The 144,179-nt window shown below is 32.6% G+C and overlaps 3 protein-coding genes across 7 annotated transcripts; 2 read left to right on the top strand and 1 right to left on the bottom strand.

The window, feature by feature from the left end:
• Positions 1-3,807: 3,807 nt before the first annotated feature.
• Positions 3,808-28,613, top strand: LOC126741488 (WW domain-binding protein 11). Of its 2 annotated transcripts, XM_050447919.1 has the most exons (7): positions 3,808-3,992; positions 4,054-4,540; positions 9,873-10,065; positions 10,126-10,363; positions 19,448-19,637; positions 26,856-27,121; positions 28,451-28,613. In XM_050447919.1, exons 1-6 carry the CDS (start codon positions 3,929-3,931, stop codon positions 27,106-27,108), a joined length of 1,425 nt encoding a protein of 474 aa, XP_050303876.1. In that variant the 5' UTR covers positions 3,808-3,928; the 3' UTR covers positions 27,109-27,121; positions 28,451-28,613. The 2 variants fall into 2 exon arrangements, with proteins under 2 accessions (XP_050303876.1, XP_050303871.1); XM_050447914.1 differs by having other exon boundaries at positions 26,856-28,613.
• An 8,287-nt stretch (positions 28,614-36,900) lies between these two features.
• On the bottom strand, positions 36,901-39,563 carry LOC126741451 (protein lines). The gene is made up of 2 exons (XM_050447868.1): positions 39,300-39,563; positions 36,901-39,163 (listed from the first exon to the last, which is right to left on the bottom strand). Exon 2 carries the CDS (start codon positions 39,096-39,098, stop codon positions 36,960-36,962), a length of 2,139 nt encoding a protein of 712 aa, XP_050303825.1. The 5' UTR covers positions 39,099-39,163; positions 39,300-39,563; the 3' UTR covers positions 36,901-36,959.
• Positions 39,564-41,135: 1,572 nt separating this feature from the next.
• On the top strand, positions 41,136-141,732 carry LOC126741394 (serine/threonine-protein kinase Genghis Khan). 4 transcript variants are annotated; one of them, XR_007662180.1, is made up of 33 exons: positions 41,136-41,422; positions 54,199-54,494; positions 58,447-58,703; positions 58,758-58,921; positions 58,981-59,131; positions 66,015-66,069; positions 66,127-66,332; positions 66,383-66,591; positions 66,653-66,776; positions 74,754-74,907; positions 75,001-75,215; positions 76,365-76,513; positions 83,831-83,957; positions 84,011-84,124; positions 84,225-84,374; positions 84,489-84,699; positions 90,362-90,536; positions 90,622-90,725; positions 103,062-103,270; positions 111,039-111,240; positions 111,302-111,394; positions 111,726-111,919; positions 111,975-112,212; positions 120,304-120,413; positions 123,797-123,970; positions 124,049-124,229; positions 124,308-124,496; positions 130,448-130,633; positions 130,733-130,841; positions 130,913-131,084; positions 135,271-135,498; positions 135,674-135,760; positions 140,089-141,732. XR_007662180.1 is itself a non-coding variant. In XM_050447790.1 (32 exons), the coding sequence occupies exons 2-32, from the start codon at positions 54,284-54,286 to the stop codon at positions 140,203-140,205; spliced, it is 5,178 nt and encodes a 1,725-aa protein (XP_050303747.1). In that variant the 5' UTR covers positions 41,137-41,422; positions 54,199-54,283; the 3' UTR covers positions 140,206-141,732. The 4 variants fall into 4 exon arrangements, 3 of the variants coding, with proteins under 3 accessions (XP_050303747.1, XP_050303766.1, XP_050303755.1); XM_050447790.1 differs by lacking the exon at positions 135,674-135,760 and having other exon boundaries at positions 41,137-41,422; XM_050447798.1 differs by lacking the exons at positions 41,136-41,422; positions 135,674-135,760 and adding an exon at positions 41,508-41,670.
• The last annotated feature ends 2,447 nt before the right edge of the window (positions 141,733-144,179 follow it).

The following is a 144,179-nucleotide window of genomic DNA, read 5'->3' as shown; positions in this document are numbered from 1 at the left end:
ATGTACAATTTTCAAAAAATAACTATGAACAAGAAATGGTTAAATTCATTAAAGAAAATATTGCTCCAAAAATTAAATATTATTTATATTTTGAGGATCCCTTATATGAAAAATTTAGCAGTGTTTTACAAAAATATTTTAATAAAAACTCCCAAATATCCATGATAAAATGCACTAAAAAATTAATAGATGTTACCACCGAAGACGAAATTAAGAATATAATCCAAAATCACCATGAAGGAAAGACAAACCACAGAGGCATAGAAGAAACGGAAAAACGTATAAAAAATATTTATTATTGGCCAAATCAACAAAAATCAATTCAAACATATATAAATGAATGTGAACTCTGCCAAATTACCAAATATGACAGACGACCTCTTAAATTAAATTTTAACATTACCCCAACAGCCACAAAACCATTCCAAATTTTACATATAGACAGCATCACTTTGGAAAAATGTAAATTCCTTACTATCATAGACTCTTTTTCTAAGTATGCACAAGCATACAAATTAAGGTCATCACAAGGAATTGAAGTAGCAAATAATTTAATAAAATATTTCAGTCACCATTGTATACCAGATCAAATCATTTCTGATAATGGCTCAGAATTTAAAAACTCTATTATTTCTGAACTTTTGACAACGCATAAAATTAAAGTCCATTTTGTTAGCTCGCAACACCCTGAGTCAAACGGGCTTATAGAACGTTTTCACTCTACCCTTATTGAACACATTAGACTATTAAATAATCAAAATGAATATAAAAATGAACCTATAGAAATAAAAATTAATTACGCTATTCTTGCCTATAATAATACAATTCATTCTGTAACCAACTTAAAACCCTATGAAATTATTACTGGGCATTTAGACACAAATTCTCCACTTGATATAAATATTGATAGTCAACTGTTAAATAATTATATTTCTAACCACCGAGATAAAATTAAAATTTTATACAAAAAAATTAATAATGATATTCAGAAGAAAAAACAAGTGGATATAAATAAAGCTAATGAACACCGTGAAGAATTGCCGATAATACCCGATACCGTGTACGTCAAAAATAAACAAAAACAAAGCAAAACTCTAAATAAATATAAAAACGAACAACTTAAAACAATCGACCCCACTTTAAAAACTGCAAAATTAAAAACAACACACGGTAATACGGCTGAAAAAATACATCTTTCCAATGTAAAAAGGCCTAAAAAGAAACCCTACAAGTTTCAAAATATTTCAGGTTCCTTTCGCTTGGACAAGGAACAGAAATAAGGGACATCACCAGCAACCTAGGCATCCTGCCTATAAATCTAGGACCTGCAAAACTACAACGTACAGATCACACTTTTGTACACTATTTTAGTCTAGAGCCCCTTTATAATGAATTTATTAATTTAAATGATCAATACAGTAGACTTAAGTCGTCCCTCTCTAACGGCACGTATAATTTCGATTTAGACAATTATTACAAAATTGTAAATTTTTCCCAATATTGCATTTTTCAAAAAATTGAAAATATACAATTTTATAAACATAACCGCACAAGAAGAGGTATAATTAATGGCTTGGGTTCTATTGTTAAAAGCATAACTGGAAATTTAGACGCTCGAGACGGTGAAAAAATTTACACAATTTTACAACATCTTCAGAAAAATGACCAAAATCTAGAAAATCAAATTAAAATGCAATACTCCGTTAATAAACAAATTATCGAAAATTTTAATAATACTGTCCAGAGTATTATGCACAATGAAACTCTTTTAAAATCAAGAATATTGCAGCTTAACCAATTAATTAAAGAAAATGCTAGTTTCAAAGATATGCTTTTTGCCAAGGACTTGTTTAATCAACTAATAGCCTTATATAACTCCATACTTAATACTTTGCAAGATATCGAAAATTCAATTACCTTTTGCAAACTGGGCGTAATGCACCCTAGCATAATTAAATCTAAAGATTTGTTTTATGAATTGCAAAAAATTGCCACACACTATAAGAACCAACTTCCTTTCGATGTGAAACTCGAGAACATAATAAATTTCGAAAACATTATAAAAATCTCTTGCAAAATCGATTCTAACAAAATATCGTATTTTTTATCACTTCCCATAGAATATAAAGACAATTTTAATTTATATTATTTACTTCCAACTCCAACAAAAATTAATTCAGAATATTTTGCAATAATTCCAAAAATAAAATATTGTCTGAAATCAGAAAACGATGAACTTATTAGGCCTCTTAGTGACAAATGTACCGGAGGTAAACCGTATCACTGCCCAAGCACGTTGCAGTCAAAAATAATTAACGCAACTTGCGAAAGTAAAATTTTGTTTGAGCAAAAAACCAGTACTTGCCGCTTCCTCAAACTTCATGTTTTGGAAAACCACATAGAAATTATTTCTGAATTAAACCAATATTTGGCAGTATTTCCCAAAGCCGAAAAACTAGAAATTCACTGCCAGTCGCAAATAGATGTAAAAGAACTTAAAGGCATTTACCTAATTAAAGAAGGAGCTTGCAAAATCTTTTACAGGAAACAAATACTAATTTTTCAAGAGACGAGCTATGGAAGCCCTTTGGTCATTGATGCCCCTAAGCTTGAGTTCACACCTAAAAGTTTCCCGAAGTTTCACATACAGTTGGAAAATCTGCGCCTAGATACTCCAGCGCTAAACCCAATTATCCCATTAGAAAACAGCACATCAGCCGACCAATATTATATACCAAGCCTGTGGACAACCACTTTGTATATTGGTCTAATAGCCGCAGTGCTCTTTTACCTTGTTTACAAGAGAAATATCTGTTGGAAACGGACCAGAATTAATGTCGAAGATCCTACCCTGCAAGATATTCCCCTACAGCCAAGATGCCCAAGAGTAAATCTTCCAGGGGATGCTTCGTTCTAAGAGGGGAGGAGTTATATATTATATCCTTATTTAACTTATAAGAAACTGTACAATACCAACCAGCTTGCCGAATCATCATTTTGCCTTTTCCTATTTTCAGCATTTTATAAACTTCAGCTTTTATTGTACGTAAATTTATTATTTAGTCTAGAATTAACTCTGTACTGTATAAGACATATCTAATTTGAATAAAGTTTTTTTTAAAAACAGAGTTCCGTAGTATCGTTACATAATTTATATTTAATTAGTATTAGTTTAGTCTGCCTTAGCTTCTAGACCTATATTTGGAATAGAATAAGATACAATTAGTTGTGATAGATATGAAAATGTATATTTTAATTTAAGTTAATAAATGTCAGTTTTAAAGTAATAAATACCAGTGGTGACTTATGGAACTACATGTAATTTTACATCTTTAATTTTACATTTTTTCATCATTTTTCGTTCAAAATTGCTTACGTAACCACTATTCATTTGTACCATATCCTTTGTAAAAAAATGCGCTCGAATTCTGCATTAAAAATTCTGGTGTCCATTTAAACAACATATTTTTTGATAACGTCACATCTTGGATTTTGAGGCACCCTGTATATTTAGTTCCCACGTATAAAAACCCTAAATCCGATATTAAAATCGACGGGTTCGGGCATTTTTTTTAGAACTGGCCCATTTCATTTTTATTGAATTTATCTGCTAATTTACGCATGCGCTGTATATGTGTGTATGATTTCGTTTTATGTAAACAATACATGTTGGGCCTATCATTGGTTATGAGTCTTTGATTAAAACGTATGACGTCATTTAGCAGAGCACGTAAACTATTTCATCGGACGCCTGACATTCGGCCCTAAAGAGCTGAGTTGACTTATGTGACGTTGACAGTTTGACAATTACGCTACACAGCTGTTATGCAGAACGCATTTTTGTTATTCAAAATCAAAAATAAATAAATCAATTTTACCGATAATCATTTATAATATTGTATATTACTAAACTAAAAAAATATTCAGAATGGGTCGCAGATCCATAAACACCACAAAAAGTGGGAAGTACATGAATCCCACTGACCAAGCCAGTTAGTATTTGATGCACATCTTCAAATTTGCTCCCTATGCATTGCTAATATAATTTTTTAGGAAAAGAAGCCAGGAAACAGGAGTTAAAGAAGAATAAGAAACAGAGGCAGATGGTGAGAGCTGCTGTCCTTAAAGGAAAAGACCCTCAGCAAATTTTAGAAGAAATGGAAAAGATTGACCAAATGGAGTTCAATGTTGACCAACCATCACCCTTAAATGAAAAAGTCCTAAAAGACAAGAGGAAAAAGTTAAAAGACACCCTTGACCGAGTCTTGGGTATGTATTATAAAGATGATCCAGATAAATGGACTGAACTGAAAAAGAGACAGACTGAATATGAATGTAAAAAAGCCAAGCTGGTGGCATTTTTTGATTCTGTGAAGTCAGCCCAAAGTGTTACAGTGGATGAAATTCCATTGCCACAACTTCCTCAGCAGGCCACAGCAAACTCTATACCACTTCCTACCTTGGAAAATAAAAAACCTGAAGTACCAATTTATTCTATTGCCACTGCATTGAAATTACAAGCTTTTGGACAACCAATAAGGTAAACTTTTAAAATACAAATACAGTATCATACAAAATTAAAGCAACTTTTAAATTATTTGCATAAATTGTTTCAATTGAATATTGTTTGTTTACTGCACAGTTCTGTGCTTCAAAGTCCAGATAAAAAAAGGATAATAAAAACAACTGCCACAAAATTGGAGCTACTTAAAAACAAACTGGTTTTAGTATGGTATGAGAAACGGTACAGTTAAAGTAAAGTAATTTATTAATGTCAAGATACAAACTATTCACACAAGTCAATTATGTAGACTTATATATGTAAAACATTACCAAACTATTTACAAGTAATTAAAATTTTCTAGTAAAATATTCAAATTTAAAATTTAGATTAAAATTACAAAATTTTAACAAACACAACATACAAACCTTATGTATTTAATAAAAATGATACAAACATTAAAAGTAGTGTACAATACATAATAGCAGTTTTTTAGGGTTGTAGAATTTCTTGTAAACTATAAAAGGCTTTGGAGCATAATTCTTTCTTAACTGCATTTTTAAAAGAGCAGTATTGATAGGTTTTTATGTTTGTTGGCAGTATATTGAATTATTTAACAGCTGTAAACTCTGGTTGACTTTGGCACCTTGGTAGATGGCAATAAGAATGTTGCAGTATCTAATTTGATAGTTGTGATTATCACTGTGAGTTAAAAATGCATCTTGTGATCTCTTAACATAAAGAATGCATTTCATGATTTTTTTTTTATTTATTTATTGATTTATTTATTTATCAAAAAACAAATAGGATGTTAACAGGCCGAAACCCAAAGAAACATTCACAAATTACAAAGTGTTTCAGGTGTACTTAACTAATACAAAATTAAAAAATAATACAAGAGCAGAAATACAGTAAAGTGCTAAGTTTTGTACGCTAATTTGTGTTTTTGTTAATTAGAACAAGGATCTCTGATTCTCTTTTTAAACATAGAAAGAGAGCGGCAAAATAAATCTATGGAAAAAAAAATTTAAATTATATAAGGAAAGCATACGACTTAACGGCGAATTCCTTGCTACATTGGTTCTATACAAACAGACTGGAAACAAATAAGAATTTTGAAAATTTCGCTGAGGTATATGGAACGGTATTTGGGATATTAGATAACTCGAGTCAATCTGATAGTTAATTATTTTATAGAGAAAGAACATGTCTGTGTGAGAGTGCCGTGTTTCAAGTGAATATAATTGATATTTAACTCGTAAGTTCTATTAAATTAGCATGTAGGTTAAATATACCAGTATTTTTATAGTCCAAAAATCCTAAAAATTTATTTTGTATTGTTTCCAATCTGTTAGCATGCACTGCATATTGTGGAGCCCAGACGACGGAGGCAAAACCCAAACTACTATAAATATAGGCAAAATATAATGCTTTTAGAGAGCCTATAGAGGTTAATAGCCTAGTATTTCTTACAATTAATCCCAGCATTCGATTACACTTGATGCTTAAGTAATTAATATGTTCTGCGAAAGTTAGCTTTTAATCATATATGATACCCAGATCCCTCACTTTATCAGTCCTCTTAAGTAGGATTAAGTACCCACAACAATTCTTACAGCCTTATGCTGTAACCCAAATATTCTGGCTGCAGAAGCTGATGCACCCAAGCCAAAATCCCATAGGTCATGACCAAGTAAAATATGCCATAGTAGGCATTTAACATTGTACTCTTAAGGTACACAATCATAGAGGTTTGTCAGCAAGTACACACTGCTTCTCAGTTTTCTGTATGAATATCCCAAATGAGTTTTAGATCCAGATATAAACCCAGGTATTTTACCTCAGACAGATTTCTGGAATCTTGAGTGTCTTTCATTGAAAACAGCATTCTATTGGGTCTTATTCTGGTTAAGTTTATTAGCATTAAACTAATTTATGGCCTCCAATTGTGTTTCACTCAATCTCCAATTCAATCTTTTAAAATCTTGATCATTAATAGTAATAGTAGTGTCATCTACGAAAAGTATGTAAGTGGCTAGTTTACCCAATGGAAGGACATTTATAAAAAGAAGAAAAAGAATGGGTCCCAATACGGAACCTTGAGGTACACCTAGTTTCAAAAGACCTTCAGATGATAAAACCCTCCTTACTCTCACTATTTGTGTGCATTCTTTGAGATACAATTCCAAAAGTTTTATACTACTATCTGAAAGATTGTAAAATTTAAGTTTTTTTTAGAAGGCGATCATGTAAAACACAAGCAAAAGCCTTGCTCAGGTCATAAAAATGTGCAAGGAGATGCTTGCTTTTCTCAAAGGAATCTATTATTTTAGAGTAGATCAAGGACACCAAAAACTGTGCTCCCTCCCTTTCTAATCCCAAACTGACTATCAGTAAATAGGTTATTGATTTTAAAAAAGTTAGTTGGTTTGTATGCACTGCACCTTTCTATCACCTTTGAATAGGATTGGAAACACTGAATGGTAGTTGGAGATGTCATTTTTATCACCTTTTTAAAAAATTGGAGTCCACTGTCTCACCAATAGTAGTATCCAGAGAGAAGTTAATGAAGATCTTGTCCAGGCAGTCTTCCACCCATGTATCTCCAGAGATTATCACACAGTAACCCTGTTTTAGTTTTCTTAATCTCGAAGTGTACATTAAACTCACCTGCCAAGACAGCACTCCTCTTGCTTAAAAGATTTAAACCATCCATAAAGATGCCAAAATCTGCAGAGAGTGACCTGTAAAAAGATGTTATAAAAATATTGTAAGCTTTTAATAATATACAAGTTGTTTTAATATGTTTTTCCTTAGTTATCTATGTCATCAAACATGGTAACCTTCTCATATTCAACACCTTCCTTCACAAGAATATAAGTGCCGCTCCCACTAGAGTTACTCCTAGCCAAAAAACCTGTTTGGTATCCATTTATTTTTAAAGCATTCAGTTCATCTATATTTACCCAGTGTTCGTCGGTCGATTATGATAACGTCGAGGATAACGTCATAATTACTGCTTGCGGCAATAAAATGAAGCTGAATAATCTTATTCCTCAGCGAACATGCATTATAGTGTAGAATTTTTAAGATTTTTCCATTTATTTGGGCTTCGATTCGGCTGATTTAGGTGCAAAAAATGGTTGATTCTGATACCTTTTTATTATTGTCTCCATGTTATGGTCCAGGATTCCCAGTTTAAAAGAAGTGACTATATTATTCTTGTGGGTTGTCATCTTCTCACAGATGCAGTCTAGAGTGCCCTTACGATTTACAAATTTCTTGACGTCTGAGGCTGTTTTTGTCCCACAGAAACATCTGTGGGTTTTTATCTAAAATATGCCATGTGGTGTGCAATATTTGTTGGACCTAAAACAAAAAATTACTGATTCCTATTTACCTGGTAAAAAGGAAGTATGGATATCAACTACATTTGGAGCTCGAAAAGATGTTGTATTAAGAACTATTAAAAATTAACGAATCCAAGGTAGGTTTACGACCTTTAGGCGTGGTGGCCGACCAAGAAAAACTACGAAAAACGTGGACAGGCGCATTAAACGACTTAGTATAAATGATTCACGAATGTCTTCGACTCAGATTTTAGCCGCAATTGGTGACGTAAACGTGTCTTCGAGAACTATTCAACGTCGTTTAGTGGATTTCAGATTACCAGCAAGAAAACCAGCCAACCTTTCAGACAAGAATGTTATTTGCTAGGTTTCATCAAAAATGGACCACACACGATTGGCAAAAGCCACTTTTTTCTGATCAGTCCAAATTTCTTATATTTTCAAATGACAAAGGACAACTTGTAAGACGTCCTGCAGGAAAAAGGCTTAACCCAAGGTAGGGTGGTTCTATTGTAAAACATGATGGCGGTAATATACTGGTGTGAGGCTGCTTTAAGGCTTTCGGACATAGGTCCTATTTACAGAATTAGGGGCATAATGGACAGGTTATGGATGGATGAATGGATAGGAATGGGAAACGCCCCTAAAATTCACATTCCAACATGACAACCACCTAAAACACACCGCTAAAATTGCAAAAGAGTGGTTTACTAAGCAAAAAAATTAATGTTTTAAAGTGGCCACCACAATCACCAGACCTAAACCCCATAGAAAATCTATGGGAAATAGTGGAAAAACGTGTTCGTTGATCACAAATACATAATGCTGATCATTTGTTTGAAGAAGCCCATTTCACGTGAAGAAGGAATAACCAATCTGGTAGCTTCAATGCCGAAAAGACGCGATGAAGTCATTAGGAACAATTTGGAAAAAATATTAAGTTGCTCTAATTTTGTCGTGATAAAAAATATTTATTTTAGTTACTTTTATAATTTATATGAGATTTTATTAGGAACTAAATGTTAATATTATATTTTACCTGTGTTTCAATTAAACTTTATTTAGCAATTAATTTTAAAACATATAAACCATAAGATGCAGACTTCAACTTAATGATTTAAAAAGTTGCTCTAATTTTGTCCAATACTGTGTATAATACATTTACAATTAAATAATTAAATTCTTTGAAAATTAAATATTTATTTCTATATAAAATTGTTCCAGTAAAATCTAACAAAACTATTTAATTATATTAATTTCTTGGTGCTTAACTTCTGGCTTTGTAGTGAGGTCGTCATTGTTGTAAACTTTTTAATGGAATGAGAGTAGATTTACTTTTACAAAATTTTCAAAGAACAATGTATGAATATCACATAGAACTCATAATATATTTAAGTAAAACTATCTAGAAATAATGAAAGAATAATTTATATGGTAGGGTGTAGTTTTGGGGCTCACATAAGTTACATTTAGTGTATAATAAATTATATTGCACTAATAATATAATGAAATAGCTGGCATAATTTATTGTTTGCAAATACAAAATTCTTGCATAAAATGATATTGATCACAAGCAAACCCTCTCTATAAATAAATAAGTCATCTATAAAAAAATATTAATTTATAAATGCATCCCAATGTAGACATCATAGAGACTGGCTACGTTTTTTCATTTGGCATTCATTAATTTTTACTTTAAAATATTGTAGTGTATTTTGTAAATATTTGGGGCTGTAACCATCTAAAAATGTCCTATATATATAATAAGAAGTTTTATGTAAAGAAAATTAAAGGAAGTTTTAAAGTGTTTTTCATTTTATATCTGAAAAATTAAATAATGTGAGTATTCGTTTTGTCCTCTGCATTATTGAAATAATAAAAATTAAGACTTTGGGTCCTAATTATTTTAATAGTCTGCAAAAGCTTTTTTTAACCTAGTAGAGATATTAATTAATATGAAGCAAATATATTGTTATAAATAGTAAAGCATACAATTTACCATAAATATTAATTTTTACCAGAGAACCTCCTGGATGTCCTCCAGGCCCACCACCAGATTTGAATGACAATGGAGAAGTCATAGAATATGCATTCAAACATGCTGATATGATAGAAGAAGATCGTATTGTAGAAGACACCTCAATAGATGGAGAGAGTCTTACGGCACCAGATGGACAGCAAGCCAGTAAACCTACATCATTACAACAAAAAATGGTATTCATTTATCACTTTATAATACTTTAACAGATGTTGGGGAAAAGATATGGTTTATAGGTAGCATTATCAGGACAAAATGTGGACGAGTTTATCAAAGAAATGGAAACAGTACAGAAAAAGTTGGAACAAAGGAAGGAGCAAGATCAAACAAAATTGGCATCGCAAATGGAGCAGCTTTTACCACCTGGCACAACAGATTCACTGCCTAATTTGGCCTCCATACCGCCAACAAACCCTCCACCAATTGTGCCACCTCCATTGATCTTTACTGGCCCTGGAATAAGGTTGCCACCTGGTAAGTTGTTTGTTGGATTTGAGTGAGATTTATCAGAATATTATTAATCCCTAAGGATTTAAGCTAAACCATCTTCTTAGAAAGATTAATATGTTATAATCTTCAATAAAAGAATATAACATTAATACAGTTAAGTGTGAATAACTTCTGATCAATTCTCTATCAGAGAAAAGGTTGTATTAAAGAATATATGGTCATGTGATCAAACTAACATGGTAGGTAAACATAATTTAATTAATTATAGATAATGAGTTGCTAATCTAAAAAAAAATAAACAAAAGAAATTGCTCTGAGTGGTACTTGACAAATTTTAATTTTTATAAGTGGTGAATAAATGAAAGTACAGTAGAGCGCCGATTATCCGAAACAATTGGTGCAGAGGGTGTTCAGATAAACGAACATTCGCGAAATTCCAGTTCTTCGTTGAGGATGGGGTAATAAAACACGTCATTGGATTAGGAATACATACATATTATGTATGTAATGCTTTTTAATGATACACTAGAGTACAGTACACATTATGAATAGACACATACACATTAAAGTGGGGATTGCACATACGGTACATAAATGTCCAAACATTTTTTAGTTAAGTGACTTAGATGTGATAATAGTATAAAACCTAACAAAAAAAGTCGAACATATTTGTTTGCTTAAGTCTTACTCGTTTTAGGCGTTTTAAACACAATCTCATAGGCGTTTTAAAGACAGCAACTGCACAGAATCACATTCGTCTTGGTGTTCCGACCATTTAATAGCATTCTCAAAGCATTTAAAGGCTTCTTCATTGGACGGAAATTTTTCAGCTGAGCCGATGTAATTACTAATTTCGTCTTCATCGTCGCCATCTTCAGAAACTTGAACCTGTGCTATTATATCTTCGTCTGTCAACAATTCGTAGCCAGCATCATCCTCGTCAAATTCCAGCCATTCATGCACGTTTTCTTGGTCACATTCTACAAATCCTGAAGCCTCTTTCATCAACTCAACCATTTCTGAAACAAATTTTTAATTTGTTGGTTCTTCAGATGTATTCAACTGCTGAACAAAGCTTATTTCAGGATTTCTTTAGAGTAGTCGCTTTTACATTAGCCCACACTTCTGCTGCCATGTAAACAGCATCCTTCAAGATAATACCTTTGTAGATTTCAAGAATTGTTTTATCTTCCTCTTGGCCTATTAGGACACTACAAAGCAACGCTTTTCTGTAGTAACGTTTGAAGGCTTCAATCACCCTCTGGTCCATAGGTTGAAGGACTGAGGTAACATTGGGTGGCAAGAAAATCACCGTCAATTTTCTCTCAAGTGAAAGGTTTGAGGGATGACTTGGAGCATTATCAATCTCTTATTTTGAAAAAAAAATCTTATTTTGTAAATAAGCGGCAGTTTTTATATTCCTTTGAAGCATCTTGGATTCTCAGATTTTCCTATGATCGTCTATGTGCGCCCGTATTGTTTCCACATACCATGGCTGTTATGCGGGATTTGCTTGCTTTGAATCCAGGCGCTGCCATTTCTTTTTAGAGACAAGGAATTTGGTCGGCATTCTCTTCCAGTATAACCCACTTTCGTCTGCATTGTAGATGTTACTGCCTTTATAACACTGCTTTACAAGCAAACTCTTAAAACTTTCTTTGAACTTTTCAGCAGCTTCAATGTCAGCTGACAGCTTTTCCCCTTGAATATCTACATCTCTAGTTCCGTGCCAAGACTTGAATCTTTTGAGCCAACCAGTAGATGCTTTAAAATCATTGTTACCCCTAAGCTTTCTGTTCATTTCTAATGCCTTTTCGCAAATCCAACGACTATTTATTGGTTGCCCTTGAGCACGTATCTGCATGAACCATGAGTAAACTGCAGTGTCTAGGTTTTGATTTTCTGCCATTTTCATTGTTTTTCTTTGCAAGGTTCCATCTTTACTGTCCAGCATGTAAGCACACTTTGTGATAGATTCACTGTTTTTTTTTAATGTCAGTTATTGTTTAAATCCCAACACCAAACTCTCGAGCTAAACTTAATCCACTTGAACCTTTTTTTAATCGTTTTAAATCGCAACATTTTAAGTTTGTCAGAAAGACTAAGCACAACTCGTTTACGTTTTGGCATTGCTAGGAGTCACGCACCACAAAAAAAGAACAGCACGGACCGTTAAAATAACACTGAAGTCAGTCAACGTCAATAGAGGAACAAACTGATTAGACGGATCTATCTATACTTCTGCCGGCCGCTCGTGTTTTAATTGAAGACACGGAAAATGCCAAAATCATGATGGTCCCTTGCGTCGCTCTCTGAAGTCATTTCTATTAAACGTTTCTATTTCATTTGTACTTTTTTTTATTCTTTATATCCGAAAAAGGTGTCATGTTTCCTTTCAGTTAACCGACGCACAGTGTTTGCCCCAATGTACAAAAGTCACAAAAATAATAACGCAATTTAAAACAAGAAAAGCCATTCATGGTAAGTACAATGATTACAAAAAAGCCAAATATTTTAAATTCCAATGCTCCTACAAAAAACAGCATAGCTTTAAACTGATAAGAGAGAGAATTTTTATTTCTAAATACATAAATGTTTGTGTGTGCAGCAGGTTCTTTATAAGTTTTCTGCAAGTGCAATTTATATTAGTAGTATGCCCAAACACGGATTGTAATTTAACAGGTATGTATTCCTTCCTTTACCTATTATATTACAAAATTATAAAAAAATAGTTTGACAAAATTCAATTATGTTTTTTAAAAAATGTGCAAAAATGCTCCATACGATTTTTTGGAATATGAGCCCCACTACTCTACTTTATTATAAAACATTAAAATCTTGCCCCAATTTGCCCTAGTAATTAATTTTTTTAGATGTGTCCTACAATATACCAAGAAAGATCCTATTTGGAGAGTGGCTAATAAGCCCTTCAAACGAAAAGGAACATAATATTTTTTTGAAAATTAAGTCATTTTTAATTCAAGAAAAGGTTTCCGAAGACATTCTAAAGCAAAATGAGGGCTATATACAGCAGAAAAGCCATATTTTTTGTTTAAAGCTTAAGGAATTTTGGGAAAGATATAATCGAACACGTAGTAGAGTAGAAAAAAATCAGGAAAAGTGGCTTAATGGAAATATTACGGGAACTCTCAAAACCACAACTTCAACTTCAGAAGTAGCCAAAACTTCGAGTGACGCCTCCAAGTTGATGGGCAGACCTAGAAAATTATCTAGGTCTTCCTGTCTTACTAGAGTTATGTCCAAAAAACAAAAGAAGACGAGTAGAACCGCTACTTAAAAGCTATTCCATGGAAGAATTATCTTTTGCTACTAATAGGTCAATGCATTTATCAGACAATAAATATTCCACTCAAAATTTAGCCAATAAAAAATGTCTTACAACCTCACAGGCTTTGGCGCTTTTTTACGACATTAATCTTTCTGTCAGAAAATATAACATTTTGCGGTCAGTTGTAAATGCGCTTCATCGAGACTGTTTCCCGAGCTACTATTCAGTGCTAATAATGAAAAAAGAATATTTACCAGACAAAATTAAAGTAACTGAAACCTCCGCTGAAGTCGCCCTTCAACAACTTTTGGAAATAACCACGGATAGCATTTTCAAAACTTGTTTGTAAGTGGGGTTTCGATGGTAGCTCGGGACACAGTCTCTACAAACAAAAATTTTCATCGGCAACAGACACGGATGAATATATGTTTTTGACAGCAATGGTTCCGCTAAAGTTACTTGACCTTGACAACCACGGCAATGTGATTTGGGAGAATCCAAAACATTCATCTACATTTTACTGTCGGCCGATAAAATTTATGTTTGCCAAAGAAAACTCGGCAGTTGTTCGTAAGGAAGAAGAAAAAATATCCAAGTTAGTAAGAGAGCTTAAAGAATATAGAGTTCCCGTTCAAGAAAACACTATTCTTGTTTCCTTTGAAATGATTTTAACAATGTTTGACGGCAGTGTTGCAAATATTTTGTCCGATACAAACTCCACTGCAAAATGTATCGTTTGTGGAGCCTAGCCAGTCCCAAAGAAATGAACACCGATAATGTTCCGGAAAAACCTCCCAAAGAACAAAATTATCGCTTTGGTATATCAACTCTCCACTGTTGGATAAGATTTTTTGAGTGTTTGCTGCACATTGCATACCGTTTGCAAATGAAAATATGGCAAGTTAAAGGTGACGAAAATACAAAAAAAAATTGAAAACACCAAAAAAGTTATCCAAGCTAATTTTAAAAGCAAAATGGGTCTGATAGTAGATAAACCAAAACCTGGGTATGGCTCCACAAATGATGGAAATACTGCCAGGCGCTTCTTTCAGAATTCTGATTTAAGCGCCGAAATAACAAGCATTGATAAAGGCTTAATTGAAAAGTTTCATTTAATATTAAGAATATCTGGTCGTAAAATTGACGTAACTAAATTTAGGGTTTTGCTTAATGAGGCCCGCCTTTTGTACTTAAGCCTTTATAGCTGGTAGTACAAGCCTAGTTCTGTTCATAAAGTCTTAGTCCACGCGTGCGACATTATTGACTTTTTTGAATTACCTATTGGCCAGCTTTCAGAGGACGCGTTAGAAGCTAGGCATAAGGAATTTTGAAAAATCCGGCTGTGTAACAGTCGTAAAACTTCAAGAGCAGATACCAATACTGACATTATAAAAACTCTCTTACTAACTTCGGATCCTCATTTATCTACATATAAACGATCTTTAATTAAAAACAAAAAAACTGCCTGTGATGATGAAATTAAATAGATATAACGGAAGCTTTAGATACTGATACTGAAACAGAAAGTGATAATTCAGACTAAATTTTAAGTGGAAAATTATTTAGAATAATATCCTTTAAGTTTTTATATAGGTATATGTAATTTTTATTTTTGTTAATAAATAATTTTTTATATATTTTATTACCTAGATACATTTTTTCAAAAATATCGAAAATACAGTTTTTTTAACTACGTATTTATTATTAAATAATTTCAATTACCCGCCTATACTCCATACCTTTTTAAAATCCTATAAAAACACCTTTTTAAAAATATAAAGGTATAAATGAAGCTGTATCTATATCTATAGATATAGGTATTTACATACTATGGGTTTTATAATAAACATAAATTCAACTTTATTTTGCTCAAACAAATACCTACACCTACATAATAGCCAGATATGGTCTGTTTATGTTCTAAACATTTTCTTAACACAACCACAGTTATTCTAGTTTTTATGGCATCTCACTAGCTCAAATATTAAAAAAGGTAAGAGAGGTCCCGTATTAGAAAAACCCTGTGCAATTTCCAAAAATATGCTAGCCATGTCTCTGTAATGCATTTTGGTTGTTCTTTAATATTAATACATTAAGACATAAATATGTTTAAAACATAGGTTGTATATTACTTTTGTTCCAAAACTCCTATCATTCGCAACACTGTGCGACATTTCGGATGACCGGCTTTCGGATAATCGACGCTCCACTGTAATAGACTTAAACCCAATGCTTTTAGCAATCATGGAATTTTTATTTTTATTCAGCATATAAAAAGTATTAAAAAAGATTCTGTCAATATATAAGCAATAAAAACACTTTAGTGTTTAATATAAACACTAAAATAAATAATTTTTATAAACACAACTTTAGTCATCAACCAGTATTGTTTCTAATCTAATCGAAAATTGTGTAAAACTTTAACTTGTTTAATTTTTTGACAAATAATCTTAATCGGATTTATATTGCATTCAAGTGCATTATGTAAAATAACTAAATACATTTCAAGTAACCTCAATAAAGGAGGCAAGAACCTGGCCTATTTTTTGACTTGTCTAGGGCCTTTGACACTATCACTTTGGAATACCTAGGAACATGAGGCAATTGAACTATTTAGCTTGTATCTTAGAAGTAGATCACATAAAGTGAGAATCTAAGATTTATATTATTCTCAATATATCTAAATCAGATAACAGATATAATTTGTTAGCATTTGTTATTTTGCTGAGCGTTGGATTGCTTACCAGTATTTGTAAATATACATATGGTATAACTAAGGCAATAAGGATAACTAAAATCTGGTTAGACCTGAATATTCATTAGGTAACTTCAAAACTCATTTACAATTTTAAACTTATTATGGATATTTTAATCAGAACCGAATGATGGTATGTTTTCTCTTGTTAAATCAGATGTTAATGAAACAGGAGCCGTCAAAGGTACTCTCTAGAAGCATTGTTAAAAGTTATTGTTAAGTCTATAATAAAGTAGTTACCAGCAGTACTTTTGCTGAAAATAGGTTGACTCCTCTCAAGATGCACTTTACATGAACCCAAAAACATATCATAATGTAAACATAATGTATGTACAAAGATAGGCCTTGAGCCAGGAATAGGATTTTTAGAATAGTGTCCTTAGTTACTATTAAATTATAATAGGATGGGTACGAAATAAAACACGCAGATTGTTTTATCTTCTATTGAAAACGGTTCTACCTAATTTTTTAAGACAAGAAAACCAGATAAAAAAATATCCATAGATAATAATAGATAATAAGCTTTATTTCCAACAGGTTACATATACCCAGTTACAGGAAAATCAATTAAATATATAAATGTACGAACGCATGAATTGTATTAGATTCATGCAACTAAACTATAAAAGAATTGCTATATAATAAAAAAAAAAAGTAGTGAACTTGAGAAAATAAATAATAAAAAATCAACACTAAATTAGGATAAGAATCAAGAATTAATTTAAATCAAAAGAGCAAAAAAAAATGAGTAAATAAATGTATTCAAGCTAAAAACTAAATAACCTACCCTCTCCCACCGACCATACGCAGGTGATTCAAGATAAGTGCCAAATCGTCATGGTGAATGTCACAAGAATCAGCAATAGTGTTAAAGTTTTGACACATAAAGTGAATAGGACTCTGGTACAGAATGTTGGACCTGGCTGTGTCCAAGTTAAAAGCTGGACACTGTCTGGATCCTGGGCGTGGTATGTGAAAGCAAATCCTTTGCAAAAGGGATGGGCAGTCAATTTTATGGTTAAGTAAATTAAAGAAGAATTTCACCGAATGCATTTCTCTCCTCTTCGCAAGTGACCGTTCAGTATATCTAGAGAGCAGCAGGTTATGGTCAAAACCCCTTGGAGGATAGACTCCATCATCCTTAAATGCCAAACATTTAAGGAATCGCCGTTGGACTGATTCTAATAGGTGAATGTGCTGGTTGTAAATGGGAGACCAAATGAGGGAGCAGTAGTCCAGCCTGGATCTAACAAATGCATAGTAGAGAGTTTTGGCAGTGGCAGTGTTCAAAAAAAGTTTGCAATTTCTAATAATAAAGCCTAGCATGCGAGTAGCTCTAGAAACAGTATCTTCTATGTGAGGGATAAAAGAAAATTTTTGGTCAAAGGTGATTCCAAGATCCTTGAAACAGGTAGACCTTGCCAGAGACTCTCCATTAACTGAGTAATTAAAGGCAATTGGACTTTTGATACGAAAGTAGCTGGCCACATTACACTTGGAAACATTAAGGTTAAGCCGGTTCAAAGTGCACCAATGGTGTACAGTATTGATGTTCTCTTGCAGTAGACCACAATCTGCTATAGAGTCAATCCTATGGAAAAGCTTTAGGTCATCAGCATATGCTAACCGAGAGCAATTGAGGGTGGAGATCAAGTCATTAGCGAAAACGTTAAAGAGAAGGGAAAGAGGTGGGTGAAAAACAAGCAGATCTAAAGCCTTCGACCACTACAAACTGAGAGCGGTCGACTAAATAGGAGTTAAGGAGCTTTATCAAGCGATCGGAGAATCCAAACTGGCGTTCAAGCTTATTTAATAGGATGAAGTGGTCAATCTGGTCAAAAGCCTTTTGAAAGTCTGTGTAGATAACATCGATTTGACTTCTATCATTAAGTACTTCGCACACAAACTGAGAGAAGAATGCTAGGTTTGTAGTACATGAGCGGCCAGAAACAAAGCCATGTTGATCGTTGGCCAGCATGGACTTAACCTTGGGAAAAATAAATTTATAAAGAGCCAACTCGAATAACTTTGAGAAATTGCACAGAATGGATATAGGGCGGTAATTCTCTATTGTTCCAGCATCGCCCTTTTCAAAGATAGGGCAAACTTTAGCTTGCTTCCAGATATTGGGAAAAATACCTGTGTTAAGGATCAGATTAAAAATGTGGAGCAGAGGGTCTGTAAGTGCAACAGAGCAGTCCTTAGCTAAAAAACTAGGAATTAGATCTGGGCCAGAGGTCATTTTGCTTTTGAGACACTTGCTCGCCATTATAATGTCCGTAGCCGCGAGCGCGACGACGTCTATGCAAGTTAAGGGAGGTTCAGAGACGACAGGATGATCGCGGGGAAGTGAGTTCGTGTATACACTCCTGAAATAATCTCCAAAAGCGGACACAATGCTGTCAGGCGTATTGTATGATTGGTTAGAAAGCTTCATTGAGCCGGGGATTTGAGACTGATTACGTTTGCTTCGAATAAAAGACCAAAATTCACTCGGATCGGAGGTTATTTTGTTCTCAATACTATGGATGTACACATTGTAGGCTTGTGCAGTTAGAGCTTTAATTGTCTTGCGCAGAGATCTAAATATCTCTAGATGATGTTTAGACTTGGAAATCTTAAAATCACGAAATGCTCTTTCCTTTTTATATATATTACGAATTATGTCCGCCGAAAACCAGGGAGGGAAACGTCTTTTACGTTTTACCTTGAAGGGTACCGCTCTAGCGAAAGTGTTGTTCAGTATATCATAAAAAACATCACATGCGGAGTTGATGTCCTGCTGCACCATGACAGGCGACCAATCAGTATCTAGCAGAAGCTGATACAAAAGCGGAAAGTTAGCCTTTCTAAAATTAAATTCCTTTATTTCAGCTTTATTAAGGGGTAGGTTATTGAGAGAGAGAGAAAACCATAGTCTGTGTTTATATTAATACCATTCAAATTTAAGAAAGACCGATGGTAATAAATTAGATAAGTAAAGTGCGGTCTCTACGGTGTCGAATTACAATTTTTGCTTAGACTTATTTGATATATTTAACAGTTACATCACCATTTTATATAGGTCCACCGCCTGGCAGACCACTTTTACCTCCAGGTCCTCCACCAGGACTTCCACCAATCAGACTGTCAGTAGGTCCCAGGTTGATTCGAATTCCAGCGCCACCTTTATTACCTATTCCACAGGCGCAACCACAACCAGTACCACAGCTTAAGCCTAATGTACTCACTGCAGGGCCACAATTAATTAACAGGTAAATTCTTATAATTTATTGTTGATTGAGTTGAATTGATTTTTCTCCTAGTAATTCCATAAATGCTATCAATTTGATTGCAAAATTACAAACAAAACAATAAAGTCAATAATGAATATATCTAGAAGTAACAAATCGTATTAAAGTTAAACTAAACTGAATAATGATAAAAATATTTATTAGTCTCCAGGGTGAAATAATAAAAGGCCTTGAAAAATAATGATTTTCACTTCATTCAACTTATATTGTTCTTAATGTTAAAATCTTCACGTCCAGTGGTGAAGAATTAGAAGATATTTTTTACCACTTTTTTGTTATTCTTAGTATTATGGTTGTACATCTACTATCACTTAAGCAAAACTACTATTATATCGTCGCCTTGCATACAAAGGGGCGTAACTCATAATTTGAATTTTTTTGGATTTCGCCCGGAGGTTGACAAATTTGGTGTTTTCTAGCTGCTCTCAAAAGGGCGTAACTCAATATAATTTATTGCCTGGGTTATGCACGCAAACTGTTTAGGCGTATCTCATCAAGTCATTTTAAAATAGCAGACAAAAAGGCGTATCTTAGATACTCCTTTTTGTTTGCTGTGTCCCGCCAAAGTTCATCTAGAGAATCTTCACCCGAACCTAACAATCCCTCTCATGCACAAAGTGTATCTAGAAACATGCAACAAAGAAGAAGAAGGTAGTATTGACACATATCGTCGTATATTTAAAGAGATGAATCTCTCAATCCATCGGCCAAAAAAAGACTTGTGTAGTCTATGTACTACATATCGTGAAGGAAATCCTTCTGAGAAAATGAAACTAGAAGAAAGATACCAATTACACATTAAGAACAAAGAAAAAATTAGAAAAATAAAACAAGAAAGTAAAGATAAATCTATTGATGATAATTCCGTTTTAAGTGCAGTGTTTGATTTACAACAAGTCATTTATTTGCCAAAAACAAACGAAAGTGCCGTGTTTTATAAGAGACGTCTAGCAGCTTACAACTTTACATTATACAATTTGGCATCTAAGGAATGTTTTTGCTATACATGTAGTGAAATTGACAGCAAAAGAGGCTCATCGGAAATATCAACATGTATCTACAAATTTTTGATGCATTACGATGAAAAAGAGGTTAAATCTGCAGATTTATTTGCCGATGGCTGTAGCGGCCAAAATAAAAATTCCATAGTCGCTATAATGTTACTATATTTTGTAAGAAGCAGCAAGAACATTAGGCAAATTCGTCTTCGATTTTTTGAGCCCTTTCATGGTCAAAGTGGAGGGGACTCAGTCCATACTGCCATTTCGCGTTCAGGAAACATATTTGTTCCATCTCAATTGATTCCGATTTTTAGACTAGCTAGGGCTAAAAATCCCTATAATGTAATTCCAATGAATTATTCCGATTTCATAGATTTTAAAGGCTTGTCAAAAGATTTAAGAATTTTAAGCATACGCCAAGATGATGACAGAAACCAAATCAACTGGACAGAAATCTTTGAAATTAAAGTTGAAAAGGAAAGTCCAGATAATATTTTTTTTTAAGTGTCTCACTGTGATGAACATTGTAGAAGCCTCACATTGAAGAGAAAAAACATAGATCATTTTTCTCTCAGAGAACTTAACAATGAACGACCAAAGATAACATGTCTAAAATATCAGGACCTAATTTCTTTGTGCAGTGGAGAAACTCCTGTAATTCGATCTCAGGAGCATGTGTCATTTTACAGATCTCTTCCACATGAATAAGTCCCTATTTTTATCGTTTTATGTTATAAACAGTTTAGTTTTTTTGTTAGAGTTTTTTACTTTTGGTTTATTATGATATATTTTTTAAATTAAAAAATTAACAAAAATGTTTACTTATTCTTATAAAGCTGATAGTGTTAAGGGCGTTAAGGAACCTACGTTTATTTTTTTGCGATAAGAATTGTTTTTAAGGCCAGGCCAGGATTTCCACTTTTCATTTCTTTGAAGTACTAGGTTAATTTGAAACATAATAAATGTTTAATTTTTCGAATAAAAGTTTGATTGCCATGGGTTGTTGTTATTTTGCAAAGGGCGTAACTTTTTTAAAACAATTCGATTACAGCACACAAAAAGGCGTATCTCAATCTTTTTTTGATTTTTGGAAAAACTGGAAAACTTATCTAAAATTTCATAATAGCTAATTATTCTAATCATAGATGCCCACATGAGCACAAAATTTAAGCCACAAATTCCAAACCGTTTTCTCACAGCGAGAGTTTCTCTTGAGCCAACATCTTAAAATGCTTTTCCTGTAAGTACAAATATTTCAGATACGCCCCTATGTGTGCAAGGCGACGATATATAAAAAGACTTGTCCTGACTGATAACGTGCAGCCCAAACGGTAAAACTTAGAAATATGAAATTTGGGGACAACATTCCTATGGTTATGTAGACGTCCACTAAGAAGGGATTTTTTGAAATTCCTTCGGGAAGGGGTTGAAACAACCCCTTATGTATCATTGCTTTAAAACTAAGTACTTTTTTAAAAAACGGTGAAACACGTCATTTTTATTTTATTTTTTTACCCAGTTTACACTTTTTTGTTTTTTTTTTAAGGGGTTAAAACCACCCTTTAAGATTTTAACATATTTTTTTGTCTTATCTTAAATTGATTGCTTTTCGGAAAAAAACTGCATAAAATTTCTTATAAACTTATAGCGTTAAATATTGATATTTTTAAATATTATTATGTATACCTAAGTGGTGAGGTTTAAATTTTGTTTATGCCAGGGGTGTATTAAGGTAAACGGGGCTAAAATCTACAATTTTTTAAAAAATAAATGATTTCGAAAACGATTTCTTATTTTAAAAAACAAAAAAAAACACCACTGATATTTCATAATATTATGTTACATACATATTACTTACCATATTTTTTATGTTGGTCAGAAAGAGACAAGGTGAAAAAAAGGGGGGGAAAGTATAAGGAAACTTTCTATATTTATTTTTAACTTTAAAAAGCGGTATTAAAATATCCTTTTTGCATAAAAGTACTAAAAAGTTTAAAAAAAGAAAATAACACAACGACGTAGTGTTTCCTCCAAGCGGTCACCACCCATCCAAGTAACTACGACGCTGTTTAACTTCAGTGATCGGACGAGAACCGGGTATTCAGTGGGGTCTGTCCGTTGCATGTAAACAATTTTATTTTGCTGCATAACTTTCACGTTTTTTTTCCAAAATTAATTTTTTTTAATTTACGTTGTAAACACGTTATGATATTGATGGTCAATAAAAAAAATATTTGGATTATAGTATTTTTTTATGATGGCAAGGTACACATTTTATCTTGAGGCCGCGTGCACGAAATAAAAGGCGGCACACGGAAAAATTTCGCAAAAAAATTGAAACTAGGTTTCAAGATTTTAAGAACATTCAATCCTCGCTAGATATTTTCTTGATGCCGTTTAATATAGACCCGCAAAATGTATCTCCAGAATTGCACTTCGAAATTATTGAAATGCAGTGTAGAACCCATTTGAAACAATTGTTTTTGGATTATACAAAACTAGATTTTTATAGAGCACTGCCGAAAGCTGAATTCCCAAAGATGATTTCTCACGCCCAGAAAATTATGACAATGTTTGGGTCGTCTTGTGCGACATACTTTTTCGACTATAAAATTGTAGAAAAAATCAATCAGAAACCGATTGACTATTGAACACCTTTTCGCACTGCTGAAAGTTGCTTCGTCAAACCTAGAACCTGCTTTCGAAAATATTATAGAAAAATCAAAAACAATTTTATATGTCTCGCACGTTTACCATGTAATGGCTTTCGAATAGAAGTTAAAATAAATATTATAAGTTTGGCCCTCCTCTAGAATTCCTTAAACTTTGTGGCTTCCCCCATTAAAAAAGTTTGCCCACCACTGCACTAGGCTAACGCACGTCGAGTAACAAACAAATGAGTGCGATAGACCGGCAGTGCCAACAAATGCAAAAGAAAAACGTCGGCACCGATCGATGACCGAAAACAAACTACAACATTAAAAAAAAAGCAAATCAAAACAGAACAAAACTGGAGAACCGGCAGAGTCTCGAGCAAACGAAAAACACGACCGTTACGCACCACTTCTACGTATGTTCTCGTATAACAAACTTTGTTCTTTACCAACATTTTACTAGAAACCGATTCCAGGCGGTCTATCGGTTTTAATCGTGGTTAAGCCCTTGGTTGATCTTAAACAGTTCCTTTATAACATAACCAATCGTGTCCGCTTGAAGATGTTTGGTTGAAATAACTTCGTAAGTGGTCAGCTGTCGCTGTCATCATTTTGTTTGTAAATAATACCCGAGTCGCGAGTAACCAATAGTAAATAAGAAAGTAGAATTCATCTACTTTCTCTATGATTCGGGTAATAAAAAAATTAAGGGTTATATTTAAAAAGGAGTGCGGTTCAGATTGTACACTCTTCAATTTGTCTTTCCTTAGTAGTAACTAAGAAGCTAGCAACTACTACAAGCTCTCTCTTTCTCTTTAGCAACAATTTACTCGCATCCTCAATGTAATACCTCACCCTATACCTATGCACCCTCAATTAGGTATCTACCAACGTAATCAAGAAATGATAAAAGAATACTTTTAGTTATATTACTATTGCCACAGATAAATACACTCTACGCGAATATTGTGTTCTTAGATCTGTGCTATTGCGTAAGGAAGTGTGATGTATTCATACCTATTGTTTTTCACCACATAAGTTAAAATGAATATTTTTTAATTAATAGTAATATTATTTGCGGTACGTATATCAGACTGGACTATACAGTGCATCCCAAAAGTTATGTCTAAATTCATTTAAAATTCAGGGTTGTGTTCGAAAAAAAACGCTCGGACCCGTCGATTTTTATTTGCTCAAAAATAAATTACGACCATCATCTTCATTTTTTTAAATGAAAACACCTTTTTTTATCTTTGAATTTCGCGTGGAATTCTTCGTATGTTTGTTTCATGCATCATATCCTATACCTAAAGTCAACAGTTATCGAAAAAAAAGACGATTCATGTAACAAATAAAAAAAGAACAAAAATTAAGTTAAATGTTCAAAATGGTTGCCATTCACGGCTTGACAATATCCAAGGCAATCAATAAAGTCTCGTTGCACATTTTCAATCATTTCCGGAGTTATGGCGCGCACTTCTCTGCGAATTCTCTCTTTCAAGTCGTCTAGATTATTTGGCCTATTAACAAATACCTTCGACTTGAGGTATCCCCACAAAAAAAAGTCCATTGGTGTTAGGTCAGGCGACCTAGGAGGCCATTTGATGGGTTCTCTCCTTCCTATCCACCGATTTCGAAAGGTTTCATCCAAAAATGTACGCACAGTGGCAGCATAGTGCGGAGGAGCGCCATCTTGCTGGAAAATTAGTTCTTCGTCAGGATAGTCTGGGTCCAATCGATTTGGAAATAAAGCTAGTAATGCTGGAATTAATTCAAATTGGAGAAAATCGAGATACACTTGTCCCGTTAAAGTCTGTTCAAAGAAAAAGGGACCTATTATTCTTCCGCGGACTATTCCACACCACACATTTAGTTTTTGAGGGTACTGGGTGTTTACCTCCATCATCCAATGCGGATTTTCTGTTGACCAATATCTGTCTGTTCACACTACCATTCAAACAGAACGTGGCTTCATCGGAAAAAATAATATTTGTTACCAAATTATTATTTAGATTGCACATGTTTTGTAAGCGTTCACAAAACTCATTTCGCCTATCGAAATCGTTATCAAATAACTCTTGCACAAGAATAACTTTGTAGGGGTGATATTTGTGCTGTTTAACTATTCGGTGAACTATAGATTTCGCCATGTGTAAATTTGCCCCAATCTGCGACAGAGGAGTGCATGGATTTTCTTCCAAAGAAAGCAAAACGTCAAGTTGTTCATTTTCATCTCGAGCAGGACGACCAGATTTCGGCAGATCTCTAACATGACCGAATTCTCTAAATTTAGCCTCTATTCTACTCACCACCTTTTGACATATCGGAGGATGATCAGGATGGATTTCAGTGAATAATTGAGCAGCTTCTCTGTGAGTATGTGTTCTATCACCAAACCCAACCATGCATAGAAATTCAATTTTTTCTCGTTCCGTTAACTTTACCATTGTGAAAACCGCAACTTTGCTCGTACACTTCACACTTGACAATATCTGTTTGGCGTACAACTGTCATACAGTTTCTATGAAAATACACGGTCACCAGCCAACAATAAAAAAACACGGATGAATAGAATTTTGCTCTGTATAAAAATTATCATAGATAAGGTGACTCGTAAGGTGAACTTCAATAATAATGTTTGGTCGTCTTTTTTTCGATAACTGTTGATTTTAGGTATAGGACATGATGCATGAAACATACGTAGAATTCCACGCGAAATTCAAAAATGAAATAAAAAAAGTTGCTTTCATTTGAAAAAATGAAGTTGATGGTCGTTGATATACAAACTTCACGTACAAAAATGCGCAACTTGAAATAAAAATCGACGGGTCCGAGCGTTATTTTTTCGAACACACCCCTGAATTTTAAATGAATTTAGACATAACTTTTGGGATGCACTGTATAGTCCTGTCCTTCATAACTCAGGCTAAATTGCACTTGCTTAGGGTACTCGTCCATTTTATAAGATGCAGCAGTCAACATATATTAGTATTACTTGCAGAAAAATTAAGTTTTAGGAGAAATAATGAAATAATTGTAAGAGCGGTGCAGTGCCTTGTTATTTGTTTTAATTTTTTTCCCGGTTTCCCCACTTATTTGAATATTGACATTTGACGTTTAGAAAACAGCTCCGGAGGTGGGTAATTACTGTTTCAAATTGATCACGTATAAAGGGCTAATTGGTGCCGTCACCTAACTCAACAGGGTTATAACTATCACCGCTTGGAGGTGTTTGGTTAATACCATTTAGGAACGGTAATTACCGATAGACCGCTTGGAATCGGTTTAAGTTTGGGTTGATTGGCATCTATTAAAGAAATGACAACATATACGATTTTTAAACATTATGGAGCAACACATTGGTATTATTTATATGATTATTTAACCCCTTTTTTTTAGATATCTCAGATCTACGACCCTTGTTCTAACTAGGTTCTTAGGGTTTAATATCCTTGATTATGTGTCAATAGACTACAAAATCATATGTATTACAGAATAATTTAAACATTTAATTTTATCATTAGGTCTGAATCCACAAAACAAGGTGCCACGATTTCAGCGAAACCACAAATAAGAAACCTCAGCGCCGATGTCACGAGGTTCGTTCCTTCGGCTCTTAGGGTGAAGAGGGAGGAAAGGAAAAATAAGCCAGTGACCACTCTCGTCAGGGAATTAAAACAGAAAGAAATGAATTTGAATAACCATTTGGCGGCCGGTCAGCATACTAAAGACGACGCTTATAAGCAGTTTATGGAAGAAATGGAAAATCTTATGTAAATTTACGTAATATCACAGAATAAACGATCTCACAGAAGCGAAGGCTTGCGTCGGCTCCTTTGATATCCGTGAACCAGTTTTTTATAAGCCCAACTGACAGATGCACCCGGCGCAAATACACTGAGATATCTCGTAAAGTTGTAGTAAACGCATACACCGAACGAAGTGCTTTTATTTTTAAAATCGAAATGGTTATATCCATATAATACGGGAGCAAACTACAAAATTTAGTTACATTTTAAATAGGATTTTTTTTGTTAAGGCTTATATTGGTCCTTGCTTTTTAGAATAATTATAATAATTATTATTTTTATAAAAATTGTTATTTGACAGTTTTGATACACGATAGAGGTGTAGGTTAGTATACTTTTAATTTGTTTTGGAATGGAATTTTTGTGTTTTTTTGTGGAAAGTTGTTTTATTATAATGGTAAATAATATTTGCCTTTAGTAAGGCACTAGCTGAGAAAAAGTCTCCTATTTGTGTGATGTTAATATGTTAAAAATATACATATACATATGTACATAGGTAGGTATTTTTAAATTAAATTTTAGCTGGAAGGTTTATACGCAGGTATGTTTTCTCGTATGTTTTAAACACAACACATTTAAGAGTAGGTATCATCGGCTTTTATATATTTATATATAAAAAGATATATGTATGTATTATTATATATATATGTAGGTGCCACACATACGTCCATATTTTATAAAGGTATTATACGTTGTATAGTCGCCGCCCATTATGATAGTCTGGAACAAAATATAAGATTTTTAAGGGTTTTACTACTACTATATTATGCACTTGCATGGGTAAACCAGTCCATAAAAAGACAGATAATTGAAAATTAAAGTCATTATTCTTTATCACATAAAAATACTGTATACCTAAATCAACCTTAATATTTTTATCTATGTACAATGTTCTGTACCTGCATGTATGTACTCATACATAGATACATATGGTTTAGGCATATACATATATGTTTATTAAATTAAATAATTTTTATTCTGTATTTATTTGCATGGCACGACAAATTAATTAGGGAATATTCTGAACTTTTCAAAGCTTTTAAACAACCATAATAATAATGAATAATACATAATAATGTAACTTTTGTATACCTACTTTAATGAAAATAAAAAACGGCAAATTACAAAACATCGCAAATATACACACTAACGCTCGTACTAATACACTAATTATGACCCGATACACCACGTGGGCGATGACAGTTGTACCCGTTAGAATGGAGGTAAATGGGAGGAGCCTGAACGAAAAACCGGTTCGGTAAAAACGGCTAGCCTTCGCTTCTGTGAGATCGTTTATTCTGTGGTAATATATTGGAGTTAATTATGGCGAATATAAAAAGTGAAGGAAGTGATATAATAGAAATTTGTCTATTAAAGATTTTCTGATGGCAGTAAGAAAGTAATTATTTGGTTACAATATTTTATTTTGTAATTAGTGCTTTCTGATCTTAATAATATAATATCTAAAAGTAATTTCAAACTTGCATCATTTAAGGCTTATAAGTGTTCACAAAATAACTAGTAGCTCTAGACTCTGCACGATATGTACGCAAAGTCCTTAAATGTAAATAAATTTGTACATAGAAAAAGGCCGAATAAAATTGGTGTTATTTTAAAAGTTGAATTTTTGTTTAATATACCGGGTGTCCAGGAACTCTACCGACGAACTTGACCGAGATTTCATTTATTTCATTTATGCACTCGTGTTCTCGAGCGCATAAATGAAATAAATAAAGATTTGGAGTTACTTCTCTTAATTTCTCATAAGCACTGCGTCACTCTTAACCCCTACAAGTCTCAGGTGTTGCTCTTTGGCAGAACTCAATCACGACAGTTGCATAAGGATAGCATTGAAATAAATTTAAATAATAATAATAACAACTTGCACTTGTTGACCACGCTAAAAATCTAGTGCTGGTTCTGGACAGTGATTTGAGGTTTACTGAGCATGTCAGCATGTGTATTAAGAGAGCATTCCTAAATCTAAAGCTTATTTAAACAAAGGGATCTATTGACAGAGTCATTAAAGAAAATGCTTTGTAACTCTTTAGTGCTTTCGCACTTCAATTATGCCGATGTAGTTTATGGCCCATGTTGGCTGGAAAGGGATAAATATCGCATTCAGTTAATACAAAACCACTGCGTAAGACTAATTGGGGGTATACGGGGTGGAGAGCGGGGAGTGTCGGCTAAGTTGAGAGATGTGCATTGGCTTAGAATGGATGAGAGGCGCGTCTTCCATTCCGTTGTGTTATTTTATAAAATAATAGCAAGAAAGTGTCCCGACTACTTATACAGGAAAATAAAGTTTCTCAAACTCAAAAATGCTTTATTGTAAATATAAATATAGAAGTTGTAGACAAAGCCAATAGACTGTACATTAAAGGAATAAAAACAAGAACCTAATTTAAAATAAAATAAAATTATATAAAACTTTGAAAAATACTTAAATGCTAATCATTAAAAAATTCACTTAAACTATAGTACGCTTTACTAGCAAGAAATATTTTCGTCCTTGTACGTAGGCTTTTTTCAGTCTTAAGTTGTCTTATTTCTAGTGGAAGTTTATTAAACAGCTTTCTACCTCCATATATGATAGAGCTACGGACAAGTTCAAAATGAGGAATGGGTAGCCTCAACAAATAATTTTGTCGCGTATTATAGTCTTCCTAAGTGGAGTTCCTGTTTATATTTTCTAAAAACTAAGCAAACTGTTTCCAAAATTAAGATACAACACAGGGTTAAAATATTATGACTTACAAAAAGCGGGCGGCATGAGTCACGAGGCTTGGCCCCACATAGATATCTAATGACCCTTTTCTTGAGTACAAACACTGAACTAAAAAGTGAATTTGAACATGAACCCCAAAAGCAAATTCCATATCGAAGGTGCGACTCGATAATCGCGAAGTATGCAGATCTGGCGATGGAGAAATTAAGACTGGTGGCAATAACCCTTAGGGCGTAGCAGCCTGATGAGACTTTTCTACATACATTCACAATATGGTCTTCAAATTTAAGGAACTTGTCTATGGAAAGACCCAAAAACTTACTGAACGGTGGCATGGTGATGGCTTCATTATTTAAACATATATCATTTGTATTACATTTAAAATTAAGGATATTTGTTTTGGAAACATGTCAAATGTCAAAAAATTTGCATCACACCAGTCTTTTATTTTTAACAAATCTGCACGTATATTGGCCTCCATTTGAGAAACATCAGAGTCGTGCAAGAGGATGGTGGTATCGTCGGCAAACAATATAAATTTGCCAGTTACCTGCAGTTGTGGCAGATCGTTCACATAAATGAGAAAAACTAAAGGACCAAGTACTGATCCTTGCAGAACACCCACATTTATATTAAGTTCCTTAGAGATACCACCATTAAATTTGACAGCCTGAACACGATTTGATAAGTAGGAACGAAACCACTCAAGGGCAGTTCCTCTGAAACCATAGAGCTCCAGTTTCATCAGCAGCACTCCGTGACTGAATAGTCACGGAATACCGCTGCTGCAACTTCACCAACATTCAGTCGGTTGTACAGGTGCTCTAGAAAGCTAAAGATAGCATCATTTGTGCTCACAGACTCACGAAAGCCAAACTGCTGAAGACTCAATAGGCCAAACCTATTTAAAAATGAAACCATCCTCACCTTAACGAGCCGTTCCACTATCTTGGCTAAAGTAGGCAATAACGCTATTGGTCTAAAGTTAGAAGGACAGTCGCGATCGCCACCCTTGTAAAGAGGAACAATCATTGCTCTTTTTAAGCACTCTGGGAAAACTCCAGACATAAATGAAAAGTTAATTGACTCAGCCAAGACTTGCAAAGCAGCAAGAGGTAAAGCAGAAAATATTTTAAGAGAAAGCCCATCCCAACCTGATGAACTCTTATTCTTAATATTAACTGTTTAAGCTCTTCTACACTTGTGGGGGCAAAAAAGAAAGATTCGGCTACTACCACATTGCTGAGATAGCTCCTGGGATCTATTTTTTGTGAGAGTTGACTGCAAGGTTACTAGCAATATCACAGTAGAAGGAATTGAGGACATTGGAATCTAAGGTACTTGGAATAACCAAGACATTATTTTTGCCCCTTAGCTCATTTAAAATCTTCCAAGACTCTTTTGCCTTGTTGGAGGAATTATTTATCCTCCTTTGAAAGTAGGTCCACTTAGCCATTTTAATTGAGTTTCTGTAAATCTTGCGGTATCTGTTATAATAATTTAAAAATGTTGTATTGTTCATAGCGTATTTCCTAATGTAAAAAAAAGATCGCATATTTTTCCCAGATACTCGTAAACCCTTAGTATACCAAAGTTTTCTATTTCGTTTCTTAATATTGACAACAGGAAAAGCAGTGTTAAATTTGTTTAATACTATTTGATGAATGCTATGCAGTGGGTTAACAGTAGTCAATACATTATTCCAACTTGACATATTGCAAAGCACAGAGAATTTGCGGAAATTAAAAATATATACAAACATTCTCATTAGCTGCACTATTAAGCTTTACTAATCCCACTATTGCCTCATGGTCAGACAAACCGGCATTGATTTTTGTACACTGATTTTCGTGTTGGTTAAAATTCGTACAGAAGTAACCTATCAGTGAGGAAGAAAATGCTGAAATCCGGGTTGGCTGATCCACGTGCATCTTAAAATTAAATGAGTTTAACAGATTAAAAAGCATTCGATTTGATTCATTAGATTTGTCTAAAAAATTTACATTAAGATCGCCAGTCAGAATCAACATCTCATTAACCGAAATTTCACTTAAGAGGATCTCCAACCTTTCTAAAAACAAATCTAAAATACCAGATGGAGATCGATATAATCCTAAAATATATAAATTTAACTTACTGCTAAATACAATAGAAAACTCGCACACCTTTTCAATCAATAGATGATCAAATCTGTCAATAGTAATAAACACAAATTTAGTTAAAAAAGCTTTCTCTAACGTAATAAGAGTACCACCATGTGTATATTGCTTGCGTGAAAATTTGGAAATTAGTACATAACCAGGGATATCAATAGGCTCGTCAGACATCAACCAGTGTTCAACAAGAATTAACACACTAGGAAAGTTAACCGATTCTAAAAATAGTTCCAATTCGCTAACTTTTGAACGCACAGATTGAACATTAAGAAATGCTAGGGAAACTTGATTATGGTGGGAGTTTCTATTAAAAAGAAGATCCAATAGCAAGGGTGTCTATAGATTGGTCTAGTTGAGGCGTAACCGAAGACCTACCTTCGATCAAGGGTGTATCGCTGATTATCCCACTATTGCTAATACCTAAAGATGCTAATACTAATTTGGATGACAGAAAAGTATTTTTAACATATAAAGATAAAAGTTTGCTCATAGATTTGGCAGAGTGACGGTACCTAAAATTTTGTCTGACATCAGTAATTATTCTCACAGAAAAGTTACGGTTACAGATGAAAGAATTCATAAAATGAATTGTATTGTAATATCTGCTTTTTGAGCACTTATTAAAATCGCATTTAATACAAACAATTACATTAGTTATCCTGATTGATAGCGAGGATTTTATTTGGGAAAAAGATGGCAATGTACAAGAAAAATCAAGACAAACAACAACAACATCATTCTTCGTATAGTTAACAATTAGCGGAAACGCTCAGAAATCTATAATCTAGATCTTAGCGATACGAGCTGTGTAACTATACCTCTTCACTCAACTTCTATTTTTGAAAGGTCTTTTAGTTACAATATAGCGAGACTTTATAATAGAGTTCCTCTGCACATAAAATCTCTCACACTAGTTTCTTTCAAAAAATTTATTAGATCTAATATTGATCAGTTATTCATGTAGAAGACTTTATATTACAATAGTTATTTCTTTGTGAAAATGGTTGCTGTAATCGGGTTCATACTGTGAGTAAGGGCATTTAAATTTGGATGTACATGAAATGTTGATTTTCCTATGTTTATTTATTAACTTATACCTATTGCTATTTTTTATTGATATTCTTCTGATAGGTGAATGCTTTTTGGGGTTATATGCTAATTATTATGACAGATCTGTGTTATATATTTAGATTTAGACCAATATCAAATGGTTCAGTAGAGTAGCTTCTAAGCTAGACTGCGCCATATTATATCTTGTAGTAATAGCTCTTTACTGTATTTGTTATTGTATATTTTCAAATAAAAGCCATTATTATTATTATTATTATTATTATTATTATTATTATTGTTATATTTTTTTTAGAAAGTTACAAATGTGTTTTATGCAACAGGGCATTTTATTTTTTAAATCCTTGTTTATAGCTTTGATCAAATTTATTTTCTCGAGTTTTTTTATGAGGCACTGTTTTTGCCTAAATTAATGAAAACTATTTTTGGAATGGTCAAATTGATAATATTTACTCAACAATTATTAAAATTATTTTTCTATACCTAATTCATTATTTCAAAATAAATTAATTTTTATCTTCTATGAAAATCAATGCAATTTATCAGTATTTTCTACGATAACTAGGAGAAACAGCAAACCGCAAGTGATTTTTAAATGTAGATTCGTAATAATTTAAACATTTCTGGGCGCTATTTTCTAGTGTTAAATAATTTTATTTATGAAAAACCTTAAGCTAAATGGAAAATCGTTATTTTATTTAAAAAAACAATAAAACAAAAAAAATATTTACATTAAGTGTTCTACATGACGGCCATCTAATTTAATACCTAATTTCCTCTTTTTAATAAGGAATAGCAGATTATTTTTAACGAAAAATCCCCCACTTTACTTTTTTTTTACCGGAATTTAATGGAACCCTGCCCAACTCTTTCCAAAAGCTGCACTCAAGTTTCTATGGGAACGTCATAAACTCCGATTTTAAATATCCCCAAATGCAAGAATCACAAAGATTTAGGAGGCCATTCATTAGTGGTTAATCGAGTTCAGGCAGTTCGAAGGACCCTAATAAAATATTACCAATTACTCCTATCCAAACTGATGGAAAAAAAACTCAAATTGATGATGGGCTTCTTTAAAAACGTGAGGATTTTCTCCACCAATTGAGTAATAATGGGCGTTATAAATATTAAAAATTCCATAATTAGTAGAAAGGAATTCATCATTAAACAAAATCTTAGAAATTAATTATTAATGATCGTGATTTTTTTTACTCTACAGCCAGTGGGAAAATTACAAACAGGTAAGAGGGAAAGGTCGGAGAAAGTCGTCCAAAAGCGCTTGAGCTTTTTGAAGATGAAAGGGATAGCGGTATTCTTTATGTAAAATATTCCACACAGATGATTTTCTCAGATTATTAACCGCAGCAAGGCTTCTTATACTAATCTCAGGATTTTCTTCATTACGGTCGATAAAATGAGAATGGGGTCGTCCTGTCCCATGGTGGTTTGGAATGACTGATCCTGTCTCTCTCTCAGCCGCTGTTAAAGTGCACTAAACGTAGAGTGCAATGGATGTTTTCTGTTACGAAATTTGTCAGCATAGCTGCATTGAGGTAATCTAGCATTTGCATATCAGCAAACTCTTCATTATTAAAATAAACCTTAAAACCTTCGTTATTATAGTCAAAATTTTATAATTTTTTTTATGTCAAAAAAATATTTATATGGCAATATTTACAGTTAAGTTAATATACAGGTTGGTCGTAAAGTAAGAAATAGGGGTCAGGGTGTTTCAAAAAAGCGTTGCTACATTTTTTTTTCAAATTGCAACTGCACATTTTTTTATTGCATTTTTGAATTGCCCTTACAATTCTAAATATTTTTCATGTAGCATATGCTATACCTAAATTCTATAATTGATGGTCGCCTTCGCTTTGAAAATCATATCCTAAATCTTGCATCAAAATTATCCTCTGGATGCTTTGCAGTAAGAATGGCAGGGCATGAGCTGTGAGGGGTAGTTGCATGTTCAGTGTACTTTTCTCTTATTGAGTTCCTTCTTCGTTATGGCTTGCCTTTTTGGGGTTTAAGCAACAAGGGATTATTAAACATAATTTTTGTGATTTAAAAAAAGGCCATAGATACCTATGTTCCGCTGGGTTAAGAGATTCTTGTAAATCTCTCTTTATATCTCAAAAAATTCTAACTCTTTTTATCTTAGAAACAGCTACTCTTATTCATAAATGTCCTAAACCTCCCTCTAACACTGGTCATATGACTGGCCAGGTTAACGATTTTCCCTTAAAAATCCCTACATCCTCCCTCACCAAGAACTCACTTATATACCTTAGCAAAAAAATTTACAACCATGTTCCTCTATGTATCAGAAAAATTTTAGAAGTTAAGAAATTCAAAAAGAAATTAAAATCCCTTTTATTATCCAGGGCATATTATAGCCTTGACGATTTTTTCAATGATACCGTTTGACCTGTGCTCTGACATAATTTTAGTGTTGTTTCCTATTAAATATTTTAATTTACTTCCTCTAAATTCTGTTTTTTTGACAGCTTTACTTATTTTTTAATCAAATTTATCAAAAAGATGCTTTTCTTTTAAATTTTTTCAATCTGTTTTGTTATAATTAATTTTGGTAATGTGTGTAAATTTTATGGTAAAATGTTTTAGATGTTATGTTTGTTTGAAATTTAAAGTGGATTTGGAATTTTTTAGTTTTTAGGATGCTTGTACACAAGATTTTGTTTTCTTACGTAATATAGCATATTTTCTTTCTTAAGACATTGAAAGGCCTTTCAATGTTCTAAGGCTAAAACTTATTAAGTATTCTACCATATAAAATGTTAAAAAAGTTCTATAATTTGGCAACCCCTTAGAATTATTTTCTTCCTGGATATCGTCATTTCAAGAAACTATGTTTCTATTGCATACTAACCGAGGAAATGATACAAAGTACTAAATTTTCGGCACCCTTGGTCACTATGTAAAAAAGTAACAAAACATTTCTGTAAATAAAAGCCAGAACTCAGGTTATATATAAATGTCAATTTTAATACAGTTAACTTTTTATTAAATACATTAATATTAGTACAATATATACAGTACAAAAAATAATTTAGAATATTTACAGCTATAAAATATGCTCTAGCGCCGCTTTTTTTGTAATAATATTTATCTATGGCGAGTTTAAACAATAATCCTCTAAAGAAATAAATACATATTTTTCATGTTTAAATAAATTAATCCTAAAAATTACATAGTTAAGTTAGAAATATAGAAAATCAGCCATATTGGGTAATTTAAATATAAATTATATAAAAAAGCTTTAGTTTACGTAAACTAATCATACCTTTTTTTGAGTGATTAGATATTCAAATACAAGTACCATATGTTAGTGGCAAGAACAGTAAAAAATACCATGGCACCTATATTTTTTTTTAGTGGCAGTGAAAATTTCATAACATAAATGGGGACCAAACATGATATGTTTGTAATCCAACTGATTTTATAAAATATAAATAATATATTTTAGGATTTGATACACAAACCTTTTTAAATTTAATTTATGCATTTTTTAAAAGTTATTTGTAAAATAACTTGAATGTTTATAAAAGACTTTAAGTAATTATGTAAATTGACTAAAGTTAAAACCTAAGAAACTTTAGAAGCTCAGTTTACCTACAGAAAATAAGAAAATTATATTGGTTTTTCAACAATACATTTAAATATTAAAATATATAACTTAAAGAATTCTCAGCTGCTTCAAATGTTCAATCTTGTTTTAAGAAAAAAAACATCCCTCAAAAATCCCACTCAATAAATATAAGCCAAAGCATTATAAATAACAATATATACATATAAGGGATTTATTAAGTTTAATACCTAAGAGTAATGAACATGCCAAAATTATCAACTGTACTCACTCCCATCATACAAATTCTCACAGTTGGTGAGCAGTCTTAAAATAGGATTAATATTATATGGGAATAAGTCTCTTGCAACCAATCTATTTATTTGCATTTTTAGCCTTATTAATACTGCCATAGTGTCATCCAATTCTATGTTTCTAGCAGTACTGCCCTCTCCGCAACTACTGACAAAACTTGCCCAGTTTCTTCTTGTATACTTTAAGAACCTTAACAAATATAGTAGAAAGCATGTTTCATTCCCAACAAGGTAATCTAACAAAACATCAGAATCATGAGACACAATTTTCAAAAATTCTATAAAAGAATGGTAAGGGTTAAGCATTGATGTTAGGTCAGGGAATACTGCATTTCTATAAGAAATACCTACAGCTACATCTAAGGTACACACCATAGATTCAAGTAAATAGTTGTCTTGATCACTGAACAGATTTACCATAGTTTTGCAAAATGGAGTTTCAGGATGAAAATCTGAGGAATTTTTAATGAAGGCATCTACTTTCCTTAACACATCTCTAATAGATCTCACAATCAATTGCATATCTTCAAAAAAGTCATATTCATCTGACCCTATTGAGCTGTCTGAACTATCTGATCTGGCTTCTTTGATTGTTACTGCCACAGATTTCAAGACCAACAAAACCATCTTTTGTATTAAAGTTTTATCTATATTTGTTTCAGAGGGATCATCACTAGGAATAGTACCTATAAAATTATTTACAGTAAAGTTATGATCCCTCCTATAGGGCAACCTGTCAAGAAGTTGATAATCTTTTACATATCTGACAACTAAATGGGCCAGCCGACCAGTTTCATCTGGAACCATATCCTGAAGAGCCAGAGTACTTCCATAGCAAAGAACTTCATTAAAAAGTGATAGTAGTTGCTTCCAAATTACTGGAGGCAAGTTACTATTCAATAAACCAACAAAGGCTTCTAAGTGGGCATAAAAAGGTTTAATGTCTATAACACTAAGGTTTGCTTTCACTGAAATAATTTTCTCCCATAGTGTTAAGAAGGTCAAAATGCAAGTGGTTTGATTACCTACAGGATGATTACTGATAATAAAAGTTTGAATTTTGTGGATTAACTCAGGCCATTTTGCTTCCAGACTCTTGATAATAAGACCCTTTATTGCTGAGGTGTCATAGCTCTCAGAGTCCCGAAAAGGTACCTTGACACAATTGGCATTGATAACAGTATTGTCAGGTTCTTCAAGCACATGAATATCAATGTCTTTCCACTCTACAACCCTCTGTATAATGTCGAGAGAAAAATTCATTTTTGTACAGCTGACATTGTCCATTGTCAAAATATTTAAAATGGTTTCAAGCCACTCATGATTGATGTTTGTTTTGGCAGTTATTAAAAAGCTACTGAGAACTCTGGCAGCAAGGTATTGTACAAACTTATTTTTTATTTCACATAGGGACATTATTTGCTCAATTAAATTGTACTGGTTGAACACAACCATTTCACAATTGGTAATGATTTGAGAGCAAATAAAACCCCTATTATTTTGTTTTAAATAAACATCAAATAACAGTTGTAAATTGGAAAGGAATTGAAGTACCTTATTATGAGGCCACTCTAATAAAATAATATCCCTGCTAGTGTGGATTTCAGATAGTATAGTGTCAGACACACCACAAAGGCACTGCTTAATAAGACTTTGCTGAAACTCATTTAATGAACTATCGGCACTTACTGCAATCTCTTCACTTGGGCTTGCATGGATTTCTGAAGGATCTACTATAGATGAGAGACTTATATTAGGAGCAGGGGGTATTGGCAAGCCATCTGACTGGGTACTCACAGAAGAAGCAAGTTCACTATCATTATGATCAGATTCACTCACACTTTTGTCTAATTCACTATCACTGGCAGCTAAAAATGCCTTATTCCTATACTCTAAGTTCACTGTATTCAATGTTATGTCATCTTCATTCACATGTGGAGGCAGAGAGAGGTGCAGTGCCTGTAAATTTGACTGCACAGTATTCTCAGCGAGACTGTTGATAAAGTCTGGTTCATCTGCATCATTATTAGCATCTGCCCTCTTGGGCTTCTTCTTCACTGGTTGTTCTGAGGACATTTTATTCTCCCTTTGCCTGAGAACCATTAGAACTGGAACAATTGCACTTGCAAACAAGAAATCTTGTCCAGAGCATCAGTTAGGGTAGTGACCTAAAACACAGTGAATATTTAGAATAACTTCACACACTTAAATAGAAATTCTCTATTCTAATTGATGGTATGGCACCTAAGTATCAGTAAGCAATCAGTAAATCATTCTCATAAGCCAGTTTTAAGTAGAAATTACCTTTTTAAGCCTGTGTGTAACAACTTCATTCAGTAGTCACTAATGTTTCCGACAATATACACCAGTATGTGCCTTCGGAAAGGTCTTGCGAGGTGCTTGAAGCGATTGCACACATTCCTTAAGAGGTCAGCTACATTTAAATACTAGAAATATTATTGTTTATAACAGTTTTGTTTATAAAAACATAAATTTAAACTCCACAAATTTCTTCAATGCGTATGACAAACGAAGATTGACAGTATTGACAGATCGTATCGATAAAGTCAATGCACTTGTTGGTTTCATGTACGGTATATTTTGTCTGATATTTCTTTTTTTGGTTTATTAATATATTTTTACGATTTTAATTTAAAGGAATTTTTATGTTAGTCACTAGTTGCCCTATAACATTTGAAAAGTCATCCATTTTTAATCTTTTATGACAAATTACAACAAAAGTCTATATTTTGACTAATTAGTACCACCTTTAGGGGACGCATGCTTAGTGAAGCGAATGAGTGCTACCAAAGCTTGCGACGTTGCTACATTGTAATATTTTATAGAGTTTAATTGCCACAAATTTATTCGAATCGAATAGGAACGGGCTCAAGGAAAGCAAATTATAACGTGACGTAGATTTTATTTTTTGTTTTAAAATAAATACCTAAGATATCGTCTTAATAAGATTTTTAGCAGGAACATTATTAATCATTAATTTTTCCGCCAAAATAACCTTTAACAGTGGCAACAAGGCTTGAATCAGAATATAAAGCAATGAAAATACAGGGTGTTTACGTTTGTTTCAACAGACTAGTCGCCTATTTTTTATGCAAGAATTATTTTTATTCGCATCCAAGGACAAAATAATTTTTCATGATACTTCGTTAAGATGTACATAGGAAAATATAATGAAACATATTTTTAATTAAAAATGCTATATTAATTAATTTGAATACTATAGGTGATTTAGATTAATTGCAACAGAAATCTAAGTAATTTGAAATGACTTTGGATGCTTTTAATTTAAAAAAAAATAATTATAATAATGACAGGTAAAAATTAGAAGTAATGGTTATAAGGTTCTTCCATGTGACATTACATATGTCAACTGTCAAAAAACAGTTTATTGGGTTCATTGTTTTTAGGACATTTATATACAGGGTGATTTTTATAAGAAGGTCATGCTTTTGGGGGATGATAGGGGACGCTCAAATATAACTTTTGATATAAGACACTATGGGTCGGAAATGCCTCAGAAGCAAAATACAGGGGGTTAAAGTTTTTAAAAAAATTAAGAAATTAAATTTTAGTTTTTTGACTGTTTAAGATATCGGTGTCAAATTTTCTCAATAAAGCTACCTAATAAAGATGCTTTAAATGTAAAAAGTAAACGTTTTAGTTTCAACCAGTGGCGTAGATCAGATAGGCATTAGAGTAATTTTTTATTAAAAAAAATAGTACGCCACTGATAATCAAAAAATTTTTTACCACATTTGTAAAATGCCTCTTTCTTTTTGTCTTTTGCTTGCGTCTTTAAAGTTTTTTTATAATCAAGTTGCAATGAATCAGATTGCCTATCTTCTGTTGCGAACCCATGCTCATGGAACGCATATTACCTAGCTCTCAATATTTCAAGAATAAAGCCTATTTTTGACAAGAGCAATAATTTTCTATGTTCAAACATTAAACAAAATAAAATATTTTGGAAACTTATCTTGTTTTATTATTACTTATCTTGTTTTATTATAGAGTAGTTTTACAGCAACCCTCGTATCCTTCAATTATAAGTTTAAAACATGGCCGCGTATTGAATTTCATTGTCGCTACTGCATAACAGATGGCAGCACCGTCACTACTAAACAAATTTTTCTGCATCATTTTGCTGGGGTATCATAGCAGATAATTCGGTTTTTGTAAACATTGACTTTTTAAAAGTTTATCAGATTTAAATAAGCGTTAGGGGTTTACACCTTTATTATAAACAAAAAGTGCAGTTTTTTATTAATGGCATTTTTGGCGAGGTTCCAGACGGTCAACACACTCGGTGGGGGAGTATGACAAAAATGGCCGCCGAAAGTTTTCAATGAAATGTATTTTAAATGACATGTCGTGATAAGAATGAGCTTTTAATGGATCTTGTAAAGGTAAATAATCCGATTAATTCATAGATAGCTTATTAGTGTCTACCCTTAATTGTTCGTTTGTTAGATGGTATCTATTTTAAACAGTTAAAGTTATATTTAGGTTAAACTTCGTCATTTCCTAAATTCGTAGTTTTTTTCTATTGTTTTTGCGATAAAAAAGTGGTAAATATGCAGATAATTAGCGCAGTGTCTTGCTCGACATAATGAAAGTGAATATGCGACTAAACGTGGGCTTTAGTATAAATAAGGTAATATGTCTATTAACATTTTTCTAGGCAGGTCTGTGTGCTACAAAAATGGCATTTTTATAGTTATTAGTGCATACCCTGCAGTCTCTTAGGTAATTTCCTGGTTTTCCTTTTCATTAATTGATTAAAACAGAATAAAACTGCCTCATAACTTATTTAGTGTTACTGTTGCACTTGTCAAGTAACATGCAAGGGTGTATTGACTGACCCTTTCAAAATGTTCACACCTAGTTTTTAATATTTAATATTTGCATTTAACTTGAGCAGTATTTAGGTAGCTCTCTAAAATTCTATTTTATATATTGATATGTATTGTTAATTAAATATGTATAAATAATGATTTCAAAATTTTAGGTTCTTGTATTTTTTTTATTTATTCATGAATTAGCAATAGGGTATGTTATATTGGCAAGTAACTCCGCTCTGAAGGTCTTAACAAGTATATTTTTTTAGTGTGTGATATGCCTAATAACTTAAATTTAAAGAGCTAGATTGTTTGATGATTTTTTACTTAATGTTACCAATTTTAGTTTTCTAATAACCAAACCAATGCCACTTAGGTGACAAAACACCTGTAAAAAACTACCAATCCATAAATGAATTCATGTTACTGTAATAGTCTGGTGACAATATGACTCATCCAGGCAAATGCATATTATCATAATATGTAGTTTCTATTTTTTTAAATTTGAAATCATATTCACTCATTATAATACCAGCTTAGGTTAATGTTCTCAGAGACAAGGGCTGATCAAATCAAGAACTTAGCTAGATTGGCATTCCCCTGTTTTTATTTGATCTATGAAATAGTATCAATTATGGAAGGAATATCAAAGTGAAAGTAAAAACAAAGCTGAAACTGAAATAAATAACATATTTGAAAATATGGATAGAGAAACAAATTTAGGACCAGAGCATAATGAAATAGAAGACCAAAATGATGAACAAAGTTTTTTCAGACGAGACATTGGCAATGATATACTAAATAACGAACCTATTCAAGTAGAAAAAACAGAAAATACTTTGCCTTATTTGTATAGCCCCCCGTATATTGCCTTATTATATCCAGACTTTGCCTATTATTATAGAACAAGATAGTGTTTGACAGGCAATCATGATAGACCATTCTAAAAAAAAACAGACAAACCTAAATATGTTTTGATAAATTACCCTGAAAAAAGTCCCCAAAATTCTTCAACAGATGATGTCAATGAAATTGTCTTGGATCATTACAAAGAAATTAATAAAATGGATATTTCCTTGGATATTACTAAATAAGAAAAGGAAAAGATAATAAGCATAAAAGCATTATTCACTTGCATACGCTTGTATAAATAATAATTTTAGGCTAAATTATATATTTCTCCATCTTGTGTCACCTGATTTCAGTTTGATAGTAATAAGAAATAGTTGTGTGTATTAAAACCTCTTAAACTAGTATATTTGAAAACTAATTATTTTATTTTATTGCAATTACTTACTCTACTAATTTAAGAAAAAATCCAATATATATAAATTAATTGCCAGCAAAAAATCTTACATCCATAATTGTTTGTGCTGTCAGCATACAAAAATAGTCATGAGAATCAGATTGAATGAATTCAAAACATGTAATTTACAGTGGCTAAAATATAGAACATATTTATTTAAAAATCAGATATAAGTGTATAAATAATCAGATATATGTGATATAAGTGTAACCTTTATAATTTTTTGTTTCAAATCTTTTACACCAGGATTTTTATAAATTAAAAAAATGCTTAAATTGTATCTTAAATGTACCTTAAATACGAGTTATAATCAAATCAGCTTAATAGCAAGGATAACCATTGACACCTAACTTAACTACTAACTTTTACTAGAAACATAACCTTAGAAAATTGTCAAAATTTATCAATTGTATCAATAAATCACACCAATGACAAAACAGTTAGTAAAACATAACCTTACAAAATTATTCCTACTCTCTGATCTTACAAAACCAATAAAACTTTTTTATGATGTAATAATAGATCACTCATATCAATAAAATAACGACTTAACAAAAACATTTTAACTAAGGAATCTTTACACCAAAATGTTTTTCGAAAAGGATATTTGACATGAACTTTACTTTCTCTAAATGGAACATTATATTTTTAAATTGAATTGTGTCAAATTCTAGGCATATTTCATGTCGCATTGTTGCTTCTTAACTGTTTTATTTTAAAAATAACATTTAATACTTGTTTTAGGGCAAAAAATTCCAAATAACTAAGTATAAAGTGTACAATCAACAATTTTTCCCTAGAATTGATGTCTGTTTATTATTTTCAATAAGCATTTAGAATATAACAGGCTTCCGCATGAAATCAAATATTTATTATCACTTGATAGATTTAAAAATTTGTTAAAGGCATATTATACACTACCGGACAAAAGTGGAGAAACAAAGTGTCTTTTGTATTTATTTATACAGTAGTGGCAGAAAGTAGAGCAACTTTTAAAAAAATAAAATTTCTTGACAACTAACAAAGGAATAACAATGATATTTATCCACAATACTTTTGGTCAAGTAGGTAGTCTTAAATCAGATAAGAATTGACCTTCTAAATATTTTTGTTTATTTTTAAACTGATAAGAATTTGTGTACCTGGCAAAAAGTAGAGCAACATTTTTCTTAGAACTTACAAATCGAATAATATTAGTTTAATTCCAGCTGTTTACCCCTTGCATTAAAAGCAAAGTTAGTTTACAATGCCTAGAGGACAGCCTTTATCCGTTGATTTAAAAACACAAATTATAGACTGTCACAAAAATGGTGAAAAACGAATCAATATTTCAAGAAGGTTTAGTTTGAATAAATCTATAGTATCACGAATAATTTCACGTTATGTGAAGCATGGACATGTTTTACCTAGAAAAAAAAACAGGAAGACCAAGAAAAACCGATAAATATCAAGATAAACAAATTTTGAAAATATCTCAGAGTGATCCATTTTAGGGTTCAAGTAAAATAATGCAGCATTTATCAGAAGAATTAGGCGTTCAGGTATCTTCAAGGACAATAAGAAGTAGATTATGCGAGATTTGGATTTATTAAAGGCAGATCTACTGATGCTAATTTGGTGCTGTATGTCAACTACCTCTACCGCTGCTTGGAGAAGGGATTTCAGGTTGACTCAATATATACAGATTTTTCCAAAGCTTTTGATCGGGTTAACCATGGGGTACTCTTGCAGAAGCTTAGGGCTTTAGGTATTGTGGGGCCTCTTCTTCAGTGGATAGTTCTCGGGATTCATCAGAGGTAGAACCCAGATTGTTAATCTTAGAGGTACATATTCCTCTGAAATTTTGGTGCCATCTGGGGTGCCACAGGGCTCTCACTCGGGCCCTGTTTTGTTTTGCCTCTTTTTGATTGATTTAGTTTGGAAACTTGAAAATTGTCGTATGCTAATGTTTGCTGATGATGTGAAGCTATTTAGGCTTATCACATCCCTTTCTGATGCTGTGCTCCTGCAAAAAGACCTCAATTTGTTCTTTGATTGGTGCCACTTGAATAGAATGTCCCTTAATATCAATAAGTGCCATAAGATTACTTTTTCTAAGCAAAGAAACCCTATTGCTTTTCTTTATGAAATAAATAATGTAGCAATTGGTGTCAAAACAGAGGTTTCTGACTTAGGAATATTTATTGACTCCAGGTTGTCTTTTAAAAGTCACATCAATCAGGTGACTGGTAGGACAATGAAAATGCTGGGTTTTATCCAACGGTCTACAACTGATTTGTCTTTGTTTACTTTTAGATTACTTTATTGCTCTCTTGTTAGGCCCATCTTGGAGTATGGCTCAATTGTGTGGTCCCCGTCATATAACTACTACATTGAGCAGATTGAAAAAACTCAAAATAAATTTTTAAGGGTGGCGGCTTTTAGATGTGGTTACAGGAGACAGGAGTATTACTATCAGTGGGTCAGGGATAACCTGAACTTACCCACATTAGAGTCACGAAGAACATTACTCGACTTATGTTTTATGCATAAGGTTTTAAATGCTACTATAGATTGTCCCGAGTTATTGTCTCTTTTTAAACTTAGGGTGCCTTCCAGATTGAATAGACAATCAGAAATATTTTCAGTCCCATTCCACCATACCAATTATGGCATTAATGAGCCAATTACACTTATGGCTCGAAGTGCTAATGATGGTCTGTCAGGACAGATAAACTTTTTTGACTCTAGGATAACATCTTTTAAGGGGCAGTTAAAGAATATTATTTCATAGGGGCTTTAATTAATTAACTCATCTACACCTTTCACTGATTTATAGATAGTTTTGTATCTGAATATATATGTTTGTATGGGTATGCTATGTAACACTTTTGTAAATGGATTCCGTTATTAAATCAAATAGTCCAAATTCAGTCAAACGACGACGAATAGTACGCACAGATATCGACCCCAGGTATTTCATTATAAATTTCTGTGGCGGGCATAAAGGGATGTTCTGTTGCCAACATTTTTATTTTTCTCTCAATAACTTTATTCGTTTTCCTTGGCCGTCCATACCTTGGACGGGTAGTCACACTATTATATTTTTTAAAAGCAGCAATAGTTTTTGAAACTACGGATCTATTACGATTAATTTGCCTAGCAATTTCACTTTGTTTTACACCAGCTTGAAATTTTGAAACAATTAATTTTCGGAGATCAATACTCAGATCTATTCCGTGAGGCATTTTGCACAAATCGTATATAACAGTTTAACACTCAACGTTAAGATCAAATTAATGATAAATAAGTACTTTAAATACCAAATAAGATTTGTTTGGAATGTTTATTCACTTTTGTCCGCATAAAATAGCATAATTTTTTGATCATCTGATAAGGTAAATACAAACAAGAAGGATGTGTTTTTATGCTGCAATAATAGAGCTTAATATTTTCTACTAAAAATGTAAAATAATCTTGTATGTTAAGATGTTATTGTTAAATTTGTAAATGTTTCTTCACTTTTGGCCGGTAGTGTATACACTGGCCCCCAAAATGATAATGAAAATTTGGTTTAAATTCCATCCTTAATAACTTTTTCGGTATTGCATTAATTTTGATAATTTTTTACCAAATTTTAGGCCATTTCATTGTCATCACATTTTCATCTCAAAACTACAAAAATTTCCAATGGATTTGTTATTACACAGAGGTTAATAAAAAGTCCGATTTCTATCTAAACATTGAATCTCCCTGTGGAAAAAATTCACAATCAAATAATGAATATTTTTGCTGCATTTTTAAGCCCCATCTTTTCTTTACAATTTGTTCTTTGATTCATTCTGATATCTGTATTATTAATGAAAAAACACTGGGTTAAAGGAAACAGTGTTATAATGCTTTATTAGCAACAAATTTTCTAAAAAAAATATGATTAATGGCAGCATTAAGATTTATTAATTTTTTATAAAATCGGGTATTTCCCCCATGAGCTTGAATAACAACTCTCATTCTTTCGGGCATAGATTCAATTACAAAAATCAAATCAAATAAAGCTTTATTTGTCTAAAACACCAAGGTGTCGTTAACAAAGCTGTGGTAGAAAAAATACATATATATATATATTTCTTTTTGAAAACAATCAACAACTGAGACAATCAATCATTAATCTAAAACATATTAGTGTAACATCAAAATAAATAAATAATAAATAGCACAATACAAATATACAACTAAGAAATCAAAATCTAACATATGTCCATTATTATTGCTTAAACAGTACTTACATTACAAACTCAAACTATAAAATGCCTTATGAAGCTGGATTCTTTTTACCTGCTGTTGAAAACATTTATATGTTTGAATCTTCCCTAATGACTGGGGAAGATGATTAAATATTTCATTGTCTTGTAAAAAATTGAATTTTGTGTCAAACTTGAAGTAGGTATTGGTAAATTTATGTTAAAAGATGACCTGGTATTATTTAAGTTAACAGAGTTAAATACAGAGTAATATTTCTTATGCATTAAGCAAGCAGTCTCAAGAATAAAAATTGAAGGGAGAGTCAATATATTTTCTTTTATAAAATAAGGCCTACATGAGTCCCTTAACTTAAGCCCGCACAGATATCGAACTGCACGCTTCTGTAAAATGAACACAGAAGTAAATAAAGAGATGAGTAGCCAGGTCAGAATCCAATCAAGGCAAAGTAAGCTTTTCTAGCAACACTCTTATTTAGCTTGCTTAGCTAGCAAAGCGTCTCAATGTGTTTATCAAACTTTAGTTTATCATCAATAAACAACCCTAAAAGTTTATTACAATTTGTGACATTAACATGCTGTGGACCCAAATGCACATCATCTAAACTACACTCGAAATTTAAGATATTTGTCTTTGAGACATTAAAAGACAAACAGTTAACATCACACATTGTTTTAACATTTGCCAAATCCTGGTTTATCACAGTAACACCAAACTCCTCCAATTCAATTCCACCAAAACGCACCCTCTGACATCTATTAGGTAAAAAGGACTTTATCCAATTTAGTATAAAACCTCTAAATCCATAGAATTTCAATTTTTGTAGTAGAATTTCATGTGAGACACAGTCAAAGGCCTTTGCCAAATTGCAAAAAACCAAAAAAACCAGAAGCAATTGCATGTTGGGGTATTTGTTGCCATTCTTGGAAACTCACTGTAGTTCTGTCTAACTCTTCTTCCCAGTATATTCAACAACGGCTCAATAGGGTTGAGGTCCTTCTTGGGAGCCAGTCCAATACATGAACTTCAACTTTGATTAAATAAATATTGCCTTGCAATTTCTGCTATGTGCAGTAGTGTTCTTTATTGTTTGTCATGCATCATGATAAAATGTTCTCCTTTAAATGGCTTATAAAGCACCACAGGTTCATCTAAGCACTCCCTAATGCATCTATCGGCGTTAATACTCCTGGAAGTGTACTAACAAGGTGTATACAGGCTTTGCATGAAATACCACCCCTCTACCACCAAATTACACTCTAGAAGTGATACAACATTTAGAGTATCTTTCTCCAGGCTTTCTCCATACTCTTTGACTTGAGTCAGGTGAATATATCGTAAAACGACGAGACTCGTCTGTAAAAAGAACATTTCACCATGTCGCAATTGCATGAGTTTGAGCAAACTCCAGGAGCAGCGTTCAATGACTTGCAACCTGACATCACTAGATGTTAAGTTCTGATCTGCTAACTTTCTCGCAAACCTTCTTCGTACTGTACGAAGGTGAAACCAAGGTACCATAAACATCTGCCAGTTTTCTTATCAAAGCTGGAGCAGAGGCTGTTTGCTCCTCGAAGAACTTGAAGGCGATAAAATTGATCTGTCCAGGTCCACTTGAATAAGAACCTGTTTGTCTGAATCTTTGTATCGCATCGGATACCATACTGCATGGATGACTAAGCCTTTCTGCAATATACCTACGGGGATGAGCATCGTTTCGTAGAGCAACGGTTTGTGCCACTTCTTCTGGGCTCATCGTTTTTAAACGTATCGCTTTCGCAACAGCTCTGAAACACTTTCCAAGTTAAAAAATTCTTCAAAAAATTCAAAAATGATAGCAAAATTAAATCTGTAATTTGTTGACAACAATCTTTTTGACATGCCACAGTGCCATGGAAAATTCTATATATTTCTTGTGTCATAACAATACTTTTAAAACCAAATTCTTGCTACTAAAGGATTATTGCAATATTTCTTCCAATCCAGCACTTCTTTTTTCAGAATACAAATATTGGAATAAATCAAAAAACAAGTTAATAAGAAAAAATAAGGCTTGAAAATGCGGCAAAAATAATCATTATTCAGTTGTCAATTTTTTCCACAGGGTTTTTAAAAGTTAAAAGACTAAAACATATTACATTAAAATATAACAACAAATCAGTTGAAAATGTTTGTAACTTTGATAAAACAAAATATGAAAATGAAACGGCCTAAAATTTGGCAAAAAAATTATCAAAATCGATGCAATATTGGAAAAGTTATTAAGGATTGAATTTAAACCAAATTTTTATGGTCTGGTTAATTTTGCCGGCCAATGTACATAACAGCAACTAGTTTGGTAGTAAATAGTAAAAAAGTGAATTTGAATTATTGTAATTAGTGATTTAGCAATAAATATTTTATTTTTAATTTAGTTCATGTATATTATGTTTTTATAATGTTTAGAATATGTACTGGTTTTTCTTTTTATTTATTTATGTAACTTGGAACACATTTTTTCTTTTTCTTTTTGTATATTAGGTGTTCCTATTTAGTATAAATATTTATGTCCTTTATTTTAACAAATTTTCAGTATCTGGATTTAATTTATTTATTTTATTAAGTTTACTAAGTCGAGTATACTATTTGGATAATGTGTTTGATTTGACTAAATTAAGACAGAAACAATAAGAAATTAAATAATGAAATATCAAAATGGACTGTTAAAAAGACAGATAATGTCCCAATGTCACCTAATATACTATTATTATAAGAGCTGAAGGCTGAGTGTATTATAGTTTTATTATTTTTACTACAGTGTGAACTTTGCAAGTAATTTTTTCAGCATGATAACATTAATTTGACCATGTACATATATTCAACTCACAGCACAAACTTTTTATCTGAATTTTATAATATGACTAGTTTACTAATATGACTACCAGAACCTTATTACAAAATCCCCATATTTTTAAGGTCTACTCTAATTCACAAAAAAAAATAAGATAGCAATACCATAATAACTGTTACAGAATTCAAAATAAATCACAATTAGTCATAGTAGGTTTGTCATACTTTTCTTTTTTTAATTACTTGAAATTAAACCTTATATAATAATCTAGTATTTTTAATTCATTCATGATGTTATAGGCACCAAATTTTAGTAATTTATTTCTATGCTTCATAGATGATGATGCTTTGTAAGAATACAGTTAATTTATTAAGAAATGATGCATTTGAAAAAATGTCACTGCTCACATAGTATATTATTTGATTATTTACAATTTTATATATAAATAAGACACCAATATCACCTAGTTAACAACGAATTAATAAACAATCAATTATGGTTCGTACCTAGAAATTAAAATAAACCATTGTATTCAAATCTACATCCACAGTTAACGCAGTAATCGACCTAATCGTTGTTATTCATAATAGGGATATGAGAATCAGATATGCTTCAGATAGCATTTTCTTCCTGACATTTCAATGCTAATTTTAATCATTGTTCTTTTTGTTTTACTTAAGTAGTCGACCTCTTCTGTTCATTTGGTATTTGAACCAGGTAGAATTATTTGGCACTGTGCTGGAGAACATTTTTAATGATATTGCCTATGTGATTTCTAACAAGGAAATATGTAGTTTGAAATTAGCAAATAATAATAATTATAATAATAATAATACATGGCTTTATTTATTTATTGATAAAGTATACTTTGTATAAAGCTAAAAAAGACAAGTCGGTGGCAACTAAAGCTGATTATACAACCACCCAAAATATATATACAAAACTATCTAGTACAAAGATTTAAACTAATAATGATTAGAACTTATTAGAATTATTAATTAGAACTTATAGTGAATAAAAATAATATATCTATTTTATAACTATGTTGTAATAAAAAGTAATCAAATAAAAAAAAGTAGTAAATAATAGTAGAGTTGAGAGATAATTTATTGAAACAAAAATTATTATATTTAAAAAATGCTTATTATTCTGATATTGGTTTTATTGATATTGCAGTTTGAAATAATGACCTCATAAAGAAGTAAGACATAATTAAGGGTACTAAGAAAGTAAGACTTTAAGATTAATTAAGGACCTTAAAGGCTTCAATTTTTTTAAATTGATGCTGTATATGTTATTAAGCTATAAATATAAATTTAACCATGTAAAATTAGTAATACATAGTCAAAGGCCTTACTTACGTGAAAAATAACTTTAATGGTATAATGTTATTTTCTGAGTGGGATCCAGGAAATTTTAGAAAACTGTTCTGTAATAAAAATCCTGGATGTTGCAACCGCCTGCATGGCTTACTTTACTTTATTCGAGTCTCACTTGCGGTATGGTATAGTTTTTGGGGAGACATATTAGGGCTTATTTCACTCCATATTTGTGTTGCAAAAGAGAGCTGTCAGGAGAATATGTGGTGTGGATCCAAGGGAATCCTGCAAACCCCTATTGCTAAAACACAAGTTGCTGACTTTACCTTCTCTTTTCATTCTCAAAACATCCTCTTTATTATACAAAAAGTCCAGACATCTAGCACCCACTGTAAACAATACAAGGCAGAGAGGCTGTTTACTAACACCCATTTCTCACTCGGCGCTTATCAAAAATACCATTTTATACAATGCCAGGAAGATCTATAAATCATCTGCCAAAAACGTTGAAGGAATCCAACTGTTTTACAATTTTTATGAGTAAACTTAAAAATATTCTCTTAAGCAAATCCTACTATACCATGAGCGAATTTTTGCAAGACAGAATTGAATACCTCAGCACTTTGCTTTTTCTTCCCTGCTTCCCTAAATACATATATTAACTAGTACTAGATTGAAGATCTTCAATTTTTTGTGTGCTCTCAATTTATAACTTGTCCTTTTAATGTCCGATTATTTATTTCTTTGTTTTGTAACGTGTTTTTAATTTTTTTTTAAGTGTTTCATTTGGATTTTAGCTTATATTTAAACGTCTTGTTACTTAAAATATTTTTTATTTATTTATTTGACTTTCTCTTTAGTATAGCTTTGTTAACAGAATTGTAATATTATACGATAATAAAGCATTTTTTTGAAATTGAACTCAAAATAAAATTGATTCAAAGCTTAAATCACACACTCTTCACAATGTTAAATTGTGTGTTAAATTAATGTGCTAAAATATAAAATTTAAATTACAAAATATCACGTTATTTGACTTATTCATTCTTGGACATTGGATACATTATATTTTAGAGCAATGGAAAGCAGGCTTAGGCACTAAAAACCAAAACACTTAAAATAATATAAAATTTGTTAAATATGGATACATTTAATGAATTAAACATTATAAATAAATTTAAAAAAAATTCTTCAAAAAAAATTGTTAGGTGGACACATTTCATGTAAAAAAGTCTTACAATACATTTCTGAAAAATAATACATAAACTGAAGTATAAAGAGTACTTTTAACACGTCTTAGCCGTAAAAAAATTGTCGAAACGAATCACTCCGTTCAGTTCGTGTCCGAGATTTTATTAGTTTTTCCCCAAGTTCAATGTTGAATTAATATAAGTGTTTGGTGTCATAATGTTCGTAAAAAAAAAATCCATTCCAGCGAGTACGGGTACAAAATGAATATTCTGAATCAAAAATAATAGTTTCCGGAGTGCCACAGGGATCTATTTTGGAGCCACTTTTGTTCCTAATGTCTACCTCCGATCTACCTAATGTAGCTTTAAACTCGGGCGTCTACCTGTATGAGGACGATACTCAGGTTCCCCACTTATTTAATCCACATAATGTTCAGCTTGCAACAGAATCCATTCATTTTGATTTGGAGCAGATAATGAATTTCTCCATTGAACATAATTTGCAGATAAACCCTATTAAAACTAAAGTTCTATTGTTTGCGGGTTGCAATCAACGGCATAAAATAGAAAATACACTTAATATTACGCTTAATAATACTACTATCACTTTTTCAAATCACGTTAAAATGTTGGGTCTCATTGTTGACACATCTCTCAGATTTAGGGATCACTGCAATATGTTATTACAAAAATGTTATTTACGCTTGCGATTGCTTTATGCAAATAAAAGTATTTTAAATTACAAAACAAAAAAAAAGCTTTCTGAATCCGTTGTGATGCCTATCATTAATTATTGTATAATTGTGTATTACCCATGTCTAGATAGAATAACGCAAAATCGCTTGCAGCGTATCCAAAACACATGTTGTCGTTTTATTAATAATCTTAGGAAATAGGACCATGTATCTCAAGCCATACTTCAACTCAAATGGCCAAAAATTGTAGATATATTTAAGTTGTATTTATTAGTATTTTTCTATCGCCTATTTAAAACAAACCTACCTGTGTCTTTTTGTGAAAAGATAATTTACAAATCTGAGGTCCACAGTCATAATATAAGGTATAATATACTTTCAATGCCACCTCACACTACATCAATGTTTGAACGTTCTTTCACCTATCAAGCTGTGATTCTATTTAATCGTTTTAGGCCCAATTTTCATGTTACCATTTATTGTTATCGAAGATTCTATAAAGATCTATTTTTGGAACAGCAATGATTAGTGGTTCTCTGTTAATATATTTGTTACTTATCTGATGGAACATATGTTTTACTTTGTAGTAATTTTAATTTAACTTTTTTTTTAAACTGGTTGGGTTAAGAGATAAAGTGTAGCTTTTAGCAAATCTTCGCCTCTTCAGGCAAATATAATTTGCAGAGTTTGTTAAATAAAGACGATTTATTATTATTATTATTATTGCATATGCCTTAAAATAATATAAAGTAACTTTCATTTCAGATTCAACAATGCTAATGTTCTCATGTCACTCTGATAATCAAAAACTAAAAACCTAGATTTAGTAAGTGTTCCTCAAAGCATAGCCATGGGCGATCACGGTGTCAATGATGACGGCGGAGGAACGGCCGAACGCCGCCTTCGTCAATTGGAATCCCTTTATCTGAGCGGGCCTGTAGCTGCTCGAGGGCAGGCATTTAGTGTTGAAAGTCTCATTGACCTGATGCTCGTACTTTATGATGAATGCTGCAATTCAAGTTTGAGAAAGGAAAAGACCGTATCGGATTTTTTGGAATATGGTAAGACAAAGTAAATACTTTTGTATCATTATAGGTATGAAAGTATCAATAAATATTAAAATTAACATCTAAAAAATTTTTCCAGTTCTAAATTGGTCATTAACTGAGTTCGTAATAATTAAAAACAGAAAACGGCTTTTGGCACTACAATACTACGAAATTTTACTTCTTATAATTATTCAGGCTTCTTTATGATATATAACACTGGGCAACAGTGATTCTGCGGCATAAAAGGTTGAAGTCATTTTTTTATAACACTAGAGTGCTAAATACTCAATCAATATCAGATTTGTAAAATTGGCTCTAATTTTTGAGATAGAGACTAATAACTATTTTACTGAAGAAACCTAAATAAAAATGCCAATATATTTAGAAAAAAATTGATTGAACTCTTTTTTAAGAATGATACATAAACTAAAAATATTTATTCTGTTTACTCAAAACATAAAAAAATAACTTTTCCTGTAGGATTTTCTAGCATGTTTTTGCTTAGGACATTCCCTTACTAAGGACCAGCAGTAGTTTGCCATCATGTGGCTATCCTATTGACCTTCGTATCTTTCTTCTATTATCCTAATCTCCTGGTGGAATCGTTCTCCTTGTTCTTCACTGTAATCGCTCAGGTTATTAGGAAATCTGTCTAAATGACTATGTAAAAAATGCAATTTAATGCTCATATTAGCTCCTAATCTCTTAAAATTTTGTAGCATTTTAGCAACCAATTCTGGATATTTTGGTGCTTTGTCATTTCCCAAAAAGATATTTGACTACTAAAATAAAGCTTAGCCATGCTTCAGTTTCAATTTCTGTCATATGGTTTATGAATTCAGCATCTTTTATAAGAGTACATATTTGCGGTCTATCGAAAATACCTGCTTTCAATTTTTCCATATTGAGAGCTGTAAATTTTTGACACACATATTTAAAACAGTCACCAGTCTTATCAAGAGCTTTGAGAAATTGTTTCATTAGGCCAAGCTTGATGTGAAGTGATGGAAGAAGGTTATTGTCTCGGCTTATCAGTGGTTCATGAACCACATTTTTTTTCCTACCTCCATAGCTTCTCTCAAAGTCCAAACCTTTCTATTCCAATGTTCATTTTTTGCTCGACTATCCCATAGATAAATGAAACAGGGGTATTTGGTATATCCACCTTGCTGGTCTAATAAGATATTCACCATTTTCAAATCGACGCAAATAACCACTGATGTTGTGCATAAATCTTTCTAAAACTATTTTAATATTTTGGTATTCTTCTTTTGATTTGGTAGTATGACCGATTGGAACCGAAGCAAATATATTTCCATTGTCCAGGCAGCAATACACATCTTAGACTTCTTTTTGAGCTATCTATAAAAAGCCTCCAATATTCAGGCTTATATTCGGGAAGGCCCATATTAATTAAGAGTTCGGAAACATTGTTACAAAATACAAGACTGTCTTCTTCAGTAAAGTAACAAAGAAGGTCTTGCTCCCTGGTCCTAAAGGATGTAATAGTTAGTAACACCAGGTTGAAGACAGTATTTTTGTTTTAGTCTGAAAGCAAGAATTTCGGCAGATTTTTTTGATAATTTCAAATCATGAACCAAGTCATTGAGCTCCTCTTGAGAAAATCCTTGTTTTGTAAAACTACTTTCTTCGAACTCACTTTCACTGTCGCTTGTTTAATTGTTTGACATCTCTAATATTTCAAAGTCATCACAATTTGTAGTCGATGATCCGCAAAACAGTGGAATTGGCAAATCTTGCTGTGCAATACTGGGGGTTTAGCCGATTCCACATTAGAACAAACTCAAGTATGTTTTTTATACCGGTTAATACCTTTCACATTCACTGCACAAAAATAACAATCATTAAAATGATTAGTTGGCTCAGTCTATATTATCGGCACTCCAAATTCACGCCCTTTACGTCCTCCTTGACTCCAGTATCGCAAAGATTCTACGCAAGACTTACACACGATATTGGGCACCCAATATTTATTCTTCTGTATAAGATTTATCCCAAAGTATGCTTGGTAGGTCTTTTCAACAAACTCTGTTATTTTTTTTTTGCCTCTGAAAACAATATTTGCCACATATACAGTGGCCGCCTAAAGTTCCGAATGTCACTGTCAGTTCGAAAATTAATAGTTTTTATCAGAATAAATTATGGCTAATTTAACGGAAACCCAACGAACTGAAATTTTGATGATGCTAGGGTACGGGGATCGAGTGCGCACGCAAAAAGGAGTAAGTGAACTGTTTAATGCCAAATACCCAAACCATCCTATTTCTCAGTCAACAGTTAGTAGAATAGAGCACAAATTCATAACTTCATCAGGTCAGGTCATGTTAGGAATTTGCCAATATCAGGTCGTCCAAAAATTTCTGAAGAAACAAAATTAAACGTTCTGCTCTCCGTCAAAAAAAATCTAAACAATGCAACTTTTCAGTCAACAACACAAATTTCAGTTGATAATAATATAGCCGGAACGTCAGTAAGACGCATTTTAAAAGCAAATGAATACCACCCTTATAAAATTAGACTAACACACGAATTAAATGAGGACGATCCTGATTGAAGAAACCAATTTTGCGAGCAAATGATGAACATTTGCAATAATAACCGTCAGTTTGTGTTACGAGTTTTGTTTTCGGATGAAGCAACTTTTTGTTTAAACGGTGTCGTAAATCGGCAAATTTGTCGGTACTGGTCGGTGTCGAATCCACACTGGGCAACTGAGGCTCATACACAGTACCGTAAATCTATTAATGTTTGGGCTGGTATCGTGGAAAATAAAGTAATAGGGCCATACTTTTTCGAAGAAAACTTAACAGGACAACGCTATTTGAATTTTCTTCAAGAAGATCTTATCCCTGCTTTGGCTGCCCTATACCCAGACGAACAAGACCCTGCTGTCCCGACAGATAATTTGTGGTTTCAGCAAGACGGCGCGCACCGCCACATTTCTTTCGAGATGTCCGTAATTACTTAGATACAGTGTTCCCAGGAAGATGGATATGACGAAGAGAGCCATTAGAGTGGCCGGCCAGGTCACCAGACCTAAATCCTTGAGACTATTTTCTATGGGGGTACCTGAAAAGTAAAGTTTATATTTAGAAGCCAAATAACGAAGAAGATTTGAAAAATAGAATTAGATATAAAATTAGACGTATATCACCGAAATAATTGATGTGTTTTACATGAGTTTGTAAACCGTCTTGCTTTCTGCCAAGAAGTAAATGGGGATCAGTTTGAACACTTGATACATTAATAAGAGTTTTCACAGTTTATAGCATTTTATCCTCCATTTTATCTTAATTTGTAAATAGACCCACTTACTTACTTTCTTGTTGGTTAAATGTAAATATTTCTGAAACAGTTGAGTTTTGAGATAAGGTGTGTTATACGAAACTTGCTTGGAATTTCGCCTATATTTCATAAATGCAATAAAAAATATAGCATTCTGTTTAAACAAATGACCGATGACGTCATATCTTTTTTTTCCACCCTGTATACAAAAATGTATGTGAAATAATGCGCAACTTAAAATAAAAATCGACGGGTCCGAGCGTTTTCTCAAAAAATCATGTCTCTAATTTTTATTGAATTTATGCGGAACTTTAGGCGGTCACTGTATAGCAAAAACTGTTAGGGTCATTAACACAAGGTTTACGTGGCAAACACATATTTTTCACGACAGAAAGAACTTTTATACTTAAAATAAGACATAAACTGATCACTTCAAGGTTCAACAAAAATATGTGAACTGCTAACAAAATTTATTTGTGAATACTCGAATTAAAAAAAAATCCAATTTATTTTTATCTCACGAACGAGAGCCAATCCAAAAAAAGTAAATGCACACTGTGCTAGCTTTTTTCATTTGTAATCAGGTCTTCAGATTTTTACTTTTATTATTTAAAAAAAAATATTTATTTACTATATGGTACTCTCCATTTACTTTCAGTGAAACCAGTAGCAAACATAGCAAAAACTCTACGTCTTACTCGAGATGATTTTGAAATTGTCAAAGTAATTGGTAGGGGGGCCTTTGGTGAAGTCTGCGTAGTAAAACTACGCGGTTCAGACAAAGTATTTGCCATGAAAATTCTTAACAAATGGGAAATGCTAAAACGCGCAGAGACTGCTTGTTTCAAGGAGGAACGGGACGTCTTAGTTTATGGAGACACTAGGTGGATCACGCATTTGCATTATGCTTTTCAAGTAAACACTGTTATTTTTTTTCTGAATGCATATAATCTAATTTAATCTTTTCAGGACGAATCAAATCTTTACTTGGTTATGGATTATTATTGCGGAGGGGATTTGCTGACGTTACTTAGCAAGTTCGAGGATCGACTCCCTGAGGATATGGCTAGGTTTTATATTGCTGAAATGGTATTGGCCATTGATTCGATTCATAAGCTTAAATATGTACATAGGTTGGTATAACGTTAATGTATCCATCTATGTTATTGTTATTAAATATTAATAATTATAGGGATATTAAACCCGACAATGTTCTTCTCGACGCGAACGGACATATAAGGTTAGCGGACTTTGGAAGTTGCTTGAAACTAAATGAAGATGGCATGGTGCAATCAAACGTAGCTGTAGGAACCCCCGATTATATTTCTCCTGAAATTTTAAGGGTAAGATTTTATATTATAATATGAGCATTAAGGCACTTACACAGATAAAAACAAAATTTTCAATCATTAGATATACTTAACTATATAAGAGCTGTAACTAATGGAAAAAGACTGATAATGTAGTAAATATAACATTTTCCTCCATAAATACAAAAATAAATCTTAATTTGTTAGGTATAGATTCCCTATACAGTGAGAGTCTCTTACAAGTAACTTAGAATAACTCTTGTGTAACTTTGAATAAATTCACTAAATCAAAGATGTCCCTTTTTTTAAAATATGGTCGGATCAACGATTAGTATTTTAAATTGTCTTTTTTTTTAATGTTAAAAATTATATACAGGGTGTCTCAAATGTGTGATATGACGTTATCGACTATTTTTTTAAAATGGCAATCCTAATTTTTGAATGACTATTATTAAAGGGCCTAACAAGTTATATATGCGTGCCAAATTAAAAAATTTTACTCCTTGTCTTGTAAAAGATTTTTGACAGACATAATCTAATCCTAAAGATATTTCAATTCAGTAGTCCTTCTTTAATTGTTGAAACATAGTGTATTTCCTAACACTACTCTTAAGGGAACTGAAACTCCTTTTGAACATTTCTATTTACTTCGCAGGAAATGAGCCTACACTCCTGTCATTTCGTTCTTTCAAATTTTCAATATTTGCCGGTTTGGCCTTAAAAACTTTGCACTTCCATAAGAAAAGAAACAAAGTTGCTTAATCCGGAAATCTGGGTGGCTATTCAAAGAGCCCTTTTCTGCGAATTTGCTATCTGGATATAAATTATCCCGGTACTCATACTCCCCAGGTCTTGCAAAATGTGGAGAGGTCTCATCCTGCTGATATACAGGGGGTCCCGTAAATAGTGGTCCAAATGAAAACTCCTAATAGATTGGACTATTTCTAATCAGAATAATCCAACATAGCTCTAACGAAAGTGTTACGGTTTTCGAGATATTTTGATTTTTGCGAAATTTTAAGAAATACCTACCTGTAATCAGTTTTTTTATGGTGTGTCACTAAATGAAAAAAAAAATCACAATTTCTTCGGTTGGATATTATTTGCCAATAGATGCGCTTTATGATGCGTATTAAAATTTTTTCAGTTATGCAAATATTTTTCACAGGAAAAATATTTGAAATTGCAATATTGGATTTTTTTTTCTTTTCAAAAAGTTTGAAGTCCTATGACGCAATAAAATAATAATAGAATCTTGGTGGCCATTAGCGTAAAAACTTATTTATCCCATGCCGTATTAAAGTAAAAAACTTTTTGAATTTTTTGTTAACCTCAAAAAAAAAATGGCTGTTTTAATGCCAAAAGAACTATTTTGTGAAAAAAAAAATCGTTTTTTTTTCGATGTAAATTAATTCGGTTTATTTGTGTTTTGCAATTTTACAAAAGGTGTTCAAAATGGCCACCACCTGCTGCTATACACGTCCTACACCTTCTTATAAAGGATCGCTTAATCCGTTGAGCGTGGCCAGCTCTATTTATCTCTTGAGCAGCAGTTTGGATGCGCTCGCGCAGATTTTCAATGTTTTGTATGGGTCTCCTGTATACAATTTCTTTGAGGCATCCCCAGTAAAAAAAATTAAGAGGATTTAGGTCAGGTGACCGTGGGGGCCACAGTATAGGTCCTAGACGTCCGATCCATCGGTTTGGGTAGGATTCATTTAAAAAATTTGTAACTTGCAAACCGTAGTGCGCAGGACATCCGTCGTGTTGCAGCCACATATTTCTGCGAATGTCGAAAGGAACATTTTCCAAAAGGATGGGGAGAATATTTTGCAAAAAATGGAGATAATATCAGAAATAGTCCAATCTATTAGGAGTTTTCATTTGGACCACTATTTACGGGACACCCTGTATACTTACGGTCCTACTGCAAGAATACTAAATATCTTGCTTCGTTAAGATTTTCTTGGAAGAAAATCGGCTCTATAACTTGATCACCAACAATCCCTGCCAAACATTTACTTTTTCCGCATATTGATTGCTCATCCAGTGCGGATTTTTGACTGGCCAATAACTACAATTCTGACGGTTTACCTCTCTATTCAATCAGAAAATAGATTTTCTATTCGCAAAAAAAAATTCCTGTCCAGTGGATTCATTATTTGTTCTCAAAACTGGAGTCTTCTATTCGGATCATGTTCGGTGAATCCCTGGAGGGTTGTTATTTATAGTAGTGAAATTTTTCAAACGACGAAAAACAAATAAAAACACAAAGTCACGGTCTCACAACATGTAATTTAACGGGCTACACGTGTTTCGCTCTAGTTAGAGCATCATCAGGCCTAAAATAAAAATACTACTTAAACAAAACTAAAAACTTACATAAAACAATAAAAACCTTTGGAAGCCATCCACACACTTCACAGTACATAAATAAACAATAATTTTAAGGTTATAAATTGTACAGGGTTGTCTTTTATATTTAGACAGAGCCTGGCTCGGTTACTATACGAGGTGGAAAAAAAAGTTTGATATAAAAGTTATAGGGTTTACCTTAAATCGCCAGGAAATGTTATAAAATATAATACAGGGGTATCGCAAAGTTAATAAAAAACACAAAGTTAATTTTTTTTAAATGGAACCCCTTGTATATTTTTACTTTAAATGAAAGACATTTTTTTATAATTTAAAAAATATATAAAATGTTAATATTTAATTCATCATTTTTAAAAAAATTTGGTTTTTTGAAAAAAAAAAACCTTTGAGCCTTGTTTCTTTAAATATTTACAAATGTTGTATATGGCCGCCATTATTTTCAACGCAGTTTCTATAATCTTTGTCCAGTTTTAACAGAGCATTTGAAATATATTCAGGGTGTTCTGCATTTAAGGAGTTTATACTTCTTTGAATTTTTTCCCTTAATTCCTCCAAATTTTCACTTCTTTCCTTATAAACTTCATTTTTAAGATACCCCCATAAAAAACTATCTAGAGGAGTCAAATCAGGGCTGTTTGGTGGCCAGTTAATGGTACCATGGGTTCCAATCCACTGAATAAAACGATTATTTAAAAAAATCCTTACTGGCCTAAAGTTATGGGGCGGGGCGCCATCTTGATGCCATATAATATTGGTATATTCTCTTAAAGGTATTTCTTCTAATAAAGCTTCAATCTCATTTTCTAGAAACCGCAAATACCTATTTCCAGTCAAAGATCCTTGAAATATAATGGGTCCAATTATTTGGTTTCTAAGGATACCACACCACACATTTAATGACATTCTGCCCTGTTTTTTTATTTCGACGTATGCGTGAGGATTTGCTGGTGCCCACATGTGAGTATTTTTTCTATTATACATCCCTGCTGTTGTAAATACAGCTTCATCCGTCCACAAGATTTTATTAAAGATATCGTTATCTACGTTTTTTATATCTAACATCTGATTACAGTATGTTAGCCTTCTTCCCACATAGCAAAATTATATACCTAGCATGTGCTTAGAATCGACTTTTACGTATAAGAATATTGGAAATATGTGCTGAGCATGTGCTAAGAATTATACTTATATGTACTGAGAAAATGCTCAGCATATACTTTTGGCCGCAAGTAGCATGTGCTATGCACTAGGATTAGGAATGTTCTAGGAATATACTAAGAATACTTGGCTATATATGCATAGCACATTCTTGCAACATACTTGCTACAAAAATCAGCTACATAAAATATGCTTATAAAATTTATTCAATAAAAATCACATAATGCAACATATTTTATACATTATTGTCCTCTTGTGTATTCCGTTTGTCAGCCAATCTAAAAAATAGAAATGTTGGAGAATATGTTTTGTTTTTTCAGAATTTACTTAACATCGGTTACATATCAATATTGAAACCAAACCAAAAATTATGATAAAAGGCTAATAACTAATCTAAAATAAATAAAACCATATGCACTTACTTTTCACTTTTCTTGTTTTTGTTTTGCAATCTTTCCTTTGCCTTGACCAGCCATCTTTTTATTTCACTGATTATTTCATCATCACACACATTTGAGGTTCTTTTATTACATCTCACTGCATCAAAAAGAAAAAGTTCCATTAATAGTTATTTCAAATCTGTGATTTTTCCTAATTATGTATAGTGTTTTGGACTACGGAGATATAAAAAAATATATATAAAAAAACAATTTTTTCTATGAACCACAGCTGGGTTTACAAAAACAACAATAACTGCTAAACAATAAAGACGTCAACATTTTTTTTATATATCTAAAAAAATCTTGACATCCTTAATAAACTTAATATAAATTTAAAAAAATCAACAATATAAAGGAGCTCTTAGGTGGCCCTATTTTAATTTTGGATAATAAAATTCTTGGATTAAATTTATAACCATATGGTTCTACAGTTAGAAAAAAAAAGGAATTACACAAACCACTATACATACTTACCAATTATAACTCTGGATAGGGTCATAGAGTGTCATCTGAAGTCAGCAAAAGTTCTGTTTCAGTTTTTTTGGTCACTATGCGTCTAAGTGAACTTTTACTTTTTGGTTGTTTTTTTGTTGACATTTTACGTGATACCTCTTCAAACTTAACTTAAACACAATAACTAAAACTAATTAGAAAAATTAAAACCTATCACCTATTACAAACTAAAAAAGCTGTGTACCTACCTACACTAATACCTAGATCCTTAGCACGCACAAGACAATCTTCTTTTTTGAAATTTCAATAAAACTCAGAGTCTTCTGAATAATACCCCTGCTTAATGTTTCTTTGGAATTTAATGTTCCTAAACCTAACTCTCAATCCTCATTTATGTACATTGCCACAGTAAACCCTCACGGTATACACTATTTTTATACACGATTTTGACTACGGAACTACAGGCCTCGTATTCTCGTATACGATAATAAAAGTTTCTCAAGCAAAAGAACAGAGAACTAAACGGAAAATAAAAAATAAACACCGATATTCGTTCGATCGTTTGTCTATGACACCGATGGCGTCAAAAATGTCAAAAATACCGGCTGGCCGCACTACCGACTGAGGCAGTAGCACCAGGTGGCGCTGTTGTCATGTTGTTTTGTATAATATATCCCGGTATATCATAAGCATATGCTACGCACATCGTCTGAAGTATATCCTATAAAGTATTTTATAAGAATATGGCGAAATATTCTTAGCATATGTTATGAATAAATGCACGGGAACATACGTCTAAGAATATAGGTGGTACATAACTATATCTTGGTAGAACATGCTAAGAATATGAAAATAAGAATATACGTTCAATCACATTCTGGGTATATGCTACAGATATGAATATGCTTCTTATTGCTATGTGGGTTATTTCATGATTATTTGTTAATTTTTGTACTGGCATCAATTTGTAAGGATGATATCCATATTTCTGAAGAACTCTTTGAATCTTAGATCTAGAGCATTGAAAGTGTCTACTAGCATCTACGGTTGATAAATATGGTTTTTCTACAAAAATCAAAGCATAAATTATAATTCTTATAAGGCTCTTAGATATAAAATAACTTTTTACCTTGAAAATATAATAAAATTTGTAGTTCTTCATCCGCGTTAGCTAAAACTGTTCGTTTTTTTCTTTGTAGATTTTTGTGGTTTCTCATACTCCTTTCAGTGTAATAAAAAGTGGACCTAGCAGGAACTCTCATTTCGGGATGAATACGGTGATATTCAGCTTGCGCTCGAGCAACATTATTGTTGTTTTTGTAAAACAACCTCATAATTTCAAACTTTTCTTCTTTGGTATAACCCATATTCAAAAGAAATAGCAGAAACATTGACAGTGACAGCCCAACAAATAACATTATTTATTTTATTGTTACCGATAAACACCATAGCAACGGGGATTCGGGTAATTTATTCAGTTGTTTTATTTTTTAATTTTTTAAAGATAAATATTGGGAAAACGGCTAAACCAAATATTAACATATTATATATTTTTGAAATCACAAAAAAAAAAGTCTTTTATGTAATGTAAAAATATACAAGGGGTTCCATTTAAAAAAAATTAACTGTGTATTTTTTATTAACTTTGCGATACCCCTGTATTATATTTTATAACATTTTCTGGCGATTTAAGGTAAACCCTACAACTTTTATATAAAACTTTTTTTTCCACCTCGTATAATAACCGAGCTAGGCTTTGTCTAAATATAAAAGCCAACCCGGTACAAAGCAGAAAATAAAAATTAAAAAGTGGGCCGCAACAACATAGACTCAACGAGAATCGAACCCGGCACAACAAAGTTATAAGTATAAGTGTAAAACCTATCGGCTATACGGACCTAATACTAAAATAACTTAACACGTTAGCCAATGTAAATTGAAGAAAGTGACTACAAGGAAAATGTTAAACGATACTTAGCTAAATTAAATTAGGTTCGAAAGTCAACACGTCATTCACACACACAAGAACAGGACTCTTTTTAGCTTTTGTAATTTCCATTTTCTCCAGAAGGTCAAGCTTCTTACCTTTAGGGCATTCATGAAACATTTCAGCTCCCACCCCCGGAGAAAAATTATGAGTAGAGGCCAGCAAATGATTCGCAAACGCTGATTTGGTATCACTGACATTGGTATCACTGACATGCCTGCCTTGTCTACTCTACTGACTAATTAATTCTTTAAATTATTGACTGTCTTAAACGCGATTTTTACATTTAGGGATTTAAAGAATCTTACTAAATTTACGGAGATAGAACCAAAAAAGGTCAAGGATCTAAAGGAACTTATTGAGTCCTTATTATGAACAATATTGTAGGTCAATTTATATTTATTTAAAAATTTGTAATAAATTTTTTCGTCAATTTTGTATGCTGGTCTCTTAGAGAAGAATGGATGAGATTTTTGGATTTACCTATTATTGCTTTTTCTAGGCTATGGAAGATGGACAGGGTAGATATGGTCCTGAATGTGATTGGTGGTCGTTAGGTATGTATTTCCTTTTTTTTCTTAGTCCTTTGAGCTCTGAGTCTAAGATAATTTTAGGAGTGTGTATGTATGAAATGCTATTCGGCGAAACGCCGTTTTACGCAGAAAGTCTAGTCGAAACTTATGGGAAAATAATGAACCATAAGAACTGTTTTGATTTTGCAATAGAAGTAGATGTTTCTGACGAAGCGAAGGATCTTATTAAAAGGTTAATTTGCAGTCAGGAGTTTAGGTTAGGACAAAATGGAATAGAGGACTTTAAGGTGAGTTCATTTATTTATTTTATTTTCTATATTTAAGTGAATTCTCTTAGGGTCATCCATGGTTTCAAGGCGTGGACTGGGATGGAATCCGCGATAGCAACGCTCCCTATATTCCAGAAGTATCCAGCCCAACGGACACTTCAAATTTTGATGTGGATGACGCCGATATACGGCTGTCTGATGCCTTACCACCCACAGCGAATAATGCTTTTACTGGTTTACATTTGCCGTTTATTGGGTTTACTTTTACTCAAGGAAGGTAAAAAGTAATATTACATCTTTTAGAATTTGTTTCGTAACAATTTGTTTTGGTATTTCAGTTACATTTGTGACTTAAGCAATCTTCACTCGTTTATTTCGAAAACTACGACGAACAACACGGAGAAACAAAATCAAAGGAACGATATTATGTCTCTGGTTCAAACCCCAAACCAGCAAAATCAGGTAATTTTATCTGTATTAGTGCATTTATCTGTATGCTTGGAATTTAATGACTATTTGTTTTTTTAAATATCAAAGATTCTTTTTGCATAATTAAATTATCGAAAGCAAAACCGTATTTAACATGTTTGGTTTTTAATCAGACAAGCTTGAATAATAACGTTTTATTCCTTCCTTTAAGACTACTCTCACTTTTGTGTTATAGTTTATGTTTGTTTAAATTTCGTACATGAACAAGTTGAAATGTGGTTAGTAAGCAAACAGTACAATAATTTTGTTTTAATTTTAAATCAAATAATTTAATTTAGATTCTTTTTATATTATGAGTGTTTTTAAAATATTTTGATCATACTATTGTATAATTATTTAGTACGTAACTTGTTCAAATTCAAATTCAAATAGTTTATTGTCCAACAGGAAAATTCCCAATTACAAGACAATCGAAATAATTAAAATTAAAACAGTACAAGTTATGTTATGTGTTACCTTAAATAAGTAGTACAAAAAAAATAATATAAAAAAATAATATAAGATCCAATATAGAGTGATAACAAAATTTAAAATTTAAAACAATAGCATAATTGTAAGAATATAAGACACACTAACCAAATGATAACAATCACAGAAAAATAATCAGGTATCATTCAAATTAAGAGAGGAACACATCCTTTTTTTAAAAACATATTCAGTGCTGCTAAAGATGTCGACATCTATAGCATTCATCTGATTATACCATGTACCGGGTGGCCAACTAAGAATGGACGTCGGCGATATCTCAGGCCCTAATAGTCGTAGCGTCTTGAAAAAAAATTTTTTGTAATAAAAGTGGCCAAAAAAAATGCTGGAAATTATTTTGAAGTTCATTGGTCAACCGCTAGAGGGCGCGACAGCTTCTTTAAATCTTAAAATTGCATTTTTGCCAAAAAACCTCCAATAACGTACACCTCAAAATATTATATTAATATTCTAGGAAGATTTCCTCACAAAAAAGTTTCTAAAAAAATTTCTGTCAGTTGTCAAATAAAGTGGTGGGGGCGTTTTTAGCTTGAATAAAGAAAACAGCTGAAAATCAGCTGTGACTGGACCGATTTTTTTTAAACATATTTTTTTTTAAGTCTATTGTTGCCTTATTTTTTCAACCAAAAAAAAAAAATCAAATTACTTTTCCTAAAATCCGCTAGAGGGCGTTGACTTGTAACTAACCCTTTCTGACGGATTATTTCAAAAAACTCAAATGCAACTATATATATTTTTTTACGTCATTAAAAGCGGGGAAGAAAACCAAAGAAATTGGTGAAAACGGCACTTCGATATCACTTGTTAAACTAAACTTATTAACAAAATAGTGTCCATTCGAAAATAAAAGTGATAAAAATGGCCATAAATTACTATTTGCTTACACAAGCTGAATAAACTCGTATTAACTAAGTATTTTTAAAAAGAAACAAACTCAGTAGTGTTTTAGAAAATCCGAGATATAGAATTGATCGTTATACGTTTATTTATTACAGGGTGTTAACTAAATAAAGTTGACCAAATTGGCCTATTTTGGGAAAACTGTGCATACAGTTTATAGTTGTTCTATAGGAAAGTTTTAAAAATTTGGCACCATACCATAGAAAAGTTAATTAAAGATACAAAAATAAAATAATTTGACACTTTTAACAATTTTGATGATACCGGATGTAGATGAAAGCTTGCTTATTTTAAATAGAACACTCTATAATATATTATTTGATATTTAAATTCTACATACAATTTTAAGAAATCTTAGGTGGTACAATCAAAATATGTTATACACATAATTTATTTAGTGCCTCTCCAAATGTTCAAAATGCATTCCATCATTTTCTATGCACTGAAACATCTTTTGTTCGGTAGACAAAGCTGCAGTCTCTACCTCAGCAAATGAGAGAGTCTGCATGCAATCCCTAATCCGGCCAATCATATTTTGTCGTGTCGTAGGTCTTGTTGCAAAAACAATTTCTTTAACTCGACCCCATAAATAAAAACCCAGGCACGTTAGGTCTGGTGATCTAGCCGGCCATGGAAAGGTACCGCCCCGTCCTATCCATCTACCAGGGTAGGAAGCATCTAAAAACTCCCGAACATTTCGGGCGAAATGTGCTGGAGAGCCACCGTGCTGGAACATCATTCGTTGGCGAATTTCAAGTGGCACATCCTCTAATAAAATTGGCAATTCCTCCCTTAAAAACTGCAAATAATTTGCACCATTTAGTGCGTTGTTAAAAAAAGATTGGCCGATAATTCGACCTCCTAATATTCCTGCCCAACAATTTAAAGACCAACGGCCTTGATGCTGGACTTCTCGCATACAGTGCGGATTCGTTGGTGACCAGTAATGAATATTGTGGAGATTCACGCCTCCATTGCTGTGAAATGTAGCCTCATCTGTCCACAATATGTTTGAAAGCACCTGAGGATCCTCTACAATCATACCCAAAAGCCAGTGACAATGGTCTAGCCTTCGGTCAAAATCTTGTGCACTTAATTCTTGATGCAGGACTAAATGATATGGATGAAACCTGGAACAAGATGATGACTGCTGATTCAACAGAATAGACCAATCTGGTGCTTTTCGTGTAAAAATTAATTAATTTTACATTTAAAGCATCATCATCAAAAAATGAACTCTTCTTAGGAAAATTAAGTCTCATCGCGTATAGTGAAGATTAATATCCAAAAGATCGCTTACCTGTACTCCTTAAGAATATTCTGAACAGTAGTTCGATTTACTCCCAGGTCGTGCGCTATTGTTCTAGTACTTAAGTGAGGATTAAACTCGACGTAGGCTAAAACATTTATTATGTTGTCTTCGGTGCGTCCCCTGCGTTGTCTCCGAAACACGGGCAGCCGAACGTTTCCAGTCGTTCGCAAACGATGTATGATCCGAAGAAAAACTTTTGCAGTAGGATGGCGTCTATCAGGATACTGATGCGCATACACCCTTGCAGCAACTGTGGCATTTCTCATACATTAAAAATAAGTACCTATTATGTCAAACGCCTCTTCGTTTGTGTAAAGCATTGTTAAACAAAGCAATACGAAAAACAGAGATAAAAAGTTAAGGAACAAAACACAAAAAACTGGAACAAAACAGGAACAATACGAACAACTGGCACAACACGAAAAACTGGAACAACACGGAAAACTGGAAAAACAAAGTTCACAATACGGCGAACTAACAAGAAAACTATTGGATGTTATTAGCGAGACTTAAAAACGCTTTAACAATCGCAAGAAGAGACGCTAAAATGACATTTAACTGAAATATTTACATATTTTGCTTCCATGGTTACCTGCCACTTTTCTTTCCATAGCCTACTAACTCAACTTTCCTATGCACAGTTTTCCCAAAATAGGCCCATTTTGTCAACTTGGTCTAGTTAACACCCTGTATAAATAAACGTATAACGATCAATCCTGTATGTCGGATTTTCTAAAAGAGTACTATGAGTTTGTTTGTTTAAAAAAATACTTATATAAAAGGAGTTTATTCAGTTTGTCTAAGCAAATAGGAGTTTATCGCCATTTTTGTCATTTTTATTTTCGAATGGACACTTTTTTTTATAACTTTTGTTTAAGAAATGATATCGAAGTGCCGTTTTCACCAGTTTCTTTGGTTTTCTTCCCCGCTTTTAATGACGTAAAAAAATATATATAGTTGCATTTGAGTTTTTTGAAATAATCCGACAGAAAGGGTTAGTCACAAGTCAACGCCCTCTAGCGGATTTTAGGAAAAGTAATTTGAATTTTTTTTTTGGTTGAAAAAATAAGGCAACAATAGACATAAAAAAAAATATGTTTAAAAAAATCGGTCCAGTCACAGCTGATTTTCAGCTGTTTTCTTTATTCAAGCTAAAAACGCCCCCCACCACTTTATTTGACAACTGAAAGAAATTTTTGTAGAAACTTTTTTGTGAGGAAATCTTCCTAGAATATTAATATAATATTTTGAGGTGTACGTTATGGGAGGTTTTTTGGCAAAAATGCAATTTTAAGATTTAAAGAAGCTGTCGCGCCCTCTAGCGGTTGACCAATGAACTTCAAAATAATTTCCAGCATTTTTTTTTGGCCACTTTTATTACAAAATTTTTTTTTTTCAAGGGGCTACGACTATTAGGGCCTGAGATATCGCCGACGTCTATTCTTAGTTGGCCACCCGGTACAAGCACGGCACAGTGGAGCTTTGCTGGACAGATTTGTTAAGTTAAGAGAGGGATAAAATATATGGTGCCTCCTTGTATTGGCAGGAGGAACAAATAGAGGTAGCCTCTCTAAGAGCTCAGAACAATCAATTTTATTATTGCAAAGTTTATATAAAAATATCTGACTAGAGAGAATAGTATTTTGCTTTAGTGACAAATAGTTGAATCTATTCAGCAGGTACTCCTGTTCCACACCTCTTACTGGATATACGCCATCCAACTTAACAGAAAGTAACTTTAAGAATCTGCGCTGTACATACTCCAGTCTGTTAACATGAACATCATAGATGGGGAACACAACATAGAGCCATACATTAATTTAGACTTTACTAATGAATTGTACAATACAGTCAAGCTGGATATATTCTTAAATTGAGAAGTGGGCCTTACTATAAACCCGAGGGATTTTAAGGCTGAACCAGTGACCTGTGCTACATGCTGGTCGAATGTGAGCCTCTTATCTACTTCAATGTCCAAATCCTTCACTGAAGAATGGAAATTGTAATTTTTTTACATTTGTCACAGTTTAGGGGTAGTTTATTTGTTTCACACCATTCAAAGACCCTATTCATATCCTCTTGCAGCTTCAGGCAGTCCAGCATAGTACGAATGATACGAAACAACTTCAGATCATCAGCGAATAAAAGACAGAAACTCTCCATACAATCAACTAAATCATTAATTAATAAATAGATCGAAGCCACGTAATACTCAGACCCAAAACCATTAAATTCAACATACTGAAGCCTGCCAGTCAGATATGAGATGAAGAACTCCACCAGACAAGGATGAAATCCAGCCAAAGCCAGCTTCCGTGCCAGCAAACCGTGATTCAGCCGATCAAAAGCCTTCAAGAAGTCTGTGTGCATCACATCCAACTGGCTTTTCTGATTTATAGCTAGATATGCTGTTTCCAAGAAACAAGCCATTTTAGTGACAGTAGATCTTTTCTGAAAGAAACCATGCTGCTTTTCTGTAATTATGTGCTTAATTTGAGGAGACAATTTATCGTGCACACATATCTCAAAGGCCTTCGAAAAATTAGAGAGAATTGACACCGGTCTGTAGTTCTCTATTCTGCCATGGTCGCCACTCTTAAACACTGGACATATTTTAGCCTTTTTCCACTCTTCCGGAAATGTATTGGTCTTGAGTGATAAGTTGAAGATTTGTAAGAGTGGTACAGCCAGGGCCGATGCACAGTCACGCAAAAGAAATGAAGGTATTTGGTCAGGACCCGCAGTTTCTTTGTTTTTTAACTTCTGTAAAGCTTTTCTTACATCTGCCTCAACAAAACATTGGACCAAAATGTTGTCTGAACCATATGTATCAGATTCTTTGGGCTGAGCAATAGAGGACTCAACATAAACACTCCTGAAAAAATCAGAAAAAGAATTTACAATACTTTTAGGACCCACAACAGTGGTATCTTTATAGCTCATAGAACCTGGAATGCGAGAGTTGTTTCATTTAAGGTGAATGAACCTCCAGAATTGCTTTGGATCACTCCGAATAGCTGACTCAGTCCTGGATATATACTCGTGATAAGCAAGATTCATTTTTGTTTTTACTACCCTCCTAGCAGCTCTAAAATCCTCATAAGCAGCAGAGCACCGTGTATGAAGCCATCTCCTATGTAGCCTAGACTTTAATTTTAATAATTTCCTAATTTCATGAGTGTACCACACAGGATATGAGTATTTACTATTAGAGGGTCGAAAACGAGGAACAGCTAGACAAAAAATTTCATGGATTTTGTCATAAAAGGTTTTAACTGCCTCATTAACATCGGACTGGGTGCGTATAAAAGTCCAATCCACATCAGAGATAAGCTGGTAAAGATAGGGAAAATTAGCCCTCCGAAAATTATACTTAGGACTCTCATTGTTGGAGGGGAAATCTGTAACACTCTCGAATTTGACAAGATTCAACAAGATATTAATAGCAGGGTGATATGCATCCTCAGTGACAAGGGGTTGGTCGTCCCTATCCACAGAACACTGGAAGTTGGAGAGAACTAGATCAAGCAAATGATTGTTGCAGTTAAGGGCATTGTTAAATTGAGAGAGATTCAAAAACGCCATAAAATCCCTTAGGCCAGCAAGTTTAGTGTTACAATCATAAACATTATCCTGTATAAACCTCATATTAAAATCCCCCAACAACAAAATATTTTGGTTCTGAATTGCCCTAAAAGAGGAAAGATAATCAAAGAGAGACAAGTAATTTTCTAAAGGCGAGTTTGGTGGTATATATATAACAAAAATATAAACACTTGTCTTGTTTACAGACACCCTGCAACCCACAATATCCATAGATGGTAGTATGACCTCCAAGTCCTTCAAATCAACCCTGACAGATGCCAAGTCATGTCTAACAGCAACAACAACTCCACCTCCTCTTTTGACTCCAAGAGCCTCGAGATTTCGGTCCTTACGATACACTAAATAGTTATTTTCAAAAAGTTCCCGATCCCGTACACTATCCTGAATACCAGTCTCAGATACACATATAAGTTGATAATCGCCACCGGACACTGACTTGTAGAATTCGTGTGTTAATTAAGTCCCCGAACATTCTGGTAAATTGCAGAGATATCCCCGTTGGACAAGGCTATTGGTTTTTTTGTTTACGATTGTTATCCAAGGACACAATCTTCTGGGATCCATTGGAGTAGACAATTTTCAAACCTGACTCACCAGCCTCCGTACACCTCTGAAGTTCTGCCTTCAAATTTCGATACTCCTGTTGTTGCCTCGGTGTTTTATCCATACTTAGAGACAGGTGTTTCAAATTAGTACTTTTTTTGAGTCTGACGGCGTTAGCAATCACCATTTGAGGGAGCTCTGGAGAGTGACATATCACTCTAATTGGCCTGATTTGATTGTCAACCTGCCTCCCCATTCGGTAAACCCTAAAATCATCTTCAGAAGTGTTGAGTCCACACACTCCCTGATCACTGATGTAACTGCCTGCTTAATATCTTTTGTTGATTCGGGGCAATTAAATAACATGAAATTCCTTTTTCTGCCTTCCCGTTCATGGTGCTCTACAATAAATTATTCAATATCAACACTACTGTTAGACACAGTGGGATTGGAATTCGTCTCAATACCGCAGTTCACAACAGTCTTCTCCAGTTCATGCTCCAAAGAAGTAAACCTTTTAGTAAGCAGTTCATTATTTACCTTTAAGAGATAATTCTTCTCCTCCACCTCCTTTAAAAGCATTTTTAAATATGTAATTTCAACCTCGAGAGCTCTGTTGGTTATTAATGAGTTGTCTTTAGTTGTGTTACCACTTTGACTACAAGTGGGATCACCTTTTTTCCCATTTACTTGCTCAACAATGGATTCTTTGCATTTGGGACACCAAAGAAGGGTAGCACGATTTTGAAGCAGAATTGATCTTATTTCAGTTGTTGTTTTCACACCGCAGCAATTCCTACATATTTACAGCACATATCACATTTACACCCAAATAATTGCTGTTTGTCTTCCCGAGCCACACAACAGACACCACAAACATAGCATTTCATTTGTTCACTAGACATCTTAAAAAACATGCAAAATTTTTATGCTAGAAGTGACCACTAATGTTAACTCCAATTACACCACTGAACTGGATATAAACCAGTAAAATAAGCACAGATTTAGTATTTGATATGATTAATAGACAACAAAAAATCAATTAGTAAAAAAATCACATGTGCTCAAAACAACAACAACATAACCTCTCTTGTTATTACTAGAAGCCGGAAAAAGAAGGTGAAAAACAACGGACGTCTCCAGATGGAACCAGAAAGTTGCAAGATGAAATTAACATGCTGACTAAGAGAAATTGTGAGCTGGAATCGCAATTACGAAGCTTAGAAAGCGGTGACACATTAGACGGCAATGAAAATCGTAAGAAAGATCTATATATTAGTTTTTTAGCCTAATTTATACCAATTTAATTAATTTTGTTTTTATACCAATTAATGTATGATATCTTTTTAGTAAGGATACGTGAGCTAGAGAAGCTCATTAAGACTTTAAAGCAGGAAAAGGAAGAAGTGAATAAAGATAAACAAGATCTCCAAGAAAAATTAAAGTTTCAGGACAAGGAACTAAAAGATGCCATTGCCCAAAAAAAGCTCGCGATGACAGAATATGCGGAAGTCACTGATAAGCTTGCTGAACTTAGAGCTCAGAAACAAAAAATATCTAGACAGGTGAGTCAAATTAAAAAAAAATTAGTTCAAAGTACTATTCGCAGATCACTATAGAGGAGAAAGAGATATTTATTTCATTTCCGCATTGTGTTATTCTAAAACGGATTATTTTACTTACATGAAACAGAATTTAGTTTCAATAGTTTATTAATTCGTTATTTGCAATCCCAAGAACAGTATTTTTTTAACTATAAATTCTACGATTATCTTGTTTAGAAAGAACTAAAAAAAATGGTGAGGCATTTTCACTAAAAATATTTTTATGCAAATAAAGCTTTTACATCTAGAGAAAGCTTATTATACAGAAAATTAGTGAAGCGTCTTTGACACACTCAGTTACAAAGGATTGACATACAAAAATGACCTGGAATAATTTTGAGGATTATGATCTAAATATTTATTTAATTTAACCTGTTGTACAACCGTTCCGATAGAACTACACAGAAAAAAAAGGGTACTTAAAAATGCGAATTAGACACTTTATTTGAGAAAATCTAAGGATTATATATCCGCAAGAAGATAAAAGTTTAATTTAAGAATATTATATTTTCCATTTTAATCGCATAGCAGACCGATGTCCGCTTTTTAAACATATTTTGAATATGTTGAAAGCACTCCAAAAGGAATATCAATATTTTCAATATTGTAATACCTCATAATTAAGTTATATTTTTGATGGTCATTTACGTCTACTGAGCTTTGTAAGAAATGATGAAGTTACCATTTCTTTTATTTTTAAATTAGACTGTTTTGAGTAAATCACCAGTGTCATATAAAGTTATTAAATTTGAATACTGAAAATGCCTATACCATCAATTTTTGGAAGAACAGTCCTTGTCGTTTTCTTATCATTTGATCAATGTGCTCAAAAAGCTTTAAATAAATTATTTTCAAACACACCCTACATTAGATTTAAACAGAAATAACTTGATATATTTATTTCAATCTTAATATCTTTTGAAGTTGATAATAGTTTTAATCAAGTAGTACTATATAACTTATACTTTCCTCTCCTATTATGCAGAAATGCAGCAACTAAGTACTTTTTAGAAATTCATTGTTATTTGGTATAATAATATCATTAAATAATAATTAATCATAAATTTTCGATTCAAATCAATATAATGATATATATTTATTTATTTCAAGGTAAGAGACAAAGAAGAGGAACTGGAAACTGTGATGCAAAAAGTCGACTCTCTCAGAAACGATATACGAAGGGCGGAAAAATTAAGGCGAGAACTGGAATCTAGGGTTGACGAAGCTCAAGCTGAAGCGACTAAAGAAAGGAAATTAAGGTAATAATAAATGAGTCAATCTCTATATCATAGTCTGATATTATTGCAATTGAATCGGTGAGTGGAATAACGATATAACTCCAAAAATATGGTTTAGAGATAATCACAAAAAACTGTTTTGTGGAAAAAGTATTTATTTTACAAGAGTCTTCAACATTGCAAAGTTATATGAAATCGTGTTCTCTAAACGAATATAAAATAAAATATTTTTAAAATTTATTTTTGTCTAAGATGCGGGACAGAAAGTCAGTAGGAGTTATACGGTTTTTCCGCTCATGACCTTTTTCAAATTTTCAATTTTTTTACATTGATCGGTAACATTTTTGTGTATGCAGGCGCAGTCGGTAACGTTGGGACTACTTTAGGTTTGATTAACTTGAAATTTCTTGTGACAACTCCGCCAATATAGTCGCTAGTTATGACATACCCGGGTGTGGAACTGTCATAAATGAATTTCCTGTAGTTTGATATTGCAAATTTAGCTTCTCTTTCATCGGAAGATTGACAAGTTTTCTTGTAGTGGTTGGGCCACCAGTTTTTGTACTCGATTATATCTGTATAGCATATTGTTGTCGTCGTAAATGGTTTTAATTTGCGACAAGAAAGTATCATGTTTTCGTAATGCTCTGGAACATAGATTCTATCATATTTTCTTATAACTCTCTTGAGCGAGCCGAAGTCTCTGTCGCACGGCAAAAAAGAGTGACCACGCACTGGGAAGTATTAATGAATTTTACGCAACCGTTTTGAAGCTGCAAGAGCCAATAAGTATCTCACTATGGTGTTGTTACGGTTCTGGCGCGGGCATCCATCTGAGAATATGTGAAGCTCCTGAATCTCTCTGCAGGCATTTTCTGCACATAATCGTTTATGAATGTACATACTTCATTTGGACCTTTCGCAGCTGACCTTTATGATATGTATAAAAGTGCCCAGTATCTTTTTTTAAATCATGTATTTCAAATCCATACAGCCACAATTGTCTTAAATAAAACATTTCTTGGACGGGTATAACAGGCAGTGGCATATTTTGAATATAGTCAAATACTATTCCACCAACATCATTACGCTCATGGCACAAAGCAGTTATTTCTTCTTTAAGTTTGGAGTAAAATTGTTTAGCCCTACGCTTATGAATCATTAGCTCGGCAGCAGCCACTCTCTTTGCGTTGTCGTTTAAATTTTGGTCTTTAAGTTTTGTACCTAATTCTTTGCATTCTTTCATCTTTAAAGAACTTTAAATAAAATTCATATTTTACTTTATTTTTTAAGTTTGGGTGTAATTTTCCAAAAAGATTATACATAATTTTGACGTTTAGAGCTGAATCAAGATAGTGAACTTCTTTAGAACTGTAGTGAGAGATTTTATAGGAAAACGATTCAATATGTTGTTGTATTTTCGTAATAATCTCGGGTTTTAAGACATGTGGTCGATTATTATGTGTACCACGAAGGTCTTAAGGTGACATCTGAGCAACCAATAGTTTATTTAGTCGTTGTAATCTAGAATTTAATATTGAATGCAGACTAAGAAAAGCTGCCTTGCAAACTGGTTGCCTCTCTAATTATTATTCCGTATGTAATATGAAAAAGTCACTTCCCTATTTTTCATCTTCTTTATCTTTTATCTCCTTATTTATCTTCCCCATCTGGTCGCCTCCTAGCTACTTGTCTACAATCCATAAATCCATGCAAATATTCATCCTGTTCATTTTTTGAACCTTTCTCATAAACTTTTCTTAAAACTGCTTCTTTTTCGTCCGGTGTAAGTTTTGACATGCATTTATTTTTACATCTGAAAAAAAAAATATTATACAAACTGTTAGTAGAATAGAATGTATAAAAAAACTTGAATGTACATTTTCTGTGATTTAAATAAAAATATTCCCTGATCACTTATAATATCAGATATAATATAATACATCACACCGCAAATATTAAGTGTTCATTGTACTTACGTGCAGTCCTCTTTGACAAACTTTTTTCGACTATTTTGCCAGTTTTAGTTGTATATTTTTCTCCAAGAAGACCAGCCTTCTTTCTTTCATTTCGCTTCCATTTTTCAGGGCATGTTCTTTTTCGGCTACTTTTTTCTCTATCTGTACTAGAACCACAGATATAACTAGCTAACGCAACAGATAAATATTCGAATAGCAAAGCTTGTCCCCCGTAAAATCGACGGTCGCACCTGACCGAGACTCGAGCGCCTAATAAAATATACTTTAATGCGGCGCAGCGTTGCCGTATGTTATAATAAATCCGTATTTAATACAAAAAGCCTGTGTAAGAAAAATATTTGTATATATTTCAATAAAGTAAATGGAGTATTTACAAAAGAAAAACAAAATTATATATCGTGTATAGTTTCTTAGAATAGGAGGTATATAAAAGCACATTATAATACATACATAACTATAAATTACTACCTTTAATACAAACTTAAAACCCTTGCAAAATTATAGTGTAAGTTAAGATGTAAGTTAAGTTAAGATGAGTTAAGATAATCAAAAATATATTAAGGTACTTAAAACTAAAAATTGAATAATAACTTAAAAAATAAACAAGATTTGTGTAATATTATACTAAAGAAAGTATAATATTACACAAATTAACCAGTCAAAAACAGTTTGGCTGGCAGAATAAAGCCAGAATGTAATTTTTGTTAGAAAATAACTGGAGATTACGGAAATAATTTTTAAATAGAAAAAAAATCAGTGTATCGTTTTTTTGTCCAATTAAAATTGTTTTCCCTTTTAACACCCCTGTACTTTTAAATCGAACCATCTCTGAGCCTAGGTTAATGTAAATTTCTTTTCTTTTTGCAAGACCTAATAGTTGCCGTTAGAGTTTGTGCCTTTAACCTGAAATGCGCTGTATAATTTATTGTTTTTTATTTATTATTTATGTTTTAAATTTTTAATTTTTTGGGTTTTATTGTGCAAATTTTTTCGGTTCCATTTACAAAATTTATATAAATTAGTATATACAAGTTTTGTTAACAAAAATACCTAATGCTCGTAACAATTATGATCAGATGGTCCCAACCACTTCATATTTTTAGTTAAAATTTTGTTTTTTATTTTGGTACCCACAAATTCCTGATGCTTAATTTTTTCAAACTCGTTTGCAAAAATGTACATACATTTTTCTACAACATTGGTAACATCTGCAGAAGGACTTATCAGATAGTTGTTTTCGTGGCCACCGTAATTCTTATTTAGTATAAATATTTGGGATGGATCGGTTAAATAAGAATCAGATTTTAAAATAGAGGCACAATTTTTGCAATTAAATTTTTCCAAAACTTTCTTAACTAAGTATCCGGCATAATATGAATTTGCACACTCTTCCAAAGCATGGTGTTTGATAATGGGCTCTTTGCTTTTAACTCTTAATGTCATTAATTTTTTCGGAATCTAAAATTTCAATATTATTTTTCGATGTCGTTTGGTGCGCCTCTTTTTTAGGGATATTATTTAAAATTAATTGTTTGTCGACATCATTCTCACAATTGGATAATTTTGAAGGAGTTAGTAAATCTGTTACACTTTTAATTCTAAAAAATAATCGAAAATATCTGGCCGTTGGGTTAAGATTCCAACCAAAGCTCGACAAAGCGGTTGTCGAGCTAAGGAAAAGAAATTTTCCAAAAAATCTTGGTTTAATCTCATAGTTAATAAAAAATTATTATTTTCTTTTTTTTTGGTCTGCATAAAGGATATCTATGGCATTTATAGTTTGAACTAACACTTTAAAACATGGTGGCTTACTTTTGGATATTTTTTTTAATTGTGTTTTTTTATTTAAAACCTCGCTATTTTTTATTATGGATTCAAAAACCTGTTTACCTTTTTGCAAAACATCTATAACTAATGAGTTTTTAAAACTCACTCCACAGTTATAAGGATTTTTAGTATATAATCGTTTGCTACTAAGAGCATCAAATAAATTGTTCATGATGGTTATAAAATTTGAGGTATTAGTACCAATTTTTTCATCAATTATAGATTTTTGAACGGATGTCTTTACAGCTGCAGCCATAGTATTTGGGAATAATTGTAGTGCCAATTTGCAGGACATCTTTTCAAAGGCGTCAGGATTTATATGCTTATCTGTTATTTTTGAAAGCATTCTGGCTGCTTGAGATGCTTTGCCAATTTCGTATATTTTTTTAATAACATCAAAGCAGATACTTTCATTTAAAATTTCAAACCTTATTGAAGACTGCCAGTTATTTCTGACGCTTTTGAAAAGACGAGGGACATCATATAAAGAAATGATCTTTTTTTATTTTAAATAAAAGTAAGGCTTTTCTGCCGTAACACCCAACAGTTTCATTGCGCCTCTATTATTGGTACCCTGATCACAAACCGTGGATAGTGGTAAAAAGCTCATTTTGTTTAGAACAGTTAGAACGTACAAAATAATATTTTTTAAGTTTTCTTTACAGACTGCATTTTTTGAAAAAAAAATATCCTAGTGGAAATTTCCAGGAAAAATATATTCCTCTCATGGAAAAAACGAGAGCGTGGTTGACTTTATTTTGAGTCCTACCAAAAGGGACCAAGTCCTCAAACCCCTCTATTAAATCTAATTTCTTATTAAATTCCAAATTTTCTTTCAAACTTATTTCATTAAATGCTACAAGAATTTTTTTTCATTTTTTGTCATTGCCTGGGCCTTTTGCTGTAAAAAAACTTGAATATCTTCATCAATGCCTGTTTTAAAATCATTTTTCCCAATCCACTTTTGAATTGTTGAAATAGCTGGTAAGATGATGCCTTTTTTTCAGAAATAAATAAGCGGACGGAGATTTATAATAAAAACAAACTAAATTCTCTTTCTTTTTGATTCCAAATCACACGTTTCTTACCTCTTAATTGCATTTCAGCAAAAGTTTTTGCCACTGGAGATAACAAATTTAAAAGCGGTAAGGGCGACGACATTGCAAGTTTGGATTTTTGTATTTTTCTGTGTAATCTAAAAATTCTTTTTTTTAAATTCTTATTCTTTTTAGTAACACGTGTAATTTTTCTTTTTAATTTTAATTTTCTTGGAGTCACAATTTTGTCTGGTAACGAACATAAATTGCTGACAAACTGGTATTCTACACTATTATTATGTTTTCTTCGTTTTGTTGAAGAACTTTTTGGACTAAAATCGAGTAGTGATGTGAGTGAGTGATTTTTGGAGTCAACACTTTTAGACTATCTGGGTAGTCAGTAGCAAAAGGACTGGTTTCATTAAGCGCATAGTTTCTGGGAACGGCATCTTTTTTCAGGTAAAACTGCTTGGATGCACGAAAGTCCTCACTCTTGAAGTGATCCATACAAAGGTATTTATTGCGTAGGGTTTCTTCGGAAAATGTAGCCAATTTAGCGTTTCCTATATAAAGCAAAGAAAAAATATTTTTGTATTTATAAATCCTAATATTATTAAAGTAAATTATTTGTTTACTTTTGAGATTCAAGGTAGCCAAAAGACAAGTGAAAGATAACTTTTTGCTTCTTTTATTGTTTTCCATTTTTTGTTCAATTGTTAATATTGAGAAAAAAATAACGGTAAAGTATTAAAGCAGTCTTAAAAATGCAAAAAATAAATATGGGGCCAATATGAATTTGATTGTAGTGGGCAAAACACGAAGCGTCGCGTGAAAACAAGATCTTCAAATCTTCATCCTAATTACCTTTTTTTATATTATTTAGTATTACAAAATTTGCTAAATTAGAGTTTTGTATTGGGACGGTAGTTCTAGACCGATTTTTGAGAAAAAATATATCAAAATATTGGGACAGAATTGCTGCTTTTAAAAAGTCTTTGTTCTTATTTGGTTGCACCTAAAAAAATTAAGTAATTGTCAAAAAGTGGTTCAATAGATTTTGGAAGAGGTTTTTAAACAAAACAAAATAAAACAGCATCAAAGCTACTTTTATATGGTTATTTAATCGTATATTGACAGATGCGTTAACGTGCTTATCCATGCCACCACTATATTTATCGTTTTAAATTATTTTAAATAATAATCTGTCAACTATTGACGTGCAAGTCACAATAATTATGGAATGGTATATCTTCTTTAAAAATATACTAAAATGATCTATTTAAAATTTAAACAAATATTGGAGTAACTGTTGAACAATTTGAAATGTGAAAAAAAACATTTTTTGGTTGTATAAGTACTCATGAGTTAATTGAGTTATTATTATTGCTTAACCATTATATTATTTTCTTAATTATTATTTAGTTTAGTAAAACGTAAGTAAAGGTAAATTTAAAAATAAAGTTTAATAGAAAAAAAATTAAGTTAAGTAAAATGGTAAAGGCGTTAATTCAATTTAGTTTAGTGCAAAAAAGAACTTAATAAAGTAATGTCGGGAGTAATTATAAAATGTACTTACCAGAATTTATTATCCATTTATCGCATAAATCCTTTATTTTCACTGGAAACCTAAACATTCTAATTGAAGAGTTTCTTCGTGAATTTCGACAATTAAAATATTCACATCTAGAACCACCAGGTCGTTTTTTTGGAAGAGTCTCAATCATTTTAATATAATGTTTTAATCGAAAAACATGAAATTTGGTAAATAATAAAATTCTTAAATATTAAAAAACAACGCATTAACACAAATAAGAAACTCATTCGATCAGCGCAAAACACTTAACCACAAAGGCAAAGTCAAACCTACCAAATTCCCAAAAAGCGCTCTATTTATTTAAACTTTTACTCGGCTGACTGCAGTCTGCTGCCTGCTTCACCTAAACTTGACAACAAGGGCTGAGTAATTCCTCGATGGTCAGCCCGCTCAAAAAGCCAGCTGACATTTTGGGGCCCGCATTTTTACTATTGGAGTATTTATCTGTTGCGTTAGCTAGTTATATCTGTGCTAGAACTCTCACTACTTCTACTGCTAGACATTATGATTTTTATTGAAATTATCAGCAAGTAGGTATTTACACTAAAAGTTTAGGAACAATCGAATACAGTGCAAACTGGCTGTGACTCGTGACTGCTAACTAGTAAACAACATCAAGAAAAAAACAAGATGGCAACTGACAGACTTACCGACTGAAGCAGTTCACGCGCAATATTCCCACATTGGGTGGAAGAACGATATAAAAGCTGGAGTTATACTGTTGTTCCACTCAACGCGAAATTACCCTCTTGTCATAAAGCATATAGGTTTCAAAAGTTATATCGTTTTTCGGTCCATCAGATAGATTTAGTGTTAAAGATCATTTTTGCTATTTCGGTTTAAAATCACTTTTTTTGGAGTTATATCGTTCTTTCACTCACCGATTCAATTATTTTTACAGGGAAAGATCGGAAGAATACTGTAGACAAATGCAGGCTGAATCCGATCGGTTAAGAGTAAGATCGGAACATAGCCCGAGGGATCAGCAGGACTCCTTAAGGCTAAAAGCAGAGCTGGAAAAATTAGAAGTTAGTTTAAAATTTTAATGTAAATTATCATTTTTAAATTTATATCCTTTTAGGTGCAATATAACGAAAGTTTAACTCAGCAACAAACGAGGTATAATCTAGAACTTTCTTCTCTAAGGGAGCAACTGCAAGAAGCAGAAACTCATAGGGATCTGTTGGAAAGAGAGGTACAATATCTTTTAATATTTTTATTCATTCAAATTTTCATTTTGTAGTGTTCATTTTATGTTATTTTGGTTATTATTGTTTATTTTTCGTTAAAATCAGCTCCAATCCTTAAAAGAAAAGTGGGAGAAATATAGGCTGGAGGCCATCGCTGATACTGAGCAAACGTTGGCTGACGTGAACCGTAGACACGAGCGAGAAAAGCAAATGCTCACAGAAGAAAATAAAAAATTATGCTCAAATGTTCATTTTGTGAGTTTATTTTATGTTGTTGCTTAGATGTTTTAGTTAATTAATGCTTATGACAATCATCTGCAAGTTGTAGTAAAGGCTTCACCTTTTCTAACTATTCTTTTTATCATTTAGCTAACAGAATCGGTGAATCGTCTACAATCTGAGCGGGCCAATCTGGAATCGGAATATGAAGCTTTAAGGACGAAACAGGACGCTTTGGGACAGTGGGAATCGCAACTTTCTGAGATCATTCAATGGGTGAGCGATGAAAAAGATGCCAGGGCCTACTTGCAAGCTTTAGCCACCAAAATGACTGAGGAGCTGGAATATCTAAAACATGCTGGTAAGAGTTTTATTTATTTATTTATTCAATAAATCTAAGAAATCACAAATCATAAAATTCAAAAATTAAAACAAAACACAAAAAATTAAGAAGAAAGTTATATGTATGGGAAAGATCTACCATATATAAGTCATGGAGTGAGCAATCTCTTGGGCTCTATGCTCTCTATCTTAATAAGCACCTCCTAAAGCTTAAATAGCACTACACCATTTGTGATACCCTAAATTAGAAGTCTTTTAAGTAGTATTCATCTGTGCAATAAAAAAAATAATATAGGATTAAAAAAATAAAAAGGCTATTTTGTTAAATAAGATGCTCAAAAGACATTGCAGTTTGGGCTAAATAAAAATAGAATTATTTTTGAAATGAATGCACTCTCTGTTATAATTCGTTGCCAAAGATCATCAAGAAAATCTCGTTCTGTTTTAAACACATCAGTTTTCAAGTGACTCCACAAAAAAAATCGAGGGATATTAGATGCTTGTTTAGGTTCATGTTTCCATTAGTATTTAACTAATTTTCTATAAAAGAATGAATGGTGTCGAATACAATTCGTCATTTCGCAATTAAGGGACGATAGGGCTTAGCTAGGTTCGTTATGCGTGAATTAGAACACGATGCACAAGAGTAGTAAACTGATTTATTTTACACGTACACGCTAAACATTATTGCTTAAGACTACCTGAAATATTTATTTAAACGTAATTTATTTACTACTATTTATGTACATACTCATTATACAGAGTGTTTCAGAACTATATGATCAAACTTCTGGGGGTTGTTCAGTGCAACAGAAGAATCCATTTGAGTATAGGAACCCATGTCCGGAAATGCGTCACTACGCCACTACGGCCCTAAGACGCGTTAAAATTTATAAAAAACATTAATTACCTAAATAGGATTTGCTGCATTTATTTTTACCTTTTGTACATGATACCATAACAACAATTGTTTAAAATCAACTCTTATCAATGTCAATTCTCAATGTCATGTTTAAAAATTTTATAGCTTACAATTTTTAAACATTTATTGCTAATGGAAAACTTTACCAATCAAGAATTGGCGGATATGCATTTGGCCTACGGAGCAACAAACTGCAATGCATGAGCAGCATCGCGGTTGTATTATGAACGTTATCTCGAACGACAGCATTCTGGGTACAAAAAGTTTATTGCGGTTCATTGGCGGCTCGCTGAGACAAGCGTGTTTAAAACCAAGATGCATAATATTGGTGTTGCTCGAACCGTAAGAACGGTCGAATTTGAAGAAGAGGTGCTTCAGCGAGTTGCCGATGAACCATCAAATAGCACACGTGACGTCGCTAAGAATATGAATACGAGTAACGCTTCTGTCTGGTGGGTACTACACGAGCAACAACTCTATCCTTACCACTTCCAGAAAGTTCAAGGTATGACTGCAGCCGATTATCATCCTAGAGTTCAATTTTGTCGATGGCTCCTGGATCACATCATTGCACAACCAAATTTTTTACGATATGTTTTGCGGATCGATGAAGCCTCTTTCACAAGAGACGGTATTTTTAATAGTAGGAATAGCCATGTTTGGGATGAAGAAAATCCTTATGCAATTTTTCCAAGAAAACATCAGAATCGTTGGTCTGTCAACGTATGGGCAGGCATTGTTGATGATTATTTAATTGGACCATACCTTCTACCGGAACGGTTAACAGGACCTATTTATCTGCGTTTCTTGGAGGAAGTTCTCCCAGAACTCCTTGAAAATGTTCCACTAAACGTTAGACTGCAAATGTGGTTTCAGCATGATGGAGCGCCAGCTCACTTTGCTGTACAAGTACGCGAGTATTTGGCTCAGCGGTTTGGGCACCGTTAAATTGCCAGAGGTGGAGCAGTTTCTTGGCCTCCTAGGTCACCCGATTTAACGTCGCTCGATTTTTTCTTGTGGGGACATGTAAAGTCTTTAGTCTACGAAACTCTAGTAGAATCAGAGCTAGACTTAATTGGACGAATAACAGCAGCATTTAAAATCATTCAAAACGAGGATCAAATTTTTAGTGTAGTCCGCCGAAACCATGTGCGGCGCGGCGTTTAAATCGGTGTAGTGAGGTTGGAGGAAGACATTTTGAACAATTGTTGTGATGGTATCATATACAAAAGGTAAAAATAAATGCATCAGATCCTATTTAGGTAATTCATATTTTTTCTAAATTTAAACGCGTCTTAGGGCCGTAGTGGCGTAGTGACACATTTCCGGACATGGGTTCCTATACTCAAATGGTTTCTACTGTTGCACTGAACAACCCCTAGAAGTTTGATCCCATAGTTCTGAAACACCCTGTATACTCTACTTATATACTGTGGATCCCTCACAGTATATAAATAGGGAGATCCTGGTTTAGGAACATATACGCTAACCTTTCACGCATCTCTGGCGATGTTGTGAGGTGTGTCCGCTTACTCACCGCGATAATTCCGGAATTGCGAAGTACACCTGATACTCGCGGTTTTGCCAATATAGTTACAATAGTTCATCCAATATTCCCGCCCAAGCAATTATTTTTTCTAGGTACTGTGTGTCCTCGTGAAAATATGCAGTTTTTCATGACACCAATACCTACAACTACATTCATTAACAGAATCATTAAAAAAAACATTCATCAGGAGAACAAACATTTTTAAGCAACTCAGTGGTAAGCTTCAACTTTTTCATTTCCTCTCAAAATTGATTTATTTGATCCTGATTATCTTTTGTACGGATGAAAATTATTTAATTTAAGTACCTTATGAATACATTTATGAGAAATTCCTGTTAACTGAGCCATAGGACAATGTCCCAATACTTCTACTTATGCCGCTTAATCGCGTAATCTATCCTAAACCCCTTTTGGTTTGCCACCGATTCTATTTCTTCAAATTTTGAATAAATCAGTTGCCACACGTAAATGTGACTTTTTTTCCAGGATTTCTCTCATTAAATACAGCAGCAGTGGTAAAGGCGCAACTATTTTTAAAACCAGCAAATAAAAGTTGTTTGAATTCTTTCAGCTAAAATGTTTTGGATTAATAAAAACAAAATAAAACGGTTAACTTCGTTTGAAATTATGTTCAATTAACCGGTTATATTATCTTAGAAATATAAGTTTCTATTTTTTATTTTTCTTAATTTATAGTTTTAAAAATGTAAAAAATATATGCTTTTGATTTTTCAAATTATCTTTAAAAATAAAACTGAAATAGCTAATGTTTATTTAAGGCTACTTAAAGTATTTGGAACAAAAAACAATCAAAAATTATTTTAGAATAACATTTAACGATAAACATGTTTCTGTTACTTAGTATAACAGAATTTAAACTGTAATTTTTGCTCTGTATTAAATTTTAAAAAATATTGCCAAAATGATTACTATTCAACAAGACCTTTAATTTGATGGTGATGCTTTTTAATATTTAGGGGTTGGGGTGCATAGAGCCCAAGAGGTTGGTCACTTCATGTCCTAAATATGCCAGTTCTTCTTCTCCTTACCTACATAACAGGGCCAAATTTAGGTTTTTTGTCTTTTTCGCTTTCAAAGTTACTTATATTGAACATTTTCAAATTGAGATCCTGTATGTTTTATTGATTTTTTGATTGATTAAGATCCTTGATTTCTTAAAAAATAGGATTTTTAGGGCATTGATAGGGCTTCTTATATTGGGGTTTACTCTGTTCCGGATTCTTGGCATCTTCTAAATATCGTGCGGTGTTCCACTTTTCATTCCGGAATGATGGAGAATCAGCTGGTTTCTCGGTGTTCACTATATCGTTACAATACTTGTGTAATTTGGCAATAGATTATGAAAACTAAATAAAACCCTAAGAGGTTACGAACCGAAATTTAAATAATTACTATAGTTCAGCAGTATAACATGTTTATTCGATACGTTACCTGGTATTTAATGTATTTATATTGAACATATTTTTTATGTAGAAGTAAGTAGATCAATAAAGGGTTATCCATTTTATGCTTGGGAAAGTAAAGTTAAATAAAACACAAGATATTCAGATGGAGACCAAATTTTTATTTTGTTTTAAAGATTGAATCATTCCATTATATGTGAAACACAATATCATTTAAATGTCCACCGCGGGACCTCTGACAAACTTCAATCCTTTAAAGAAAATTTTCAATCACTTTTCGGCACATTTTAGGTGATATCTCGGCTAGAACTTGAACTAGAACGAATGTTGGCTTTAAGTTGTTGAAGAGTTTGAGGGTTATTGGCGTAGACACGATCTTTCGCATAGCCCCACAAAAAAAATCCAAAGGTGTGAGATCACAGGATCTTGGGGGCCAATAGATATCACCTAATCTTGAAATTAAACGTCCTGGAAACTTCTCTTGCAAAAGAGCTCGGTTGACCTGTGTTGTGTGGCTTGTGGCCCCGTCCTGTTAGAACCACATGTCTCCCAGATCTTCTTCTTCGATTTCTCTCCAAAAATAATTGGTCAACATGCTTCCATACCGCTCAGAGTTTACTGTTAAGGCTCTCCCACGATTGTTTTCAAAAAAATACGGACCAATGACACCACCACACCATAATGCACACCATACAGTCACTTTTTCGGGATGCAAAGGCCTTTCTACGATCACTTGAGGATTTTCAGAACCCCATATGCGGCAGTTCTGTTTATTTACTTACGTAGCCACATAGCGTAAAATGAGCCTCATCACTGAAGAAAATTCTGCTCGAAAAATGAGCATCAGCAGCTTGTTGTTCAAGCACCCAATTTGCGAATGTTCTGCGTTGTCCATGGTCTGTAGGCTTAAGTTCTTGAGTGAGTTGGACTTTGTACGGATGGAGCTGTAAATCCAAATGCAAAACTCGCCACAGTGAGCCGTAAGACAAACCCAAATTTTGAGCACGCTGAGGAATTGACAAATTTGGGTCTTTCTCCACACTTCAAGCCACAGCAGCGATATTTTCAGCTGAACGAACGTTACGGTGATGCACGTGCCTTACAATATCAGTAACCGATCCAGTCTCTTCAAATTTTCTTACTGTGTTCGCTCTGTATGACGATTATGTCGACCGTAATCAGCTCGTAAAGCTCTAAACGTTGACACAGGAGAATCACCATTTTTATAGAACAATTTGATAATTTTAGTACGTTGTTCGACTGTTAAACGATCCATATTTATAAATGGCAAACCTTTAACTAAAAAAAACGCTTCACATGACGTTTATTTCTGACAGGTGTCAAACGGCAGGGTTGTACTTAGCCAACCTCGAAATGGATAAGTACCCGCTATAAAAGCAGATTCTTAACATTTACAATAAAGTTTATTCTGAAATAGCCTTACGGATGCAATTCTGATTAGCAACTAATGGTTTTATGTTTTTTCTTTACGCACCTTCCCATACAATCATTCTGTACCTCAATAAGAAGTCCTCCAATGACCTAAGATTCAAAAATTACAAACCTAGCACTTAAAAACTCCCCTTAATGTATAACCTTTTTATTCGATTATTTTAAAGTAATATTATGTTCTTTATGCAATATTAGAAAACTACTAATATGTTTTCTTTGACCCCTTGCCATGTAATTTTTTTAATATTGAGCATTACATTATGAGCAGTCAAAAAGATTTCGTTTTCCCGCTTAAAAATTTCAACATAAATTTGACTAAACACGCTTTCTGTAGGAGTTTCTAACACGGTTGGTGGCCCAGACAAGAACTGGAGAAACAGACGTTCCCAAAAGTTGGACAAAATGGAACTGCTTAACCTGCAAAGTTCTTTGCAAAGCGAAATTCAAGCGAAGCAAGCGATAAGCGAAGATCTTAGTAAAACCAGAGAAGCTTTGCTAGCTGCTCAAAAGTAAGGACAATAAATAACAAATATAATTTCTTTGGTCTCGTTATGTGTTACATTAAATAAGTTAAATTTTTTTTGTTTATTTTAGAGATCTTCGCGAATACAGACAACGAAACGAAGCCTTACAACTGGACCTGAAACGAAAAGAGAAACAAATCAAGGACTTCCAAAATAGGCTAGATTCGGAAGGATGTAAGTACCGTACCGTTTTATCAGATTCTTTATTTCTTATTTCTAGTTTGTATTTAAAACGTTTGATTTCAATTCTAATTTAATTTTCTTCGCTTAACTTTCTTTTTTAATTTTTTTTTTATACATTATACACATTCAAATCAAACATTTTAAAGTTTGTGAAACACTGGGGTTGATATATTAATAAATAGAATGATAATAATGAAATTATTTCTTGAAGTTAAAAGAATTGAAATTTTAATTTCAGTCGGAGTTTAAATTAAACAATTGTACACTGTGTCCCATTTTGTATGAGATTGCACGGTATCTCTGTAATTTTTTAAGATATAGCTTTGCGGTTTTCGCGACCCTTTATCACTTTTTTCTAAAACTCTTAAAGCAGAAATGTTCCAACTACTTTTGTTCCTGAAATACAGGGCGAAAACGAGAATATTCACTTTTTGAGATGTTATTATTTCTCAGACCCTGTATAAGAGAAAAAAAAATGAAAACTGCTTATAATAGATATTTTTACATAAAAGTCAGTGGCATATAAAAAAAAAAATTTTTAGAGCACTGTTTTTAAGATTGGGCACAAACTTTTATTTTATTATATTATATTTAGGTATTTTTTAAATGGAACACCCTATATATTCTAACGTCAAATTTTTGCATTTTTTTTCTGAATACATTAATGTATCACAACCTAATCTTTAGTAAATTTTAGCTTCAAAAATCAGCAAAATCCATATTTATGTTTGTCATGAATTTTTTCACACATGCATAAAACCTGAACGTACATAAAAAACGTTTTGTTTATTGCATTCATGGATACTAAGTCACAGAGTAATTACAAATCAATAATGATGGCTGAATAATTCAAAACTTTAAAACTTTTAAAGTATGATATTATAAAATGTCTAACAAAAAACTCGAAGCAACACTGCAATTATATTTAAACATATAGAGAATCGACTTATTTTATTTTGTTAAAAAATTTAAAAAATAAAAAAGATTAAGTTTCCAGAAAGATGTCAGTCATCTTGGGCAATCGGCATCTCGGTTTTCTCGGTAAATTCCAGTTAAAATCCAATCCAGAGTAAAAACAAAAGTGCAAAAAATTAAAAAAAAGCAAATTTAAACCATGTAAGGTAAATATTGTTCGAGAATTGCATTCTGACGATCGACTTAAACCATTGGGATTTTCTTATTGGTTTTTAACCAAATCTAACGAAGATCTGGATTTTGCAAGAAAGGTAATATGATCTGACGAATCCCATATAAGCAGCAGCGGCATATTTAATAGGCAAAATATAGACAGAAAATTACAAAAAGATATTGGTATCAAGAAAACCAACATATTACTTTTGGATGGCAGCAACGAGGCCGATTTAGTGTTTCATGTTTTGTATTCGGCACTAAAATTATATATACAATTTTTGAGGGTAGCTTAACTGCCTAACGAATATATTACATAATAATATGCCAGAGTTGCTGGACGACATACCTTTGGCAGTGGCGGCTGTTCTATGTGTGCTGCAGTGCTGCAGAGCTCCAAAGAAAATTAAATAATCTATTAAAAATATGTATATATCTATAAACCAAAACCCAAAAAAAGAGAAAAAATCTCCGTCCCGCATATTTTTTACACCTAATTTATCAATTAAACAAAACGCAAACCCTCTCGCGTCATCACAGCCGAAGCGCCAGCACCTCCAGTGCATCAGCGAGTCAACAGCAGCCGAGTAAAGTAAAGTACCGTCGACCCGGTCGACGATATGAAATAATCATCTGGTCCACACAATCGTGCTCTACGCGCTCCTTCGCACACCCGCGCTGTTCCCCGCCACCCCCGTGTCTATCGGAATGGTACGCTGAAATAACCCGATAATTCGCTGAATTTATTCCAGCTCTAGGTGGAAAATACAATTTGAGACTTGAGATCGGGATTTTTTTTCGCGGCTTGGCAGTTTTTAGGTAGTTTCGGCGCGGCGCGGAAAACTTGAGCTAAAAGCAAAAGGTAGACCATTGCCAGGCATTATTATTGAAAAAGCTGGTGTAAGTAGAGGAAAAAGTTATACGCGTAAATTTAATAAAGACATTTATTTAAAAAATGAATAGATTTGTGGCTGTAACAAAAAGAATTCTTTATACTGTTTTCCCTGCCTACTTTTTGGTGGCGATAAAGCTTGGACGGAAATAGGGATCACCGATCTAGAACATTTGAGTTTGAAAATAAAAAGGCATGAAAACTCTAAAAGCCATCTTCATAATTGTATGGAATTGGCGTTATTAGGATCAACTAATATAATGACACAATTAGATTCTGCGTATTGGTTAAATATACAAAAACATAATGAAAATGTCCCAAAAAATAGATACATTTTATCAAAAAATTATAAATTGTATTAAATTTTGTGGAGCATTTGAACTGGCTCTTCGGGGACATGACGAAAGTGATATTTCTGAGAATCCGGGGATATTTCGTGGGTTGATCAACTTTTCTGCTGAATTAGATGCAACTCTAAGTGATCATCTAAAGAATTCTTCCGTATTTAAAGGCACCTCCAAAGAAATACAGAATGATTTATTACAGTGTATGCTTGAAGTCTGTCATGAACAAATAATTAAAGAAATTAATCATTCGCCATTTCTGGTAATCATAGCGGATGAAACAACGGACGTTGCTGCAAAGTCTCAAATGGTTGTTATCTTTAGATATGTTTGCGATGGTGAACCAATTGAACGATTTTGGAACTACTTAATTCAAAAGCAATTCTAACTGTTATTGAGCCTTTAATTCCAAATTCGCCCAAGAAACTGATTGCCCAAAGCTACGATGGAGCAGCAGTGATGAGTGGCCACACTGCAGGCGTTCAAGCATTAATAAAAAAAAGTATCCTTTTGCTCACTATGCCCACCAGCTTGATTATGTCTAAAGCTGCTTCTGCAAATAGGCAAGTACGTGTATTTTTTGGAAATGTACAAGACATTTCGGAATTTTTTAATAATTCGCCACAACGAGTAGAAGTATTGAATAAAATTGTAAACAAAAGAATCCCTCATGGCTCTAATACCCGATGGAATTTTAATATACGAACCCATAATGTTGTGTATGAAAATAGAGCCTCTCTCATTGATTGTATGCATGAAATAGAAGATCAATTTTCCAATAACACAGTTTGTAGTGCGGCCGCTTCTATTCGGCGTGCATTGAATGATCCTATTTTCAATTTTTGGCTGACTTTTTTCCATCATGTAATGCCCCACGATGTAATGATCATCATGTAATGATCCTATTCAATCAATTACAACAAAGAAAAATCGAACCTACTCTAGTAAGAAACGCTGTTGAAAATTTTGAACGTTGTATCATTCAAGTTCGAAATAATATTGATAACATTATTAGTGAGGCAACAAATATAATTAGCGATGAGCCACCAGAAAACAAATGAAAACGCCCAAATAACAGCCAATTTGATCACCGGATTTCTGCTTTAGAAGTTTGTGATATTATTATAAATTGCGCAAAAGATAGATTTCAATTTAAAGAACATCTAGTAGTTGCATCACTTTTCTTTTCCGAATGCTTTGGAGAATATTGTGACAAATTTTCTGAAGATAAGCTCACTTCCGTATGTACCTTTTATCCCATGCTTGATAAAGAACGTTTACGAACTGAACTATCTGTTCTATATTCAATAAATGATTGCAGGACATTAAATGGCGCACTACCTCTTCTAAAATTTTTAGTAGCCAACAATCTAGGAGATACGTTGAAGGAGACAAAAAAATTATTGGAAACTGTGGTAACTACTCCCATGACGACATCAGAGGCGGAGAGATGTTTTTCAACATTAAAAAGAGTCAAAACATTTCTTAGAAATTCAATGACCGAAGATCGTTTAACAGCACTTTCCATGCTATCTATTGAAAAAAAGTTTATCTTTAATATCTCTAAAAATAACAATTTTAATGAAAAAGTTATAACAAAGTTTGCCACCAGAAAAGAACGAAGAATAGACTTAATTTATGAAAAATAGGTAGTAGGTGAAATATAAGTAATATACGAGTATAAAAATAATTCAGTTTTTTTTTGCTAATAATAATTGCAGAACACCCTAAAATTTTTACCACGAGCCGCCACTGACCTTTGGCATACAACGACATCAGATATATTTCCAGCAAGATGGAAGGAGGGTTCAAGGGTAGTTAGAGAATATTTAAGTGCGCATTTTGGTAGACGCTGGCACATACAGGCCAATCAGATGGCCGCCTTGGTCACTGGATCTAAGTACTTTAGACTTCTTTGTATGGTAATACATAAAAAATAAAATTTATGAAAATCGGCATAATACTATAGATAAATTCCGAGCCTCAACCGAAGAAGCATTCAGAAACTTACAAAAGCAACCCTTTATAATTTTAAATGCCTTGAAGCGAATTGAAACTGTATGTGCTTTATGTATAGGGTGTCCCAATAAGCGCGCACGTTTTAATTGTTAAATAAAAGTAATAATTTATTTTAAACTGAGTGTTATTTATATTTTAATGTAAAGCTAATACACTGCAATTAAACGTGAAAAATAATATCTGGCAAATGGCCGCCTCGACTTTCGTGACAGACTCTTATTCGTTTTGAGAAATTTTCAATTACATTTTCACATAATTGCGGCCCAATTTCGCTAATAATACGTCTAATTTCGTTTTTCAACTGTGGAATTGTTGTTGGGTTATTAGCGTATATGAGGGATTTTAAAAAACCCCAAAGAAAAAAGTTGCAACAATTGAATTGCTTCACGTGCAGTGTGACATGTCGCACCATCTTGTTGGTACCACATACCGCCCGTATCCATACCATCCAATTGAGGCCATAAAAACTCAGTGGGCATATTACGATAGCGTTCGCTGTTCACGGTAACTGCATTTTCAGCCTCGTCCTCGAAGAAGTACGGTCCAATTACTCCACCTGTCCAAAGTCAGCACCAAACAGTGACTCTAGGATTTTCTTCGCCCCAAACTCGGCAATTTTGTTTATTAACAAAGCCATTAAGGTGAAAGTGTGCCTCATCGGTAAACAAAATCTTTTTCGAAAAATCGACATCCATTTGTTGTTTTTGCAATACCCAAGAAGAAAATGTACGGCGCGTCGCATGGTCCACTGGCTTTAATTCTTAGGTCAATTAAATCTTATAGGCATGTAAATGAAGATCTTACATGCTTACATGCTCACATGCATGAAGATATTTGTTAGAATTCGGTGGGTAGTGCTCTTCGAAATGTGCAACTGCTGTGCACGATGACGGATAGATGTTCCCGGATTCTTGCCAACACTTTCACGCACTGTGGCAGTATTTTCAACAGAACGGCTAGTACGGTGACGCACTGGTGTTTTTACATCCACGACAGAATCATTTTGTTCAAATTTATCAATTAATCTTTGGACGGTCGTGTGATGTCCATCGTGTCGACCAAAAATGCCCCGCAATTTACGAACTGTTTCCGCAAAACATTCTCCATATTTCTAGTGTGTTTTAACAATAATAATTCGTTGTTCGATCGTATATCATTCCATGGCTACTAATCGCAAACTGTTTACATTATTCTTTTCAGTTTTTTTTTGACATACTGCGATAAAAAAAAATGCTGCGCAATTCAAAACGTGCGTTCCTATTGGGACACCCTTTATAAGACAAACTGTCATTGCTGTAATTACAGTTTTTACTGTTAAATCTACCAATATATTTTTTTTTTAATATTTTTAAGTTTATGTTAAAGAGTAATATTTTGAGTTTATGTTTGAAATATTATTAAATAAATAGGTTTAAATAAATAAGTGAATTTAGAAAAAAGCGATACAGGGTCGCGAAAACCGCAAAGCTATATCTTAAAAAATGACAGATAGCCTGCAATCTCATCCGAAATGGGACACAGTGTACATTCAACGATATCATTTGTACCTCTTATTTCAGACAAAAAAATAATTTTATTTTTGTATCAATTTACATAGTTTGTTAATAATTTTGTTCCGAACTTATATAAAGTTACTGCAAGTGAATCAATGAATATTTTACCTTAAATCCGATATGGATCAGCCCCAGTGTATATTAGCACTCTGAGGCGGCTTAAAATGGTGGTAATTTGTTGTTATTATTGTCTATGTACGGAACAGTCGTGGGTTCTTGGTTCAAGCAACTCCCTTTGGTCATCGGTATCACGTCGTGCTTCTGGGGCATTATGTTGATCTACCTGAAGGTCTACGGTTGACGATACTTAAGTAAACAATCAGGCATTGCTTTATCGCATTTCTTATTTATTTATTTTTTTGTTTTGTTGATAAAATGGTGCCGGACCGAACGAACGATACATGGGATATTAATTTTGGAGTTCTTAAATGTTATTATTTTATTGTTCCTAAAAGTTAAATAAACCTGGAACTTACCAGTAAAACTAGATTAATAAATAAACATTTATCCAACAATTTACATAAGTTTCCAACCGGCATAACTTTCCAGCATAATGGGCAGTGTGAATAAGAATTCAATAAAAGCTGAAACTTACATTTTCCTTGCAAATGCTTAGTTTGCAATGAATAAAAGTAAGTAGTAACTTTTACTAATTAATTCAATTAGCAAAAGCTAAAGTTGTTAGCATTGTCTAAAAATGGTGGGAATAGAAGTAAGCAATTACTAAGAATATTAAGGAGAAGCTTACATTTTTGCAGGGTTGTTAGACCCTGGCTTAAAAATTTAGTATTGGTTAACAGTTTGGTGAAGAAAATGTTGAGCGGATAGTTAACCATTTTTTGGAGCTAGTGGAGACTAGAGGTGGTGCATTGAGTCCAAAAAAAAATGCAAATTTGTTTGCAATTTCTAAGTGATTCTGGATTTCAAATAAGGATCAGGAAAGAAAAAGTTCATAGAACAACAATATGTAAAACGATATCTCACGTTTTACCAAAAATAGTTGAAAAGGCAGGAATTTGGATGAAATTTCCTACAAAAAACTCGACTGAGCAGGCAATCAACAAATGGGTACAGTTGCATAGATTTCCCTGTGCTTTTGGTGCAATTGATTGCACTCATGTACCAATAATAACGCCATCGCTGGATGGAAAGGATGGTGCAGAAAACAAGCAACTTGTGACGCAAAAGAAATTTTTACATCCGTAGATGTTCAATGGCCTGGCTCGTTGCACGACAGTCGTATTTTAAGTAGACCAAACATTTTTGGTATGATGAGAAGACGTCATCTTATGGACTATGGACTTATTTTAGGCGATAAAGGGTACGGCACAACACCATTGGATGATTTACCAAATAAAAAACTTTAAGTAAAACTTAAAATATCTAGCTTTTGCTAGTAAGTAAAAGCAAAAAGTTATTCACTTCAACTTCAGCAAATGCTATTAGCAAAAGCTAAATCTATCTAGTAAAAGCTAAAGCTTATACTTCACACTAAAAGCAAAAGCTAAGTTTTTATTCACACTGCCCAATGACCCATTCTGCACTAAATTAATACTCTATGTCTATTCTAAATAATACGAAAAGCGGCATTTATTATTCGGACTTTATAGAATTTCAGATTTCATTAAGATTGCGGTTTAGTTTAAAATTGCTGCAAAAGTTTTTTGGCCATCACTTACACTAATTATGTTTAAAATCAAAAAATTATAAACATTAAATATCTGCCATCGATCATTTCGTTCGCGATGGTACTACATTTAGTGAGAAACTAACGAAAGTGAGTCAAGCTGTGTACGTATCTTTGAGGTGTGAGAGAGTAGTTTAAAGCATATTTTTAGATTTTTATAAAACTGCGAAAACGAAAGTCTTTGTTATAATTATTTTAAACGAATGAGAGAAAAAGCAAATCCTTGTTAGAATGAATAGGTATAGGAGAACTACAGTTCTATTCGACATTTTTAGTGGTGGAATTTTAAATACGGGTACTCACAAAATAAAAACATTTACAAAATGGTTTACATTAAACCTGTTGCAAACTTAACTATGGAGAACGCAAATATATTTTATATGAGCAAAGATGTAAAAAAAACTAACTTTTTGTAGCTTAGTTTTTAAAATTTTGACTTATCTGATATAGTTTGTTTAAAAACCGTCATATCGTACACCTGTCCTGCATTGATAAAAAGACATTGTTTTCATTTTGTTATTATCGTTCTACTGTATTTCATTCTGACTTACTTCATTTACGTACATCTTTTTACACGAATTTCATTACACAACACTTTCATGTATTTTTACCTTTTGGATTTGTTTTTTCCCAATTTTTTTTGTTGACGTATTGTTAAGTTTGTTTTGGACAGAAAAATAAAATAAGCTGTACAAATTTTTGTTTGGTTTTATTTTGTTTGAACAATGTTTTATTGTGAGAAGCATTGTTTTAGAAAACAATATTTTAGTAAGTAAAATGATATTGGAAGAAATGGGTGGGTTTTCTCTTTAATTTACAATTTCACTTTTTACAATTTGCAATTGCTTCTTACAAATTTATAAAAAATAAAAAAGAACTTGTAACATTTCATGCAGCAAGTGTAGGACTTTCGACATTCATCAAGCGTCATGTACCGAAGGGTTAGTTTCATAATTTAAGCTATACGTTTTTTAGCTATTAGCTTGACAACAGTAACTGTTTTTGATTTTTTGAAAAAAGGACTTGTTTAACCTATAATTTATGATTACTTATGCTCAACATTTTTTTTATATTCTTCTAATACTGCGCTAGGCAAGAGGCAAAAATACTTTTTTTAATGAATTTTTTCTCTAACTACAAAATCATATTTTTCGTACGTAAGGATTTCATTTTTTATGCACAGGAAGCCATTTTTTAAATTTATTATATCTATTAAATTATACAAGTTAGTCATAGCTATAGATAATGGATTAATAATAGTAAACTCTAAACTAATAATTTTATTAAAACATTCTTATTTCAGATAGTTACAGTAATATTCTTTTTTTATTGCTTCTGCCATCAATCAGTTCCAATGTATTTTCACCGACTTATATCTCGCAAATTGCTTCCCTAAATGCATATATTTTAATATCATACCTCTAACTTTAAGTACATTAAATGGTACAGGGAAAATTTTAAAATTTGTGCGTAAATTCTGAAACTGAATTCGTCCTATATGTATTTGTCGTATACAGTGCATTTTTTTATCTTGGGTCATAGGGCTTTACGTGTAATATTTTCAACCCCATGTCAGAACCTGTTCTATTTAATCGATAGGATTGAAACTTGGAACAAGTGAAGTTTAAGTTAACAGACTTTAAAAAATCCCATTATTTTGCAAAAAAATTGCGAGAAACCTATTTAAAATACGTTTTTCTGATGAAAAAGTTTGCTTTTTCTGCACCTCGTAACTTTCATTACCTTTACACTTCAAAGCAGGTAGACAAGTATCTGACAGTGAGACAAAATAATTTCCTCAAAATCTCAAAAATATATTTTCAAAAATCAACAATAAACAAATAAAACCTTTCAAATAAATTGTTCAAAGTGACCTCCAAATTGAGCCAAACAAAAGCCCAGACAGTTGTAGAAATGGCTTTTAACATTTAGGAGCTGCCGGGGAGTAATGGTACGCGAAGCCTCGATAATTCTATTACGAAGTTCTTCGATATTGTTGGGTCTGCCTCTAACAATATCAAACACTTTCGATGATAGATAGCCCCAATAAAAGTTATCTAAAGGCGAAAGATCGGGGCTTCGCGCCGGCCATTTAGACGGCCCAAAACGTCCAATCCAGCGTCCTGGGAACGTGGCATTCAAAAACTCGGTAACAGTCGCTGCACTATGAGCGGGGGCTCCATCATGTTGAAAAATTATCCTGCCATTTTGAACAGCGTTTCTTAATGCGGGAATGACCTGCACCTGAAGTAATTCTAAATATTTTGCAGTATTCAGGCTACCCTCTATGAAAAATGGTCCAATTATTCGATCTCCAAGAATTCCTGCCCACACGTTAAGTTTCTGTCTTGTTTGGGTATGCGTTTCCTGGATGACGTGAGGATTTTCTCGCGCCCATATTCGAGTATTTTGTTTGTTGACTGTACCATTTGTACAGAAAGTACTTTCGTCTGAAAATAGTATTTTGTTTGTAATTGTGGGGTCGTTGTTAATTCGTTCCATCCACTGTTCACAAAACTGCATTCTAAGAAAATAATCATTAGGCAAGAGTTCTTGAACATTTCTAACTTTAAAAGATTTGTATTTTTCTTTTCTGATTGCCTTATAGCAACTACTCCTACTTTTTCCGGTAACTTCAGCAAACTGAGTAGGACTATTTGTTGGATTTTCTTTAACGGCCAAGCATACCTCCATTTTAAATTCTTCGTCTACTACAGTTTCGGTTCTTTTTCGTTTTAAGTGAGAACTGACGATGCATCCAATCGTAATAAATTTTTCATAAAACCGTTGTACAGTTGATCTAGACGGGACGGGACGGTTAGGATAAGACACGGCAAAATTGTCTACCACTTCTTGCGCCGACATTCCTCTAATGTGGTTTGAAACCATCTCAATACGTTCATCCGTAGTGTAAATCGACATTTTAAAGAGTTTTTGAACAATTTCAATGGAGCAATTTAAAAATTATTTTGTGTCACTGTCAGATATTTGTCTACCTGCTTTGAAGTGTAAAGGTAATGAAGGTTACGAGGTGCAGAAAAAGCAAACTTTTTCATCAGAAAAACGTATTTTAAATAGGTTTCTCGCAAATTTTTTTGCAAAATAATGGGTCTAATTTTTTAAAGTCTGTTAACTTAAACTTCACTTGTTCCAAGTTTCAATCCTATCGATTAAATAGAACAGGTTCTAACATGGGGTTGAAAATATTACACGTAAAACCCTATGACCCGAGATTAAAAAAATGCACTGTATTGGTTTTTCAGTTTTTTTTTTTAATAAAAAATCTGATAAAAAAAATTACGGTGTTTCTTAAAAAAAAAAGTAATAATCATAATCTTTCATTATCTCATTTTGCTGTATAATATTTAACATTGAGAAAAGTTGAATTAATATCATTTTGATAATGAAAATAAATCAATAATTCCTATAGATTTTATACAGTAGAAAAAGAAAAATGTACATATAAGTAAATAGTAAGATTTCGTTCATTACAAAAATTTCGTTCTGATAAGGACTAAATTCAACTTTATAAATATATTTATAAAGTTGTTAATATAAAACTATTTAAAAGATAACTGGAACTATTTGAAAGATATTCAAGAAAAAACTTTGGTAATGCTTATGCAAATATAAAAAAAACCTTTATTATAAAATTGCTTTAAAAATTATTATAAACGACCTTAATATATACCTAGTCCTTTTTTCAAGCTTCGAATTGATCTCGTGTTAGTTTACTGCTTGGAGTGCTAATATATTGTATTTGTCTAGTTCTTACTTTTTTGCAGCTACTACTCGTAATTTTAAATTGAAATGGAACCCACGTTAAATGGGCGCTTGTTTACTTTGTTTTGAATTTATTGTCAAATTTACATCCTGCAGGCAAAAAACAGTTTTTTCATGGAAACACAATTTTGGGCAAGTGCAAGCGTATCTATATATATATATCCGTTTGTTAGAACTAATTATTTTATACATCTAGAGCTCTTTAAGCCACTCTGCCTAATAACTTGTTTTCCTGTGGGAACATTTTATTAACTTTCCTGCAGGTGATCGTTTTTGTCATAAACAAGATATGCGCCAATCTTGACTCAAGGTTCCATGTTATAGGTTATCCCAGCAGTTTGACTCAAAAAATTTAAAATAAAACATAACAGTAAGTTGTTTTAGAAAATCGAATATTAATATTTTACTGATAATCAAATTGTAAATACGTAGACTTGTGGGGTTGGGATAACCTGTTATATAAGTGGATTTGGACAATGTTATTTTGTTTAAACATTAAGTTTTAGTGAAGTCCACTTGTTATATAATTAACATGCAATAAACAAATAGAGTGCTAAATTAAATTATGGAAAAAAAATTGTTTTTTTTTTCGTTTTAATGGCAGAATTAATTCTCTTTTTAAATTTATTCCATAATTTTATTGTGCACTGAATAACTAAAACTTTTAATAATAAATTTGCCAATGTTTTGTCTTGGTTTTATTTAATGGTTCTGTGGAGTTACCTCGTTTTAATGCATCATTTAATACCACTTTAATATTGTCCATCTCATTTTTGTTTCATCAAATAATTGATTACATATCTTTGGCTTCTCGTGTCAGTTTCTCGAGAATAATTTTATAAATCTTTGACAAACTTAAACGACACGAAAGGCCTTTAAAACACTCCTAACATCTAAACTAAAATACTTCACCCTATTTAGTTCTGGAACGTCCGTCATCACAGATGTCATACTTGGAACAGTTCCTGAAAGAAACCAACTCTTCATCGGGACAAAATATGTATGACAATGTGCCACCGCAGGCTCATATGTACCACGGGGGCTCATTAGAGTCTGAAGATGCTGATGTTGAAGACAATAGGGCGCCAAGCATAGTTAGCTCGAAAAGTAATCTTAGTGAAATTAGTATGGTAAGTATTTTTAAATAAAACACTTCATCCATTTGTCCTTAAGAGCCCAAACAAAATCAATATAAACGTGGAGTCAACACAAATGGTTCTCACTTAGCGTCCTTAAAAATATATTAATGTATTGGCAGTAGCGGGTATGGTGTTGGTTTTTTTTTATTGTCATGCAGTTGATTTCATTGATTTTTGTTTATTTTGTATTGTACTACGCCAATTGACATTGACCTTTAATTCAAATTAGGGAGTTTCTGATTTTTTGTTACTATACAACCAAAGGATAATTTTTTTTCGTAAAAAATCACATATCGAAAAAATAATTTCGGTACTTCGGTTAAACCACTAATTTAATATTTATCAAAATATGAATACAGTTTACTAAGTTTCTCCTCTTCCACAAACATCATAGTTCTTATGTCTCAGCCTGCTCGATCGCTGCAGTTTATCATTTGATCCTCTGTATCCAGGGTGTTTCAAATTCGATCCTCAACATGGGATCTCCGAATCTGTAAGAGATGCGAAAATGGTTAAATTGGCAAATTTGAGTATTTTTGAGCTTAATATACAGGTTAAAAAAATTTTAAATTCTGAATGGTTCTGAACATATTCGGAAAAATCTGAAATTTAAAGTTTTCAAAAATTGATTTTATTATTTTCTGAGGTTATTTCTTTTTCGATTTAAAAATAATTTGCACTTTTGCATTGCCTCTTATTTCGTGCTACATGATGATGTTTTTAGATTTTTTTAAACGACGTTTCGTCTTTTGCCAAATATTTTATCATCTGTTTTTAATTTTAATTTTTGCAAATTGTTTTCATGAGCCAAAATTTGAAGCTGAGACAATGTTTTCCCTAAAGAAAAATTGCCATTGGTGAAACATATTTTGCTTTCAGCGCTGATTTTATTTTTTCCCCATTTTTACACAATTACCCTTAGATAATCTGGCTTAAGCCTGAATTTTACTGATGGGATTTTAAATAAATTGTAATTGTCATTTGCGAATTTTATTTTATTGCAATTTTCTTGAATTGTTGTAGCATGAGTTTTTGCCGAGGTTTCTGCATTGTCAGCTAGGACTACTTGTTTTTTCTGTGTCCATCGACCTGGTGATTGCTAAAATTCTGTGGCGGTCTGACGTCATGTTTTTGAGATCCCCAATTGTAATTCTTGATAATGCGTCTGCTACCACGTTAACACTTCCCTTAATGTATTCTATTGCGAAATCATATTCTTCCAAGTCTAGTCTCATACGCATAAGTTTGGATGATGGATTTTTCATTGAGAATGGGTAAACTAACGGCCTGTGGTCAGATTTAACTAAGAAGGTTTTTCCATATAAGTAGGGTCGAAAATGGATAATTCTCCAATGTATTGCAGCTAGTTCTTTTTCTATGACGGATTTATTAATTTCGCCTTTAGTGAAGCTTCGTGAAGCGTATACTATTGGGACATCTTGACCCTTTGAGTTTTGAGAACGAACTGCCCCGCAGGCTTCTTTTGACGCGTCCGTTGTAAGAATAAAGGGCTTCTCAAAATCTGGATATTTCAAGATTTGTGGGTCGATGAGCATTTGCTTCAGTTTCTGGAACGACCTTTGGCATTCTTCAGTCCATAGGAACTGCGCATTCTTTTTTGTAAGCTTCCTTAAGGGTTCCGTTATTTCAGCGAAATTTTGTATAAACCGTCGATAGTAGTTGCAAAACTGGTAAACCTTCTGACGTCATCACCTGATTGTGGTGTAGGGCACTTAAGAATTGCGTCATATTTCGACTCATCCGGCAAAATGCCGTCGGCACGTATTTGGTGATCTAGGAAATAGCAGTTGTTTTGGAAAAATTTACATTTAGTTGGATTTAGTTTTAAATTGAATTTTCGACAAGTGTCAAAAACGTTTCTTAAATTTTGAAGGTGATGGCCTACTGAGCATCCTATTACAATTATGTTGTCCATGTAGAGAAAAGCCTTTTCAGGTGTTATACCGGCAAAAGCGATGCTCATCATCCTTTGGAAACTGTTTGGGCTGACTTTAAGACCAAATGGCAAACGAGTGAAGCGATAGGAAGCTGTGTTTGTGTTGAAGGTGGTGATATCCCGTGAGCTTTCTTCCAGTGGGATCTGGTGAAATCCTGATTTTAAGTCGAGTGTTGAGAACCATTTGGCTCTTCCCAGTTGATCCAAGATATCATCGATTCTCGCTATGGGAAACTTATCAGCACAAAGTTTCTTGTTGATTTGCCTGTAGTCAATTACAAGTCGCCATTTTTTCTCGCCATTAGATTTTTTTAGGGACAAGCAGTATTGGACTATTGTATTCTGTTGCTTTAACATTTTGTCTACTTGGGAATTGATTTCGCCTATCTGGGTATGTGGTGTTCTGTAGTTTTTTATGTACACAGGGGTATCATCTGCTAGTCTTAGCTTTTGCTTATAAAAATTATTTGTAGTTAATGTATTTGTGTCTAGTGCAAAAATATCCGAACACTCCTGACACAAGTTTATGAGGTAATACTTTACAAAATCTGCAGCGTCGGCTGTGTTTAATTCCTTTAGTAACAGCTTATTTCTATCTTGTTTGTTACTGTTGTTTTTGCTATCCATGTGAAAAATGTTGTAATTACATAAGTTTTGGCATTTAATTTTTGGGTTTCTGATGGTAACACTGTTGAAATGTGTATTTAGTATGCTTACAAAGGGTGATTGGCTAGATGCTATGGTGCTGGCGGTAAAAACTCCAAGGGCTATCTCCTCGTTCTGAACTACAGAGTCTTGTTTTAGATTTTTAAGTGAGTTGAGTTGCCTCACAACCCCAGATCTTGGTGGAATTATCAAGACGTCTTCCTCTGGACTATTATATATTGGTATTATTATATATCCTTCTTTGGATTTTATTGTCATAGTCCAGTTGCTATAGTCTAGACGACATTGATATTTCGAGATAAAATCCCGTCCCAAGATTCCATCTGCCGGTATCGGAAAATCGTTACCCACGATATGAAAGCTATGACTGATACTGTAGTTGTCTATATCAATATTGGTTGTTGTAGTACCTATAGAGTTGGTATGCCCTTCTGTCACCCCCTTTATTTGGCTAACCTTAGATCTGTCCACGAGCTGTTCTGGATTTATCGTTCTTCTTTTATGAAATATCCGCTCCCGTGTCGACCAGTAACGTGACATTTTGGTAGCCTGTCATTTCTGTTTGGATGGATACGAAGTTAGACAGTGCATATTAAAAATTTTTAGGAGTGCCCCAAAGGACCTTCTTGGGGTTCCTGTAGATTTTCCTGACCGATCTCGGTGCTATATGCCCTTATATAGCGATTTGTTTGTCCTCCTCGGTGAGTTGATCGCCTGTTGTTATCGTTGCCTCTTCTTTGGTTATTATATTGACGGTCATTGTAGTTATTTTGCCGCCCATTTTGATTGTAGTTGCTGTTCTGCGTATTTTCATTGTAGCGGTTGTTATAATAATTATTATCGGGTCGGTTTGAAAATCTTTCAGTACCCCTTCTGCGAACATTTTTTCTTATAGGTTCCCCCCTATAATTATTTTTTTGTGTGTAGAATACCGTACTGGTGGTGGCTTCAGTACTCACACTGGCGAATTTTGTCAACGCTTCCTGCACAGTCTGGAAATTTCCAGCTTCCATTATTATCTTTGCTTTTTCGGAAGTTGCGTTTGTGACCAGAGCTTTGATGGTCGTGTTGGTGGTATATGTCTCTGCCAGTTGTTCCGGTACGCCCTCGCTAACGTATGCTGTCTTCAGCTTTTGACATAGTTCCTCTATTCCGGTAGCGTATTTTGAGTCGTTTCGCTGCTTCAAGTTGAGTAGCTTGACTGTTACTGATTGTGAGCTTTCGGGGTTGATGCCATCCTTTAGCTTTGCATGGATTAAGTCGAGACTGTTGCTATTGCCTACCAAACTTCTAGCTCTACCTATGAGTCTGGTTTTGACGTAAGCGACGGCATTAACTTCGTGCGTCTCAACATTTGTCTTAAGAAGGGTGAGCGCATCCAGAAAAGACGTCAACTGATCGGCAGAACCATCGAACTCATTTGGTAAAATTTTGCTTGCAAAATTGAAAAATTCTAACGTAGACAGAGGCATTGTGAGCGAAATGTCTGTCTCGGTTTTTATTATCGGTATCGGATCGTCAATGTCGTCGTCGTCGTCACTACTTGTTAAATAAATTGTGATTTCGTCCTTAATTTCAGGATCAATTTCCTTTAAAATCGAAATAGGGACTTTATAGTCGACGCGAAGAACCTCGAACGATCTAATAACTCTATCTCTACAAGTGCTAAATAAAACTTTTATAGATTGATACTGATTATCAAATACGCGCTATTGTCGAAATAAACTCGTTATATAAATTTATGAAATTATCTCTTACTTGAATTTTTATACTTTCTGACTGAGGTACCTTTTTCTTTAAGACTCTTTTTGATTCCCTGAAAATTTCGTCTTTTAAACTTGATAACTTGGTTAAAACGTCCTCAAATGTCACTTTTACGCTACTCATAGGTAGCCAATTTAACAAATAATGTTATATTATAACATATAAAATAAAATATTAAATACTAATATAAAGCTTAAATTCATTACGTATAGAAGTTTAGGATTGTTTGCTCAGACAATGGTTTCCTATTATTTGTCTATTTTTAAAATGTTTAACTAAAATCGTACAAAATTATTACCTAACTAAAAAAAAATTAATATTTATAAAGCATAACAGCTGACCTATAAATTTACTTCTACTAGAATAATACAATGTCAGCATAATTAATTAAAAATTAATTTGTTCTGCGAACTTGACACTGTCGTTACCCTGTTGCCCGTAGCTAACGACCTTTGCAAAAATGTATATTATCAGCGTTTTCTACCACGCTTATAGGTTGATTGTTGTTGTCGAAAACGATGTGTCCGGAAAAATTCACAACATAGGCATAAATGTACATACCAGAGGGTCAGCAGCTGTTTACTCGGTTATCTTATTCTCTGCCGCCTTCCTCGTGGGCTCTCGCTGGTGCTCTCAGGTAAATGCTCCTACTGATGTCTCTTTTCAAACTCCTTCGGTATAACTTTCGGACACTTAGTACAGTCAGAATAAACACACAGCTTGCAATAATGTACAAAACGGCACGAATATCATGTGGAACTGATAGTTTTTCGTCTTCGACTATAAAGTTTGAGTTAACCACACCCGAACTGGTTACCTCACTTTCTTTCGATATGGATTTTCCCATAATTACTGATACTTAGCCATTCATACATAGACTATAGACTATACTGGGTTTTGCAGTCTGCAACGCTTTTACTTCACGCACGTTTTAAACGTTCCCGAATTTGCCTTGGATCTTTAGGCAGGGTCGCCATGTGGAAGGTAGTTACCTAGGGTGTATGAAATAACACCATAACAAGGTTTGGTAATAGACTTATTTATTGTATTCTTGATTCCTCTGAATACAGTTTGATTGTGACGCATTATAACAAAAACACAACCTCGGAACAAGATTATAATAATGTAACATAATATAACAAACCTTGATGGCACCACAAAAAATAATTTTTGTTTTAAGAAAAAGCAGTGGCGTAATATTTTTTCACTAAAAATATTCAATAGAAGACCTGTAGGGACGCCACTGGCAGAGCAATTTTTTTTGCCCATCAAAAATGCGTCTTGATGCACAGAATACACGTACTAAATTTCATAAAACTGTCTATAATATTGTTTAATTTATTATTAAAAAACTGATTTTTTTTTGACAACTTTACTTCACCCTGTATCTCAAAAGTTGAGACGTTTAGGACATATGTTCATAGGAACTTTTTTTCTTAAAATGTGTCCAGAAATCACCCCCTTAAATATTAATTAGCACGTCTTTAAGGAACACCCTGTATATATTTTAAAATTCTTTTTTTTGTTTCATTTGACCATTTGCCACCAAAATGGTGTGTTGTCAAAGAGTCGTTAAAAGGTTGTATTAGTTAATTTTATAGTTAGTTTGGGCAAGTTAATTTATTAATAAAAAACAAAGTTACGAATATTGTGTATATCTAATGAATCTGCTAAATAATCTGCTAAACTAATGAATATACAGTAGTGGAAAAAAGTAGAGCAACATTTGAAAATACTTTATTTTTTCAAGCAGTGAATGTAAACCAGAAGTAAAATTAATTCCAGTAATTTATTATTATACAAGCAATTTAATATTAAGAAAAAAAAAACATGTTTCCTTGTCCTTAGTATTTTTGTATAAAAAAATTATTTTTTAGGTGGAAAAAATTAAAGCAACATTTTTTAATATTCGGTTTTATTTCATTTCTAATAAATAAAAAAAACATAAGTTAATATTTTGTAAAGTACCCGTTATTCTTAATTACATCTTCACAATGTTTTGGCATAGATCTTATTAGCTTAGAAATAATCCCTGGATCCATATTCACCCATGTTTCCTTCAATGCTTCAAACAATTCTTGCTGATTTTTATAAGATTTTCCTCTGATTTTGGAATCTAAAATGTCCCACAGATTCTCAATTGGATTGAGATCAGACCATTCCATTACATTAATGTTTTCCCTTCTGAACCAAGCTTTTACGAACCGAGAAGAATGCTTGGGATCGTTGTCCTGTTGAAATAAATGTCTTAAAGGCATAATATCATGAGCATATGGAATCATTTGGCTCTCTAATATGTCCTTATATTGAAACCGGTCCATTATACCTTCTTTTTTATACAGGGGGCCCATACCATAGCCCGAAAAGCATCCCCAAACCATTACTGCTCCACCACCATGTTTCACTGTTGGACAGGTATACTTGGCGTTGAGTCTTTCATTGACAGGGCGTCTAAAATATACAATTCCATCACTTTTGAACAAACCAAACTTGGATTCATCGCTCCAGATTACCTTTTTCCAATCATGCTCTGTATAATGTAGATGCGTTTTGGCAAAACTTAAACGGGAACGTCTATTTTTAACAGCAGCGGTTTTTTGGCAGGTCTTCTGGCAAATAACTTGGCCTCTAATAGTCTATTTCTCACCGTCCTCGAAGTCATGTTTACTCCAAGCTCTTCGGATATGCGGTGCTTTATCTTATTGGATCCTAGAAAAGGCTCATTTTTAGCAATTTTGATAATTTGTTTATCGGTATATGGAGTGGTTTTTCTACGTCTCCCTGACTTTTTCTTAACAGATAAATCGCTATTTATATGAAACTGCTTAATTATACGAGACACGATAGATCTATGTAACCTAAATGTCTTTGCAATAGCAATCTGCTTTTGACCACTTTTGTATGTATAAGTCAACAATTCTATTTTTAATATCGACAGATAAATGTTTACCGCGAGGCATCTTAAGCAGCCAAATACCGTCAACTTATCAGTTAACACTGAGTAAAATATTTTGCATGATTTGAGAAATATTTCAAAAATGTTAAATGCTTTACTTTTTTCCACTCTGAAGTATTCTTTTTTGTGTCCCTTGGTAAAACGAGATAAGAATTAACAGTTTTTATTGGCAAACCATTTATAAGTACCATATATTTTTATCTACAGAAATTTTATGCTAAAAGTCATCATCTAATATTTTATTTTAGCAACTTATTAAATGTTACTCTACATTTTTCCACTACTGTAGTTGAAGAATGTCTGAGGCGAAATACGTGTACTTTTATCATAATGTTTGAGACCGTCAGTTTGTGTTTACTTTTCGTTTATACTGTAAATATTTTAATATAATAGTGATGAATGTTATCTGAATTTAGCACGAAACCCACTCGCCAATGAAACACAAGGCTCACCAGTTTTTGGTGCGCACTTTTTCTAGTCCCACCAAATGCAGTCATTGTACGTCATTGATGGTCGGGCTGATGCGGCAGGGGATGGTGTGTGAAATCTGTGGATTCACGTGTCACACCGCATGCTGTCCTCATGTGCCGCCTGTATGTCCCGTGCCACCGGATCAAAGTATATTGAATCTATTTATTTTATTTATTATATCGGTATTACATCTGACTTTACTTTTCAGCAAAAAGGCCTTTAGGAATAGATCCAACGAGAGGAATAGGTACGGCCTATGAGGGTTATGTTAAAGTTCCGAAATTAGGAGGTGTAAAAAGAGGTAGGTCTATTATCAATGTCAACTTTTTTCGACTCTTAGCAAACCCTTATAGAAAACACTGACTGACTATAGTTTAGGTAATAATTTAAAAAAAAATAGTATTTGGATTTTTTACCTCTGGTTTTCTAAACCATTCCCAGTTCTTTCAGATAACTTTTATATAAAACTCAAAAAAATCCTTTATTGTTAGGAGTCTAATATTCTCATATTTCTTTTGTTATCCAATTTAACACTCAATACCATTATCTATTATGAGTTATAACTTTGCAACTCCAAAAGTCTTTTATGCCTTTTTGAATCTAAGTATATTATAATTTATTATTTTTTACAGGTTGGATCCGACAATTTGTCGTCGTTTGTGATTTTAAACTTTTTCTCTACGACATATCCGCAGACAGAAATGCCTTACCCAGTGTTCATGTAGCTCAGGTCTTAGACATGAGAGATCCCCAGTTTAGCGTTAGTAGTGTCAAGGACTTGGACGTTATTCACGCCAATAAGAAGGATATACCTTGTATATTTAAGGTACGTTTTTCAAAATTAAACCGAGTTCCGTTTAAAAAAAAAAAGGAGTTTTCAGATTACAACTTCTTTAATGGAGCCGCCTGGGCCGAGAAACGCGATGTTAATGTTGGCGGACTCAGAAGCGGAAAAAAATAAATGGGTGGTCGCTTTAGCGGAATTGCACCGGATAATGAAGAGGAATAATCTGCCTAACACCACAGTGCTTATAACTAGGGAGTTGATCGATAACTCTTTGGCTATGTTAAAGAATACTCTCAGCGCTGCCATTATCGATCCTGATAGGATTGTTTTAGGTAAGTGCAATGATATAGTTTTCATTAAAAAAAAAAGATTACGTAATTATGTGAATGGTAAAGTTAATGTTATGTAACTGAAGATAAGAAAATATTTTATTGGATAAAGTTACAGATTTTTGTGGCCAATAGTGCCGTTAAAACCCTATTCAATTCTCATTTGTATCATTATAAATATTTAATGTTAAAAATTGCATTAAACTTTACTTTAATATTTCAACTATCTACTAGGCGCTGAAGGAATGTTTTTCTTTTAAAGTGATAATTCAACATAATTCAAAAAAAGTAGTCCATTTTTCTCAAAGAGACCTCTTAATAATAAAAATTCAGACACAAAGTCAATGGTCTCAAATTGTGTTTATTTTTTAAAAACGATTACACGTGTTTCGCCCTAAGGCATCGTCGGATCTAAAAGAAAAAAGAAGGCAACCCTATTACAAAAACAACAACGCATAGACATAAATTACAATGTTAAGATATGACTTACCGGTAAAGCTATTAGATTAACACCACAAACATTTAAGTTGAAACAAAAATAAATACATACAAAATAAAAAATAATGCTGACGTTCACATTGAATCTGGTGTCAAAACTAAATAAAATAAAAGTTAACAAAACAAGCAGAATAATAATAATAATAATAATAATAATAATAAGACGTTTATTAGTCACCAAGAAATTACAGCATTTAAGCACAAAGAATAAAACTAATAGGTAGGTGTATTAACTTTTACAAAATTTCAAATATTACAAAATTCCACTAAATATTGAGTATTTCATCATTTACCAATAACAAAAAAAATCGAAGAATTTGTAACAAAATAAAAAAGCTAATAATGCAAGGTGACCAACAGGCCATAATATGCAGATTTACAGAGATATCCCTTACACAAAAGGCTCCCTGAATTCTGTTGAGGCCAAAAAAAATAATAAAAAAAAACAATAATTTAAAAATTTAATAATAAATATTCTACTGAAAAAGAAAGAACATACCTAATGGGAGCATGGGAAGAGGATCAGGATATGAAAGAAAATATGAGGGGAAGGGAAGATGAGGAAAATTATATAACGATTTATGGCAACGTTCAAAGCCTTTCAGGAACAAAATCATGACCAATACTATACACAAAAACGTTAAAAAAATCACTCATACACATAATTAACCAAGGAAAAGCAGCTTAATGTTAACTTTAAAAGTTTTTTCTGTCAATGTAAAATCATTTATTTTAAACCTATTTATATAGTGTGCAATCAAGTATGAAAATGACTTTTTAAATAATTCCTTATTGTGCGCCGGAATAGTAAGTAAATTCTTTCTTCTAATATTTAGGTTATGTACATCCGTTCGGAATCTAATCTTTCTAAGCAAATATGATGGAGACTTCCACTTAAGTAATTTATTAAAAAAAAACAAATAAGATGTAATACTCGTCGATTGAACATATTTAACCAGCTCGCATCCTTTAGCTTATGAGAAATATGCTCCTCTCTCCTTACGCCAAATACAAGTCGTAGGCACGAATTCTGAAGTTTTTGTATCCGATAGGCATCTGAGCAGTCAAGACAAGAAGCATAAATAGTGTCGCAGAAATTGAAAGGTGACAAAACCAATGCTTCACAAAGCATTTTTTAATATTAGTACTTAAGTAATTCTTCTGCGCGTAAATAGTTTTTAAAGCAGAGTATCCAATTTTAAGTTTAAGTGTAACATGCTCCCTAAATTTTAGTTTATGATCTATTAGGAGCCCCAGATTATTGGCTGAATTTTGAAATTGTATAACATCGTTATTCATTTCAAGTCTAAAGTTATTTAAAATCTCAATCCGGTGAGCATCACTACAAAAAAGAATAGCTTTAGATTTGGCTGGATTAATTTTTAAAAGTAGATTTTGAGTTTCAGCAAAGATATTATTAAGATCTATATTAATATTAAGGTTAGCTTCAGGAGCATAACTGGGTTTAAATGAATAATAAATATGAGTATCATCTGCATAGCAGTGATGTTTACATCTATTTAATTTTTTTGTTAATTGTGATGTGTATATTGTATATAGCAATGGACCCAAAATACTACCTTGTGGTACACCAGAAATAACGTCAAGTGCCTCCGATATTTTTCCATTTAGCAGAACTCTTTGTTTGCGGTTTGAAAGAAAAGATGACATAAGTTTTAAGGCCGACTGAGAAAATCATAGATAATGTAATAGAGATATGAGTATCTCATGATTCACCATGTCAAATGCTTTGGTAAAATCTAAGAGAATTAAAACAGTTGCCTGATCTTTATCCAAAGCCCGAAATATATCGTCTGTAACTTGAGACAACGCAGTGACATATCTATAGCCCTTACGAAACCCAGACTGATATTCTGGGATGAGATTATTGCTATTTAAATAATCAAGAATTTGGCGCTCCATAATTTTTTCCAAAATTTTCAAAAGAACAGAAAGTATAGAAATAGAACGAAGATTGTTGAATTCCGTGGGATTTTTAATTTTAGGTAAGGGAATTATATTGGCCTCCTTCCACTTTTCCGGAAAATAGCTTTTCTCTAGACAGCACTTTATAATGTGGGTAAGAGGGTTAATAATCACAGGACAGCAAAGCGTAACAAAAGTAATATTTAAATTATCGGATCCAAATGCCTTGCTTTTTATAGTTTGAAGAATTTTTTCTACTAAATCCTGGTCTACTAAATTAATAAATTCTAGTTGCGATCCTATAGGTTTGAAATCTTGAGTTTAGTTGTGGGATGGGATCGAAGGAATAAAAACAAACGTCACTTTATGTACTGGCCAACGTTTCGCAATAATTTTATTGCTTCATCAGGGCCCTAAGGTAACAAAAAAGACACAATAAAAAAGGATTATTATATATAAACAAAATTTAACTTTTTGGGGTTATGTTGATACCACCAAAAAAGAAAAAAAATAGAAAAACAAAAAAAAAAAACAACAAAATCTTAGATTTGAATTAAAAAAAAAATTACACAACAAAAAAAAAAAAAAAAAAAAAAAAAAAGATAAAATTGCTTACATAACAGTGTGATTTTGCTTGTCATAAATAATCATGTTTACAGGACACACAGGTAACATAGAATATATAAAATATTATTTTTTTAACAAAAACGGTTTAAATTGATGGGTTGTATCACAGACAGTTGCTTTAAAATTGATTCTACGGTGTACAATAATAATTTAGCATCTAGCCAGAAAAACCGGGTATGCGAGAACACAATAGACGCATTCTTTTTAGTGATAAGAACCAAAACAGTCCCAAAAGTTTACATTTTGATTTGATCTATTAGATTAAAATAAGAAGAACTTAGATTGTCTATATCCGTTCTTTTATTTACCGCATTATTATGTTTTTTTTATGTTTATCATTTCGGCTAGAAGTCTCTTTTTAAAAAGCTGCTGTTGGCCCATAATTGTAGTCTTGCCAAAATTAAAATTGTGTCCTGTATTCATTTTGTGCTCAGCTAAAGCAGTAGGGTTTTTTTTAAGGGCTAAATTCCTACAATCATACTCATGTTCGTATATTTTAATGTACCTTTTTTCTGTAGGTACGTTGATGACATAATCACGGCAATTCCAAATAAAAAAGAAAACGAAATTCTATCAGTCTTCAATAGTTTCCATCCACGTTTACAATTCACTATCGAACAAGAAATTAACTGTAGTCTTCCATTTTTGGATGTTAAAGTCATAAGATCCACAGATGGTACCATAAAAACAGATTGGTATCAAAAACCAACTTTTTCAGAACGCATTTTAAATTATTTTTCAGAACATCCTATGACACACAAAATAAATGTAATAAAAAACCTAAAACATCGGTGCTTGAGACTTTCTAGTCCAGAATATCATAAAAAAAACCTTCATTATGTTCAGACAATTTTAAAGAAAAACAACTACCCCCTATCAATTATTAAAAAAATAATTAACGACACCGAGAACATTACTCAAAATATTACACGAAACAATGAAAATAATCAATTGTCTTATTTCAAGATTCCTTACATTAACACACTTTCTCATAAAATTAAAAAGACCATACAATCAAAATCTGATGTTATTAAAATCTCAGAAAGAAGTGAAAACTCGGTAAGAAAACATTTATTTACGAAGCTTAAAACTAAAGACGCCTTTGATTTACATTCTAACATTATTTATAAAATACCTTGCTCTGGGTGTGATGTGTGTTACATTGGTCAGACGGGTAGATATTTGAGGCAGCGCCTATACGAACATGAGTATGATTGTAGGAATTTAGCCCTTAAAAAAAACCCTACTGCTTTAGCTAAGCACAAAATGAATACAGGACACAATTTTAATTTTGGCAAGACTACAATTATGGGCCAACAGCAGCTTTTTAAAAAGAGACTTCTAGCCGAAATGATAAACATAAAAAAACATAATAATGCGGTAAATAAAAGAACGGATATAGACAATCTAAGTTCTTCTTATTTTAATCTAATAGATCAAATCAAAATGTAAACTTTTGGGACCGTTTTGGTTCTTATCACTAAAAAGAATGCGTCTATTGTGTTCTCGCATACCCGGTTTTTCTGGCTAGATGCTAAATTATTATTGTACACCGTAGAATCAATTTTAAAGCAACTGTCTGTGATACAACCCATCAATTTAAACCGTTTTTGTTAAAAAAATAATATTTTATATATTCTATGTTACCTGTGTGTCCTGTAAACATGATTTTTTATGACAAGCAAAATCACATTGTTATGTAAGCAATTTTATAATTTTTTTTTTAAATTCAAATCTAAGATTTTGTTGTTTTTTTTTTTTTTTTTTTGTTTTTCTATTTTTTTTCTTTTTTGGTGGTATCAACATAACCCCAAAAAGTTAAATTTTGTTTATATATAATAATCCTTTTTTATTGTGTCTTTTTTGTTACCTTAGGGCCCTGATGAAGCAATAGAATTATTGCGAAACGTTGGCCAGTACATAAAGTGACGTTTGTTTTTATTCGTTCGATCCCATCCCACAACTAAACTCAAGACTACTAAATTAAATTAAATTAAAATGAGGTTAAGTTGAACGGGGAGAACGGAAATAAAGCAAAAAAATAAAATAAAAAATAAAAAGTGAAATATGACTTGGTCGAGAAATGAACCAGCGACCATCGGGTTCGTAGGCAAGCGCTAAACTTACGTGCTATCCAGGTCGTGATGAATATTGTTATAAATTAAATACGGTTCGAAGGTCAAAACATCATTCACACAGGACAGTACAGGACTCCTTTTTGCCCTCGTGATCTCCACCTTCTCTAATAAGTCAAGCTTCTCTCCCTTGGGGCACTCATGAAGGATTTTTACATTTTCCGGGGTGGAAGGATAGTGTTTTGAGGACAACAAAAAAGTTTTGGTCAAGAACAATCGATAATAAAGAGATTAGTTTCTCGACCAAACCTTTTTTTAAATTTAACGATAGTTTCTTCGAACAGACCAATGGGTTGGCGATGGGCTCTTGTCTGTCCCCGTTTTTGAGTGAGATTTTTATGCATAACCTGGAGAGTAAGATAACGTGCAGTACCTTTGCCAAGGACATTGTTTTTTACAAACGGTATGTGGATGTTGTCTGTTTGGCCTGGAGTGAGGATGAACTCAGACTGGATAGTTTTTTGTATTTTTTAAACTCTCTACATCCTAACATACACTATCGGACAAAAGTAGAGCAACAAAGTTCAATTTTATTCATGTTTGTTCATTCATTCATTAGTAATTGATAGAATATCCATTATTATTAATTACTTGCTGACAACGGCGCGGCATTGAAGCAATCAACTTCTGAATGACATTTTCGGGAAGACTTGTCCAAACTCCACTAATTTTATTTATTAAGAATTGTTTATTTGGAAACATTTGAGTACGAATACGACGTTCTACTTCTTCCCAGAGATTCTCAATGGGGTTGAAATCTGGGGATTGTGCTGGCCACTGTAAAACACGAACATTATTTTCCCGAAACCACTGTTGAACAACTTGTGAAGAATGTTTTGGATCGTTGTCCTGTTGAAAAATAAAACGCAATGGCATTTCCCATTCTGCATAAGGAAGCATAACATTCTGCATGATATCCCTATAAACAAATCGGTCCATCGTATCATTAATAAAGTGCATAGGGCCTACCCTATTCCATGAAAAACAACCCCATAAAAATACACTACCTTTACCATGCTTAATTGTAGGTGTTACGTATTTAGGATTAAACCTTGTATTGATTGGTCGCCTCACACGCCTCATTCCATCAGAATTGAATATTTTGTAGCGCGTTTCATCACTGAATAGAACTTTTTTCCAGTCATTGACGGTCCACTTTAAATGCCGGCGTGCAAATGCCAACCTTGCTGCTCTATTTCTTATTGAAACTAACGGCTTTTTAGCTGAACGTCTACTAAATAACTTTGCGTCTACTAACCTTCTTTGTACTGTTCGTATACCAACCGTAATTTCTGGAATTTCGGCAATAATTCAAGGTGCGGACTTCCAAGGATAATTTTGGGAAATCCTTTTGATGCGTCTGTCAGTCATTACCGATTTTGGCAACTTCTCTAAATGTCCCCTCTCATTATACGATGATATTATTTTGGACACAGTGTACCGGGGTAACTCAAACTGTCTTGAAATATCGGCTTGTTTGTTATCTTCCATGAATCCATTCACAACTCTTTGCTTCAAGTCTTTTGAAATTGGAATTCCTCTCGGCATGATTAATCTTACATAGAAATGTTCAAAAAAACATAAAAATCACCTTACACAATTATTTTATCCCTTTACTTTTGCTAAAACCTTTCTTTTGAACAAATTATTTGAATGTTGCTTTACTTTTAACGCGTTACTATGAAGCATTTAAACGTTATTAAAGTGTTGCTCTACTTTTGTCCGTTAGTGTAACTTTTACCTTAGAAAAAGAAAAATACGGTAAGCTTCCTTTTTTAGACCTTATGCTGACTAGAGATAACAACAAAATCACATTTGATATTTATAGAAAACCTTTCTCGACGGACAACATTATCCAGTTTGATTCTAATTCCCTGTATTCTCATAAATTTGCTGCATTCAACTCCTTTTTCTACCGGTTATTCAAAATACCATTATCAACAAGCGCCTTTCAAAAAATTGGCTACAATTAAACAGATTGCATTAAATAATGGGTTTCCATTAAGTATAATTAATAAAATTTATTTCAAATTTTATAATAAGTACAAGCTCTCCTATAATTTAATCCACAATACCAGCATTAAAAATTCTAGATTTCATTGCCTCACTTACTTTGGTAGTATCTCCTCCCGATTGGCAAAATTTTAAAAAACTATAATTTACAGATATCATTCAAAACTTCAAACACATTATTTAATAAGCTCGTAAACAATAAAAGAGAACTCTTATCCCAATCGGGAGTCTACTCCCTTAACTGCGGGGACTGTAATGCCATTTACATTGGTCAGTCTGGAAGGAAAATAAAAACGAGAGTGCAGGAACACTTAAGAGAATATAATAAACACAAAGATACCGAAATCACCGAGACGAAGTCGGCTTTTGCAAGTCATTTATTGTCCTCAAAACACTATCCTTCCATCCCGGAAAATGTAAAAATCCTTCATGAGTGCCCCAAGGGAAAGAAGCTTGACTTATTAGAGAAGATGGAGATTACAAGGGCAAAAAGGAGTCCTGTACTGTCTTGTGTGAATGATGTTTTTACCTTCGAACCGCATTTAAATTTTAACAATATTCATCACGACAAAGCACGTAAGTTTAGCGCTTGCCTACGAACCCGATGGTCGCTGTTTCATTTTTCGACCAAGTAATATTTCACTTTTTATTTTATTTTTCGCTTTATTTCCGTTCTCCCGTTCAACTTAACCTCATTCTGCTTGTTTTGTTTACTTTTATTTTATTTAGTTTTAACACCGGATTCAATGTGAACGTCAGCATTAGTTTTTACTTTTAATGTTTTTATTTTTGTTTCAACTTAACATAATTTGAGACCATTGACTTTGTGTCCCTCCAATCTCTGAATTTTTAATTCAACATAAAGTTTTAACGTAAGTTCTATTTTTTAACGTAGGTACTGAAGAGGGTCTATATTGTATAGATCTGGATAGAACGGAAATAGCAAAAATTGGAGAAGCAAAGAAAATTTTTCAAATTGAGTATATCAGTGAAGAACACCTGTTGGTAAGTATTAATGACAACTTTTAGTAAGTAATTAATGACTTTTTTTTGCAATTTATTTATTTCTTAATAGTAATCACACTTTTACAATATTCATTACATATTTGAATCCGTCAAGGAAGCTGATAGATAAAAAGCTCGAGTTTTGACAGATGTCCAAAATAAACTCTTTTGCGGTGACTATACATACTGTGTTGATTAATTTACATCGAACGAGACGTCAATCCTGTATTTATTGGTTGAGAATAAACTCACTTTTTCCTATATACATATATCGTCGAACGCCTCCTAAGGGAGTTACGCCCGTTTAAAAAGCGGCACCAGAAGATGGTTTTTTCCTACTTATTTTCCAAACAGTTTAAAAGAAAATTTTGAAATTTCGAGATTAAATCTTAATTTGGATTTGGGCTGAAACAAATATAAAGTCACAAATTTTTTTTACTTAGGTGCGTACCATTTAGGAGGTGAACTTAAAAAAAATACTTAAAACATTTTTATATTAAGCTAAGTTTTGGTTTTTTCTTCAAATCTCGAATCAAATCAACAATTTGAGATTTTTTGCGTAAAAGGATACCTCTTGGTTAGTATCACTAGGTGTCACCATTTTTGAGAAAAATGCATTTAAAAATGACGCTGAATAAGATTATTTACAATAATAATTTTTATAAAAACATAGTAGCAGCTCTTTGTTGTGATAGCTGTCATTTTGCTTTTAAATTCTTGATATTTTTTTAATTATGGAAAATATTTACGGTTATTTACAATAGTAACGCGCGTGCCTCTGTACGAGAGTACCAACGGAGGTTTCTTGCTTGAAGGCTTCCACATTGGAGAGTATTTGTCAGAGTACATAGAAACTTACTGGAATGTAGATCCTTTGAACGTGCTCGAGGGTAAGGAATACATATTGCAAATAATGAGTATGGGAAAGCACTGAATATAATTGAGAAAACCCTTAAATATTATTAAGATTCTTAGAAAGTATTACCAATATCCCGAAGTTAAATGTAATAATTAATTTAGAATTTTTTATCGATAAATTTGAATTCAGAGTTCTTGTTACTCAAAATTGGTATTGGTATAATTAGTGTTGCTATTACTTATTGTCGGATCGCATTGAATTAATTTCAAAGTACTCTAATAAATCTAATACATCTAATTCCCCAAAACAAACCTTTTTGAGAACTAACTGGACAGTGGACTGCCTAAAAGCCTATTATTAAATTGAGGTTGTTGCATCCTTTCCATTATAAAAGGTTACAAGGTTTAGGAGAAGGAATTTTTTTAGCTCGGGTAGAATTTTTTCGTTGTATTCTAAATCGCCCAAACGTTTCCCGACAACTTGGGTGTTAAAATCCTTACTTTCAAAAAGTAAGGATTTTAACAGACATATACGTTTTTAGCATATGGAAAATCCAAGAATGAAACTACCAACATAAGTTATCTTTACTTATGGCAGTTTTGGTAGGAGATAAATTGATAGGCCCAATTATTTTGCCACATACATTATTTAGTTGTTCTTATTTACATTTTCTTTAAAATGATCTTGAAAATGTACTGACCTTTATATCTGAATTCAGCCAGGGAATTCAGATATAAAGGAATCCAATAATTTTACGCCAATAATTTTACAAGCAGTTAGATCGGTCGAGGTAGTCCGATAAACTAGCCAGCACAATCGCCCGACCTCAATCCTCTTGTTTCGCGACTCTCAATTGATATCTCAGAAGAGCTTCATAGGCGAATTATCGCAGTTTCAATCAAATAAAAGAAAACCTATTTGAAATTCTTAGATCAACCCAAAAAAAAATATTAAAAAAAGATCCACATTGAGCAGCATTTATGAAAAATTAATGCTATTTGAACATTTGCCTTAGATAAATTAGTATTTTTATTCATTTGCAATTTTATTTATCAGTATTGTTTCAATGCCTGCTACTAAGCTTTTATAAAAATTGTTATCATACCTAATACGATGCAGCGTAATTTTTAGATGCGTTTTTCTCGAAAATTGTAGTTTTCAGCGATACCGACCGAGAGGTACTTACTCTTTTACGCAAAAAACTTAAATTTTGAACTTGAAGAAAAAAAAACAAATCTTAGCATATAAAAGTGTATTAAGTGTTTTTTTAAGCTTCTTCCCTAAGTCATGTGCACCTGACTAGGTAATTAAATTTATGAATCCATATCTGAATTCAGCATATCAAAATCAGGAGATTTTAAAGTTGAAAAATTTTATTTCAAACCGTTTCGAAAATAAGTAGGAAAATCCATCAGGTGCCATCTTTAGGCGCCCCCTTTTAAGGGGGCATACCTTCCTTAGGGAGGGTTGACCCCTTTATTTTTTAGTTGGTTAGGGATATATGTTTATAGGAAAAAGTGAGGTTATTGTTGACCAATTGACAGAGTTGCTATTTCGTCCATTAATTTTAGGACACCCTATAGTTTTTACATTCTTGACTGCATAATACATATACATCCTTTACTTTAGAGCTTATTAGTTCTTGTAACTTCATTTTTCAGTTACTTGTGTAACTATTAATGCTACATTTTCATTCCAAAATCATCACACATTTCTAGTATTTTGACCTGCTGTATATTTTTATGGACTTATTACTTTATTGATTTGATTTAGAGTTGATCCAATGCAAGCAACTCAATGTGTACGATTGATTGAGTTGATGTTCTTCAAAGAAACAATTTTTTTCTTATTTTTCTGAGCAATAAATGGTACTATCAGAAACATTTTATTGCTATTTCCATAAACAACTATTACAAGCAATTCCACTTGTTGCTATTTTCAAAAATTGATAAAAGTTTAATATTGCTTTGGGTGGTTTTCTGACAACACACTGAATATGAATGTCATTTCGTAAATTCTTATTCTTAAATTCAATATTTTACATGCTCTCCATTACTTATAATCCTGATACATTGTGCTTCTGATTATTTGTGCTCAGTTATAAAATCAAATTTATTTCTCTTAATATTTCGCAATATTATATTTTTATTACTCATTGATAATGAAAGGCATACAGTTTTTTTAACATTCAGTATTAGAATATTTTGATGCATGTATAAGTTAACGCTATCTACAGCTTTCGGCTTTATAGAAAGTATTGTTTCAACATGTATTTCATACCTAAATAACAGTATCATCTGCCTAGCAGACACATTGACAATGCATGTCAGGCACGTTATTAATTAAAAAACGGCTCATTTTAAAACCATAGGGTGATTTCTTCATTACATGTTTTACTATAAACGTCTTTTGTCATTTTCTGAAGATATTTATTAAGATCGACATTAGAAGATTAACGAAAAAACCGTTCACGAACTTCGGTGTCTATTTTTTAATTGGTTTATATGTTTCGTTTTATTTCTAGGTGGTGGTAAGCGGTAAACAGCGCCAAGTAAGACTAGTACCCATAAGAGCCCTGGACGGCGACGATACCGAATGGATAAAAGTGACAGAAAGTAAAGGATGCTCAGTTTTAACTGTTGGTCCTGTTCTAAGGGCCCCTTTGACCTTTTGCTTGTGCATAGCTATTAAAAAACAGGTATATATACATTTATATATAAATATTTAGTCACCTATAGGGCTATTTTTAACGCAATATCTTTTACATTTTTTCCAGAATTCATCAGTGATAATAATTTACGAAATAACGAGAACAAAGACGAGACACAGTAAAGTTAGCGAGTTCGCTATACCAGTGAACGTACAGGCTTTGCAAATACTTTCAGACGGAAGATTATGTGTTGGCTCTCCATCTTGTTTTACGGTTTATAGTATACAAAACGGAGATTCTTTTATTTGTAGGTCGCTTTTTAACATATTTAAATCCAAAACATGCATAGATTTATTGCAATTATAAGGAAAACATTTCTTTCTAGCATTACTTCATCCAGAAAATCCTTTGTACGCTACGATCAACTGCAGCTCGGTAGAGGCGCTTAGAGTGATCGAGTTACCGAGGCGAGAGTACCTGTTGGTGTTTGGTACTTTGGCTGCTTACGTAGATAAGCACGGCCGAAAGTCCAGAGACAGGGAAATCATGTACCCGGCTGTGCCAACTGCCATTAGTAAGTTATTCTTTCAACTTTGTTTTTTTCATGTTCTGTTTTTTGTTTGAACAAATAAAAATAGTTATTATATATTAATTTTGGAGCATAATATGTTGATATGTTCTCTCTCTCTGATAATATTTTGTATATGTTCGTAAAATTTTTGCTGTTAAGGAGATTTTGACTAATGCTCTAGCTTTGCAACCAAAACATAATAATTTATTTTTTCTATAATTTAAATAGAGATTATGTTCAAAGAATAAGATGATGATGATTGTATTGAGTTCCATGTTTATACTTTCTGGCTGCCTCCTGTGTATTTCGATAATTGAAAGAAGAGTACATTTGGATATCGTTAGCATGCTTATGCTTGCATGCTACAAGGGGAAGGAGCTTTTTTAATATCTATACTGTATATAAAAAACAAAACACCTTAAGGGACCCCTGATTCAATGGAGATGCTACTGGATCTAAAGTTATTTAAATAATAATATTTTTTGTGATCTATCTTTGAGAAAAGAGTCTATAAGCTGGATTGCATTTACGTCAAAGCTATAGTGGTTAAGTTTAGCCAGTAAAAGTCTATGATCTAACGTATCAAAGTCTTGGGTAAAGTCAACTGTACTGGATGTACTCCCAACTAGCAAAATAAATCCCTAAAAGAAGGAAATTATTTCATAATTATCGTATAGCGCTCCTTGAAGAACAATTTTATTTTATAAAGCGTATCAATCCGACAATTTTGTCATAAAATAAAAAGGTTTGTGTAATACTGTTGTATAGAAGTTCTTACAACTCATATTATAGGATAAAGGAATCCTGTAAGGATATATATTTTATAACAATTGCATAACGTCTTATATAATCCTTATAAAATTATTTTATAAGAACTTTATACAAATTGTATTATAATTTCATAGCTATTTTATTACTTTTAATAGCAACGTTAAAAGTTAATTGTGAAAGAAGTTCTGTAAATGGTTGTATTGAAGTTCGTTAAGAAAAGTAATAAGAGTTTTATTTTGCACAGAAATAAATATATTATACAATAAGTATGAGAGCATTTTATAATCATTGTATAACTACGACAGCATACCCTCTTATAAAGTGCTTATAGGATAAATTTATCTCAAGTTTTATCATTAGTTTAATAAAATCGGTTTATACATAACCTAAAATAATATCAGAATAAATAATGATAGCTCAGTTGCGTTTACAAAATGGATTCAACAGTGTCACAGTGGAAACAAATAAAAAAGAGTGGCCATTTTAAAAGATCAGTAAAAAAAAAGTACCAACGCATTCTTCAGACTCATTGTATTTCTCAAGTTCAACCTATAGGTGAAATCCCAGGTAACAACGAGGCTAATTTAGAAGAAACAATAATTTTAGACCCAACTGCCAACAGTGATATTAGAGAAGCAGCAGCAAACGAAATCCCACAAGATATAGAAATAGAAAGCGACATTAACAGTGCAAATGAAGATTACACGGATATCCAAGACGAATATTTGATACCTTCCCTTTCTGAAATTGAAGAGAAAATTAAAATTAAAGAACAACTTAAGAGGGCAACGTCTTTCAATATTAATCATTCTGCATTAAGAGAGCTCTTCGGAATATGGAACCTGGCTATTCCTAATCTTCTTCCTACGGATCTAAGGACATTCCTAAATAGGCATAATGGCCTTAAATCCAACCTAATAATTACTTTGGAAAAATATCCTCATAATATAGAATCTATTTCGTTAAATATAAACATGGACGGGCTTCCGATCTATAAAAGTTCGAAGTGCGAATTTTGGCCGATTTTATGTAACATTCACGAAATCCCAGAAGTTAAACCACTTGTAATCGGAATCTATAGTGGCACTGGGAAACCTGCAAATATAAACAGTTATCTACAGAATTTTGTTAGTGAGACAAAGCAAGTACAAAATTCCATCTTGAAGCAAGATGGAATTTTTGTTAAAGGTACAATTGTCAACTCTTTCCTATTATTTTCAACAGTTTCCACTATTTTAAACATTGTTTTGATATTGAATACCGGCACAAACAATAAACAAAAATAATACTTGCAGGTTAGGTTGCGCAAATGGAAAGAACTCTATACTATACCGCAGTTGAGCGAAACACAATATAACTGAATAATTGTCTACTGCCGCGCATCACGTACGTTATCGAAGCCACCGTAATATAGAAAGCCAGAACCCTCGAGTCATGACGTCACGTCGAACGTCTGAGTATCCCGTGTCGTTCGTATGTTATAGCCGTATTTATTCAATACTACTGCTGTTAAAATCATAATATTATCATTATGTATCGTTTAAATGATAATATTGTTTAATAAAATTAATAGTGTGTTAGTAGAAAGAAGTACAAATAATAAAAACATATTCTTTATTAAAACAAAAATGATATAAAAATCAACAATTTCTTTAATGAGTTATAAATATAAGGCAAATAAGGCCTATATGATACAATATTTTTAAATAACTACTGAATACATATATATATTTATAAATATTAATTAAAACAAATGCAAAACTCTTAAAAAAATAATAAATATAGCCACTGTAAGATGGTTTAAAACAAATTTAATAAAATACTAAATAATTATTTAATAAAATGGATAGATAGTTGGTAGTAGTACAAAAGAAACCAAATAATATTTTCTAATAAAACAAAACAACATAAAAAAAATACTATATCTACTATACTATATCTAAAATACTTCAACAAGCTATAAATAGGATTTGTCGGTTGAAACTTGCAAAAGGTTGTACATATCACTTGTTGTCTCTTTGTTGGAGTATGGATCAATAATTTGGTCTCCTCTGTACATGAATAATTGTATGGCACTGGAGAGGGTTCAAAATAAATTTCTACGATTCTGCCTTTATAAACTTCGCATTCCAGTTCCTAATGACCATTGTTATGATGAAGCAATGAACTTGCTGAATATGCAGAGTTTACTTAAGAGACGCACTGAGAATGATTTGGTGTTCATTTATAAACTTTTGAATGGCCTTGTGATTTGTCCCGAACTACTTAATAGGATTTCATTTAATATTCCATACCGTAATCTGAGGGCAAATCGATTGTTTTCTTTGCCTTATCATCGTACCAACTATGCTATGCACTCGCCTGTCGAAAGGACCTTGAGGCTGGTAAACTCTACTGGAATTGAAGTTTTAGGAATTTCCTTATTGCATTTTAGGAGTCTTATTAAGAGTTTGTAGGATTTTGTTTTTTGAATTAATTTTGCTCCATGATTAATGATTTGAAATACATTTGATCATTGTCATTGATAATAATATATTTTGTTTTTTCTTAGCTAATTTTGCATTGTTAATTGTTCTGATTTTGAGAGAATATTGTTGCTACTTGTAAAACGGTTTAATTATCCTTGGTATTAAGATTAAGTCTGATAATTATTGTTAATTAGTAATTAGTGGTTAGGTAGTATAGCTTTTATTTCTTTTTCAAGAATATATATATTTTTTGTAATAGGGTTGATCCCGTGTATAAATAAATAAAAAAAAAAAAAAAAAAAAAAAAAAAAATATATATATAAGACAAATAACCGATACAAGTTTTTAATAGCTACCAAAGTATATTATATGTATGCACATATATAGAATAGAATAAATTGAAACATAAATACAAAACTCTTAGGAAAATAATAAATATAATATAATGTAAGATTGTTTAAAGCAATTTTAATAAAATACTAAATAATTGTTTAAGATTGATAGTGTGCTGGTAGTAGTACAAAATACATAAAATCATATTTTTTTATTAAAACAAAAATATTATAAAAAAATATAACATTCTTTAACAAGGTATAAATATAAGGCAAATAACCCATACAAGCTTTTAATACCTCCCGACATATATATTTATAATAAATTAAAACATAAATACAAAACTCTTAAAAAAAAATAAATATAATTATAATGAAATAATAAATATAATAATATGAAAGTTGGTTTAACACAAATTTAATAAAACATCAACAGAAATAAAACTCAAATAGCTAGATAAACAAACTCGATAAAAACAGAATAAAAAATTTAATAAATTAATTTTATAAACTGGAAAGTTTTTTTATATTTTCTGGTCTTTGGTTCTGGTTTTAGGTTTTCATCTTTATACCGCATTTTTTACATGATCTGACATAAGAATTCCACAGTCACATGTTATTTCAGGATTGATATCTGAATTATCGAAAATAATTCCAACAGCAAGCTTGGTCGGCCTCTGAGATGAGCATTTTAAATAATTTTCTTCATATCTGTCTGATATTAGAGATTTAAAGATATTAAAAGTTATTATTAATACTTCCTAATGCCTTCCTACTGAGCGCATACCTAATGCCGGGCCGGGCGAGGAAGTCAAGTCGTTCGGGCAATAGACGTTCGACGTGACGTAGCTGCTGGAGAGTGGGATGATGTTTCTGGCTTTCTATATTACGGTGGCTTCGACGTTATGCGATACTTTAGTTCTATTATGTAGTTCCCTATCGCACTATAGGATCACACGGAAATTTAACTTGCTGTGTTGCCAGCTTAGGCAGTATTTTATAGGAATATAAAATTTATTCAGTTAGTTATTATGTTATATTTTGTACTTCTTTTGGAAATATTTTCTGTCTACTTAAAACTGGCAACAGTGAAAAGTCATTAAGAATCAAACCAGTTGAGGCGCTGAAAACAGGTTTATAGCATGTATATTAAACAACATTTTAGAACTTTGATATCGTATACAGCCCGGATGAGAACAGAATCATTGTATAAGGTTTCTAATAATACAAAATTATCGTATTACAAAATACGCCATATTTATAAATGTTCGTTGTTCAGATACCGCCGCCATTATGGTAAATAATTCATACAAACATAAAAATCTCCAATAAAAACACCTTGCTCTAAGAACTATGGTGATTTTTTTGTCACTTTTATAAAAAACTCATTGCATTTTTGTTTCAGTTAAGAATTTAAAAATTAATATATATATATATATAAATATAATTATATATATATATATATATATTTTGTCAGAAAAGTTGGCTGCATAAGAAAATTTTGTCTCTTTTCGAATTACATCAGAGAGATTTAATTATAATATTTTCAATGTGGTAACCAGCTAGATCCACCATAATACTTGAGTGATCTTAAACTACATCTTTGTTTGTGATGGAACAACGCATAATAAAATATTCTTGGGATAATTCTGTTCTGAATTTCAGCAATAAAAAACAAAGTTATTATATGAGCGATTCTGACTGCGTTATAAAATACCTATAAAATATTTTCTAAACAGTTGTATACATGTTCGTAAAATAGACTTAAACCACATAATAAGCACTACTATAAGATAGCTTTATAGCAGTCCCGAACAACCTTTATAAAACTAGTATTGCTAGTTGGGCTGTTACAGGAAGTTTGTGTGTAAAATATGCATATATTTGATTATAAAAAGCTTTTTCTAACAAATTGGATAGTGTCTTCCATAAAAAAAATTCTTCGGATAACTCTTTTAGTGCAAAACAGTGGTTTAAAAAATCAATGATTTATTTTATAAACAATTTAAGGTTCAGCAGAACTGCGATTATCCTAAATAATGTGGCTTTAAGTGATTTCGGACATGTATTTATACTCTACATATTCTTATACATTTTCATATTTTTTAATTTTTTTTTCCATTCTTAAACCCAAAAAATTAAAAAACCCAAATCACTTGCTACCTTTTTTCTTTTAACGTCTAATATGATTCTAAGTTAATATTGTAATTTTCTGTTATAATAGCAACGAGTAAGTGGTACACAATAATACTATGAATTTGTCAAACCATATATGGATTATAATTTAGCCGAGGTCTTTTTATTAAATAGTAACACTTCCCCCCAGTTAAGCCCATTTGTTTGAACAAGATATTTTAATTTTAACTATACCTTTTCTTTTCAGGTTATAGGGATGGTAATCTAGTAGTTTATAGCGAGACACATATAGATGTGTTCAACTGCGCCACAGGTGAATGGGTTCAAACGCTTAATATCAAAAGGGCGAAGCCCCTCAACGATAGCGGTAGTCTGACTATGTGCATCCTTAACGATTTGACCCATCTTTTGTATCTCTCTAATGTTCATCAAAGTAAGTCTAATTAAATGTTTATAATTAGAAAATTAATAATTTTTCAGTATTTTTTTATTATTAATATTTTTTTTTTAATTTAATTTTGTTTGCCTCTAGGAGAACTTCTCAATTTAGAAAACATAGTTACCTTAGATACTGAGGGTAGAGTTGTACATAAGCCTAGAAGACGATTCTCTCTAAGAGAAGGCCATAGGTCAACAAGAATGTAAGTGTAACAACTGAATTTTCGAATTTTCAGTACTGTTCCAAGCAAATTTCATATAGACTTTTCTTTAGGAACACTGATAGGCGATCAAAATTAATCTCCGCGCCAACGAATTTTAATCACATCAGCCATGTAGGGCCCGGCGATAGCATCCAGCAACAAAGACTGATCGATTTAACCACTAGCCTTGTCGACCAACTTCCCGACCAAATATCGTACGGACCACCAACGCCCCAACCAAGAGTAAGCATTTTCCTTTCTTGTTATATATCTACATTATTTTAGTTTATAATTAGCATTACAAAGGTCATTAGCAGAAATGGGACTTTTGAGTTGTTTATTAAAGCATTTATAATACTATATAATACTATTTCTTTTTTTGAGAAAGCTTAGGCAATTTTTAAAAAAAATTAAAAAACAATAAACAAATTAAAAATCAAAAATTATAATGTTATAAATAAATAAGAAAATGTAATCAATAAAAAAACGCACTTAGTAGTAAATATACAGGATGATTCCTAAGTTGATACTTTTAAATATGTATTAGAACTCGTTTAAATAAACAGCTTTTTCAAATAATTTCTTCAGAAAACGAAATAAAATGGAAGAATTAAAAAAAAGTAAATCTGGTCATGTGTATAAAAACGTACCTAATCCGTTTATGTTTAGTTTTTGCTCGAATTTTTGTTTATTGATCAGTCCTTATACCGATCAGTTAGTGCAGTAGTTTGTCGTTGTTAATTTTAAATTAGCAAATCGTAAAAATGGCACATTATTATAAAAAAAATTACTTGTGGTTGTGCTTATTTACGGGAACTGTCTTCAAAGTGCGACTCCTACTTCGAGATTATTCGGAGAGCGCTTACCTCTTGCGGGCTCATCCTATACCCAAAAGTTTCATAATTTTTATTCAACGGACTAGAGATACTGGCGATATACGGGTACATCGTGGAGAGCATGCAGGAAGCAGGAGCAAACCTGAAAATGTGCAAAGGCAAGAATAAATTTTAAATCTTATCGAAGAAGATCCAACAACAAGTCATATAAAGTATGGACAACATTGTGCAAAAATCAATTTTATCACCCTCTTTTTGTTTGGTCTATTGATAATCCTTATGCAATTCACAGAAACATCCCGGTCTCTGTTAATGTGTGGGTAGGAGTTGTGAGTGGATTACCTGTTGGGCCTGATCTTACCAGATCGTTTAATGGCCGACTTTTTGCAATATATTCTGTTAGAAGAGATGATGCCACTTAATAAGTATGTTGCTTCTGCAGGATGGAGTATCTACCCATTTTAGACAGAAAGTACAGAAATAGGCTGCGGTAACAGTTAGAGGAAACCCGATTCTATTATTGCGTGCCGTTGCGAAACTGTGGTTACAAATCGTTCTGTTGAAGTTAACGGTGCCAACTTTGCACACTTTATGTAAGTTAGACAGGACCATTGAACACATGTTGTAATTCGAGAAAAAATAAAAAGTCTCAGTCTCAAAATATCTTTTTATGTGTCAATCAGGTTACATGTTTCGCTAATAAAGTAGTACATGAAGTAGCAAAACATGTAACCCGATTGACACATAAAAAGATATTTTGAGACTGAGACTTAGAGTTTTTATTTTTTCTCTAGTTACGTAGGTCTCTTTGAGATAATGGACGAGTTCTTTCAACATGTTGTAATAATACAACTTTTTTATTGTTCAGTTTTTTGAAAAAAGTTGTTTATTTTAATGATTTCGATTTACAGTTAAATAAAAGTATCACTCTGTAAACAATGATAAAGCCTCTATGATAATCATTGTAAAAGTTTGTTTTTCTTTGTTAATTTGTTTAATATTGGTCTCTAAGTATATTTTAATATACAGGATTATATTATACAGATATAATCATTCAAACCTCGCCTATAGGAAATAGTCTATGAGCGTAAGCGAGAGCGGACATATGGAGTCCGCATGAGACAGACAGAGGGCACAATACATGCCGTTTCCAAATTAATACGTTTGGCAACAATGATATTTTGCCGCACGGCTCTCCGCTTGTTCATCGAAAAACGAGACAATTCTTATCCCCACCACACTGTACCGCCAATCTGAGATTGCATTTGAAAGTTTGAAACGTTTAACGTTATTTTTATTCCTAGCTTCCTGCTTAATCAGCAAAGATTAAATTTAAAACCGCTCGCTATTTTCTTGTTAAAATGTTTTCTCTTGAGGAAAAAAAGCAAATTATTATAAGTGGTATTATGCCGGCAGCTCTGTCGATGAAATATCAGGCAGAATTGCTTTCACGTTCACGTGAAAATCGGTCCATTCCCGTACGCAGCACAATTTTTGCAATTATCCGTAGGTTTGAGACTTTTGAGTGCTTGCAAAATTGCAGGAAATGCTACGCAAATGAGCAACCACCTGTTGTTACACTTGGCGAAGAAAGGGAGCTTCGAGAGGTTAATGTTTGTGCTGTTGTTGAAATGAACTTTCGTTGCAATAGTACAACCATTGCCAAAGAAACGGGTATTGAGCCTTTAAGGGTTAAAAGAACGTTAAAAAGAAATAAGTACAAGCGCTATAAGTTGCAAAAAACCCAAGAAATTTTCCCACAGGACCATGAGAGACGGGTGGAATTTTGCCATGAATTACTGGAAAGGGCAAATCGGGACGAAATGTTTATTAATAACCTTTTGTTTTCAGATGAGTCCTCTTTCTCTATTTGTGGTAAACATAATCCGTCCATTACAGTGGGTTATTCGAGGGAAAATAAACACATAAGCATACCAACACGTACACAATACCCTCAAAAGATTAATGTATGGGCTGGCATTTTAGGTGATTCAATTATAGGCCCTCTTTTTATCGATGGAAACATTAATGCCAACAAATACCTTTATCTTTTGAGGGATGAAGTTCTTCCTCCTATTCGAGGGCTCAATATCAATTTAGAACAAGTTTGGTTTCAACAGGATGGTTGTCCCGCTCATAATGGATTAGTGGTACGTCAATTTCTCGAAACGTCTTTCCCTCGAACAATCAGTGGAAACGGTACTATTAAATGGGCCGCCAGAAGCCTCGATTTAGCCCCCAATGATTTTTTTCCTTGGGGATACCTAAAAGAACAAATTTATAGACACGAAAATTAACGGGCTACTAATTTAGAAAAGCTTTGTGTTAAAATTAGGAAAGCATTTAATAGTATCTCCATTGAAATGTTGTCGAACACGAGAAGGTCGTTTTATGATCGATTGACGTACTGCACTGCTAAACAGGGTGGCCTTTTTGAACCTTACATAAGATAATTTTTATTTAATATTATCAAATTAACTTAATTTTTTGCTTTATTTTGAATTAATGTTTTTATTTCTTGTCCAATATTTAGTTAATTTATGTTTACAACATTATTGCAGTCAGCTTTTAGTTTATTTTTTGCTATTACGACAGGCAGCAGCAAAGACTCAAACGAAACAATTTTTTTTTTAATTTGCTACAGAGCAGTGCATTCCAGCTTGAACGCCTTAAGAATACTGAAAGATTTCGGGCTTCGGCGGGGTGCGCTGCTTCGAGTATGTTGTCACAACGTTGCCAGACCTACCGCGATATATAATTCCTATAGGCGAAGTTAGAATGATCATATCTGTATAAAAAGTATATCAAATATTTTTACAAAAAAAAAACAATAAAACTTAAAAAAAATATATCTTACCCTTTTTAGAACGAAACGTGCAACAACAAAACATTAACAAACGAATAACCACTTGAATCACTAGGCACAATCTAGCGACATCTGCACTTTATACGCTTAATCTCTAAGGCTTATATGATCAAATAGTCAGACGGTTTAATAAATAAACCGACGTACATTACTGGAAAAAAAACAATTGTAGGTGGGTTAAATGTTGTCCCTAAGTCCTTCAAAGAGTTAAATAAGGGTGTGAAAGATTTAAGTCATAAAATGTAACAAAAACTATTTTTCCGTGATTACTTGATTAAAAATTAAAACTTTCAACGCATTCATGGTACCCTATTTTAAAATGTAAAAAAGTGTGTTTTTTCTATGAATATAAAACATAAAGTGGAAAATACAGTATTATCGTTTTTAAAATATAATTTTTTATCGAAATGCGTAAAAGTATACCAAGTGTTCCATTTAAAATAAGAAAGTTAGTGTCACTTCCTGTTAAACCGGAAGTTATGGAAAATAATAGAATATGTCAAAAGATGCTCTTATAACTATTCTATCGCTATACCAAATTTCAATTGTGTATCTTGAAAAGTAAAAAAGTTATTAAATGTTCCCTTTTGTCTGTGTCACCCGGTATGTGACAATCTTTTTAATTGGTATAACTTTTAAAAATTAATAGTTTCTCTAATCAAAATCTTTATAAATATCCCAACTTATTATTAATATTTAAAATTAAAAACTTATTTCTCTCTTTTAGCCAACGAAACAAGCTCCATTACCCCCGGTACCAGCGAAGCCTCGCCCTTGGGAAATATCAAATCCGTTACCTCATCGCCCCGCGCCCCAAGTTTATAACGGGGCGAAAAGGGCGGCGCCGCCTCGACCCAGAGACTTACCGCCCGCCCTTCCACGTCCTTCTGACACTTCTCCCTCCCCTGATCCGGCTAGTATTGGCAGTATGTCGTCGCTCCATGACATGATTAAGGTGAGTGTAAATAAGTAAATAGATTGCTCTTAATAGTTAACCGAATTGAGAGTTTCGAGTACAGATAAAATTTCGAGGTAAAATTAATTGTATTTACTCTACATTTTGAAATATATTTTCTTATATGAATTTTTTTAATTTGGTTTAATTGACGAATATTCATATTCTTCGTTAGGTTGGAAAACATAAAACCACGTTATGACAAATAAGAAAAGTGGGAAAATTGGTGTTTTTTGATTGCCTTCGTCCCAATTAAGAGCAGGTGTTTGTATGTTGTGTGGATATTTGTAACTAAACGTTTTTTTTTAACCAAAGTAACGTTTGTTTTTTTTTTTGTTTTTAAATTAACATCGTCTGTATCTAACCCTGATTGCCCATAATAATATTGAATTAGGCTATTCTAGGTACTTTGATACCGCAAGTTTACGAACCGGAACTTCAAGAACTCAATCTTATGATTGTTAGTACTAAATTTTGCTTAATTAATTTTAGGCTAAACAATAAAATATGTTTAAAAATATAATCGATACTATAATATAGAAAAAATACACTTTCAGGATAGAAATCTAAAATTAGTAGCCACACTCTATTACAATTTTTAAATATAATTTTTCGTTTCTTTATAATTAACTAAACAGCAACACAGGGTGTCATTGAAATGCTGTAAATAAATTCGGGGGTGATAGTACTCCTAAAAAAGTTGCTATAAGTATAGGAAAATGCATATTAAGGCAGTTGGAGGCACTTAAAAGGTAAACTTATAACACGTTTTTTCTTTTAATTTTATAAGCTTAAAAACGAGATGATTTCGAAGAAAAAAGCTCTACCATAAATTTTGACTAACTACTTAAATCCAACTACTTATTTTTTCCTTTAAAAAAGGTACTTTTGTTGCACATCGCCCAGAGTGATGGTTTTCAAGAAAATTGAAGGCAAAGAGTTTGCCCTGATGGGTTGGATTTTTTAAATAATTTTTCAGTATTAACATTTGACTTAGCGTAAAAATTTATGGCAGAAGATTTTATTTCGTTTTTTAAGTATACAATTTAAAAAAACCCGTTTTTTAAATTCATCCTTTCAGTAACCCTTAATATGCATTTCCCCCTATACTTATAGGAACTTGAATAACACCCTGTATAGGTCGTAAAAATACCAAAATGTATTTTGACATATCAAGTTACAGACAAATTTTGTCTGGGCCTATATACAGGGTGTTTCCTAACTACGGTACGAAACTATACAGGGTGAATCGTTAGGTCGTTTTATGAAAAAAAGTTCCTATGGACGTATGTCGGGATACAGGGCGATGAAGGTTCAAAAAAATAACGATATTTTAAAAATACTATAACTATCCTTAAACCGATTTAGTTGAAATTTGGTGCAGTTATTTGAAGTTATAAGACGCTTATTTAGCTGTAACTAGATTGAAATTATTCGGTCCAGTGGCGTGTCAGTGGGTACCACATGCTTATTGTTGAGAAAAAAACAAGGCCAATAATTGTTTTGCAGCTTTTTATTTATTTTTGTATTTAAGCAACTAAAAATACAACTTTTTCGTATCTTATCTTATTATCTTCATATCTGGCTTTGTTTTCGAGAAAAAAAGTTAAAGTATCTTTAACTCATTCTAAAAATTATCCATGGACGACAACATGAAATAAAAACCAATTAATTCGATAAACAATTTCGACCTTAAAGTAAATGAGCAAAATGCCCACCTTCTGATAAAATACACGACTGCAAACGATTTGTCATTGAGTGTCTGACACGCTCAAAAATACTTGGAGTATCCCTTATGATATTGCAATTGACAATTATCCGATTCCTCAAGTCATTCACATTTAGAACAGGAGTTTTATAAACAAGAGCCTTCAGATGGCCCCATAAATAGTAATCCAGGGGATTCATATCAGGACTGCGAGCCGGCCAATTTTGAGGTCCTGCACGTCCAATCCAGCAATTAGGGTAGATGACGTCGAGATGCTGACGAGCAAGAACACTGAAATGAGCTGGAGCCCCGTCGTGCATAAACCATATGTTGACTCTTACTTGTAGGGGTACTTCTTCTAATAAAGTGGGTAAATGGTGTTGCAAGAAATCCGTGTAGGATTCACCTGTTAATCTTGCCGGTAAAAAAAAATGGGCCAATTAGGTAGTCACCAATAATTCCTATCCAAACGTTCAGCGAAAATTGTTGCTGAAAATGAGTTTCTCTAATAACGTGGGGATTTTCCTCGGCCCAAAAATGATCATTGTGGAAGTTCATAATAGCATCTCTTGAAAAATTTGCCTCGTCCGTAAATAAAATATTTGGTAGGAAATTATTATTGTGTGCCATCGTATGAATCAACCACCTGCAAAACATTAATCTTGGTTGAAAATCCCGAGGCAGTAGAGCTTGTACACGCTGTATGTGGTATGGATGCAGGAGGTTTCTTTTTAGAACTTTCCAAACAGTTTTTGAACTGACTTCAAGCTGCAGTGCAATCTTCCTGATACTACTATTGGAAGGATCTTCTTCTATCGCATCAAGTATAGTTTCTTCCAGTTCAGGCGTTGTTATAGTTTCTGGTCTTCCACCACCCATATTTTTATTAAAACTCCCAATTTTAACATAATCTTGCATGTAGTTTTCTAAATGTTTTTGCACATGGAATTACTCTGTTAGGATATCTGTCCTGGTAAATTCTTCGTGCTTCTTCCGCATTTCCATTTGCTAATCCATAAATAAAGTGCATGTCGGTCATTTCATGGTTAGTAAAATTATTCATGATGGAGTAAATCACTGCTAATTGACAGCTGAATTTTACTTATAGCAATTCTATCACTGCCAGCTGGTCTCCAAAGCAGGTAGGTACAAAGGAGGTACTTGAATGGACTTGCCAATTATTTGTCATAAGAAGCAATGTATTTGTTATTTTGTTGTATTTCAAAAATCTGATAATAAAAATCGTAGAAGTTGAATGTTTATTATCATAGTAAACAACACACAAGAGACCAAAAAGTTGTGCATTGGAGGGTGGACATTTTGCTCATGTACTTTAAGGTCGAAATTGTTTATCGAATTAATTGGTTTTTATTTCATGTTGTCGTCCATGGATAATTTTTAGAATGAGTTAAAGATACTTTAACTTTTTTTCTCGAAAACAAAGCCAGATATGAAGATAATAAGATAAGATACGAAAAAGTTGTATTTTTAGTTGCTTAAATACAAAAATAAATAAAAAGCTGCAAAACAATTAATTATTGGCCTTGTTTTTTTCTCAACAATAAGCATGTGGTGCCCACTGATACGCCACTGGACCTAATAATTTCAATCTATTTACAGCTAAATAAGCGTCTTATAACTTCAAATAACTGCACCAAATTTCAACCAAATCGGTTTAAAGATAGTTATAGTGTTTTTAAAATACCGTTATTTTTTTTCACCCTTTATCGCCCTATATCTAAGAAATAAAGCAACTCCCGACATATGTTCATAGGAACTTTTTTTCATAAAACGACCTAACGATTCACCCTGTATAGTTTCGTACCATAGTTAGGAAACACCCTGTATATTAATGGCCAAAAGTGAAGCAAACAAAAAAAAATCCTATTCTGAATAATTTCTAGCACCTTACACTGTTATCCCAATACCTTGAATAATAATCCACAACAAATTTTTGTTCTATTTATTTTCTGGATAATATGTGTAATTAGCTTTATAACTGGACAAAATTATAATAATAAGAAAACTGTGTAGACAATATATTTTTATTTATTTTACACAGAAGATGCTAATATATAATATTTTATAAAATAGCCTTTATTCCTAATCACTTTTCTACATCATTTGGTATTGACTTTATCTTTATATTCTCATCACAATTTCCTTTATTTAGGTCATTAAATAATTCATGTTGAAGTTTTGACCTAATTTTTTTCTCTATTATCTACTATACCTTAAAGGTTTTTGATGAAGCTTTCATTACTAGATATCTTACATAATTCATACCGTCACTCTAGAATAAATTAAATTTATATTCGTCGCTCCCTATTTCTTATGTTTCTTGCCAAAAGTAACAACAGAACAAGTAAACAGTTTTTCTTGTTCTGTTGCTATATAAATTGTCTTTAATTACTTTACTACTTATACTTCTTGATCTTCCAAAGCCTCTAATCGGAACCCTAGTTTTTTTAAAGTGAATGAAGGGTCTATTTTTGGCCTTTCTTAAACTATCTTTATTCAGTTTGGGTTTTAATTTCCAGCAAAACATCTTTAAGTAATAAAAATTAAAGTTTATAAATATAAAAAGAATATTCAAATTATTACACAAAACTAAACAACCTCATCTTCTCATCGCCAAAAAAAAATAAACAATTACGCAACATCGGATTTATCTCCAACAGTATGCAAAAAAAGTGGGAATCCTAGAATCCGATACAATTATCTCATTGTAGTTACTTTTTCAGCTTAACATTACCGACGTGTGATGCATAAGATGATTGCTCATTTGTACAAACCATAGATAAACCGCTTGCATGCCTATTGTCATGTTAGAAATAAAAATAAATAATTTTTGAAACTTAATGGTAAATTATGTTTGATAGGCGACAGAAGTAAAAAGTAGCCCCCGACACTCGATAGCCAGCAATAATAGCTCCAATCTGTCGACACCCCCGTCTCCCCAGGCCGATCATCATCACAGTTCCAGTTATGACAGTTAGAAATATCCAACTGACAGAAACCGTAATTACATTTACTACTATCGAAGTAGAATATATCATTCCATCTATACAAACGCTGGTTTTGGAGTAAGATATCCAAAGTGTTTTTGCAAACACTTTGGGCGTCTATCTACAGACTGAGTAGTTACCTCAAGGAGTTTACAATAAAGAAATTTATCTTCGTTTAAAAAGATAATAATTAACGGATATTATTGAATATTATCTTAGGATCTAAGGCATGGCACTGTACTTATATTTTTTGTTTTTTTTTTGTTTGTATATTTTTGTATTATTTTCAAGAGAGTAATCTTTAAACTTTAGTTCGTCATTTAGTGTAATAGAGAAATGTAAAAATGCAAGTCAATTATTAAGTATTTAATTTTGTTTTTAGTGATTTATTCTAAGTTTAATAATGACCTAAATTTGTGCCGTCACATGGCGATAAAAGCAATAAGGGGAAAATTATAGTAGAGAGAGTTCATGTCCCTGTTTAATATTGATAGGAAAGCCATTGATTGCATAAGAAACCGGATGTAACGCAAAATTATTTGCAGTGATTGTTATATTAATTTATAATATTTCGAATAAACCGGTTAAATTTTTTGTGTACCTTATGCAGAGTGTTCATTTAGTGTCTCGTTTTTATTATTATTACAAGCGTTTAGCCTAGAATATCAAAGAACCACATGCTAAAACGACACTCTGTACATTTTTATTATATATTTTTATATTATATAGATATTTATTTATTTAACTTGTGTTAATCGTTTTTTTTCTCACTAACATATATACTGTGTTACGGAAAATAGTGTTATATTTTAATAGAATTAGATGAACCCATATTCAGATAACCGAGTAGAAGCGAGTAATCGAACGAGCATTTTTTAGGTTTCAAAATATGTAATTAACAAGACAATATATAGTATTTGTGATAAGTGACTGATAATTAAGACTTTTTGTACTTTTTCGAATTGTTATTGACCACTAACACTCAACGTAGTCACTTTTGCAAATACGACATTTCGAGTTCGTTTTCTAATCATTTTTATGGTGCAAGCAAGTTTTCCATGTAGGATAAAGGTACAAAACCCAAATTTTGTTTCGATGGGAAGCGGGAAAATAATTTAATAGTTTTAAAATATTGTTACATTTTTCGGTGCGTTCATCAATTTAACGCCAAAAAAAAAATGAGGAAACAGTTTGGGTTTTTGTACTCGATTATTAATTAATTAGTCGTGATGAGATTATAGTCGTTTAAATTTTTATAAAGTATTCTCAATCACTCACTTGAATCGTTAACTTGTAATGATAGATAGCTATTTATTTTATTAATAGAGTAATTTATATTAACAAATTTATAATTATACATTTTACCAAGTATTATACCATTTTTCGGTTGTGTTATCAATTTTTTGTGTGCGTCATTTTCGTTCGCATTTCCGCTTTGACTTTATTTTTTCCCAAACCTTTTGTTCAGTTCAATCAATTATATAATCTGATTCTACTATAGTAAAGTTTTAAATCTTATATATTCTGTTTTATTTTGGGTACATATTCTAAACCATGGAATTCTTTCCATTAAGGGAAAGTTTGAACAAAGATTTAAGTTTCTAGAATTACGCCACGAAAGGATTTTTGATAGAAACAACAACCTCTACGCATAGCAGAATAATAGACACCTATACCATATATACCTTGAAAAGTGCATTATCAGAAGAAATAAATGTTGATTGGAAAATAAAAGAAAAAAAATATTTTTATACAGGGTGTTCCGTTGATCATGTTATAAACTTCTAGGGCAGATAGAAAACGTCAAAAGAACAACAAAAGGTCATATAAGCATGGGTCCGGAAAAGCTTCCTCAGGGAGCTAGAGCTCTTTGAAAATAACCTTTAAAAAATAGTTTTTTTTTAATAGCTCCGGAACTACTTTAGCTACCGCAACCAATTTTGGGAGGTAAATTATTGTTAGTACGTTTATTCTTTTGAACCTACTAAATAAAAAACATATTTATCAGGGGCTTCAGAATCAGGGGGGTATTTGGTAAATTTAGGCCCATTTCTTTGGGACTTTAATTTCTGCCCGTTTGGGCATTAGAATATGATGTTCCTATGCTTTTTACATAAAACAAGGTGCTCTTAGTAAAAGTCGGTAAATGGTAAATATCACCGTTTTTGTGAAAATTGACGAAAAGCAAGTTATGAGATACAAAAATGAATTACCTATTATTATTAATAAACAATTAAAAAAAAAACTCTGGGGTAAATAAAAAATAAATGTTTAAAAAAAAGTTATGGTAGCCACTTTATTAAATTGGTACTCAAATTAATTAACTGTCACTTTAATTACCTTGAGGCATAACATGTTTAAATGATTTTAAGTGTAATAAAAAACCAACAAATTAACAATTTTAGAAACGTAAACAAATTTTATTAAAGATTGGTATTACAAAAATAAACTTAAAATATTAATTGCTCAAAATGCCGGCCGCCACGATCGATACATTTATTGTATCTACTCACCATATTAAGGTTGACGTGTTTAAAAATATCAGGCGTGGTTTGGATTACTTCAGCAGCTGCGGAAATTCTGGCCACCAGGTCTTCTTCTGACTCGACTGAAGTTTTATATACGAGACTTTTCATACGCCCCCAAAGAAAAAAATCTAGGGGTGTCAAATCTGGTGAGCGCGCTGGCCAGGTGGCAGGGCCTCCGCGGCCAATCCAGCGCCTTCCAAAATTTTCATTTATAAACTCGCGGACAATAAGTGAAAAATGAGCTGGCGCTCCATCGCGTTGTAGTCATAAGTTCTGTCGTATATTTAGGGGCAGATCATCTAATAGTTCTGGCAGTATATTTCTTAAAAAATGTAAATAAATATTTCCCGTTAAACGAGGAGGCAACATAATTGGACCAATTAAGCGTTCTCCAACAATGCCGGCCCACATATTGACCGAAAACTTATGTTGATAGCTCCTAAAATGAACACCATAAGGGTTTTCCTCACTCCACACATGATTATTCCTAGAATTAAAAATGCCTCCTTTTGTAAATAAAGCCTCGTCAGTAAAAAGGACATATTTTGGAAATTGAGGTTCTGCTGTACACCGGTCAAGAAACCACTAGCAAAAATTCACGCGGGGCATAAAATCATTGGGTCCTAATGATTGCACCTTTTGCAGGTGGTAGGGCCGAAGAAGCTGTTCCATAACAACGTTCCATACCCTAACATGATTTACATGCATCGCATAAGCTACTGCTCGAGTACTTACTGATGGGTTATCTTCAAATCGCTGAAGCAATTCTTCCTCAAAATCCGGATTTGGATGTTCCTTTGCGCGCCATTATCTTGGCGTTTTATTTTAACGGAGCCAGTCTCCCTGAGCCGTTGATTGACCCTTTCAAAAAGTGTGTGAGCTGGGTTTCTCCTTTCGGGAAACCGCTCTTCATATAGTCGAGATGCTACCATTACATCGAACTTCCCCATAAATTAAAAGCATATCGGCGTATTCAGCAAAAGTGTAATCTTCCATTACTTAATCGTAATAAAAGGGAATTAATATCATGTAAAAAATACTGACAGTGACAAATTTAAAAAATACTGACAGTGGCAATGAATTAGCATTATTATTATTATTATTATTAAAATAATTAATTCAGGTGCTGTATCTTAGTTTGGTTTTAGTCAATTTCCACAAAAACGGTGATATTTACTGACTTTTACTAAGAGCACCTTTTTTATGTAAAAAGCATAGGAACATCATAATCTAATGCCCAAACGGGCAGAAATGAAAGTCTTAAGGAAGTGGGCCTAAATTCACCAATTACCCCCCTGATTCTGAAGCCGCTGGTAAATATTTTTTTTATTTAGTAGGTTCAAAAGAATAAACGTACTAACAATAATTTACCTCCCAAAATTGGTTGCGGTAGCTGAAGTAGTTCCGGAGCTATTAAAAAAAAACTAGTTTTTAAAG

The sequence above is a fragment of the Anthonomus grandis genome, chromosome 1 (assembly GCF_022605725.1).
Source record: "Anthonomus grandis grandis chromosome 1, icAntGran1.3, whole genome shotgun sequence".
Taxonomy (NCBI): Eukaryota; Metazoa; Arthropoda; class Insecta; order Coleoptera; family Curculionidae; genus Anthonomus; species Anthonomus grandis.
Note: the sequence above shows the minus strand (reverse complement) of the source record. Positions and strands in the feature narration are given on the sequence as shown.

Bases quoted from the DNA above. Each gene is read 5' to 3' on its own strand.
- LOC126741451 (XM_050447868.1), bottom strand. From the start codon at position 39,098: ATGGTTCTCAGGCAAAGGGAGAATAAAATGTCCTCAGAACAACCAGTG.
- LOC126741488 (XM_050447919.1), top strand. From the start codon at position 3,929: ATGGGTCGCAGATCCATAAACACCACAAAAAGTGGGAAGTACATGAAT. The intron at 10,364-19,447 runs GTAAGTTGTTTG...CATTTTATATAG, and splicing joins TGGAATAAGGTTGCCACCTG to GTCCACCGCCTGGCAGACCA. The intron at 19,638-26,855 runs GTAAATTCTTAT...TTTTATCATTAG, and splicing joins GGGCCACAATTAATTAACAG to GTCTGAATCCACAAAACAAG.
- LOC126741394 (XM_050447790.1), top strand. From the start codon at position 54,284: ATGGGCGATCACGGTGTCAATGATGACGGCGGAGGAACGGCCGAACGC. The intron at 66,592-66,652 runs GTAAAAAGTAAT...TTGGTATTTCAG, and splicing joins TTTACTTTTACTCAAGGAAG to TTACATTTGTGACTTAAGCA. The intron at 84,700-90,361 runs GTAAGAGTTTTA...CGCTTTCTGTAG, and splicing joins GGAATATCTAAAACATGCTG to GAGTTTCTAACACGGTTGGT.